A 144,179-nucleotide genomic window follows, 5' to 3' on the forward strand; every position below is an offset into this window, starting at 1 on the left:
AGATATAGATAATGAAATGCGGAGACAAAGAATGCGAAAAACGAAATCAGAATTATATATATATATATATATATATATATATATATATATATATATATATATATATATATATATATATATATATATATATATATATATATATATATATATATATATATATATATTGTTTGTATATTTGATTTAATTATATTTGATTTAAGTTTGTTTATAAGTTTTATATTTTAAAAAAAATTAATTTCATTATATTTCAAAATAATGTAGTTCTGTTTGTTAGGAAATTAAAACTTTTATTTAGAAAATATTTGGACCTTGGCCGTTCAATTTAGTAATCACCGGGTGTTGATCTATATCCTGACATTAATACAAAATTAATATCAACCACGTAAATAAGTTCTTTTTTTATCTTAAGATGATTTTTTGTTGTCGAGGTCATGATGGGACTACGTGGTGTAAAATGTAAACACTAATTTTATTTTATTTCTTAGAGAAAACTGATTGGTATGTGTCACTGGATGTAAGTAATTTTTAACAAGTAAATAATTTCGACGATGCTCTGGAAAATGATCACGCGACCCCACCCCTTTGCGTTTTAGAAACGATACAACCTATGTTTTGGAGAGATATTCTCAGTAGTTGGGCTTTTTCTTTACACTGGAAAGTGACTGCTGTGTCGTTTGGAGTTATTTCAAATTACTTGGATTCAAATGGATTCATTCCTTTTTCCTGGCAAATACGTGTCCTCATATAAAATTCTTGAACAAGGACAGCTTTTATAAAATATTTATTCAGATTTCCAAAACCAGATTTATATTTCTTGTTTCTACAAGGAACTGTATACTTCAGCACACTACAGGTTACAGCATACGTCATCGTCTATGATCTTAGATTCTTCGTCGGGACTCGAACTTGAAATCATTAGAACATTTTGTTATTAGAACTTCTAAAATTTTATTCGTAGATTATTTTTGTATTTAGATGCGGGAGGTCTTGAGTTCGAACCCCGGCTGAGTCACACCAAAGACATATATATTGTACACGCAGTTGCCTCGCTAGGCTCTCAGCATTAATAGGTTAGTGTTAGTACTGGTCGGACTGGTGTCAGGATAATGCGACTGGGTGGGACAATATGCTACTTGTGTGCAGCTTGACGCCGCAGTGATATACATCACTATAAACCGCTCCGGTGGCCTAGTGGTTAGAGCGTCCGCCTCGGATGCGGGAGGTCGTGGGTTCGATCCCCGGCCGAGTCATACCAGAGACTTACAAAAATGGTACTAACAGCTGCCTCGCTTGGCGTTCAGCATTAAGAGGTTAGTGTTAGGACTGGTCGGCCTGGTGTCAGGATAATGTGACTGGGTGGGACATCATGCTACATGTCTGCGGCATGATGCCCCAGTGCTAGACATCACTATAAACTGCCACATTGCAGACATCGTAGCGATATGACTGAAAAACTGTTAAAGCTACGTTAAAAATCAAAATCACAAATCACATCACTATAAACTGCCACACTGCAGACATCGTAGCGATATAATTCAAATTGTTAAAGAGAGGTTCAACACACACACACACACACACACACACACACACACCAACGCTTACACGTGGAAATGAATTCGGCAATTCCAAGTCAGGAAATGGAAGTAAATAAATGTATTTGACTTCGGCAATGACTACCACATTTGCAATGATATTTCCAAATTAATTGAAGAAATTGTTAACACGAATTTGCGTTCTACGTTCTTTATTTTATGTTTCCGGAAGTGGTCTCTCTAGATGACACTGAAACACTAGTTGTAGAGAAAAGGTCAATATTGCCGGTAACTGCTTTCCTGTACTGGTTAACCCTGTGTTTATATTGTCAGAAGATTTGGTGAGTTTCTTATATTAATCAGTAAATCACCACTCATATGTGTTTAATCGTCTAAATATTAGTGCCAGCTGTTTTTCTAAAGCATTAAGTGAATTCTTGAAAGCAGCAAACCTCGTTCTAAGAGCGATGAAAAGATACATTTATTATTGATCGAGATTGAACACCATAATGAATCAAGCAGAGCGTTATATGAGCGGATGCGTTATCGTGTAAACACTAACATCAAATCACTCTTGCGTGGGATAATAACGATACATAAAACTTCCGTCCTTCGCGAAAGAGAGTAAGAAATTAAGAATAATGAGTCACATATATCTGGGTTAAGTAAGTAAAGGGTTGTACATTATATATATATATATATATATATATATATATATATATATATATATATATATATATATATATATATATATATATATATATATATATATATATATATATATATATATATATTTGAGCTCAATTTTTCAACTGTAAATCAGTACAAAGGGGATACTAAATATATATATTTGATCCTAATAATGAGGAATAGGCACTTTGTACCTCATCGTCTTTAGGTTCCATTTGTCTTGCCTGCAAATGTTATTTACTACGCAGCCAAATCTGTATAATGTGGCTTCATCCTTCTTAACCCTGCCCGCCTATCAATGCATTGTACAATTTGCAACTGGAATGTGCGTGTGCACTTTAAAACTGAATTGACATACTGTCTTACAAAGTACTTATATAGGACTGTATGCCAATACCAGGAACTGATGCTACGTGTAAGAGATGGTTACCAAAATCCAGGTAGTGGCGGATTACTGTTAAACAATGATAAAACCGATTCCATATAGCGCTTTCTTATAGCGGTTGATAGGAACAGTCCCCGTATGGCAATATCCCTGTTCAGTTAATGAGTGAATCACCATTTGAATGCGGAGGACCCTTAATGGTTCAAGTTTATCGCCTTTATATAGCGATATAATATTATAAGGTGTGTTAGCGGCTCTTTGAAATTTTCACCCCATTCGTACATCGCACTGAATGGTAATTATGAATTTGCATGCATAAAAGTGGGTGCGTACCTTAATTGCTTACCTGAAATCACTTAGGCATGGCAGTTTAACTTGAAAGGTCTACCTACCACGGAAGCAATGATGACTATCCAGTCAGGTAAATCGAGAGGCATATGTGTTTATTCAAAATTCCATGACTAGATGTTTTATTTATGTGGTGGTGGTGGTGGTGGGGGTGGCGTGTGTGTGTGTGTGTGTGTTTTCAGTGGCAAAGAATTAAGAAAAATGCATGAACAATCAACCTTTCGCTTTAGACAATACCAATGGCAGAAACAAGAGATTACAATGAATTGCATATGTAAGTATCTTGGAGGTACAAATATACGCAGAGATCCCTAGGAATAAGTATCAGGGAGCCAAGGATATACACACGGGTCTCTAGGATTGAGTATCAGGGAGCCAAGGATATACACACGTGTCTCTAGGATTAAGTATCAGGGAGGTAAGAATGGACTCAGTGATCTCTAGAATTAAGTATGAGTCAGGCTAGAATATACACATAGAGATCTATGACTAAGTATGTGTGAGGCAAGAATATACACAGTGATCTCTAGGATTAAGTATGTGTGAGGCAAGACGTTACACTAGGTTTTCTAGTATATCGGGAGGCAAGAATATACACAGTGATATCTAGGATTAAGTATGTGTGAGGCAAGATGTTACACTAGGTTTTCTTGTATATCGGGAGGCAGGAATATACACAGTGATCTCAGGAGTATAGCATGACACATGTATATAGAATGATACGTAATGTGATCGTTCTGTTATTTGGAGATGATATCTTGACAACGAAGGGGCTGAGGAAAAAAAAACTTGCATATCAAATAATATAATATGCAAGTCCCATTCAAGCCTTTTTAACCGTAATTTCCACTCTAAATCCAAGGTACTGCATGCATAAATTCAAGTGAACAAAATCTGAGGACAACTCATTTCAGATTACCACTTTCTTACTGTCCTACGTTCGTAGAACATAATGTGCATTTTCCATCGTCAACAGAAGGTCAGATAGTTGTGAAACCGGTATAGAAAATATCAATACTGCAATACTCATTTCCAATCCATAACAATAAAACATGTACCAGTTAATCCGTGCAAGGTGGGTTGGGGTTCGGGATCTGAGAGGAGGACATATCGCATCATAGGATATACATACAAAAGTATAAATACTAGTATCTAATGAATAATAACAACAATATAATTTCGGCAATAATCTCCACTTCGGTATTCAATATAGTTTTATTACCGGTCTCTTGGTTTGATTTTGGAAAGATGCCCCAGTGATAGACATAACCATAAAATGCCACACTGCAGACATCGAAGCGATATGACTGAGATATTGTTACAGCTACGTTAAAATTCAAATCACACACACACACATACTGTTTAAATTTCAAGTCATTACGATCTGTTTTCATGAGTTTCTACACCAATAAAAATGCTGAAAATGGCGTCACTGCATATAGATCTTTTGATGCCAATAAGTCATATCAGATTAAATTGCAAACTTTAAATGACTTTTAAGCACAGTTTAGCCTTCAAAAGATCAGTGGTTGAAACTGCTATAGCAACGTCAATACACGAGTCCGAATTATTTACTGCAGATGACGTGATCAATAATAATAGCCCACTCTTTTCTATACAATTAATGAATTAGTCCTCGACGCAGACTTTGATCAAAAATTGACTTACCATACAGAAACAATAACGAGATTACAATATGTGAAAAAAATAACAATTACAAAAACAGCTCTTTAGACTAGATAATGAACTAAAGAAACCGCACATGTATCTAGGTCGATCTGTACAAAACGACCTCTTTGAAGGACTCATGACTTCAACTGCTACGTGCTTTAATAAGTAAATGTATTGCAATTAATGTTTATCTTTATTGCTGTCAACTTATATTCACGTGAATGATGCATATTGGGAATAGTGTTTATACTTGGTGTGCATTTTGTTTCAGATTGAAAGTGAAAATATCTCACGAATCCGGCACCGGTGTTCCTCACTGGAAAACACGATCATACACATAAAGGAATGTTATAATCAACATATTAAACCGCTGTGATTTTGTATAGACCACCAGAAAGATTTTCCTATTGTTATGTATATGTAGTCTGATTGTTTGTCTGTTAGTTATATACAAAAAATTATTTCATTACATGTTATTGTAATGTAATATTGTTTACTGAATTTGATATTGTCCATAATAGGGTTCCGTTTAGTTAGACAAGATGGATTTGTTTTGTTTTTGTTCTCGATGTAAACAGCTAATAATATAAACATTGTATCTTGTTGCTGATCTTGTTTCAAAATCAGTGACAAGTTTAGTAAACAAAATTTTTTCAGAGTAAGAATCATTAAGCTGAGTCAAAGTTTTTATTTTCTTGAAATTATTGAAATTCAAGTGATTCTTTTCCGTGGAAATACAAAAGTGCTCTGATAATTCTTAAACATAGACATTTACTTGGAATTTTTATGGAATTCAAAATCTGGAATAATATTTTATGTGATTCGACAATAGACTGTTGACACACTAGTACAACGCTGACTATTACATACGTCATCGCCTTCAAGCTTGGATTTTCGTCGGGATTTGAACTATGATTTACTCAGGACATTTCATTTATAGGACCTTCGTTATTTAATTATTGGCTTATGTTTGGATTTAATTTGCAAAGAAACGTAAGTTTTTTTTAATACTTTTTTCACTTTTTATTAGTGGGAAATAAATCTGGTAAAGTTTACAAAACTTATTGTCGTCACTCTTTTCTGTTACTTTTTTCAATAGCAGACACCTAACACTATCATGAACAGCGTAGGAGAGGTGAGTGACTATGCACGCATGTACTCAAAAGTACGCTCAAGCAGATACAATCATGCAAACCTTGACATAAGATCCACGTGTAATGTTGTACTACTACTGCTACCTCTACTACCAATGCTAATGAGCTGATGATAATGTATTATTATTATTATTATTGTTATCATTATTATCATTTATTATTATTATTATTATTATTATTATTATTGTTATCATTATTATCATTTATTATTATTATTATTATTATTATTATTATTGTTATCATTATTATCATTTATTATCATTATTATTATTATTATTATTATTATTATTATCAAACGGGCTGCAAAGAAAGTAGGGTATTTATATCAGCCTAAAATTGTACATTCGTGCATAGTCTCACATACATACATGCCTAAATGCATATATATATATATATATATATATATATATATATATATATATATATATATATATATATATATATATATATATATATATATATATATAAGAGAGAGAGAGAGAGAGAGAGAGAGAGAGAGACATACATACATACCAGGATAATGGGCGAACGGAAAGGTGGAGATATATTCTTAATGAATCGCTGTAATTTTACTGTTCTGCTAAACTTATATTAAATATAGCATAATATCGCTATTAAGTAAAGTAAATCAGTAACTTAGTAAAGATTATTATTTCATCATATTCCTTGTGTGCATTACTTTTCATACTGTCAGCAATTGGTGTTACAATCTTTACTGACATTAAGAAAAAACACCGGGAAGAAAGGAGAATAATTTTTCACCGATTGCTTATTAAGTCATCCGTGTCCATCATGGTGACACTCTTTTCACCGATTGCGTATTAAGTCATCCGTGTCCATCATGGTGACATTCTTTTCAGACAGCATATATTTCTGTAAACGTGCTATGTTTGCTGATATTTCATCTTAGGGTCGATAATATGGGCGTGGTTCAGCGAACATAGCAAGAAGAGGTTTGAAGATCAAGATGTCATTTATTTGTTAGTGTTGTTAAGACGAGTACGAGGGCTTATTCAGGACGCAATCGTTCAAATTAGGATATATTCTTTTAAATTATTGGACTGTGGAGTTATATAGATGATACAGTATGTGTTGTCTAGGTAAAGAATGGTTTCTGTGAAGTATTTGGTTTACAGTATTTGTCTTATTTTATGTATTACTGGATACTGGGACGACAAAAATGGATGGAAAGCCGTAAAGGCTCATGGCAGTAGTGTAGGTAAGTTTATACTAATCCCCACACTTTTCAGAAAAGCTCGGTTACTGTCCATCGGATGCGTGCGTTCTTGCGAAAAATTTTAATATTACATAATTACTTTAACATCGTATAAAACTAGAATTTTAACCCCATTAAGAACACTGTGATCTGTCCTTTTTTGTGCACTAAAGTTTAAGGCTTTGATTCATTCCAGGGGAACGAGAATGATTGGTGTGCGGCTAGCAACACGGGAAACAATTTAAATTAAAAAGTGCGTAGTATGTTTAAGGGCTTTATTTTTTTGTCGTACAAATTCGCCATCACATTTCTAGAGGTATATTCGAAACATTATAAAGTGAATCGGCGTGAAATGAAGATGCGCTCAGCACTCTTAAAATGTTTAGTTATTTTCTGGGAAGGGTAAATCTGACAGTAACGAGTAGTGATGTATAAGCCATGCAGCAATGACAACTGTTTTAGTTTGTTGCATTATTACTCTTCTGCGGTTAGTGATAGACACTTCAAACTTTTTAAAATAATTACAATCTGACGGCAAATGAGCAGATCCATTTAACAAGTAGATATCCATCTCATCTCATTTGCGGATTGGGGATGGGTGGGTTACGCATGAAATGGTACTATATCCTGAATTGTTACCATTCAGTGTATGAATATTAGCATGTGTGAATGTTGACCCAAGTTTCAGCATTGGTCCAAAATGAAACCTCACAGTTACGTCCCGTGATCAAACTGTGTAGTCCCTGGGTCGTTACTTGACAGTTATTGAGATTCCCACTGAACATCACTTAACATGTATGAATTTGAAAGGCCATGAAAATACAAATTAAGATAAGTAAGATATACTGCCGCCTTGTTCGATCTTGACACCAGGGGATCTGGCCAATATGTAGCAACTTCGAAACTAGTAGGGTTCCTACACTAGACTCATATATTTTCTTTTGAGATTTCGGAGTTGTCAAACGATATGTGTGTGTGTGTGTGTGTGTGTGTGTGTGTGTGTGTGTGTCCGAGAGAGAGAAAGAGAGAGATTGAGAGAGAGAGAGAGAGAGAGAGAGAGAAAGAGAGCAAGAGATATGCAAGATAAATTGGTCATTGAAACTTTCGTTATCCCTGGAACCTAGTCCTGACCCATATCATGGAGGTTATGTATACTCCTCCCGACTCCATTCACAACATATATAAACTTACCGGACATAATAACACTCATATATATATAAAGAGAGAGAGAGAGAGAGAGAGGAATAGATAGATAAATATATAGATAGACAGATAGATAGATATGTATATATATAGATAGATAAATAAATAGATAGATATATAGATATCTAGATAGATAGATAGATATCTAGATAGATATCTAGATAGATAGATAGATGGATAGATAGATAGATAGAATGATATGTATATGTATTAGTCCGGAATTTATTAAATAACCTGTATCTGGGGAAGTGTCGATAAATCAAACTGTTGAGAACATGAAGGACTTCATGTCTTTAGTTAAACAAATGCTAATTGACTAGTGTCTCCAAAATTTGCGATCAAGAATCAAACAATTTGCATGACATTGTTTTGCAACAAAATATTGGCTGTAAGGAGTATTCAGATAAAATAACAGTGACGCCGCTCAGAAAACGCCTTTCAAAAATGCAGATGTCTGCCCATACTTTACATATTGAATAAGAGCAATGCCAGCAACCTCATTCAATCCACTAGTTCAACAGATTTGTAGTTATTGCAACGTGCTGGAAGATGACTATCACTTTTGTTTTAGAATGCCTGTATTATTTGCCGCTAGGAAAAAACGTTTATGGATTCTTATTTTTGAAGAGGTCTGAGCATATCGAAATTGATTGCATTAATTAGTTTAAAAAATGCCGAGGTTAGGAATCTTCGAAATTATTTTCATAGAGCACTAATTGAATAAAACTTAAGTTGCATTCTTCTTTTAATTGTTTAATATATGCATTACTATGCAATATTTAACGCATAATATGTCTATGATACTTTAGATAAAGCATGTTGAATAATGCTTATGTATTGATGCCACTTAGGTGTTTTATCCTAAATGAGCGTGTGTGTGTGTGTGTGTGTGTGTGTGTGTGCGCGCGCCTATCACAGTACAGCAGTGTATATGTACCTATGTCGCATAAGTCTGTGGGCTCATATAAGCATTTGCATGGGTTTATGAATGAACATATATAATCTACACGTGCATATATTAGTGTACTTCGAAATGTGGGCATGTGTACGTAAGTATACATATTTATTGAATATAACTTAGATAGGTCTGTTTTTCATTGCATATTAAACGTGATACCATCACTGTTTGTAAAAAATGTATATGTCCAAACTATTGATGGCCGGTCATATAAAGTCCTTGATATATCAAGAGTTCCTATTGCTAGACATGTTCCTAAGTATAAAAAGCTATGTAAAAATGTGAGTTGTCTAATACATTTATGATAATTTGCTTCCGATGAATGATTTAAAACGTCAAATGTGAATACAGCAATCCGTTCGTGTGGAAGAGTGAGCAGGGTAAATAAAGGATACATAAATAAAATCGGGGACACCTTTCAAAACGAGTATATATTTATAGAATTCAATGTGTAAAGTACAAGGAAGGGTTCGAAATGTGGGTGTAAGATAGAAAGTGTATGATGTTAAAAAGCCGATAAAACTGTCGATGACTGGTAATGAAAATAATTTAATAAATTCAAGGATGGATGAAATGGATGGAAAGAAGTAGCGGATGGAAGAAATACCAAATTAAATTAGTAGTTTGATTATTTGTCCTTACGCCAAAAATATACACTTGTGTTATTACATTTATCATGACTCGGGTATTGTATGAATTATAGATTAATGAGATAAAATATGAATAATAAAATGTAACATACTCGTTACATGATCATTTTATGTTATTTATTTCCAAGAGGAATTCATGTACGCAAAGGGGACGATATATCGTAAACAACTGAAATGTAATGAAACCCCTAATGTAATCAATTGCAAATATTAAACTCTCGGAAGACACGAATATTTAATAGCTGTTGAACGTTGTTCTGAGGCCAGAGGAACATTGACATCTGATACATCTATGTTCAACTATATATATATATATATATATATATATATATATATATATATATATATATATATATATATATATATATATATATATATAATTGTTCAGCCATCTCTGTCTCACTCTCTGTATATGCATATATATATGTATATATATATATATATATATATATATATATATATATATATATATATATATATATGTAACCACTTACCGCCTCAACAATGCACGGAAGTAAATATTGGTGTTTGTTATTAACCCACGTTCTCAGTAGGAAAAAATACGACCGTTCTTGCACGTATCATTGCTCTAGTGTGTGATATGTAATGGCTGGCATCGACTACGTACATTACGCACAAAAGGTTGTACACATTGTTACATAGTTGTGGGCCACTCTACGTATTCTCCAACATTAAAATCTACGTTTTCGGTGGTAATATCTGAGATTGCCACCCACGATGAGACGTGCCAGTTCTATATTCAACGTTTATATAATGTCGAAAAAGGAAGGATTCATTAAAAATCCATATTTTATTACACCAAGGAAAAATAATTTAAAACAATTTTCAAGATTTTGACTTCATTACGCTAACATTTACCTTTTCATATTTTAGCATACATAGTAATACATTTTGGAATAAAATCAATATCCCACATTTTAGTTCAGTGATAGGTATGAAACAGGTTTCTGGGAAGAAAACAGACAACACCTTGCGCCCCCCTTCCCCGAAACAAATACAAAAGTATGGTCAGAGTCATTCACTTGTAGCTTCATTTTAAAGTAACACTGTTGTTATATTATTCGTTGAAATTCCGATGCATGTCCAATAAAGTGAGAAGGTTTTATTTTAGTTACAAGGATTCTGATATATATTAAGATATTTTAAAAAATTAACGAAACATGTCATGTTAAGTAAATTCTCGCACTTGTAATAAATTCAAAACCTTCACATTTTTTCAGCTAAAATCTGCAGTGTTTTAATGAATCATCCCTTATACTTGATAACTCACGCTATAAAATAGATACGCCACATATAGCTAATTTAATTCATATGGACAGCAATATTATTGAGAACAGTTAAATCGAAGATAGCTAATCTAAATTCACATAAACTGTAATGTTAATAATTTGACAAATCGCTATTCGTTTCGGGTAACACAGGCAACCCACATTTACATTCTGTGCATGATTTTGCCAGGAGTGTACTTCCTAAACAATGAAACGATATGCTTAGTACCCCGTTAGGTTTGGGAAATTCCAATGTACGTTCCCATTATTAAACGTTAGCCCAAAAGACATCTAATAGCAAGCATGCAGCTATGCAAAAAAAAGTAAAAAAACTGAATTCATTTCTTTAACGAAAAACATATTTGCTAGTGGGTAATTATTTTCAGCAGGTAAACGACTTTCATAGTTTTTAAATGCGTATTTAATAATCGACCTCACATAGGCCAGTTATGTACCAATTTGCCCGAATGCAGTTAGAACAATCAAAACATGTCCACCTTTATTTCCAAATTTCATTGAGAGAGAGAGAGAGAGAGAGAGAGAGAGAGAGAGAGAGAGCTGGTGGGTGCGTGGGAGGGCGATGATATCTTGGCACTCAGTTAGATCTGGATAATTATTACTTTTTTTCTCCAAAGCTGATGACATTACCCATGCTAATGACCGATTGAAACGTCAAGCCAACAGTACACTCAGCTATACGGTAGAACTCTTAATGGTCATCGACTTTTCACTTTATCAATTGTAAGTATCTTGAAACAATAGAGAAATAAAGAGATTACACACACACACACACACACACACACACACACATATATATATATATATATATATATATATATATATATATATATATATATATATATGTGTGTGTGTGTGTGATAGTGCTGACTATTATTGTCCTGTGCACAAAAGTTCTTTATTAGTGAATTGTACATCAGTGCAGTGCACATCCTAAATGTGTCCCCCATGCACAAGTAAGCAATTGCGCAATTCATTTGCCTGAGTATCCAGTTATTACATAAAATTTTTAATTCATTTTTTGAAATGCAGACCATACACTGAAAAATCGCACTTTCTACGGATGGCGGCTTTTACAATCGTATACCATCGATGAATCTATGATAACTGAAATCAGTTAAAGTGTTCGTGGAGATAAAACAGGGCCGTGTGGAGAATTTGTCAATATAACTGAAGATAAGACAGGGCGTGTGGAGTATATGTCAATGTTATTGAAGATAAGACAGGGCATGTGGAGTATGTGTCGATATAACTAGAGATAAGACAGGGCGGTGTGGAGTATGTGTCAATATAACTGAAGATAAGACAGGGACCGTGTGGAGCATGTGTCAATATCACTGGAGATATGACAGGGCCGTGTGGAGTATTTGTCAATATAAGTGGAGATAAGACGGGGCGTGTGGAGTATATGTCAATATTATTGGAGATAAGACAGGGCCGTGTGGAGTATGTGTCAATATAACTGAAGATAAGACAGGGCCGTGTGGAGCATGTGTCAATATCACTGGAGATAAGACAGGGTCGCGTGGAGTATGTGTCAATATAACTGAAGATAAGACAGGGCCGTGTGGAGTCTTTGTCGATATAACTAGAGATAAGACAGGGCCGCGTGGAGCACGTGTCAATATCACTGGAGATAAGACAGGGTCGCGTGGAGTATATGTCAATATAACAATCTAATACGGTGTATCGAGCATCTCCAGCAGTTTCCTTCTTTCAATGTAGCCACTTTCGGTTCAGCAATCGCAGACAATGGTGTACCAAATCATGCATCAACTTTAAAGTGATACAATAACTGCAAAAATGTAGGATATGACAGATAATTACCTTGACATCAACCAAAGAGTGCTCTTTGAACAGGATCATACTTGTGTTCCTTCTCTGACAGTTTTAGGTCACTGTCAGTACATTTATTTGTCTCCAGCGTGCTTCTCGCGTAGCAGGATATAGATTTACGGACCGTTAATTTGGCTATCGATCGGCGTTAAATTTATTGACAGGTTGGTCTAAGCGAAAGATTTATAACAACATCTTAACAACTTTTAATTACCCCTCGTGTATGGGTGAATGAATTGTTGGAGGGTGAGCGACTGTTCTTGTTAAACAGTATATATTCTATTTTCTCTCCTGTCAAATTTTAGTTATACATCACCCTGTGTTGCTTCTTTATGTGCTCCACTTTGGTTGCTATTAGTCCTCCTGATTGTAAAAGCCAATTAATTTGTTTACTTCACCAACATCACATTTTATGCTTAAATTTACACGAAGATGTTTATGTTTACTTTCGTACCACCCAGCTGGTGACGAACCGGTTTTCCAAAGAGCGGCTTATGTAGCATGTCATTTACTATTGTTACCGGCTCAGTTGTGACCTAGAAAATTGACAATTACGAATTGCTTTACATCTTCGTATGTGTGAATCAGCTATGTGGAAAATCACGATTACCATTCTATAAATTATTGTATTGTTGTCTCGAAAACTATATTTGTTGGTAGAAATAATGTCGTTTGCATTCCTTTATACAAAACCCTATTTTAATACCGTCCGTGCTCACTTATAAGTCTAGCAAAACTGCAAACCGCGCGGATCTAGATCTGTCGTCATATAATGCGTAGACATATCTGGGTATGTGCAGTTTGCTAGGAGTCATCAGTAAAAGAAACAATTTAGACTCTGATCCGTTGACACGTAATGTTACGTCAGAGTCTGATCTTTGTTGTTTACAGTTTGACTCGAGTTATAAGCGAGCATAGACCGTATGTTAGTGCAGCTTATAATGGTGCAGTTGACTTCAGTTCACGTCAAATAGTCGAAAAGACGATTATGAAGATAAAAACGTTTATTATAACAAGTTTTCTTTTATAAGGCGTGTATGGTCTTGGATCCAATTTCATCAAGTAAAATTATATGCGAAACGTTCTTCATTATACGGTGGTCTAACTATTCACTAAAAGGCGCCTAACTATAACACAAAAATTCTGTTATAAGGCAAGAAAGGCCATGGTTACCGTGCAGTGAAGTAGTAGTAACATTGTACCAATATTTCATTATACGGTTCCCTCACTGTGACGATGTATAGTCGATGGCTCTCATTGGCAGCATTATAATGAGACAGTGCTGTAACTTGATGTAACATTAGTTTATAGAGCGAGATATTTCTGTAATAATAACAATAAATCTACCAGTATAGTTAAAGGGTGTTTTGCTTAATAAATATGATAAATGTAATAATTTCACTGATTCTACCACTCTAGATAAAGGATGGCTTGCTTTATAACTATAATCAACGTAATAATACCACTGATTCTACCACTCTAGATAAAGGATGGCTTGCTTTATAACTATAATCAACGTAATAATGTCATTGATTTTACCACTCTAGATAAAGGATGGCTTGCTTTATAACTATCATCAATGTAATAATACCACTGATTATACCACTCTAGATAAAGGATGGCTTGCTTTATAACTATAATCAACGTAATAATGTCATTGATTTTACCACTCTAGATAAAGGATGGCTTGCTTTATAACTATCATCAATGTAATGATACCACTGATTATACCACTCTAAATAAAGGATGGCTTGCTTTATAACTATAATCAACGTAATAATACCACTGATTCTACCACTCTAGATAAAGGATGGCTTGCTTTATAACTATAATCAACGTAATAATGTCATTGATTTTACCACTCTAGATAAAGGATGGCTTGCTTTATAACTATCATCAATGTAATAATACCACTGATTATACCACTCTAGATAAAGGATGGCTTGCTTTATAACTATAATCAACGTAATAATGTCATTGATTTTACCACTCTAGATAAAGGATGGCTTGCTTTATAACTATCATCAATGTAATAATACCACTGATTATACCACTCTAGATAAAGGATGGCTTGCTTTATAACTATCATCAAGGTAATAATACCACTGATTATACCACTCTAAATAAAGGATGGCTTGCTTTATAACTATCATCAATGTAATGATACCACTGATTATACCACTCTAAATAAAGGATGGCTTGCTTTATAACTATCATCAGTGTAATAATACCACTGATTATACCACTCTAGATAAAGGATGGCTTGCTTTATAACTATAATCAAGGTAATAATGTGACTGATTCTGCCCCTGGAGCTAAAGAGTCTTTACATTTGGAACTATACTCAATGTAAGAATTTGAATGATCCTGCCACCAGAGTTAAAGGAAATTTTGCTTTATAAATATATTCAATGTAATAATGCCAATGATTCTACCACAAGAGTTATGGGATGTTTTTCTTTATAACTATATACAATGTAGTAATGCCAATGATTCTACAACTCTGGTTGTATAATGGTTTTCTTTATGACTGCATTAAATGTAATAATGCCAATGATTATACCAAGCGAGTTATAGAATGGTGTGCTTCATAACTGCATTCGATGTAATAATGCCAATGATTATATCACTCGAGTTATAGAATGGTTTGCTTTATAACTGCATTTAATGTAATAATGTCAATGCTTCTTCAACTATAGTTAAACGATGTTTGGCTTGAGTATGTAATAAAGAACGATTGTACAACTGGAGTAAAAGGGTGTTTGCTTTACAATTATTATGAATGTGTGTGCATGTGTGTGTGTGTGTGTGTGTGTGTTTGTTTGTGTATGATTAGGATTTTTAACATAACTTTTAGCAATATTTTAGTCCTTCGCTACGATGTCGGCAGTGTTACAATTTACAATGATGTTTAGCACTAGGGCATCATGCCACAGACATGGAGCATCATGTCCCACCACATCACATTATTCTGATACCTGGCCGACCAGTCCTAACACTAACTTCTTAATGCACCATTTCTTATAATATTTTGTATGACTCGGACGGGGTTTGAACTCGCGACCTCCCGCAACCAAGACGGACTTTATATCCACTAAGCCACCTGATCGGTCTATAATGAATGTAATAGGCACAATGATTCTACAGCTAGAGTTCAGGATGTTTTGCTTCATAATTGCAATCAGTGTAATGCTGACAATGATGCTGCCACTACAGTTTAGGGGTGTTTCGCTTTCAGTTGGGAAGAGAGAGTTCGGGACGAAGGCAATATAACTGCGTCACAGATACCTCAGGATGCCGTTAGAAACAAGATAAGAAAATTCTACGCAAGTATAGGAGAATCTGTAAGTTCTTTTAATATGATGCAAAAGAAAACGTTACACGGAATTGAAGGTATTTATGCAGGAAGATGAATGTGTTTATAAAGTCTAATGTAATTGCTGACGAGGAATCGTTCTATCTTGTACCATATGATCTTTTATTATTATCTTTTGTAGAGAAGTGTATACATTCGTTTCTCTGTGTGCAGTGAATGCGCGGGGAGATACGAAATTAATAAAATAATTAGTAATCACGACTGAGTATGTCATGCAGCAGAATATTCGATGATTTTGATTATTTCTCATTTTAAGCGTTATAGTAATTTTATAGGCTCTAAATACATGTGTGACACTAAGGTAAGCATTTCATTAGGTAGTGTTATACATAAAATTAAAACGTACAATCAAAATTGACAAATATAAGGAGCTGGTCATATTATGTCCCATTTAACGAGTACGTGACTGATAATCTTTAGGTAATTCTGTTAGCTCATGTGTCGATCTTTATGTCATTCTGATTACACATCAGGCATATCAACATGTGAGTAGAATTACACATCAGGCATATCAACATATGAGTAGAATTACACATCAGGCATATCAACATGTGAGTATAATTACACATCAGGCATATCAACATGTGATTAGAATTACACATCAGGCATATCAACATGTGATTAGAATTACACATCAGGCATATCAACATGTGAGTAGAATTACACATCAGGCATATCAACATGTGAGTAGAATTACACATCAGGCATATCAACATGTGAGTATAATTACACATCAGGCATATCAACATATGAGTATAATTACACATCAGGCATATCAACATGTGAGTAGAATTACACATCAGGCATATCAACATATGAGTAGAATTACACATCAGGCATATCAACATGTGAGTAGAATTACACATCAGGCATATCAACATATGAGTAGAATTACACATCAGGCATATCAACATATGAGTAGAATTACACATCAGGCATATCAACATATGAGTAGAATTACACATCAGGCATATCAACATATGAGTAGAATTACACATCAGGCATATCAACATATGAGTATAATTACACATCAGGCATATCAACATGTGATTAGAATTACACATCAGGCATATCAACATGTGATTAGAATTACACATCAGGCATATCAACATGTGATTAGAATTACATATCATGAATATCAACATGTGAGTATAATTACACATCATGAATATCAACATGTGAGTATAATTACACCTCATAAATATCAACATGTAAGTAGAATTTTACTCGGGCTTTGGTGATTTTTCTTCTTACGCTATTACGAATATGTTTGCTTAAGTGGAACACAAATTAAATAAAAGATTCTGCGCACTTTTGTAATAAAACAACTTTGATTTGTTTACGTTCTTTTCAGATAAATTTTCGTTTCCAGAATATTTCAAATCCATACTTCGCAATCAGTGTTGAGGTCGTTGACATTTTTATCGCTGACGTAAGTGTTACGCATGCAACTTTAATAACTATTTTAAAAGGATGTAATTTTTAACACATCTTTCTAATCTTGGACACATGAGAAGGGTTGCCTGTCAACCACTGCAAAGTTATTATATTTATTTAGCTTGGAAGAATTGATTTTATTTTGGCTTAATTTCACTGCATTTAGCAATTTCTTCCTCATGTAGGTATGGACTGTTGCATATTTTATTACATTTTGTTATAACTGCACATTCTTAACAAACCTTTGCAACAAGCGTTCGGAATGGTCAAAGTCACACTTTGCAACACAGAAAGGAACTACGAATGTATTCATGTGACCCTAATTAGTACTTTGACAATATTTGTCAATAATGGCGCAAATAATGCCATGCATCATATCAATTGATATTCGTTATATTTTCTTTTTTTATTTGTAATTACAAGAGTTCAACATATCCACTTTCATTCGTGGAGTAAGTAATTGATATTAACCTTCATATATAAAGATGTATAAATTTTCCATTGAAAGGAAACGAGGCTTGCCGAGTCTCTTTTGAACGAATAAATTATACAGCGAGTGGTATATCATTGATACAGCGTTCAAGCTATTCATATATTTTATTTATATCACATACAAATACACATATTTGCACTTTGAATGGCGTTACGATATGCTCCAGGAAACTGTGTATTGACCGAGTGAACGAACTCGTCACATCCCTGTGAGTGTGTCAGCTACTAAATGTAATTCTATGATTTATTGTTTACAATCACTTATGCAAGTTTTTATTTTTATTCACATTTTATTAAATCAATATAAGACATACTCATTATTTAATCATGAAATATAGTTTTTTATGAAGAAAGTAGTGCACAACAAATACGGTTAGCTTGTTGTACTCTGAACCTGAACTGTCAGGCATTCACATACTGGCGTATGGAAATTTGCGTGGAATTGAAATTAAGCAAAATGGCGAACCAACAAGAGGTAATTAAAATATTTTAATATATTGACAGTTCATCTAAGTCAGTATTCTGCTTTAATTAACACTTCTAAAGATTATAAATCTCCGTCTCTGTCTGTCTGTCTCTATCTCGCTCTCTATCTGTCTGTATGTCTCTCTCTCTCTCTCTCTCTCTCTCTCTCCGTCTCTTTCTGTCTCTGTCTCTCTCTCGTTCTCTCTCTCCTTTGGATGGTTTGACAAAACATTATCGTCATTCGTAGGTCCAGAGACATTGTTGTATGACACAAGCGAAATTCCCAACGCTTGGAATTTCATGAATTTTCGCCCGTATCTAGCTACGATAATCCAGAGAGAGAGAGAGAGAGAGAGAGAGAGAGAGAGAAAGAAAGAAGGGGGGGGGGTGGCGGGGGAGGGGTAGGGGTGGCGGGCGAGAGCGACCATTTGGACCTTTTTATTATTAAGTAATTAATGCTTGAGTTTTAGAACATTATAACATTATTATAGGTTTAAGAAACAACAACAACAAAGCATTCAATACAGAATGTGCGCCTGGTAGCCGACAAATTTAATATATAGGCATAGTGTCGAATGGCTATTGCAACTATGTATCATTGATATTATGAACACTTGAGATAGATTACTGTAAGTTACTTGGTACAATTTCAGTTTTAATGTTTTCATCCAGCAAAATATGTTTCTGTCTCTCACTCCGGATTTTTGCTTATTTTGTCCGTTACGCAGGAGAGGGGAGAGGGGAATGGGAAAAAAAAAAAGGATTCCGGTGAACACAAGGGCTATTAATAGCTTTTATCGTTATTTTCATATTTCGTTTATGAATAATGAATGAGTGGAAATTCATCATAGATATATAGTCCTGCAGTTGTAAGAGTGTTTATATTGCGCCATGGGCGGATCACAATTTGATATACCAATAGTTCTGGTATATCAATTTGCTTTATACCAGCTCTTTTTTATATATCTTTTTGAATTCAGTTCAGTTTTATTTTCTATTTACTTATTTATGTCTTTGTAGACAGAGGTAACATCCTACTGGACAGAAACGAGTAAGAATATTTCTAATGAAAGAAATATTTATGTTGAAGGTGTTAAAAGTCTTGATTCTTTCAACAATTGGAAAGAATCTCTTAGCAATCTAACACGGCATGACCACGCCATGCTATTTACTAGGTAAGTGCAGTCTGTCTGAGATATCTAAAATATCGACATCATTCTACATCTACACAAGTCTTCTGATATATCTGCATGCATATACTTGTATCGTCTGATATATATATATATATATATATATATATATATATATATATATATATATATATATATATATATATATATATATATATACTTATACACACACACACACAACCATGCACAATACATACATACATACATACATACATACATACATACATACATACATGGGCTGCTCATGTGGCCTAGGTGGTTAGAGCATCCGCCTCAGATACTGGAGGTCGCGGGTTTGAACCCCGGCCGAGTCATATAAAAGACTTGTGAAAATGGGACAAACAGTTGCCTCGCTTGGCGCTCAGCATTAAAAAGTTAGTGTTAGGACTTGTCGGCCTGGATAATGTGACTGGGTGGGACATCATACAACATGTCTGCGGCATGATGCTCCTGTGCTCGACATCAGAATAAAAGGCCACACTGCAGACATTATTGCGGTATGACTGAAAAATTGTTAAAGCTACGCTAAAAAGTCCAAACCTTACATACATACATGCATACATGCAAACATACATACATACATACATACATACATACATACATACATACATACATACATACATACATACATATTGATCATCGTTCGCCTTTTGGATAGATGATTATAATTGGGTGGGGATGGAGGTTAATTCCTTTGTTCATTTGTCAACTGCATGGAGGTTGAGTTTTTTACCCTGTCTTAAAGCCGATGATAATACATGTACCCAAACCATGGAAGAACAGTAGCTGAACATTTCTAATTTCTCTTCAGGCCATCCAGTTTCTCATTTTCAAGCTTTGCCTTTCCCATTATTCACAGACTCTGTCCTATTACTTTGGTTCTCCTTTTCAATCAATATTGATCCACATGACCGGATGTAAAATTGCAGACAGTATAATTTAAAAAAAGAAACTATTTGTAAGAACATGCTTTTCGAGTCAATAACAAATAGATACTCACAAATATTCATATTTGTTTTCTTATATATCAGTCACTCTTTCTATCTTAGCACATTATATACTCGTTTTTAACCAGAAGTATGTTTATGTAATATACTTATTCAAACACACATTCATTCAAGCATATACATACCCATGCACCAAACAAAATGAGACAGGCAGACAAACATACATACATACATACATACATACATACATACATACAGACAGACAGACAGGTATATATGTGAGAGCCACAAATGCCCTATACATGCATATCATGTATAATATGGATACTTATATAAACTGTATACTCTAAAAGCTCCAACCGTTCAAGGAAATACAATAAAAATGATCGTCAATGAGACTCGTACGTGCACCTGTCTGTTTAAGCGTGAATGACATTTGTACATCTTGAAATAAATGTCCTTTCTGGATATAACTCAAGTTATTCCATGAAAAATATAATGAAGATTAATAGAAACGCAACAGTCAATAACAAAAGAACTTTAAGAAGTATTTTTTTTATCTCGTTGTCATTCAACCTCCATTAACTGCAATGATTAAAGCTGTATAAAGAAACATATTTTCATTATTCTTGAAGCGAGATAAATTGCAATAACAATCTTTTCACAAAGCAATACACTTTCGCACAATCAAATAATACTAACTACAGCATGAGGTAGTAATGGAAAGATAGTGAAGTTCTGAAATGGGCAGAGAACATTTATTTGAAAGCTGGGAAAAACTCAAGTTAGTGAAAGAATAAAAAAGAAGTAAAGCTATTAATCAAATACTGATAGAATTTCTTTTCAAGATAGTGAGACATCGATCTTGCTTGCGGAATGTGAGCGGTCTGTCATATTTTCTTGATCTACATCTGCCATCTTTATTGACTGAATATCCAGAAGTGAGTTGCACCGATATAGACTCTGAATGATTTTAAGGGGAGATAACCATGAAGCGGTCTATAAGTCTTTCCTCCTGGACTGATGAATTTGTTAAGCATTAACTTCCTATTTATCTCTGTTCATCTCTGCTTGTCGGCGTAATTTTGTCACACATTTTATCAATTTGGAATGAACTTGATGCAGTAAATTACTTGTGTTAATATGACTACTTTCATTTTATAATTATTTCTGCTGCCATTTTTAACTTATGCAAGTTATATATTATTTTTACTTAATAATAATTTAATTCTAGTATGGCATATTCAAATATATCGGTTAGTTTAGTCTGACATATACGCATAACGAGCATATTTGTCTTCTATGAGTTATACATTTCAGAAACGTTTTTCTTTTAAACATTGTGGCAATATGCAGACATAAGGCAATCACGCATACGCGGTGACATAATCAGTGTTACCATATCGTATTTGTCCAAAATGAAATGACCATAGGATTGTTCTTTGTTGTGCCAAAAAAATCCAAGCATAAAACCAAAAACATAAACGTTTTAGTGTAGTACAATATTTTTCTTTTGACAGGTACAATATCCAGCACAATAATCTGCTCGTTTCAGGTAGGACCATCCATGTTGTATCATAACACGGAAGTATTACTAATCATGCAGAAAGTTATATGTATCAGCTAAAAAATCACAGACGTCACTAAAATTTTATTCATGACTCTTTATCTTTTTCAAAAGTTAAAACACTTCAAAATTATCTTTATTTAACCGGGTTACATTATTATTATTATTATTATTATCATTATTATTATTATCATTATTATTATTATTATTATTATTATTATTATTAGTTGTAGTAGTAGTAGTAGTAGTTGTTGTTCTAGGGTTTAACGCCATTTTTCAAAACAAGATAGGCTATACAAGCCGGCCAGTATAATTGGTGGAGGAAGAACCCTGGAAAACCCAGGGAAGAACCACCGACCCACGAGAAGCTACTGGCAGGCTTTCCATCGTACCCACGCTAGCCGAGCCCTGGGCTCGAACCCACGCAGACAGAGGTGAGTAGTAGTAATAGTAGAAGTAGTAATAGTAGTAGTAGTAGTAGCATTAGTAGCTTAGTAGTAGAAAAGATAATATTAATAATAGTGGTTGTAATCATGTCGTTGTTGTTGTTTATTGCTGCTGTTGTTTATGTTCTTGAATGTCATTTGGTATATGTTAGACTCTGTGTAATTGTTGCCAAAGATGGCGAAGAACATCAGCAATACAATTTGGTCTGTTGCTGAGTTATATTCTCGGCCTGACCAACGTGAGGAAGCTTGCCAATAGCTTCCCGGTCGTTCGTGGTTCTTCAAAGGGTCTTCCTGGGTTCATCCACTTCTAAATATACTGGCTGCCTTATATAGCCCGTCATGTGCCGAGAAATGGCTTTAAACCCGAGAAAAGCAAACCGAAATAAAATTTTAATGGCTTGACAATGAATTCTATGTCTTGTTTCTGGTTGTCTCAATATCGTATCATATCGCTCCCGTCATCGTGTCCTTTGTAATGTTGTAAATAAGTTTATAAATGGCTTTTCAATTTCATTATTACTTATTGTTTAAATATGCCAAATGTATTCAGTGGGTACGCCCTGAGGCGAACAAAAATATGTATTTATAATATTTTCGAGAAAATGTTGTACATGCTTGTTTGCTCATCTTCTCCATGATATTCGTATCGACTTATTTCATTTAATGAAGAAGTATATGATGACGTATATTTATATCGTATTTTTCCAAATATAGGGTTGACCTCTGGTTATCTAGTGTGTGGCATAAAAAGCGTATCACTTGTGCAAGATCATTTTAATTCCATTTCTGCAACATCGGCTGCAAGACTTCTCGGCTACAGGTTTGTTCTTCTAGCACCCCTATGTGATTTATTTGTTCCCCTTTTATCGTTTCTATGCTTGAATAGCTTTGTCAATGCACACTATTGGTTTTCACACACACACACACACACACACACACACACACACACATATTCTCATTAATGTTTGCACTGACATATCATATGTGAGTTCATATTTCAAATATCCCTTGTGTACTTTAACAACTATTGTAATGTGCCGACAGACAGACAAACAAGTGCAACTATATGCATTTGCACTCACTTATGTTCAAGTGTTGCAAAACTAAGATGATGGAAAACCCTCGCAAACATGCATTTAGATAAACACAGAAATAAATCAACCGATCAGTTCTACTTTAAACTATAGATGTCACCATAATAATGTTTCAGTCTTGGCGCACGAAGTGATGGTGACGGTAACGTGTGCAGCCCGAGAGACAACTACATAATGTCTCCAGTCAACGCCCCAGGAGAGGGTGACACCGCGCTAAACCCGTGGCGTTTCTCTTCTTGTTCTGTACAAGCTTTTAGTACTTTCCTGACAAGCTTAAACAGGTTATGTGTTTAATCATATTATTATCGTTTTTCCTTTCTTTCTTCCGTTCAATATTTACCTTAGAAATATTAAAAAAGAAACTAATTGACATGATCTATCTATATATCTATCTGTCTATCTATCTATCTATCTATCTATCTATCTGTCTGTCTGTCTGTGTATCTATATATCTATCTCTTTATATATATATATATATATATATATATATATATATATATATATATATATATATATATAGAGAGAGAGAGAGAGAGAGAGAGAGAGAGAGAGAGAATAAACTGACAACGACCAGAGCAAAACTAGTATCTAATTATTTTCCAGCATAAATGTAAAGGTTTAATTCCTGTAGAAACAGCCATGTAAAGTTTTGCAAACACAACGATGTTTGTGTTCTAGTTTCGCACTATTTGTTGTCAGTTTCGTGCATTTATCTTAATCAGAGACATAATCGCCATTTGATACATATATATATATATATATATATATATATATATATATATATATATATATTGCACCATATATACACACACACACACACACACACACACACATATATATATATATATATATATATATATATATATATATATATATATATATATATATATATTGCACCATATATATATACACACACACACACACACACACACACACATATATATATATATATATATATATATATATATATATATATATATATATATATATATATATATATATATATATATATATATATATATATATATATATATATATATATATATATATATATATATATATATATATATATATATATATATATATACAGAGATACGCTCTGAAAGGGAGATAAGTGAACTGCGAATTTCAAATCTGCCATCTTGCTTGTTCAATACATCTTTAATTCAGCATTCACTTTACATTCTTTTCAATTTAATTCAGATAATCCAAATTAATTTTACCACGAAACTTAAAACAAACTCAGAATGTAAACATATGAAAGACCATCATTGTTTTTTGTACTATATAATTTCAGTACTCAAGACAGAACATGTCTCCAAACTGACGACGCAGTTGCAATAAATGATGATCGAACATTTCCGGGTAGCGAGTACCCAGTAGACGATCAATGTCGGTTTATCAGGGATAATTCCTCCTTCTTGTGTCGGGTACTCTGCATATCCATTTGCAAGCCTTATCATTTTCTTCTCTACTGCTTGTCCCCACTAATCGCATCTTTCCGTTGCATTGTTGTTTCTTGTTGTTTTATTAGTAGACTCAACATCACATCCACAAGCGTGATTTCTGCTAAAACCATAATCTCATCAACCAAAATTTAAATAAAAAATACTATTTGTACCTTTTCCATCGTTGTAGCTGTACTTTTAGATACATTGGTCTCGCATTCCTCATCAACTTTTCATCCGTTAGTTACTACAGTGATTAGTGCACAATCATGATGGAATCATATGATTGGATGAACCTGTGTCTACTAATGTGGTGTGTGCTTAGGCAAAGCACTTCCTAGGACCTAAATAACCTACTTTGGTTGCTGTGCCATAGAGCACCAAACATGATCAAACCCATTACCGTTGCTACTACTAATCGTGATGCTGCTACTACGACAACAACTAATACTGCTATATTCTTATCAAAATACGTATCGTCAATGTCTCTGCCAAATGACACCCAGCCAAAGGGTAAGTGGATAACCTTTCTCTAAATTACAGTAAAAATATAAGCCGTTGTAAAGGCGATTCATTTTCAGCCTGAAAGAAATCGAAGAAAACAAGAAAACCTGTTTCGTGTTATTTTTTTAATACTAATGTTGTGCATGAATTTATTTTTAAACAAAGATGTTACCTGGATACTTAAAGAAAATGCATGAAACACAATTAGTATTCATCCCTCATTTCAAGGGTGAGTGTATCATAGTGACCAGTAAAGTACATGCTAGTTTTCTTTTTGGTATTTGTTGGTGCAAATTGTATCTGTTTCGGCACTTCATGTGTCCGGTCATTTTCTTTCTCAAATATTTACTTATATTGCAAATAGAATATTACATGCAAGTTATACGCTAATAAATTTCTTCTCCTTGTTTTAGGCGAACTATAATGGTGACTTTAGCAGTATTTGTACGAATATGATGTGCTATGACATTACATTTGGAACATCCGGTGCATGTGTGCATGTTCTGCCGGCCGACGGCCTGTCGTGTGGCTCTGGGAAGGTTTGTTATAATGATATACATTCTTTCAAACTCAACATATACAGTTTTTAAGAATATTTATTATTATTGCAAGTTATAAAGTTTCTTTCCTCATTCAAACATCGCATTTATTCATAATATGAATTGGTAACAATGCATGTCTTGAGTACGAAGGGAAACCATGAAAATAAAACACACAAATTAAACACTATCTAATATAATTAAATACGAAGTGCATGATGCATGGAACCAATAATACAGAGTTTCGTTGTACATACATTTATGTTAATCCCAGAGAGAAGAGCATAACTTCATCAGATATGGTGCAAATGTATATAAATATATTGCCACCTTTTTAAGGATTTTATTGTTTGTTTAAAAAGCGGATAATGTATGTCCTGCTAATAATCATTTTTAAATTACCATAATTGTGCATTATATGGTGTTATTATTATTATTATTATTGTTATTATTATTATTATGAGGATGATAATGCAGATGATGATGATGATGATGATGATGATTATGATGATGCAGCTCCTTTATAAAGATCTATCATTTTCCGCTTATTTCGTGTATAGTTGTAAGTCTCAATAATACATTCTCCATGCATTGATTTATGTCAGATGAATTCTGAGTAACAGTTTTTTCCAAGTTAATATATCTGCTAATATTTATTCACCAACAAGTTCCGTCCCATTTTAGATGATGTACGATTAGTTGAGAAGGTATAGATGGTACGGAGGCTGGTGTCTGTATGTAAGCTGATGAGTGTCGTAACTTGCGGACCACATAACTGCCATTGTCATTCATTGAAAACATACCAGAGAAAGGGTTTCATTTTTTTAAAATGTATTTCTGTTATTTCGTAGTGGTGTGAAAACGGTCGATGTGTGAATTCGTCACGTGCTCCCATTAAAACCGGTAATTTCTTAAAACTGAAATACAACATATGCACATGTATATTTTTTGCTATCGCACTGTGTCTGTTTCAATTATCGATTGTGATCAAATTACCTTACTTAAGTGCACCTACAGTTTTTATTTTGTTTCCTTTCCTATATATAACATTTCTACCACACCAGAAATAATAATATCAAGAAGATAAAGTACCTCTAATTCCATAACTAACGACGGTAGAAAGACAATACAGACGATAATGAGATATACAGAAATACATAAATATCTTTGCAAACGGAGTGATATATTCATAGTGACTTTCGACCATCAACAGTGTTAAAAATACTTTTTATACCGATATCCAGTGGTGTTCTGTTAATTCGGACACTTACTCCTCATCCCTATTGTATTTTAACGGGACATTTAGATGTCGAATTTCCGAACTGAGGGCATGTGAAAGGGAAAGAAAAATGGATTAAACTCGACTATTTTTAAAATATTGTAATTCTTTCATTAACACTCTCTCTCTCTCTCTCTCTCTCTCTCTCTCTCTCTCTCTCTCTGTATGTATGTCTCTCTATCCGGTAATTGGTATGTTGCAATACTCAGCGCTCTGTCGTACAAATTAACTTCGTTAGGATTAGTTTTCTCTTTATCTTCGTCGTGCACGCCACGCCATCACCTGAGCAAAGTTGGGATATTGGAGTGATGATGATGATGCTGAAGATGGTGGTGATGATTGTGACAACGAAGACCGTGATTATTATTATTATTATTATTATTATTAAGTGGATGGAAATACATTCTTTCTATAGGTCAATGGGAGTAGAATTCACTTGTCAGAAATATATAGAATTGTTCGGAGACGGCGAGTTTTGTTATATAATCACTTTGCTTTGAGCGGCGAACTTTCCAATCAGAGGCAACATATGAATATTATAAAGTATTTGTCATGAAGAAAAACTGTGTCCAATTTGTTACGTTAATACCGAAAATGAATTCTATTTTTATCTGAGTTTGTCCGCTATATGGAGAATTACGAATATATTTATCCATCCTGGTATATACAAATTCAACTTTAGAAAAACGCAGGGCTTTTATACAAAATGATACTACTATAATTATGATGTCTAATTTAGTAATGTTTACAATAAAAGCATTGAAGATTAAATAAACCATTTTATCAACGAATCCAGCTCTACAAGACTCAATATGTATGTCACAAAACCTGCTCCACATACGCCTTATGGATGTGTAATACTTCCAATACATACTAGGTTCTTTTGTTAAACACTAAACATCTCTTTATACGGCATGATGTATGGATATGTGTCCTGGGCCAGTTGCCTGTATTACAAGTAAACATTATTATTATCATCATTATTATTATTACTATTATTATTATTATTCATAGATAATTGCTTGTTCGGAGATGCTGACGCTCTTTATTGTTCAAGTCTTTACCCATCCTTTCTGCATTACTGCTATAATGAATCCACTTATCTTATTTGCTGTGACACGTGCAGTCGATGGAAGGAAAACGTTTCAGGTAACCATTGTGTCGCTGTGTTATTTGGGGCACAATTCAGATCATCAGTTGCATATGCTTTTATCATTGACTTAAATGCTGATGTCGAATCTTTCTTACGTTTTGCATTTCGCACTTAATGGAAAATAATATATCACCCTTACGGCCCCTTAACGTTCTAAACCATATCAGTTCAGGGAACTAACTGACTTGCAAAGTCTTTCACATAATTTTGTACTTTTTCAATTTGATTCGTTTGATTTGGACGTTGTATCCCCCACCCTCAAAACAACATCCCGCACAGTATGAAGAGTTTTAAAAGATATTTACCGAATCTGTAGAAATTGGTCTTGCCTGGATATGTCTGATACGTTTACTGGCGTTTTCTGCTTGTTTGCCAACGTCACTACGCAATCCGTTTTACGTTATGGTCGATATATAGTCAATGCTTAAAAGTTCTGTTTTCAACGTTAAAATGAAACGGTAATAAAATCTGATGTACATAAGACTTAAGCAGTTGCATCTATTAAATGTAATATTCCATTACACTTTTCCTGATACTACCTCATGACATCATCGCATGCGTTTATAAAATTATATTTACAGTGGACAGTATACTAGTTTTGTATTCAATGTAACCCGGCTGATGCATACATAACATTCAAACGATAAACAATAGTATTATGTCATCAAACAATTAACTATTAAGTTTTCTTTACGTTCAGAATTTTAAAGGAAGCTAGATTTCTGAATTGAGTCAATCGTATTTAAATATTTTTCCTGCAAACACACTTAGTTTTGATATCATGCTTATCATCACTGCAAGCTAACGTTCCAACATACATGCCTTTCTTTTATTTCCAATATGTATGTATGTATGTATGTATATATATATATATATATATATATATATATATATATAATAAACTATAAAGAAACACTATGTTGTAGTTAAATCTTCTATTTCAAGACATAACAGGTAAAGAGGTCCACACGATTTCGAACTTGACAAATGTACAATAAGACTTAAAAAATATATATTGTTATGCCTTCTGTAGTAATACGATTGGCAGTTGCCACGCCTTTACACCGGGCTCTTGCCATCCAAGTTCTGCATTTCGTGTCCAACTAGCGTGTGGAATAACCATATCACATCATTCACTCAACACAGGGTATTGATGAATACAGCTGAGATTGAAAGATTAACTTCAGCAATTTACAATGTAAAGCCTGTTTATTTTCTATATTGTAGTGTCAAGTGTTTTATTTGTTTAAATTGGCAATAAATATAAAGGAATAATTTACTTAATTATATTTTGTTCTTGATCTGACAGACGTTTGTTAACCTGATTTCTCTTCATTTAAAGATATTTGCTCAGCGGGATATTTCCTCAACAACTTTGGTAGTTGCCTGATCTGTCCTATAGGATCTTACCAACCCTCGTCTGGACAATCGTTTTGTATTTCATGCCAGACCGGTACAATAACACTTCAGGCTGGATCCACATCGTCTATACAATGTGTCGGTAAGATATCTCTACCATAGTCCATGGCATATTTTACTAATTATCAAACTGTGACAATATTTCATTAACAAAATTTTGTGACAGTAAATCGCCTTTAATGTTCCTCACACAGTCAGACAAGCAGTCGTGTAACATCTCGCGATCAACCGATTAATGGTTATCAAACCTTTAGTTACTTCTCCTTTCTCTGCAATATTCTGCGTGATGTATATTTGAAGAGTATTCTGTTTAATCTGATTCATTACAAAAGTATATTTTATAAGTCAACACGCAAATCAATAACCTGTTAAGACTATTGTAACGAATTTTCGTCAATCAGAATTTTATTAACTTATCTTCATTATACTCGTTTCTTTGCTTCGCATGTTCTACTAGTAAAACTCACACAAACATGAAGATAAAAGAGCAAAGTAAATCCAGTATTTCAACACATTTCTAAAATAAAATCGTTAAAGCTACGTTAAAAATCCAAATCACACACACATATACGTACGTATACATACGCAGCACTTTTTTTATTCCTTTAACTATTTTTATATTTGTCGCTTTGGAAACTGAAAATGATGCGAATTCTACCAATCTAGCAAGATGTAGTCCTGGTTTCTTCCGCACAACAAATGGTAGTTGTGAAGTCTGTTCTGTTGGCACATATCAGTCGAATACTGAGCAGTCCTCGTGTTTATCGTGTCCCACTGGAACTACAACCAATCAAGTCGCATCCACATCTTTAACACAGTGTGTTGGTGAGTGAAACTAAAATAAGACGACCACCCCATGCAGTTCACCAATCACCCATATTCCAGTTGTACAGAACCATTTTTTTCCTTTAAGACAATTTGTTATTAGGTACCTCATTACTTTGTGTTTTTATAGTGACGTTTTCTGAATGTTACATTTGCTTAAAATTGAGAATAAATATTAAATATACACAGGGAGAGAGAAAGAGAGGGGGGTGGGATTCACACCAACGTAAATGGTAAATGTTCTTACATTGGTTTGTCATATTGCAAATATTTTCTTTTATATATTGTTATACATGTTGTACATACGGTTTAATTATATTTTGTCATTCATCTGAAAAACGTTAGTTATTGGATTTTATTTCATTTAAAGCCGTTTGCTCAGCGGGATTTTTCCTAAACAACGTGGATAGTTGTGAAGCATGTCCTATAGGAATGTACCAGCCCTCGGCTGGACAAGTGTCATGTATTTCATGCCAGACCGGTACAGTAACACGTCAGGCTGGATCCACATCGTCTACACAATGTGTCGGTAATATATCTCTACCCTACTCCATAGTATATTTTACTTACCATAAAATTGTGGTAATATTCCATTAAGAAAGTTCAGCGACAGTCTGTTGCGTTTCTAGTTCCTCGTGCAATGAGACAAGAAGTCGCGTAATCTCTTACGATCACCCAATTAATTGATTTCAAACATTCAACAACTTCACACTGCGGTGAATTATTCTGATATATATTTGAAGAGTGTTCATATTAATTTACTTCTTTTAAAACCTATAGTTTTGTATCGTAACATGCATTATCTAAAATCTGTTTAGACTGTTGAACGAAGTTTGGTCAAGCAGAAGTTGATACAACTTTCTTCATCATTCACGTTCCTTTGTTTCGTATTTTATACTGGTAATACTCATACGAACGCATAAAGGTAAAAACATATAGCAAATCCACTATTTCAGAACAGTTTTTCATACTTATTAAAAACTTATTAAAGCTTTTTAAAAATCCCAATCACATACACACTCAATACATTTGTTTATTTAAGCATTTTCAAATTATTCAACTGGAAAACTGAAATTACAAATGATGCAAATTTTCTCAATCCAGCTACATGTAATTCTGGTTTCTTCCGCACAACTAATGATAGTTGTGAAACCTGCCCTGTTGGTACTTACCAGTCGGATACTGAGCAGTCCTCGTGTGTATCGTGTCCCACTGGAACTACAACCAATCAAGTCGCATCCACATCTCAAACACAGTGTGTTGGTGAGTGAAGCTGATGTAAGGAGGCTAACCATTGCTGTTGACTAACTCAACCATATCATTATTCTACAAAACACTATAGAGCAAAAAGTCAGGTTTTCTTACTTTTAACACAATTTCTTTATCACCTACCTCATTACATTTTGACTCAGTAATGGCGACTTCTGAGTGTTGCATTTGCTTAAATTGGGAAAAAATACTTGTATTAAATATTTGGAATCTCTCTCACCCTATATATACACAGAGAGAGACAGAGACGGACACATAGAGAGAGTCAGAGAGAGAGAGAGGAGAGAGACAGGGATAGAGAGAGAGAGAGAGAGAGAGAGAGAGAGAGAAACAAGGAGAGAGAGAGAGAGAGAGACAGAGAGGGTGAGAGAAATAGAGAAGGTGAGAGAGATTCATGTAAAGAGAGAGAGAGAGAGGGAGAGATAGATAAATAAACAGAAAGAAAGAGAGATAGAGAGATGCACACAAACGTAAATGTTGTGGAAGTTTCTTTTATGATATTGAAACGTGTTTAGTTATATTTTGTCATACACCTGGCGAACGTTAGTGATTTAATTTCATTTCATGTATAGCCATCTGCTCAGCGGGATTTTTCCTAAACAACTTGGATAGGTGTGAGGCCTGTCCGGGAGGAACGTACCAGCCATCGCCTGGACAAGCGTCTTGTATTTCATGCCAGACCGGTACATTAACACTACAAGCTGGTTCCGTTTCGTCTACACAATGTGTCGGTAAGATATGTACACCCAAGCTCATAATATATGCTAATTATTATCAAACTCTAGAAATATTTCATTTATAAAGTTTAGCGACAGTTCACTACCTTTTCAGTTCTTTACCTAATCATACAACAACTCGCATACATTCCCATGATCAACCTATTAATATATTTAAACCTTCAGTTACGTTACATTTTTATGGAATATTTTGCGAGAACGACATAGTTTGAAGAATATTAAGTTTAATCTAATTCTTTGCTAGGATATAGTTTAATATTTCAACATAAAAACCTGACATACTTGTTTGAACAGTTTGAATGAACTTTCATGAAGTATAACTTGACAAATCAATCTTAAGCAGACCTGTTTATTGAGAACCTAATCCAACTGCTAATATTCATAAATGCATATAAAAATAGAAACGGAAATTACAACTAGTATTTCAACACATTATTCCATTTAACGCTATTAAAATCACAGTTGTAGACAAAAAGCTTATAAATGTTGCATATGTTCCCAATCCAGCTTCATGCAGATCTGGTTTCTTCCGCATGACGAATGGTAGCTGTCACGCCTGCCCAGTTGGTACCTATCAGCCGGGTGCTGAACAGTCCTCGTGTTTATCGTGTCCAAGTGGAAACACAACCATACAAATCTCATCCACCTCGTCAACACAGTGTGTTGGTGAGTGAAACGGAAGTAGAAAGATCACATCGTTCAATTTATCAAATCAAGCCTATTTCTAGTTTACTCAGTAGAATCGAGTGCACCAAAAGCTAAGGTTTCTGTCTTCTGTTTTAACTTTTTCTTAGCACCTAATCCAATATTCTGTATAGCGTACTGGCGATTTCGGGAAGTTATATTTGCTTAAGTTGGCAACTAAGTATTTGGATCAAGTAGTATACTTTTAGATCTTTCGGTCTGTAGAGAGATAGAGAGATAGTTAGATTATGAAGTGTTTAACACAGTTATCCAGGTAGAGCAACATTTTGTTATAGAGAACATATCGGTATAGGTCAATTTGCTACGAGGACATGAACGTTTCGAAACATTTAGAAAAGTTCCGATCCTGGAATGGCTTTTTCTAAAATGGTGTATGGCGAGATTCTTTACATATATCTTCTTTTGCATGATTTTATTCTGGTGACTGTAGTTGACTTATAAACTATTTCTTTAATTTTGAAGCAGGCAATCTAGCCACTGAATGTAATGTTTAACCACATTCAAAGTCTTCTAATAAAATAAGCAATCTTCTTCTGAACGACATTTACTTTTGTGTCGATTTATGTTGCGGTGTTTGTCGATGTGAAAAGCTTGCAGCGAGTTATTTTCTCAACGTATTCCCGTTTAAAAGGATCCAGGATATTGATACACTATGTAGATTCATTTATCATTAAATAATGCTCAAACGTCTTTCCAAAATATTAACATTCCCTTCTATAGTTCTCTACAATGTACTAACACTATCTGAAATTTGTTTTTGACTGAATTAGCAGAGAAACCTTGTTATGTATTTCACACTCTGACTTTTAAAAGTTTTTAAAAGTATTTCTGGAATTATTAGGTATGAGAAAATAGTTTTGTGTAAGTGTTTGTAAAATTGTTTTTTTTGTATTATCGTCTGTAACATTGATAGATTTTTGATTTTTGCCATTTATAGTCTTTTTGATCAGTGTGTTTTTTATTCGTTATCCTGGGCACGTTTAGCCCTGTCACGTAGGAACATACCAGGCCTCGTTGTGATAGACGTATTGTATTTTATATCAAGCTGGTATAATCTCATATAAACTCATATACACTTCTTCCAATTGCACGACGGAGTGTATAGATAAGGAATGTATACTCTAGTCCGTCATATATACTATACGTATTTTCAAACTGCATTGATATTTAATTCATACATTTTAGTAATACTTGTTTGGTGTTTTAATACCGGGACAGAATGAAATAATTCTTCGCATAAATTTTCAGGTACATCCAATGAGTGAATTACAAACGCCTTTAATTACCACTTTACAAAGCAATGTTTTATAAAACAAATTCCCCTTATTTTAATTGTACTGAAATGGAACAAATTCCAAATAATATAATATAATATAATATAATATAATATAATATAATATAATATAATATAATATAATATAATATATTTTGATTGCATTCTGCATCTACTCCCTAATCATTAGCATTTGAAAGTTGTAGATAATAAAATATAGTATCTAGAAAATAATACATATATAAAAATCAGACTCAGAACATATAAGCAGCCAAACAATCTTAACAATGATTAATTTAATTCTTATTTTCGACTGGTAAATGAACATATACGCTAATAATGATTTCATAAAATAACGATTATATACTAAGACAAATTTGTTGGAAATTTTCTCAATGCAGTTGAATGTAGTTCTGGTTTCTTCCGCGCAACGAGTGGCAGTTGTCAAGCCTGTCCAGCTGGTACCTACCAGGCGAATATTGAGCAGTCTTCCTGTCTTTCGTGTCCTACTGGAACCTCAACCAATCAAACAGCATCAACGTCTCAAACACAGTGTGTTGGTGAGTAAACAAAACGTAGATAGATTAACGTTACCAAATCACAAAATGAGACATTCATAGTTTACTCTATAGCACGTTGTATAGAGACAGCTAAAATTTCAAAACGTCCATTTTGTTAAAAAATGGTTTTACAAACTGTTTCGTTTTATAAATAAATACAGCTTAGCAAATATTACAGAATATCGTGACAGAACTTGCATTCAGTTTTGTACTAATCATCCCTATTAGCCATTCACTGTAGCCGGTCTTAATGCATCATAATTGAAAAGTAAGCAAATTTAAATCTAATACAATTCTTGAACACTAGGGCCAGGGTATTTTACGTACATTACAAATGACAGACATATTTGACGTACCAGTCAGTGAATATTGCTGTTTGCTGATTGCAATAAAATTAACAAAATACCTGCAAAGTATTGTATTGTATGCCTGTGTGCCTTGTAGAGTATTTATGTTATCCCATGCAAGGCCACTTCATAAGTTGGTTCATTTTGTAGACACATATTATAATTTCATAAAAGATTTTCCACAAACTGTCCTTCTATTTATAATGATCTATTTTTCTTGGTGCGCAACTTCTAAATTGCACCCATTCCAAAAATCATCCTATAGCAATATCATATTGACGTTTTCAGTAAACAACTGTCCGGCTGGTACGTATCAAGCTTTTCCTGGATCTCCATGTATACCATGTGCGGCTGGCAGCTACCAACCTCAGCCAAGGCAAACTGCATGCATCCAGTGCCCGCCTGGCACGTACCAACCAAATACTACTTCAACAGAATGCACCAAGTGCGGTCCTGGTTCATATCAGAACACTACTGGCTCATCTTCTTGTATATCGTGTAATTCTGGAATGTATCAGTCAGACTTTGGACAAACATCTTGCATACAGTGTACTGCAGGAACGTATCAACCTAATGTTGGAACATCCACAACATGTATTCCATGCAATCCTGGTTCATATCAAAACGAAATAGGTTCGTCTTCGTGTGTATTATGTGACGTTGGAACAACCCAACCAAAGGCTGGACAATCTGTCTGTAGTGCCTGCCCTAACGGTACGTATCAATGGCAGAAAGGTTCAACAAATTGTGCGTCATGTGAAGTTGGAACCTACCAACCTGACCTTGGAAAAACTGCATGTATTGCCTGCCCTAGCGGTACTTTTCAAGGGCAGAAAGGCTCAACAAGTTGTGTCAAATGCGATTCTGGCTCTTATCAAAGTAGCACTGGAGGTGACTCATGTAGACAATGTGAAATTGGAACATTTCAGAATTCAACCGGTCAGTCTTTTTGTTTTCCGTGTCCGAATAAATATACTACGCAACAAGCTGGGGAGCAGTCTGTGCGGGCATGCTTTCGAGGTAATACTTTCAACATAAAATCTAAAATGATATATCATGCTAAGCCCATCGATCATGTTTTTTCAAGCTAATATTATCAACAAGACATAAAATGATTTATTTTGATACGTCGTAGTCATTTCTAATATGTCATCAATTTTAATGTTATATTGACAAAACTAATATGCATTTGAGAAGTGATCAGAACACACAGTTGTCTGTCTGTCTGTCTCTGTCTATATCTGTCTGTCTGTCTGTCTGTCTGTCTGTCTCTCTCTCTCTCTCTCTCTCTCTCTCTCTATATATATATATATATATATATATAATACCTGACTTAATTTCAAATAGATCCGATCATTTCCCTATCTTTATCTGTGGAAGTTAATGTCACCATTGATTACTTTGTAGATAATGTCTATTTTAGGCCTATCGCATAATATCAAGTGTTGTCTAGTTTACTGTGCGAAACTCCTGGTGTTGTGGATAATAAATATCATTGATCATAATCAATTCCTTGAACATGTCAAGATCAAGACACGTGTTCCACAGGTTGTATACGTATTTGTGTGCATATAGCTTTATGGGGTTTCGATTTAATTTATCGTATAAGTTTAAGGCAGAGCACGTTTGGGGTCTGAGAGCAGCTTTATCATCCCTCGAGGTAAAGGATTGTCTGTCGTTAGTTGCATGTGCCATGCCAACAGTGCCTATCCCGTCTACCGTTATACTCTACGAACAACGTGCTGAAAATCAACCTCACTCATTCATAAATTTTCATTTCTGCCAAATGTTATTGTCCTCAATTTAGTATTGCCTTTTTCTTGACTATATCGTCTACCATTTCTGCAAGGCTCATCTGGGTATTCTAAACTGGAAGTTCCTCAAACTTATGTTATGCCATTGATTTGATTTTCGATGATATATGTGATGTAAGGCTGCTTTGAAAAGACTGTTATTAAGGTCATATATTTCCAATTTCAATGACAAATAAATTCTTTGAATTTCAATGGTAGGCTATTCATTCCCCATGTAGACTGAAGATATACATCACTAACGGTAAGTAGCTTGACCGTTTTGTCGAAGAGATTTTGTTTGCTCACCTTAATAACTCATGCATTGTTCTAGACAAGTACATAGTTTATATCATTCATCCATATATCGAGAATCGGATGATTGTGATTTAAATCAGTCATTTTTTTAACATTGTGCTTTAACTATTTGCAGGGCATTGTCCTGAGTACAGATATACGATACATGTATCACCGTATAATATCAGTGTCATCATTCCCTCAACACAAATAAACCAAACAGGCTATAGCTGGAACAGATGTAAGAAAGGTAAAGTTCTTTCAGAGCGTTTGAAGCTGAATACATGTATATCAAGGTTACTCATCGATATAATTTTAACTTCTGCTTAGTTTTAAGCCTCAAATAAGGCTTATGACAGTAAATAAAGCCAAACCGAACGGCGCACAAAAGAGAGAAACATGCAAATTTTGATTAAAACTGGCAACAAAGAAAAAGTTCACAAAGGAGCAAAGGCAGACATTGCATCAAATTCAACCAAACGTCAATCAAGTCATTTGGCCTAAAACTGGTCCATTGATAGTGATTTTCAAGGCTAATATCTCATATGGCCACAAAATGTATCGTTAATATGTTCAGTTAAATAAAGGAAATATAAAAATGATATTATTAAACCGATCAATTTTAACACGAAATAATTGATCAGTCACGTGTTCCAGGAGAAGAAAGGGATGTCTATTAGCATAATGATATTGATTGCTTTTAGTATTTACTATTAACGAAACATTGACATAGCTAAAATCAAACATTCTGACCTATACGTCTTTTTTAAAAGTTTTTTCATAAAGGATTTATTTCAAAGTCATTTCCTTTGAAAGTTAGTTGTTACATCTGAGTTTAAGAAATGTATTCAATGTTGTGAAAACGTTTCTTCCTTCTATTAAACGTAACGGTGATTCGAACAAGACCACAAACTTGTCTTAGAAGAGTGTTAAGATTATATGACCTTAAACATAGTAACGGAGAGAAGCCAAAGCACCAAGTCTAGTAAAACATGTAAACCAATATAATTTTCAAATTATACAAATTGAAAACGTTAGGGAATATTAATTATTTTAAAAAATACGACCTAACCTTAAAAGTTAAATCACAATTCTAAACGAGTTTTCCATACGGTTTCCCGGTCCTGAATGTGCAAATGTACCATTGTCCTTAAATGTGCTGAAGTGCCAACAGTCTTGATATTTCACAATGATATTGTCCAGAACACCTTTGAATGAATTCATAATAACCCCAGCATAATAGTTTAGCTCCATGTCAACAAGCATTTTATAATTCCATTGAATAATCGAACAGAATGAATCCTCTCAAATTACATCTATACGCAAGAATAAATACATCCGTCGACTTACTTGAAAAACATAATGATAGGAAAAAGGAATTTGGAATCAGAAATCAGAATAATTAATGAACTCTGCATGTATGTACATCTCTCTGATTATATTACGACTCTAAATCGCAATTCATCCCTCCTGACCTATGTTGCATTACAAACAACCTGACTTAATAATGCAATGGTAAAGTACCCGAAACAGGTTCATTATATATAACGCACGCTCAAAAAAGCCACATATGCATGGGTCATTGCAATCGGCAATCAATAACCAAATGTTAACCACAATCTAGATATGGTTTAACGACTACTGGCTCATTGTGGACATATGCAACATGCTTTTAAACTTTCCGCAAGTTATTTGAGAGAGGCCCTACTATAATGATGAAAAAATACCAGTTTTGGGACCTATCATTTCGTAACATAGCTATGCTTACAAATATAGAGCCTTGAATTTATTTCAATATGAAAGCGTCCGCTGGTTAACACATTTATTATCAGTTATCTCACTGATGTACAGCTAGGCGAGTGATGAATTTAAGTTTGAAAATTTAACACAAATGACGATTGCACTGGTATAACAATTGAAGCAACTTTACCATTATACCGACATTGTTGTTTGTGTGGGTGGGTTGGGGGTGTCGTTTGCCCACAATATTTAATAAGCTTAGTTGGTGCGTGTATATATCTACAGGTGATACGTCTTAGATGTGTGCGAAAAGATAACATTGGAAATGGAACCATGTTCAATATTTCGTCTTAATTAATATTATTACGAATTGTTGCATTTTTATTTTAAACAGTAGCATTTTACATAAATTCAACATTGAATCTAAGCGGAAACGTTTTATTAGAAATATCATTCTTTGAGATTTTAACCGCCCTTAGCGCAAACTGCTTTAATTGAATTATTTAGCAGTCCAAAATCGCCGAGATTTTTAATAGCTGTTATAGCAGTTCGTTGATCATTTACTTGATTGGCATAAATAATACATTTTTTTTTCTTTCAAAAACTGAATTTATGAATCTTATTTTGAGATACTTTTGTCTATTTGTCTGTTATTTTTTTTCAATAAGTGATTCGAAATGTTGGTGGAAACTATTACTTAAAGAAATTATGAACATTATAATTTGCTCATAAAATACTTACATTGTGATCTTCAATGAAATCTTGGTTCAACTTTATATGAAGCTTTGGAATTTCTCTTCTGAAAGTTGGCAGATATCCTTTAAATTCTTCTCCTGTAAACTAAAATCATTACCAGGCATTATTATACTTAAAATCGCCAACCTAATAGGCACAGTGATTTCAAAGTATTTTATTATTATTTTATGTAAATCTTTAACTTTGTATTTATCACATATCTTGACTAATTATGAAATATGTTTGTCACTACCTGTATATATTTTATCATATTGAATAAAATAAGCTAAGTTGCTGAAATTGTTGCAGATTCAAGCAAAGCCCTGGTCTCTGCTTTCTGCCAGAATATATCCAGAACTGAAGTGACATGGACACAAGAGAAGGTGGAATGCACGCCGGAACCAGAGATCCAAGAGGATCAAACTTCACCGATATCGGAACAACTGCATACTATTTCAAAGGTTTTATATACCTAATTAATATGTACAACGTAACTACCTAGATTTTTTTATCGAACCGTGAATACGTACTCTTTAGTGTTATTCAGAACAGTATATAGCGCTATTTACATTTCAAAACGATATTTGATCATATAACTTATTTTCAACGTTCATATAATGATGTGGATTGTATAATTCATCTTATTTTTTATAATTATTTTGAAATTCCACATGGCCATTTTAATTATGGATGTAACTGGAAATCGCATACATTGATTACCGAGAATAGTGTGACGGACGCTAACGTGTGTGTTTTTATGCATGAAAAATGAATGCTGCAGGGTTTCGCCAACAATCTGACATGCAACTTATCAAATTTATTTGTTTAAAAATGTTCTCTTCGAGTAAATATATTTTCCATGAGTACAAGTTGACCGCAACGATTCTGAAGTCATATACTCAAACAATATTTTCACTGTTGTATCCTGTCAGTACTTTGAAAATGAATTCACCAAAACATAACCATTATTCCCCCAAAGCTAAGGCTTTGTAAAGCACATATGCTACAAATAATAATAATAATAATAATAATAATAACAGTAATGACAGCCGTATGAGCCTGCTGATCTCATTCAAATGTTTCTTAAAGAAGAACAGATTTTGAGCGGTTGGCGTATAATACAAGGGCGATCAAAAGTCTATCTTGATTGAAGTTGAACCCGACTTGTGCGCATGCATATATAATATAGACTACACGAGTATGAATTATTTTATCATCATAATCTCTCAACATAATATAGCTAATTTATTGTAGTAAATGTATACACTATCAGTAAGAAAGTTCCAACTTTTTCTCACATGCCTGCAATCGGACTAGAAAACATGAGATAACTGGATCTGTTATAATTACAGGTGGCATATTCAGAAACACCGTTTAAAGAAATGTTGTTACTTTCGAAAACGATTAGCAAATTTGCAGCAACTAATTAAGTGCACAAGCGTTGGCATCTTAGAAAAACTAGCTATGAAACATAAAAGAATATTAGGGTGATTGATATGAAACATTTCGCAGATACAGAGGGAATATTAATTAGTTCAGTGAATTCACTAATTCATGTAAATTACCATGCTGGTTTGCCTTGTTTCAGATTGATGTGAATGACACGAATCTGGTCAATATCCTGCAAAAGACCAATGCACTTATCAAATCAGTAGACGTGTTGACGCCCATAGACGTTGGTTATCTTGCTGACATTCTTGACAATGCGAATATGGTGGATACTGTTTCGAAAGAGGTGATTAATCTGTTCCTTTAATTGATTCCTGATTGCGATAGCAGTTTTCTTACAAATTAGTACAATAAATTGTCCATGACAGCATGCACACATTAAACGGTTAAATCAAAATAATTAAATCTTTTAAGGTAGATATTTGATCAATTTCATATTGATGGTTACATATAATTTCTATACAATACACGATAAATCCTGCCTCAAAAAGCACATCCAGTACACTAACATGTGTATTCCACGGTCGTTTATATGAAGTCATTTTCGTTTCATTTAAACTTTAGAAATTATTTTTTAACGAAATCACCCGTCATTGGTGACAAGTTTTCTGACTTTACACACATACCTGCTTTATATATTTTATCAATATCTGAAATCATTTAATATAGGAGTGAGACCCATGAACAGACTTCAAACAAAAACATAGAATATTCTATTTCAGCTTCCACATTATTGCTAGGTTAACTAATGGTCTTAAAACAGAGCCCACTACTTGTAAACTACACTTAACTGGATATATGCAATCTGTTAGAACTATTTAAAAAACCACACTATACAGATCCAGATCTGTCGGTCTGTCGGAGCTTTCTGACGCAGAAAAGCACTCTTCTTGTTGATCGCAGTTGGACTCCCCTTGAAAGCGAGTAATTGTGGTACTGTGTTTATATTTTGTAACAAATTACACACACACACACACACACACACACACGAGAGCCACCAAACGTACAACTAATGCGTGATTGTTACGGTCATGAAGCCTTGAAAAATATTTCGTACTCTAGATTTTGCAATTTTAGTGTGATGTTTCTTTACACAGCAGGTGGGAAATGATAGCATTGTCACTTCACTATATGACTTATAGTGAATTTAGAATCTTTATTAGTAGGATTATCTTCTCCAAGACATATTCCTTAGCAAAATATTAAAATTATTACTTAATTTGTTCAAAAGCTTTAAGACTATCAACTTAATGTAATTCTGTAACCTACGAAACAAAAACAAATGTTAACTTTCTGCTAACTTTTATATGTTATAAGTGGTAAGGTACAGAATAGTGTTCATGAATCAGAGACTTGGGCACAAGTAGGAATTCTTTAGGGTGAATAGCTGAACTTTTAATGAGCATAATATAATTAAAAGAACAAATCGACAGATAACTCTTTTCTATTTTTACTTGGGTGCATCTATACTAATACTACACGAAACATTTAAAATGATGGATATTTTTTATTTTGCAGCAATGCTTTGCTAAAATAATATTTCATATATATATGCATACTTTTGACATCGTGCTTTGCAATCCATATCAATACATAAGGCTCTTTTTTGTGACCGATATTCCCTGAGAAGGATAGAAATGAAGATGAAGAAATAATTAATGGAGTGATATCTAGTGGATCTCAAGTGTGAATATTTCGTGCTAGTCGAGATATCGACACATAGATTCATATCACCATGTCGTCCAATTATGTGCATCGGGTAGTTCTGCGCAACGATACGTCATTTATGTAAACATTTGATCAGATGTTTTGTGGGGTCAAAAATGCACTTTTTTGATCAAGAAAGAACGATCGGAATTTAATTACAAAAAGTAGACTTCATAAAGTGTACTAAATATCCGTCATTTTGACTCGAAAAGGATATGCAAATGTGATTACTAAAATGTCAATATGAAGACCCACTCCGTGACCTTCTTGAACCGGTAAACCAGAAAATCCGATTTACTATGTTTCTTTCAGAATCATAGAAATGCATGCATACATACATACATACATACATACTATTTTGACCGAACAACTTGAACGGATATTTGAAAACAACGAAAGTTAAGAATTTCAAATATCTTGTGTCAAGCCAAAATTTTGCAGTTATGATTAAAACTAAACGAGCACGTGCTATAAATTGTTTCTGAAGGAACTTCTGTTTTTAAATTTTAATATATGCTATAATCCATAATTTGAAAATGAAATGTCGTGACGCGAACATACTTCATTGAAACAATCTCTCACGGTACATTGTATAGCGTATATGCCTCTCTTGATAACTTCTTCATATGATCTGTAATTTAAGCATATACCAATGTACATGTACAAATATTGATGTGTGTATTACATCGAATACAAATGTCAGATACATTATTGTATATGCAATTTATATGACTTCGCCAAATAACCCTCAATGACGTTGAAACAAACATATCTAGTTTTCCAACTTTGCAGTATTAGGTACAGTAGTTTCTACCTAAACATACATGTTACCATAGTAATGAAAAACTTTATGGATTTTTTTGTAGTGCTAATAATAAAAAACAATTTATATTTTGTCACCAGAACAAATTTGGATTGCAATAATTAAAGTTAATTAGGTTTAATAGTTACATTCGGATGTATACATGACACAAAGAAGCCTCATGTTAAGGCAGTAGACACAAAACATTTCTGACCGGAATATTTAAAAGTCATGATTATCAGAGATAGGGAGAACGTACTAAGTCAAAAGCACACTAAACTATTTCATCAGCAAGCAAAACTGTCGATGTAGAACGCATCCCACTTTTGTCCCTATCCGGTATTAACAAGGTTTACCATTTATTGCATGTTTGCTGTTTACAGAGAAACATGTGAATTTCTTTTGTTTGTTTGCAGGTCCTAAATGCTACCCTAGATGTGGTAAACACGCTCTTGAGGCCCAACTCATCCACTAATCAAAGTGCGCAAGAATCACCAGGAGTTGCCAATAGGTAGTGGTATTTCTATTGAAAACAAATAACAAAACCAAAAGCAAAATTACAATATAGTTTAAACTTGATATTGTCTATCATGGCCAAAGATATGTTCTCGTTCTCAATTTTTTTAGATGCAGATAATTTCTTTAATTCATGGTAATTATTTTCAATGTATTTTCTTGCAATACATTTACCTTAATTCCAATCAATAGCATCTTTACGATAGAAAGTAACTGAGATGCACTCTTAATGCAGTCGTGGAATCAAATACAGATCATTTATTTTAAATATTCACTATATTTGTGTTTGTTACAATTAATGTTAAAAGGGAAAGACTTTATTAAGTCTTAATTTGATTAGATCAAAATAAAGGATCATAAAGCACATACAGGAATATGGTAGTACTTAGCAGAGTAGAGAATTTCAGAAATTAGTATCACTTTAAAATTCATGTAAAGAAATGAGTGAATATACCAAAAAACAAACAAACAAACAAACAATAAAATCCCCAAAACTAATCAATACTACGCCAATATTGATTTGTACCTCACATTTATGTTCAAAGTTAGAAATTACTTTAAAGGTTAAATTACCAAAACATATTTGCATTTGGATAATATGATAGTATGAAGAGACATGATGATCTCGTGCGTTTTGGAAGGATATATACTCTTTAAAAAGAAATATATATAGTCTAATTTATGAAGAATAAATAAATCTCGCTTTAACACACAGTACCGAATTCTATGAGGTAGTTGTTGCCGAAAAGTCATAGGAATATCAACATTGGACATTGTTTTCAGACCATTAAACCATTTAAAAGAATAGAAGAAACATTAAACATGCTTAGCACTGAAAGCACATGTTCTAGAGGTATGCCCTGTACGCTTGTCGATAACACTTTAAGACACAGTGTCAAGTTCACATCATTATATGGATGTTTGTTCGCCGCCATGAATGATAGACAATATACAGAATTTCAGATATTGTCATCATGTTACTGAACGCTTACATGCTTACATAAAATAAGGTAAATTTAAACTGGTCACCTCAAAACTTTTCTACACAGTACACATTACAAAAGCAAGAGAGAAAATATTGTTTGAAAAGAGCTTATGTCGGCCACCACATGGGTGCCAAGCAGTAAACAAACATCGCTGACTTGCAAGCATATGATAAACAAATGACAAAATAAATTTGTGCAGCAATAACCGTCGTTTCAAAGTATTAAGAGCAGAACAAGTAATAACATGGAACGGATCTTACACGCACAGTCATTTAAAATAAATCTGATGAGATAAAACGTTTGACAGGAGAAAAATACCACACAAGCGTTATTGACATTGTTGGAAAAGAAGCACTGGGTACTGTCTATTTCCTCCCAGAAAAGACGTATGTAGTGGAAAGGTTAACATATCCTTAAAGACAGGAATGAAACGTTTTGTAATCACATTGCACCCAGGTTGACTCATCACCTTAAAGGACTGAGGAAAATAATATCTTTGGAAAGCCCAGTTTGAAAAGCTCTTAAACGTAATTTCAAATAAGAAACACTAATTTGATAGTGCTAACTTTTGACATTATAGAGAGCAATATTTGAAATGACACAAGCACCCTCATGTAATATAATTATATATAAACTTTAGCATTTGAAGGGGATATTTGCTGGTCATGTATTTGAGTTATATCTAAGCGACCAGCAAGATGACATATGGAATGAGAAATTGTCCCGATAACAAAACGGATGAACGGCAAAAGTATGTTCTTGTGTCAAGAGAAGGGTAGGAGATATTGTCTAGCAGTTGCAAAGCGGTTTGAAATATTAAGAGCCGCAATACCTGATTTGTGAAAGATATTTCTTTCCTCCTAATATATTCGCCATCAGCAAAGCTCACTTTCACCTACAATATACTAACAGTACAATTCCTTCACCAGATGACAGAAGACAAAACAAAAAGCAGTAGATAGACATTATACATTATTACGGTGCCAGGAAATTTTGAGAGTTTGAAATACGACATTATTGCAGAATATGCCAGATGAAGAAAGACAATGAATTGAAATAAAGCAATTCAACCATGCATGATATGTGAATCACAAAAGGGAAAAATAAACTTGATTTAATAAATCATAGATATGCAGCAATACATTGTTCGGATGAAAGCGTTGGCTATACCTTATCCAATGTATATATTTGTAATGTGGCAGAAATAACAAAAACCCCGATAAGTTAAAATATAAAGTGTACTGCAACCGTATCTTACAAATTGAATGCAACATTTGCAACGTAAATCCTATGAATGTTTAAACAAAAATAGAGGTAATGAAAATGACAATGTCAAATTTTCATGCAATCATGGCAAGCTATCTAATTTGACCGAATGGAGTTATAATATGGTATATCATTGTAACAAAGTATGCACATCACATGCATTTGCCTGCAATGAATCTTTGCTTAATGCAAATTTAACGCATCTCTTAACTCAGATGATGCAAGAGTAGTTTTAAAACTAGATATCTGAATTAAAGTTTGTAAACATTTACTAGGACAGAAAAGAATACTTGGAAACATGTGTGACTATACTACCTGCAGTAGAGGAGCAACCACTTGCAAATTGTTGTGTATGTAAAAAGCCCGATACACGAAATAAAACGCTTAGGTAATACGAAGTCCTGTTGATGCGAGACTAGCTCAAACAATACAGTGGTGCCGGGTGTTAAGTACTAAATATGAAATGGTTAGCAATAGATACATTCATGCAAATGTTCATGTTGTTTGCTTCTCTGCTCATCTCGGAATCTGAAACGTCTTTAATGTGATTTTCTGCCAGTGATAGGTGTGTAGAACTGTTTGGTATGTCGAGAAATCTTACTTAAGGATACATGATAACTTGACAAGTAAAATCAACGCTGAATATTGCCTGTGGAAGGCAGAGCACTAGCACGTATACCGTGCATTAATGCAGCTAGTGCAGTTCAGTTCGCTCTTTTTTGTTGAATTCTATCAAGGGATATTCTTAATATCTCATATCACAGAGAACAAACAGGATGGACCGGAAACAAATAGGACAAAGACAAGCACGTGTGCAAGAGGACTCATTTGTACTGGACATGGCGATGATAAAGTGAGACGTTTGTTTGGAGCTTGAATTGTTGGTTGTTTTAACCTACTTCACGCCCGTTTGTTAGACAAGAGCTGCTATCATAATGTGACAAAGTCTCATAATTAGATACGAACAAAATGCAGTCTATTGAAACCAAACTAGAAAATCAAACTGCATGAAACCTTGAAAAATGGCTCCCATGGATTACCTTGATACCATACTGATATATCTGACAACGGAAGTTGTGCTCAATCCACCCTGGAGATGGCTTTAGTAAAGATTGCAGAATGTAAGAGAGAAGTTTATAAGTTTATGAATACTAGTTTGAATATGAACAATTTAAAAGAGATATTAAATGTTAGAGGCAGAGAACAGGCAAATAATAGAATGATCGAACATATGTAGCTTCAAGGAATCCGATGATGAACATTAACAATTCCTGAGTAAAATAATATAATCATTTTACAGTTTTGGAGATGAAGAATACTTTGAGCCTGTGGACATTTGTGGTAATGTGCAAGCTAATGTACAAATTGGGAATGCCGATCTTAGTTGAGAATTTTAGCATAAGTCCTGGCTTAGGTCAATTCACAGAATCAACCAACTGATCCTAACATGCTAAGAAACGGTTATAGTCAATCGTGAAAAGAAATAGTTTAGTACCGCAATGAAGGAGAACCTGACTAACACAGAATCTGAATTTACAAAAAGGAGGTCTTTGAATAAGTGTGCGTTCTTGATTGGCTGGGTATTTTTTAATACAAATTGTAAATATAACAGTGATTACACTAAATGCGAGGGAGCACAAAAGTAGATACAAAGGAATACGCTGACGTAGAAGTACTTAACGTATTAATATAGTGTATTGTCATTTAATGAAACAGACAATTCGATGAAACGAATTGAAAGATATTTAACATATTTTAGAGAGTACTTTACGAGAGACGTTAAGTGCTAGCATTCATATCAACGGATTACTGAAACACATACCACACTAGTTGAGAACAATGTTTAATCAAAGAGATTGCGAAGATATATTCCCGATTTTAACGGTAAACTTTATGAAAAAACAAAGATTGTTACTCTTAAACAGTGAATGTTCTAGACAGAATTTAAAGCAACATTAAATGCCATAAGCACTACAAATAACAATAGCAAGGGAACATTTAGGAGAGGAACTTCTGTCTTTAAAATAATAAAGTAAGGTCTAGTTAAGCCTTCTGATCGTAATGGTGATGATTGGCACAAACTTATACATAATATATGCAAAGATAAAACTGTAGAGTTCAATAAAACATAATAAACACGTTTGAGTCAATCGAGTGCATGGCCAAGAAAACACCTTAAAGCCAACAAGCATTCACGTTTCCAAAATACAAATTTATTTCCCTCAAATTTATAGTCTAACAAAGTGAATGAATTAAACATTAGCTGCATTTTATTTTATTTCCCAAAATATTAACTTAAATTGTAATAGCAATTTCACGTCAATCCGGAAACTTTCCAAAGTATTCCGAATCATTGTTACAATTATATTATGTGCTAACGTGCTAGCACCACTGAATAATCTCAGTTATAAAGTCAAAAAGCTTTTACCCCACAGTACACGAAATTAGAATATTACTAAAGTCCTAGAATGTTTCGCATAAGCTGACAGAATTATTTAAATGTTTAAGTTCCTGAATTATTTCACCCAATCCAGAATGTACTGTCTCTGTAAGAAAAATCGTCTTCCACCTTGTTAGTCGAGCGTAAAATTATTAATGAGCCACACTTTCATCACTATATATCTTACAAATGTTTCATATGAAATGAAGACTCCTAATATGGCATTTTAAGTCTCTTATATATGTGTGCATCTAATCAACAAAATCTAATTCATTATAAAGATCAACGAATATTTGAATCTTTAAAATGTGAAATATTTACCAATCACGTTGTGACCTTCACATATTATTGAGACAATCACCAACTAAAACGCATATGATATATCTGCTGAACAAATTCACTTCTAGTATCATGTGATGCTTCCATGACCTCATTCAAATTTAATGTGTCGCGTACTTGAGCGAACTAGTTGTTGACTTGACCTTGGTAATTAGCTTTTATTTAATTGAAATTGTGGAACACATTTACCATTTCTCAAGACAACCACTGAATTTAAAGAAATACAATTAAAAGTCATAAACTTAAATCACATAGATAATCTGCCTTATCAGATATATATATATATTTTTTTTTTTTTTTTTTTCTGTATCAAGATCTTTTGAAAAATATTTATTTTAATCCATAATAATATGTTTCAGATGAATTTTCTATTTAGTTTCAATGTCATTATGATATTTTAAAGAATTCTGAAAATTGTCGAGGATATAACCAGCAAGACTGAGGGCGGAACGGTTGATAACCCCGTAAGGACCATTAAACCAAATATAGCCGTAACCGTGTGGGAACAAGTTGGAGGGAAATTAATAGGGATAAACGTGTTGAGAGGTAAAACAGATGGCATACAGGACAACTTGGTAAACCAACTACAACATGAACCAACAAAGAATGATCGCCTTGGTGACGCCATTTATTTTCAGCCAGACATATTGAACGGTAAAACATCTGTATGGACATATATATTTTCTGCTTATTACGAAAAAGTAATCCAATGGATTCTTCATTGTTGATACATTCATGCATGTTTAAGCTAAATTAACGCATAAAATATTGCACCTCAGAACTATATTTCTAATATGGAATGTAAGCGAACGTCGAAGGTATATTGCGCCAATCGGACAAAGCCTGCGATGTCCCTATTAATACGTTCTCATCAACTCTTTTCATATTTGTTGTGCACGAAGTATCGATCTTTGAAGCTTCGTCTATTGTATAATGGTACAAACTTGAGTCCTTGTATTTCACATTGCTTTCATTTCACTGGCTATTGACAATGACATATTTTATACCCGTCCACTGATTACGATAAGAATACATAAATTGCATCGCATAAGGTGTATACGGTCTCTCCTTATGCAATTTCGGACCCGTACAGTTTAAACACCATAGCCAGGAAACATATCTGATTTGGGGTTTGTTTATCATATATACGCTACAAACTGACAACGAACATTGCGAAACTAGTATCTAACAAGCCTGGGCGCTTTCGATTCTTTATAAGTTTTTGTCAAAGGCAAATACAAAACAAAGACAAGACAAATAAATAAAACAGAAAGGCGGTCATGTGTATTTTGTTTTATTTGGTTGTCTTTTATAGTTTTGTATTTGCTTCTGAAAAATAGCCATTAAGGAGTCGAAAGCGAGCAGGCTAGTTAGATACTAGTTTCGCACTGTTATTGCATTTGTCATAATCAATCCCTCACACACGTGATCCCTTGCAGGATCCGGTGCACTTGAAAGGACTGTTATTCGCCATACGATTTGCATTCATATATACATACATATATATATATATATATATATATATATATATATATATATATATATATATATATATATATATATATATATATAAGGTGATAATATCGAATGCAAATATATACAAACATTTCATAATTGGAAATATTACAGGAACGAAAAACAAGCTAGTAATGACAGCAATATGGAACGATGCGCTATTCAAGTCTGGGAGAAATAGATACAAGGTTGTCAGCAAGATAATGGCAGCAAAGCTCATCCGGAATGGAGTATCTATAACACATCTCAACAATAATTACGTCACATCAAACTTTCTTGTAACAGAAGTAAGTTTGTTGACGACAGCAATATCAGGTCGATGATATATATATATATATATATATATATATATATATATATATATGACTAGCAGAGTTAAGCGTTTTACTCGTGAATCATACAAGATAATGAGAGCTAAAATTAACAGAATTTTTAAATGCAAATAAAGAATAGCATAATGCGTATTAAGCAATATTTGATTTGCACTGTGTATTCGTCAATGTCAAATAAGCCAGAACAATCCAAAAGATTTTTTTCTTGAAATGAACACCATTTCAAATGGTTTATTGTTTTAGTCTTTATTGCAACTTCTGTTTATTATTTTTTTTAAAAATTATTTCCATGTTTTGCATAATGTATTCAAGCAATTTTGATCGTTAAATTTACCGAACGTACGTACGTATCACAAAGCGAGTGATAATAATTCCATTCAAATACAAGAGAGTATGGTGATTCCAGGATACACTTCTAAAGTTTATTTTGTTTATTATGGAAAGTTTTATTGACATGGGGAAGGCATGTTAACTATAAAATTCATTTATTCATTTTTGGCAGCCGATAATCATTCTGATTCTTTTATTTCTTACGATATGATGAAAGGAATTTACATTGCTAAATTGGATTCACAACATTTTACAGGAAGATAGCCGAATCATTTGTGGTTACTGGGATTACACAAAGAATCAAAATGGCGGAGATTGGGCCAGTGACGGATGTAATTATACGAGAGACAATGAAAGACATGTCTGTATCTGTAATCATCTCACAAACTTTGCCGTTTTGGTGGTAAGAATAATGTATAACTTTAACAAACAATCGCGTCATTTAATATTGGCTTAAAAGGTTTCCAACGTTGATATTTTGTGAAGTTAGCTACTAGAATTAAAAAAAAAACGAATTGCTTGCAATAATTGCAGTATTCACATAACACATTTTGGCATCATTGTGATTAGGCGTCCATATCGTTACGTGAGTTCTGTTCCTGTGCATGCAAACGATACAGGGTTACTTGTCTGTTTCAGTCCACACGAAAATAAAACTATACACCATTAGAACAGTCGATTTTCCGTAGATATAAGGTACTAAAAATTACTTTTAATATTAGTACGTAGTAGAAAACATCATATGTATAGCCTTTCACTCTAAGGTCTTAAACTAAGTAAAAAGAAAAGGGCAAAAGCATAGTTTGTAAAAATTCAACAAATAATTTATTTCCCTTGAATACAAAAGCGAAAATGTAAAAGGTACTTACAGTAATGTGAATTAAATCTCAAGTAAGCCTAAAGGATTTTTCACAAGTGGTAAGGTATAGAGAATTTCTTATGAATTCAAGTTGTGTTCAGAATGAATTACAATCTTGAAAGAAATTATGTAACAATAGCCTGGATTAGTGTTGATGTGCTAACAGTCTTCATGTATCACAATCGTATAACCCACAACATCATTGAATGAGTTCACACTAATTATATAATAGTTGTTTGGTCCTGAAGTCAAAGAGAACTTTGTAATTTCCATGAATAATTTAAAGAAATAAATCCTTTTAAATATTAACTGAACCCAACTAAAATTGAAATTCATTTCTTTAAAGACGGATGTTAAGATAGGGCTGGGTAATTATGAGATAAACAACTGTTATATAAAAAGCTAAACAAATATATCATAACCATAATTAGGGTGATTTTCACATCAAATTCGTAAGCATCTTGCTTCTTAAACATTTTAACTTCTAAAAGAGACTAGACCTTAACTCAACATCAGTATGCGTGTTTACCTCCAAGTTTGGGATCGATTATACCTCTTTAAAAACATTAAGTAAATTTTCTTTCAAAGAATATCGTTCACATAAGGTACGTACTTGATGACGCCCATGCAAAGAAACAATAGAAAACTGTCCTAACACTTGCATTAAAATCTGTAGTAAATAAATTGGTTCTGTTATGCAAATTTAATTTATATTTTGCGTTTGAATTTTGTCCTTGATTCAGGCTAGATGTTTGGCCTACATGATTTCTGTCATTTTGAAAAGATGTTTGCCTCGATTTTATTTCAAAAGCACGGCTTTTCTCTGTGAAAGTTTACTTTGTCTTAGGCATTCCTTTTTTAGTTTGGTCATTGGGGATCTTTGTTCAGTTAGTTTGCTTGGGGTCAGGTATAATTTGAGAGGAATAATTAAAGTTATTCATTGCAATTTGAAAGTGTCTAATTTGGGATCGTTGTGAATTCAGAGAAATTCTGGATTATATAGTTGTTATATATCAAGACTATTGCAACAGCGGCACATTCAAACTTTTGATAATTCGGAATATTCTAGAATTTTGGACTGGTGATAGAACATTAAGGATTATTTGGAATTTAATGCAAAATACTATGTCCTTTTAATCTTCACTTTGATTTAAAGGGAATAAATTATTTGTTAATTCTACTACACTTGTTTGTTTCGTTTCTTTCTATTGCATTGTTAAAAACCATAGCATCACACCAGTTGTTCGTGACCTAACCTGAACTTTATAAACCGGTAAATCCAATATTACTTGCTAAAAACCGATGGTCGTAATGATATAGCTATTGGCTTATAAGACACCATATTTATCGAAATAAAGTTCTGTACTAGTTTAAATGCATGATTTAGAGCAATGCGATAAAACAAAACACTACTCTGTACTTCTGATTTGTACAAAATGCCATTTCTAATGCATGATGCTTAGAACGAAACTTAAAAATGTCATGCAGACTTCAATGGTACTATAACCATCTGACACGTGGAATACCATTCGACTTGAAGAAATATGAAATATCACTTGACACTGAAGCATCTAATAAAACCAATCACTCAATCGAATCATTCAAGTTGTTACTGTGGTGAATTTCACATGCCATTTACAATATGTGTTCATGCTTGTATAATATGTTAACTACGCTGACCATGAATTTGTAATGTTATTCAAAGACTCTAATGAAAGAAGCACCTGCTTCAGCATTTGTTATATCAAGTGCAATTGCATTTAAATGTTAGTTTTGATTTGTTAAACCTAGTAACTACATATGAAGGAACGATATAGATATACAATTACATTTTAAAAGGCAGTTGAACAAGAATATAGATTGCTGTTGATGTCTGTTTATAGTCATTTGTCTGAAATACATGGCGGCCAGTATAACTGGTGGATGAAGAACCCCAGAAAACCACGGTATGAATTACCGACCCACTGGAAGCTACTGATAAGCTTTCTTACATACCCACATTGGCCTAGTTTGAGACTCGAAACCTCGTGTAGAGATTAAACATGGCAGTGATCGTTAAATTTGAGCAGTTGGCCCCATTTAGACTGGTTTAAGTCATATGTACCTGAGGTAGACAAGTCAATATAAGTTCCGAAACCAAACCAGGAACTATTTATGAAAATTAACGTGCTACTCTTTTGTGTTTCGACATTATTAATTACAAATTGTTAAATTACTTTCATATGATTAAATTATTAAGATTAGGTTTACACCATATCTTATTATGTAAATAAAGTCACGAAGCCTATCGAAAGACTGCATTGTGTATTAACGTCCATTATTATTGAAGTCAATCTATTTGTAATGAATTGTCATGCTTCAAAGAGTCGTAAATCTTCTAAAATATGGAGTTCAATCATTACATCATGATATTATTAAATAAAACACACTGCTATACATTGGCAAGCTTAAACCAGTGTATTTTATCATTACAGGATCTGGACGCTAATATAATTCCACCAGAACATGCACGAGCTCTTGAAATCATAACACTCGTTGGATTGATTATTTCTATCATTGGGCTTAGTTTAACCATCACAACGTTTATTTGTTTCAGGTATGTAAAATAATGATATGCACGTTAGATAGCATTCTATGTTTATGGCGTTATTTAATTTAAGTCAATATTAAGTTCTAATAACATTAAATAGTATAAACAGTTATTGAATGATTAGCTTGTGTTAAAAATATTTTTGTGGGAGAAGAAATATTTCGCTATGGGTATTGGAAAAGACTCTTCTCAAATTGTTCTCTAACAACTGTCTCTTGTACAAACTAGGTCTGGGTACCAAATCTTAAATTACATGAGTGCAATGCGTGTGTGGATTGTCGATCCACTGACTACGGCCCCGTAATGTCCATTATTATGCATTTGCACATATCTGATCATCTTTCATTGCATTTTATAGTTATCTATACACGATCTTTTCTTGTTTAATACAATTGTATCGAATGCCGTCATTATGTAGCCTTTTGATGGAGGTAATGTTATATCAAATTGTAGGGTCCGTGATCAACGCAAAGGTTGCGATCAGAGACATGTACGTATCAGTTTACAGAAAGCCAACATTATATCGGCGGTCAAATGTAATTACAAAAATTCATGACGAAGGTCTGTACGCGTAGCTCTTTGATCTGCCAAATGATTATCACACCTGAGAGGATTATCCAAATATTTTGTTTTCTTTCCAGGCATCTTCGCAGAGGAAGAGGCCAACAGACCCTATTTTGCCTCTGCATCCCAATGGTTTGTTACTCAATCGTATTCTTGGTTGGCATTCAACGGACAGAACATTACGCTCCCTGTATTGTTGTATCAGTCCTGATTCACTACTTTATTTTAGCCTCCTTCATGTGGATGCTGGTGGAAGGTATTCTACAGTACCTTCGATTTGTCAAGGTTCTCGGGACGTATATACCAAATTTCTTGATCAAAACTTCGGTACCAGCCTGGGGTACGTTTCATATTCAAACTTATATTTTGTAGTGAATGTAAACTATTTGTTTCAAAATTATCATGATTAAATATATAATGTGAGGATCTAGTAGTATCAACAGTGAAGCTATCGCGAGTCATCCTGTGTGAACATGTGCACGTCAGAGTGCACGTATGGGGTGTAAATTTCCTCTTTGTTAATGTTGCTGTTCTTTTCGATTTGTCTAAACCTAATTGTTTATGATTATAGCTTACAAAACACAATACAATCTGAATGTTTCTATACGGGCACAGTAGTGTTTAAATATATTGTGTTCCTTAATAATTTATATGGCGTTGATTGTGGAATTAACAAAACAGAAACTTCACTATTTACATATTTTTTAAACAAGTGCTTATTGTCAACGGGAGAACCCTATTACATTTACTTTTACGCTCAAGGGCAAAAATGATTAGTTTATCGTTACCATCACAAACGGCTTCCGAATTTCATTTTATTGTCATTTCCAGCAATAGAAACGATGCTTTATATTTGTGGAATGTACACTCCGATTGTAAGTATGCATAATTATGATTTGGTAAATACTAACTGAACTATCACAGTTAAACGTTCTTAACCTGATCATAACACAATCAATAAGTATCCATTTACACCCTATAGGATGTAAGCCTACTTCAGACAATTCTTCGACGAGAAGGACGTTACATATATTAAAAAGGAATACTAAATTATATGCATTTGTATAGCCTCTAATATTATTCAGTTCCATTGCAAGAATTGCAACGGTTACCTAATGAATACTGATTTTGAACTTTCTTACAGGAATTCCGCTGGTACCAGTCATTGTCCTGCTAGCTTACGACTATAATCTATATTACGGAGGAACAGGGTTGTAAGTTCTCTTTTCCTACGTTGACGTACATTATATTATTTCCAGAAATTTTTGAAAGTTATTACTGTTGTGATAAAGATTTATAATTGTTCGAAAAAGTTACAAAGCATTTTGGCCGTTGTAACACATTTATTTTATTCCTTGAAATTGCAATTTTAATGGTAGTAGTAGTAATATCAACCTGTAAAGCTAGTATCAGCAGCAATCGATGTATTATTAGTGTTATTAGTATTAATATGCGCATGTGTTAATGGAAGCAGTAATATAAACATTATTATTAGTAATATTATTATTATTATTATTATTATTATTAATCAAGTTGCTGGATGAAACTGGAGGCCCTCTACTACGCATTCGTCCTCCCTGTGTGCCTGATCGTTCTAGTGAATGCCATTATATTTATAACAGTAATGTTTAAAATATTCCGACGTCCAAAAGGGATGAAAATTAATCAGTCAGAGAGAAAAATGATAGTCCTCAATCTCCAGGCAGGGATCTCCGCTTTTGTTGTTTTAGGTAAGGCCAAGTTGTATGTTTGTCAGTCTGTGTTTCAAAACTTATACGTACATTCAGATGCCTAACTTTAGAGGAAAACAATATCAATATATACGATTTCCAACAGGTATCTTTGCAAAACCAGGATGAATCGTCTGCTACGGTATTGTCACACTCATGCTGACTCTTTACATTAATAGCAACCAAATAACCCGTATGTGGAATCCCGGAACCTATAACCCGTATGTGCAATCCTGGAACCTATAGTGGATCGTACTCGAATGCCCCTTAGAAAGGAAATTTGAGAAATGAATCGAATACTGTATGCCTTTTGTGAACCTTGATGAGCTAAATACGGAATTGTTCCACGTGTTTCATAAATATTATTTTAAATGATTACAAGGTGGACGTTATATATTTGATGACGAAAAATATTGATTTAATTACTTAACGTCGTAATGTATTTTATTTCACTTGGATGAATCAAGCACTTTTCTCTTGCCTTTTAGTGTATCATGACGTAAATTATGATCGGTTTTGTACTATGAATTTTTAAATACGTGACCTGTGGTTAATAATTTGCCACTACCATGAAATATGAAAGACAGTTCCGTTATTTGAGTCAGTGTATGATTTAATACATGTCACTTCACTAAAATGTACAGTTTATATTTGACTTTGAAACGAAATTCAATTCTTTTAAAAATACGTAAAAAGATATTTAAATAATCATATTCTTTTCAATCTCTACCAGGTTTAACTTGGATATTCGGAGTTGTCGCACTTGGTGGAGCTAAACTGACGTTCCAGTATCTATTTGTCATTTTTAATGCTTTTCAAGGGTTCTTCATATTTCTGATGTTCACTGCAAGGGAGAAACAGGTACTATGATGTTATATCAAGTACAGTATACATATATATATATATATATATATATATATATATATATATATATATATATATATATATATATATATATATATATATATATAAATCTTAATGTTTAATTTTCCCCTCGATACTTAAGACTCTCTCCTGATGTATTTGAATTGCATGTTCAGCAAGGCTCATTCAAATCATAAATGTAATATCTCATTATTATATTTATTTATACAACTCTCAGTTGACGAATACGTTGTGCGCGTTGTATGCATGCATCATTTATGTGTAATTTAATCAAACATCAAGTCAAGACAATGCAGGAGATAAAGCAGGAACACTATAATGGTTTTGTTTATTATTTTTGGTGGAGAACATGATTGTACATATGTTCCAATGTACGACAAACAGATTGTTAACATACACAGACTTTAATTTTACGGAAAACTGTATTGCGGTGTATTTTGTTTTCAAGGTACGAGATCAATGGATCCGCTTCTGCTACAGAAGACCCACCGGATACTTTACATCCTTTGAACGAAAATCCAGCAGTCAAGACACCACTGCAACCACAGTGTCCGGACGAAAGCTTAGCTCCAGTAGCAGTAGCTTTACTGATAACAGAGATCGTAAACTCAGTTCATCTTCCCAAGACCATAGAAGACGGTCGAGCCTATCGCAAACAAACGAAAGTGTTAAAGATCATGTGAGACGAAATAGCTCCGCTCAGCAATTAGAAAGAGATGGCCAATCAAGTGATTCGGTAGAAAAGGAGATGACATTCAGTTCTTTGCATGAACAGAAAAAAGCGAACACGTCACTGGGAAAATATATAAAAACATCGAAGGGAAACAAGTACAAGTCGTCAAATAAAGGAGATGCACATGAACTAAAGAAGACGAGCGAACACCTTAAAAGCAACGTTAATTCTTGGGGTAAATATTTGTCCAAAAGTACACCTGATGTCACAAACTCAAAACACAGTCTGGCTGAACCGTATGGGAGACAAAATGTTAAAGGAAGACATTTATCTCGGAGTACACCAGATGAAACAAGATCTAACATTATCCTGTTTAACTCCATCGGAAGAAACTACACCTCCAGATACAGAAATGACGCCCAAGGCGAGAAGGTTGTATCTCCTCTTGGGTGGTCAGTAGATGATACAAATGACACACAAAAGCGAAGATATATAACTCAGTTCAAAAATGATGACGCCTATTTCTGAAACTGGGTTATGTTTAGGAGCCATCGTGTCATCCAAGGAACAGAAGTTTTAAGTTTCATTCTCTTACTATGGATATTGCATTTGAATATTTCAAATCTCGGTATCCATTCTGGTTAGACAACGAGCTCTCATTAATTCTTTGACCATTGCCATATGAAATAATTTCAAGTCTCTTACAAAACATCAAATCACTTATAAGATATATTTTGCTATATTCATATATCTTCGCATTGTGTTTCTATTTTCTGGAATTCATGTTATAACATAATAGATTAGTAAAAATATAATATATTTCCTTTTTCTGAAACCATCTTGATGACATTGCTTGACAGGTTTTTTGTGTCTGTACAACGCATTTATAGTGATGAATACAAAATCGATAATGGCTTAGTTTCATCTGGTAGGTAGTTTCTTGTACTAATTTCGTTTCCTACTTTTCTTTTTATATATTTGGATTATTAATGTTTTTGTTTGTTTCTTGATAAATAGCAATTATCTGGGATGGTGCATAACAACTTCAAGAACTTTTTAATACAATTTAAACAAAACTATGAATTATGTCTTTCAGAAGTGTAACAAATGACAAAATGACATCTACGTGGAACAGTTCTGAGCGTCGAAGCTTCTGTAGTAATCAGCCTGTATATCCATGTCGAATAACATGTAACACTCTATACATAAAACACATTTGCTGTACAGTCTCAGACTCATTCGCGCATGTATTAATGCCTTAGAAGTTGAAATATTGCCCCAGAAAATGGCCTCCCTAAAGTGGGTATAATTGTGCAGATATTTTACAACAGATTACTCGACGGGCATCATTTGTCTTGAGAAAATAAAATAAATCAAAACAGCTTTTGCTCATTTGATCTATCTTCATACAAAATGGGTAATGATAAAGAGACACAATACAGATTTACAAATATTCTTCCTAGTACAACGCATAGTAGTGTTAATTCAATGCGCGTTTCCTAAGCTTATATATATATATATATATATATATATATATATATATATATATATATATATATATATATATATATATATATCTGTGTGTGTGTATGTCTGAATGATATACATTTTCCTGAAAACTACTGATAAAAATATATTATGGGATACGTAATTTAAAAATGATGCATGTTAGTATTCATATTATCACCTGTTCAATAATGAAAACTCTAGACCTGTAACGATGTACAATCGTTAGATGCAGGTTCGTGAGGTTTTTTGGCCCCATTCATCTACAGGTATGTTTTAAGCTTTGTTATGTACTTGACACAGTCCATTATCTGTGTAAAATAAACTTAATTCTTTCATGTTTTCTTACATTCCTATGAACTAACATTTGTATGAAACATTAAGTAGTCACGTAAGCCACCCAGCAGGTGCCCTGCATATATAATTTAATAACAGGGTTGTTTATTCGTATTAACTGACTGGGGGAATATTAATATAGAGGTTACTCTAGTCTGCAAGTGCATGTTATGATCGGTGTTCTGCTCTGAATGTGTTCCGTTTATATTAATGTTACAAAAGCTAAGAATTTTAATCCTATGTATGTAGTCAACATGACTTTGTAACGGTGGTTTGTGTTGTAAGCACAATGTTGCACCAAAGATTGACCTTTTCAGTTCGCAAAATGGACCTCAATTTGAAACATCTAACTCCCGTTTAACAAACGAGAAAGCATTGTCAGATATTAAATACTAATGCTATTTAAACAAAAATGAAATGCAATATGTTCCTGAAAAATGTCCATGAAATTATGTAGAATTTTTATTTTCGTATTTTATATTACAGTGTATTTTAGTGGTCAATTTCAGTCTGTTTCTCTCTCTCTATAGTATAGTTCTTGTCACATTATGAAGCTATATGTTTAGTTTTGTAGAATTTGCTTACATATACCTTTAAACAGCTATTATTAAATTTATTTCGCGCCTCAATGATCAAAATTGCATTGAAGAATATTGTATAATTTGCTCATAAATCCTGACCGGCAATTTCAATGATAACGTACTTCAACATCAATAGGCACTGTCAAGCAAGCGGGGGTGATCCCGTTTAAACCGGTTTTGTGCTGCGCGCTTTAATATAAGAGGGAACGCCCTTTCGGATGGGAATACGTTTTACTACAAAGATAAACAGAAACGCGACCATGTCATCATTCATGAAGAAAAAGCATGGGGAAAAAAAAACTGGTGGAAAAACAAAAACGGCACAGAAATTCAATACATTTAAAGAATTATGTAACTTCGTATACATCTTCTGTTTGTTATGTCATGCCTTTTATTTAAATTCGTACATAATACATATTTGTCCCATACAAATATTGCCTCCATACACGTAAATGAGAGTAGAAATACGGTTTCAATTTAGATTTATGTTAGTGAAATTTTACATCAGGTTAAATTATCATTTAGAAGAAATGCCATATGTACAAGTTAAGATTAAATTATATTGTATGCTACTGCTCTGTCCTATTCATAGTTCAACATCCATACATGAGATGAATGAAAATGAGCACGACGTATTTGTTCTTTCATTCACCCTGCACTAGCAACAGGTCAGTAGAATATTAACTGTTTAAACCTAATCTAATGCCGAACTGCTATTGCAAAAATCCATAGCGATCGATAATTTTCGTCTGCAAATAATTTTTTGACAATTAATGCGCAGATCCCTAAAACGTTATGATGGAAAAATTATTTTAATAAACATAGATACATACATACATACATACATACATACATACATACATACATACATACATACATAAGGAAAAGGATATTCGTATAAAAAAAAACGTGTTGAAAGATCTTGCAAATAGTCAACTTGAAGCGTTATATCTCAGTTGGTAATATTTCACACAGCTGAGGTGATACAAAAGTTTGAGATTCTAAACAAAACCTTATAGATTGTAATATTTAAACATTGTCTTCGTTTTAAAATGTATGGTCATTATTTTCACTACATGCTTTATTTTAACTCAGTTAATATAAAGTTTTTTTGACGATAACAGTTTCAATCCTGGGAAATGTTTTCTTTTTCTTCAGTTTTTTTATACAGGATATCAGTGTGGATTGTTTTATGAACGCCTCGACCTGCAGGTATTATGTGATTATGTGCATCTATCGAAAATGTGTTGAGTATCATAATAAATTGTTTAATTATATTTACTTCAAGGTTTGAAACGGTAGTCCTAAATACAGTTTAAATTATCTTGCCTACAAGTCTCCGGACATTTTCGCTCGGTTTATTGTTGTTTTATTTTGGTTCTTTACGGCAAAACATCACAGGTAGATTATTTAGCCCCATGGCAATTAACTAAAGTTCCATGCATAAGGACACAGCAAAGTAGCTGACAAAGGCTGGCCCGATGGTATCAATCGAACATGGGCCTTTTCAGTCGTACGTTTGGCACGCTAACCACTGAGCTACGTTTGCTCCCTGGAGGGTTACCATCTTAGTGACGTCACAATTTGTGGAAATCATTGATAAATATGTTCTACCTTCATATCTTTCTCTCAACATTTCCGTAAAGAATGTCATGCAAAATTACACGGAAAACACACTGCACTCCTATGATTACGTAATCTGCAAACCTGTTTATTCGACATGTTTGCGGGTCATATTACTACTTCTACTACTACTGCTACTACTACTACTACTACAGCTGCTATTTATAACATCGGTTTGTTGCTTTGTGAAATTCATTAGATTATGTTGATGAGACGAATGCCATCAGTCTGTATATGTCTAAACAGGAACTAATTCATTCACCATAAATTGATGAGAAAAAAAGAATTGCAAATATAGAGAAAATTGTAAATAAACTGAACTGTAGAGACTGATTGCTATGTGCAATTGATCTTTGCCGGACAAAAATAGGTTTATATTTACAAAAATATAGCCAACGAGAGAGAGAGAGAGAGAGAGTCATGCAATTTACTGTAATGACCAAGTCATGATTAACAGTGATGGACACCGTAACGGTAAAAATATAAAGACTGAAACTGAGAAAGGATCAAATGAGACGGGAATTACTGTATCGAGGATAGAACATCATTAATGTCTGTACCATAGCTCTTTGTATACAATGTAACAATTAAACATCGGATATTGTTTGCTCACTGTAACATTTGAATCAAACGATTCTTGACAAAGATTGAAACTCGTGTGCGGACCTAGCTAATAACCCACCTTTCCATGACAGTAATACTTCAAAGCAATACATTTGTTTTAATTCATTCCTTTTGGTGGTCGACATTATTTCACTGTATAACATGTTGGGGGAGGGGGAGAGAATATTTGAAGACATAACATAGATTGGGAGTTGGCTGTATAAACCAATTCTATATATACTTTTTGGTTTGAATATGGTTCTTAGGTGGACCGATAGATAAGACAACATGTGAGCTAAAAGGGAAACACACACACACACACACACACACACACACACACACACAGACACAGATATATATATATATATATATATATATATATATATATATATATATATATATATATATATATATATATATATATTCTGAAATAGGACTACATGTATAGGAAATAGGACTACTTCATTAAAAATGAATTTATTTGATTTCACTCTTACGACATTACTCTGAAGGCATGCTCATTTCTATTACAAATAATATATCTTTTTACTAATATATCAAGTTTCCTTCTAGGTGTCCGTTGTATTAACGTGTTATTTGTGGAATAAATGCTATGTTATTTAGAATCGATTTAATGTCCATTCCATTGACAAGGGTTTTCATTGGAATTATTATCTGATTTTAGAGTTATTTTTCCTAATAGTCCTTTAAGAATAAAAGTAATATGTAATAACGAAACGTTTTGGTTACGTGACTCGCGTCATCTTTGTAAAACTTCACAGTGAATGCCATCTTTTCGCAGCATTACATTGCAAATGTATTATATATTCAATGATTGAAACTTTATTTATTTACTTAACGTTCATTGAAGCATGACTGAAAAACGCGTGAAGACCGAGCCGCGTCAATACAAGTTTACCAACTGTATCATTCAAAGAGTGTCGAGAGGCGCAGAATTACATTGCAAATTAGCATTCGTATCCGTAATTTGCATGTAGCTAAAAAACAACAACGTGTCCCGATAGCAAAAACTGACCTTTGGGCATTAAATTGAAAAATGAACAGCCTCTGATGAATCAAGTAGTCCAAGTACATATATTTACATGCGTGGCTGAAGTTTTTACAATATTGTATAAAGTTTATTTGAAATTACATATGTATCTATTTAACACAATCTTTTGTCAGAGAGAGAGAGAGAGAGAGAGAGAGAGAGAGAGAGTTGTTTATGGATCGTATTATGTGCACAAAGTTACCAAAACACAAAAAGTTATAACCATTAGGATTGACAAGAGCTGATAGGAAATCTTTTTCCATAACCTTAAGCGATGAGAGTGGGGATGGCTTTTGTTATTGTTATCAATGAAACTAAAAACGAAGTAGTCATTATACTGTGTCGAAGAATATTCTCCATAAACGACACCTTACAGGACAGCATACAAATTAGAGCTATGGATGTATAATCAAAAACATCGATGGAAATCTGCGTTTAAGTGTATGTAACCGTGTGTGTGGTTATGTGCGTGCCAGAACGAGAGATTAAAAGACTGCATAATACAAAATACCATGAGTTACTTCTCTAAACATCTTGTTAATAAATAAATCATCAATTCCAGTATATCAGATTATATCTTTTTTCCTCCGTTTTACCGATGGAATCCGTAGTCAATTCCTTTTGAGAAACACGCGTACCATCTAAATAATATACTAACACAAGTTATAGCTGAAGGTTATCTTTTATCAGTAGTTGATGTTTTCCAAAAACAGGCCGTTTGGCACTGACCGAATTAAGTTCTTAAAAGCCTTCTTTAGTTGAGTTGCTGTTAATGTTATTTTATAAAAAATAATATCCTCATTATTGGTTTCAGTGATTTATAATGTCGAATTTGTTCAATTTTCGTTCATAGCGCACATGATAGGATGGCATTGCCTTCGTTGATTGTGTTTACTAAGCGTGCGTGAATGTAGACAGCATATAGTTTACAAAGATTAAATTTCAATGCAAAAATTGGGAAAAGAAGAGCGGGATTAAATTGTGTTAGTTTTCGGTCTGGAAAGGTATGAACGACGAAAACTCACAACGGCCTCGCCAATCAGATTGCTGGAAGTAATGATGATGATGATGATGATGTATATATATATATATATATATATATATATATATATATATATATATATATATATATATATATATATATATATATAATTGTAATATGTACAAAATTCTTGCACAATGCAAAACTACAACAAATACATAAACGCATGGTTGGAGCTGTTTCTTGGGGTGGCATTCCAACAAAAGAACTGTTTCGGCCCTACGGCGATAGTGGCGGCCTTTCTTCGCTTACCTCCCATTAGTATCCAAATAGACTAAAAAATATAGAAGCCAACAAAAGTTATTACACGTTGATATCGTCGTCTTTGTTCGTAAGGTATCATTACATTAATATATATATATATATATATATATATATATATATATATATATATATATATATATATATATATATATATATATATGTGTGTGTGTGTGTGTGTGTGTGTGTGTGTGTGTGTGTGCACAAAAGATTCTAGAAGCAACGTGGACTGAAGTCACAGTACGATCTTTAAAAAACAATCTAGGTGAATAATTGTTGGAAGCTCGTAATGGAAGTTTATCACAATAGCCTTTTTAATACCATTTGCCGGTGATTGGGTGAATGAAGATAGAACTTCTAACTAAAAATGCAAAATCTTAAGTAAAAGTCGTTGCAAACGTTGCCAGTTAACATTGATTTGCAAGAGAGTACAGAATCGTTCAAAAGAGGGATGAAGAACGTATGCTACTGAATGTTGAAAGAGCTTCGCCCAAGAGATCAAAGTTTTTACTAAGAATACAGGGAAATGTTTGCACGCAGGAAATAGTGTTTGATCATTATTTTATTAAGCAAAATGACTAAGTACACTAATTATGTTATTTATATTTTGGACACATAGAAAACGCCATTGCAATTTACATGAAGAAATCTTTTAACAAAAACAAACCTATTTCATATATTTTGTTTATGATGAGCAGTCTCAAGTGGACAATATATACAATAAGGGTTCTCTCACCTATACAATGAACTACAAGATCTTTTGCTTTCTATTTTAGTGTGGTATTGATTGTCATTAGCTGTATGGCTGGATAGGGGTAAAACGGAATTAATATTACGACGTAGGCTACCATGAGGGAGGCTGTGAGGGATATGGGAAATACTGTATTAAAATGGCAAAACAAAAAAGTTAAATGTGGGGATGATATTCGGGGTAAAAACTGTTTATCGGGTAAAATTGTTTAAGGAGTCAACATATTTATAGGGCCAAATGGGAACGTTAATGTTAAAATTTAGATCTGCAATCCAAAACACAAAATAGTCTGGCCCAAAAAACACACACACTCCAGTAACCTCGTTTTGATTGCTATCTAAACACACATCCATATGCCCGTTTCTGTTTTATTAATATCCAAACACATACCGCTACAGTCCAACACATCACAAAGAAACCACACATATAGCGTTTTTATTTGATTGCTTCGTCTCTACCGATACCTTCCGAATATTTGTTACTTTTTCATCCATGACTTGCCCAACAGTGTCTTCAATCAATGAGAAATAAGGAAACACCATTAAAAATAGCATGCATACTAAAAAGGAGAAGGTTATTTAACTCAAAAGAGGAATACAATGCAAACGAACAATATCAAACATAAATGTATTTATTACGTTGACTACACTGTGAGGCCGACTTGGACTTTCATTGATGTAAGACACCTTTTGCCATTGTTGAAAATAACGTAAATCACACTAGGGATTGTTTTACGTTTCAGGACAAGTATGTTCAAACTTAAAATTGGACACGGAGTACAAAAAAACATAAGATCCAACGGTTAACTACTTTGTTTAATTTGACAAGTACAACGATCAAAATACTATACAAACATGAACTGTATAACATTTTTACCAAGTTGTTTTGGCTAGGGACACTTTGTAATGTTCTTGGAGTCCCTACATTACGCACGGTCTCACAAGTCTCCTCCCGGAATGACTTTGTGTGGGTGTTGATGTCGACGACGGCACTGCTGCTGTCCAGAATTTGGTTTTCCTGTGTGTCATCTTCTTCTTCTGGCACTGTGTCTAACACAGGTTTAAATGTCACATTTTTCACTTGATGTTGAAATTATTATCACAAATGTTTGGCATAGTTAGCCACTTCTTTCGTCCAAGTATCGAACTCGAAATTTTTTCCAGTATCGTACATCTTGCAGTGAGTGTGTAGGTCACAAGTTATGCACACGTCTTCGTAAGCATTCCGAGTCGTTAAATGTTTCGAATCTTTCCTTCCCGTAAAGGGAGAGAAGTATCGATATGAAAGCGCAACGCTTTTAGCAGAATGAGTCTCTGGCGCACATTTAAAGGAGTCGCCATAATGTCTTGTTGTACGTACTGTTCGTACATAGTCTACAAGGAATCTACTGGCAAATGAAATCCTAGAAAGGAAATCACCAGCACGCACACCAAACGACATCCATAATTCAAAGGAAACATTTCTTGTAAAAGGTTTTAATAATCCTCCAAAATCTAAATAGCGTTACTGATAAAGGTCGTTTCATGTCAGCAAAGCTTTTATACCCTCTTTTTGTTGGCGGTAATTGATGTATGTTTGCACCGAAGTGCCAGATAGAAAATATTTTATCAACAACTCAATTACCACAAGTCGCACAGAGATAGTTTCCTCTTGAGTCAATACTAGTTCTTGTATACGTTTTTTAGTAATCCTCTATCTCTTGCGTTGAAATTATGCGTAGTATTGACACTTTGTAAGTAGAATAAGTACTATGCAAAGTCTTCTGAATCTGATAGTTTATCAATATCTGAACATTTGAACGTTTTCAAAAGAATAAGTCCCCTAATAGCAATCAGGTAAAAGTTGTTCAAACATAGGGGACGTAAACGGTGCAATTGTTCTTTACGTTTCACGTGTAGTTGGATGAACTCTTTGTAGATGCGTCCTTTCAGTCCCAGATGCAAAGTACAAATGTTCTGTTGTAAAGTATCCAGGAAGACTTTACTGATGTTCTACTAAAGGAAGGTAGTGGCAGTGCTGAGACAATTGAGCATATTCCAGGTAAGTCGAGTGTTTCTGCTACCAATAGTGAAGTGACACATCGCAACTGAAGCACATGACTTTATCAAATTCTCAAACTTTAGATAAATCCAGCTCTGGCTATCTCTACGGGGGTAGGTCCTCCAAGATATTTTGGCCTCTTTACTCTGAACGAGTCTTTCACCACACCAAAGTTCGGTACTCGAATCGTTCAATGATTCAACGCTTATCTTTCACTTTTCACTCGGTGTGTCATTCTCTTCGTTTGTCTCGGTATTATTAGCAATACATTGTAGGACTGCCGCAAGCTAGCAAAACTCATAAGTTTGTTTTCGGGGTGCTCGTTTGTCCAGCCTCCTAAAGGGTCTCCTTTCAATTCACGGTGACGGTAATCACGACGATTTATATAAATGCAATTGTTCGTGTCAAAGTACAGGACGCGATCTTCTAACTGTTGAAAGGCTTCGTACAATGTTAAGCGATAATGGGCTGTCATTTAGGCTGCGATAATGACATTTCCAAATTTGTCAACCTGTACAAACTCTAGTTCGTCCTCGTAATTCACCAGGACCGGATATTGGAGAACGATGTCCAGGTGTTTCATATATTTTGATTTGTCGTGAATCATTTCGAATTACCAGGAAGATGGGTTCTGTCAACACAACATTTGCTATTTCCAATACAGATACAACATGTGCTATTTACAGTACATATGCAATACATGTGCTATTTACAATACAGATACAATGCAACATGTACTATTTACACAACATATATAATACAACATGTGCTACTTACAATAAAGATACAATAAAGCATGTCATTTTGCCATTTTTCCCACAAACATTTCAGCATTACTTTGGCAAACGATCGCCCTCTTTTGTGTTTCTAGACGTGGTCTAAAGAGACACCCTCTTTAGATAAGAATTTCATTTTGAATTTATCTTGGTCGTTTTGAGTTTGACACCAGGAATGATAGCCACTAGCTTTTTGTTTGAGTTTCAAACAATCATCCACATAGCCCTAGAGAATACCTTTCTGAGTGTTACTGTTCTGACTAAGGAAATTGATAGACTTTGTACACTTCTAACATTCAGGGTCCCTGTTCCTGAGCTAAAAACAATTTCACTCTGACGAAAGACCCTATCAATGCGCGGTCTTTCTGAGTGTGCTGACAAAGCTTTGGTCTTGGTTACAAGTTTTGGCAAAGCAAACATCAGTTTTTCTTGGCAATGGTAAAGTAGGACGGGATTGTACAAGTCGGTGGGAGGTCAGACTTTGCGTTTTGCACAAGCAATATAGCTAGCGCAGAGTCTTGACCGAGTATCTACGTTTGACGAAGTCTGTAGTTTGTGGGGATATGACGGCCATGGTCTTCTCGGGCATGAATCGCTTGCGGTACACTAAGGAGCAGGCTTTAGCAATGGAAGAGGCTTCTTTGAAACGATCAGTTCCTCAGTGCCCAATGAACAGTTCTCGAACTTTTGCACAGCAATGCCGTAAAATGTCCACGTCAGAGCGGCAATACTTTAAAATTTCTTCCTGAAGGTTGAATAGGTCCAAAGCGTGAGAGCGGTACCAAGCGTAGAAACCTTCTCGTTGTTCAGTGTTGTCGGGATCGTATTAGGGAGCTTCAGAAAAATGTAGCAGGAGGGCGTGTTGATTGACTCCAGTATTATAAAACGTGCGGAAAATATCCTTTGGCCATATATGTCATTACAAACGTTTTAGTCATTGGACTCCAAGATATGGGTAAATAATTCATGGAAACTTTAAACTACTTGTCCAACTTGGGGATGATGCGTTTATTTAGTGCCTTGTTCTGTATAGTATTGTAGAAGAAATTGTTTATCGTATCCAGAAAAATTGTGAGCCATCAATGTGGCATAGCAATGAGAATCCCCGTAACGTTTGATGTTCTCTTGACTCCACGAATTGTTGATACCATCAGAGAAAATCGGCCAGAGTGTTCGGTCCTGGATATTTTTTCTCACGCCCTCCAGGAATCTTGCTGCAGTGTGGGAAATGACAAAATAGAGATTCTTGGAATTTGGAATGTGAATGCCGGTCTATTGCATGCAGTCGAAATCGAGAATGTTGAAATTGTATTTTTTATGTCATCCTCCTTCTTCTATTTGATTGCTATTTTTGAATGTATCATTCATCTTCCAAGTCAACGATTTAGCGATAAATGTGACATCGTTTCTTTCCTCAACATGTATTGGTAGGTTTGACTTGTCCACAAGTAGAGCGCAATCACAGGAGTAGGCAAGAACATTTTTGATGTGAACCTTCAGTCATGAGATGTTGTTGGTAACATGTTGGGCTAATAAACGGCGGATGAAAATATGAGCAATGCACTTGTTCTTGTCCTTCGTGAAGACAGGGTTTAGAGACGAAACAATACTGATATTTCAGTCATACAATGAAGGTGATATTCTAGACTGTTATACCCAGTGTCACATTTTTCACAATCCGGTGATAATGGTAATGACATTTAAATGTTCTCAGTGATGATAGACTTGAATATATTTTCCATCTGGAAAATCGTTACCTCGAAGAAAAAGAGGCCCGCACATTTCTTGAGCGTGATCTTTTAACTTTAGAATAGAGCAAAGACGTCTTCCGGTTTATTTATTTCATGAATTGCTGTAACAGTAGTCCTGCTTCTCTTCTTTGCTTGGCTCGGTCCGATTGTCGAATGTTCATTTAGGCTCTTTTCCATTCTGTCGTATCGTATTTGTCAGCATACGTTCTTCCCACTACGATGGCTCGGGCTAAATACATCTTGTCCTGAGTCTTGTGAATTGAAACGATTCTGTACTTGGTGTTGCGAAGTTCGTCCACCAGTATCACCTTTCTGTATTGTCCGTCTCAACTGGAAGGAAAAACGTGAGTTATGTACAGTGTAGCTTTTCCATCGGTGATGTGAAACTGGTCGTTGAATCTTATCGAAAACTGTGAAAGGTTTCCATTTTGCTGGGCTGCTGCACTCGATGCAAACGGGCGACTTCAAACTGTCGTGATAAATGGAGAGTCTAGAGCGATCGTCTTCTTCAAAACGGCATTGTCGTTTCAGTTTGGTTAAAAAGGAATCACACAAATCGCATCTTCGATAGCCATAGTTCCAATATTAACCCTACCTTCACCTTGGCGTAGCAAGCAGACAAATTGGTGCTTTGTGCTAGAGACATCTATTGGATTTCATGAGTTGTCTATCTTTATATGTAATGCCAGCCAACCAATAGCGTGGTGCATGGTACATCGGTCTAAAGTTGTGTGGGCATTTGACCTAAAACAAATAGTTTGAAAGCTTAACATCGAAAGTATGACTATGTACAAGAGGGAAGCCATTACAGGTGAATTTGCGAGAATGGTATTTGTGCATACACGAACAGGCACTGGAAAATTGCTTATTTATCAGTCCATTCAAGTTGTGTGCTACCCTTGTATCGATCATGTACGTACAGTGTTCAAATTTGGAAAACTTAATTTTGATTGGATGTGGTGGCTTGCCGTCGCATCAAGTGAAATTCATAGACCCGAAGCACATACTAATCTACTCCATACACCAATGTGTAGATAGGGTTATCACATTGGAACCTTGGCTAAAATCGGTGATGAACACTAATGATTTCTTCTTTGCGACCTCGGGCTTGAAATCTTTAAACATCACCGTATAAGTGTAGGCCCTAATTCTAAATTTCAGGAGGAGTGTTTTTCGGTCGCTCAAATATGATAATACTTTTCGGGTGCTACGGGTTGACTTTGGCTTGGAGTAGACTCTCTCGGTCTGGGCACAGACGTAACAGGCGTTATTTCTGGTTCGCTCCTGGCGTCTTGAAAATCGCTGGCATGGATTTGCGCCAAGACTTCAGCTCGTGTGCGATGTGATGTGTCACATCGAGGCCTCTTTTTTTTCTTTTCTTTTCTGATTGAAATCGTTTGATCGTTTCGATCGTTTCATCTTCATTGCTTTATGGCAAACGACTAGATTGTATACGCCATATACCCTATATTTAGGGTGAGTGTCTCCCCTAAGAGTATTCACTCAACTCTCAAACAGTCAATAATATGGAAGAGCCAACGCAGATCGAGCTATTTATCAAAGATTTGCGAGGTGATATACCAAGGTTTACTTCAGAGAAGGCGATGGACTACTCCTTCTCCAAAGCAGGACAGACGTCAAGAGAGACAGGTGTCGAAACATCATTGTCAGGAAAAACAAACGTTGTCCTTCAGACTTCCTTAATACAATAGTGAACTGATGAAAGAAACAACACGAGGGGAAAGCTTCCGAAAATGAAAAAGATCCCTGCGAAAAGGAGGAAGAATCCATACCAGTCCAGAAAGATATAAACTGAATAAGGGAAGAGGAAAGTGAAAGAGATTAAAAACTGTGGAAGTGACGAAATTCAAAACATGGAAGCATAGAGAATGAAAGAAGAAGCAATGGACTTTTTGTGATGAGTTCTGAGATTTTATTATAACTTCTACAAGAGAATATGCCATAAAGAAAACGTAAGCGTCTCTATGTCTTATTTTTTTATAATAATAAGGAGTTACACACACGCACTCCTTTCTTCTCCTTCTTATTGTTGCTGTAGAATGACAAAGACTTGTCCTTCTTCTTTCCACTGTTGTATTAATTTCTACAATTCTTCTTTCTGCCTCTGATGTTGCTTGTACCGGTACATGTTCTTGCGAAGAGGAGAGAAAATCGACAATCCCAATTGAAATTATTCGGTGAGGGAAGTATCACTGGAGTTGCTTTGGTAGCTGCTATTTCATCACTCCTTGTCTGCAGTGCAGGCGCAAGCTAATTCATCGTCTTCTTAGTTTCAGTCATGTTCCAACAATGTCGCGTCGATTTTCTGCGCACCAACGCTAGCGCACCTAGATAGGGTATGTGACGTCACATATTGCTCTCTTCTGATTGGAAGAGAGACACCTCGTTGTGACTCAATTTTGTATCGCGCTTTTGTATTAGTGAAAAATGTCAATCCGTTTCGATCCGCTTTTCGAATATAAATACCCGTAGCATTCTTCATTCAATTCACCTGTTCTCATGACAAGATTTGGACTAACGTAGGGTCGTACCATCATATCGGGGACGCTGTTCAACCCGGACTATCACATGTAGGTAATATCATTATGAACTCTCACAAAGGTCACGTATACGTCAGTTTGGAAAAGACGGATTTATGTGGAGAGACAAGGCTGTCTGAAGAGAGTCTTGATATACGGTTCCGACGTCAGACGAAGTGTGAGGAGGAAAAGAAAACCAGTGCGATGTTGCGTACGTTAATTCAATAATGTTAACAAAACCCCAACGGCCCTTTGCTGGGCCACTTCATTGCCTCGAAAAGATCGCTACTCCATGCCATAATGTTTTGTCTTTATGTTGTATAGGTATTTGTTTGTGTATATGATTGTTAGTGTACTTGAACAAGATAATCTGATTTCTTAAGAGATTGTTCTGTTTGCAAATTGTTAGTTACATGTGCCTTAATGCGTGTGTTTAATCTTCATTACACAATGATTTTTCTCTGCTTCTTATTCGTATGAGAATATTTGAGGCAGAGTACTCTATCAATAGAGAATAATGTTTCGGGCAGTAGAGTGTTACTTTTTTTAGAGGGGAACTTTTTTGAGATAAAGGATAGGAAGGTTAAATTTAGTTTATAAGGATTGTAAATATTATTGTTATGTCTATTTTTTTATTCTGTCGTACAGTGAAACAGTGTTAATAGGTACCTATTGGTACAAGTGAATAAATAGTGGCATGGTGTAATATTTAATGACATCTGAGTGAGCATAACCTATTTAAAAAAGCGTTTATTATTTCTAATCTTTCTGTGGATGTCAGAACGATTTCAGGTAGTCTCAATAACTGTTCATTACGTAGAATAAAAAGCAGAACCGTTGTGTGATCCTTTTTCGCTACATTTTGGCGAGTCACATGGTAAATTTCACTCTTCATAGTAAATGGAGAGTTTACATTGACCGTTTCGAAAGTTATTGCATTACTTTGAACAGAAACAACACCAGCATCAACAAGAATAACAAAAAAAAAAAAAATAAAAAAAAAAATATACAGAAACAGAAAAATGCTTCAGTCGATTTTTGACATCGCTAAAACAAATATCATTCAACGTCACGAAAAAAAGAATTTTCATCGAATCTACAGCTTTCGTCCAGAGAACCCCAATAGCTCACAATCGTTCAAGGACAGTTTTAACTTCATATAGATAAAATAGTTCGTTTGAATATGTGAAAATATACTTTTGTTCTTAAAAATACTTCTTTGGTAATATCTTCACTCCTCGTCTTTAATCTATGGCAAGAAGGAAACAAAAACACCATATTAAATATTAAAATAATCTGTTTAAACGTACTGATGTTAGATTAACATCTTAACACTAAAAATTCTTATAACACTAAAAGTCCTGATTCTATATGACAAATTGTACATAGACGATAATCTTACCTGTAAAGACAGAAGTCTCCGAGTTTCTGACGAAAGAACTGTCATGAGCGTGGATTGACGTTTTTATATCAGTTTCTTAGGACCAAGCCAAATATGGATATACGCCAGGTTCTTGTGGTTCGTCAGAATCTCAAAGTGAGGTTTCATAGTTTCTTACAGACTATCGGCTGGGTCTATGTACGTCATTAGACAGACAATTCTACCACGGCAGCGCGTACTGCTTATAGCTTAGTCAGGAATTTTAGGTTTTCGCAATGCGGTAACTTACACAACTTAGCGAGTGTAATTTTTGCTGACTCTATGACACAAAGGAAATGATTGTACAAAAGGATTTTGCCTTTATGCTCATAAGGGCGCAATCTTTATTAAATCTTATATAATTGTAATACCGAAATAAATGGATTTAATCACAATATATTTTAATAGAAAATTACTTCCAATATAATTTAATCAAAACTTACTTTAAATACAATTTAGAGAAAATTTCAGTCTTATTACTTGTACTAAAACATTATGTGCTAATATATATATTATATGTCTCTGTGTGTGGTGTGTGGCATGAGAGAGCATGCGTCAGATGTCGTAGTAAAGGGATACTGCAATACTTAAATGGATGTAAATTCTGCTTTCGCTGTTTATTTATATTTAACAACTAACATCACCAGGATTTCCATACAACTTCAAGATGTTCATTATTACAATTTAGTAAATAATATGAGATAATAATTGAGGTCAAATTATAATAATTATTGTAATAAATCATTTACGCGAAATTGTATTGTCTACTAGGAGTACTAACAAGAAACAAGTTCTTCATTAGCTTGGTAGTGAATTGGTTTCTTCTACAAATTTTATCACATATCTCGATAAATTGTTGTGTGAGGTCTTCTGCATATTTTCTGTTGGCTTCTATTTTGTCTAACTTTAAAATTTGGTTTTCGGTGATTGATTTTATTATTTCTATATCTTTTCTCTTTAGTTCTTTAACATGTGCTAGCTTTCTCACTCTGTTTCTTTCAAGATAAGTGTCACATCGATATTATGAAAATGAAGCTCTGAGTGTCCTTAAACAGTGTGCCACGCATAGATTTATTCTAGCAAGTGGGCTCTGTTATATTATTCGTCTTCATACGATAGATGTTTTAAAAGTTCACTCATCTGCCATCTACGTTTAATCTTTCTACAATCTATGTACTGCTCCGGTGGCCTAGTGGTTAGAGCATCCGCCTCGGATGCGGATGGTCGTAGGTTTGATCCCCGACCCAGTCATGCCAAAGACTTACAAAAATGGTACGAACAGTTGGCTCGCTTGTCGCTCAGCATTAAGAGGTTAGTGTTAGTACTGGTCGGCCTGGTGTCAGGATAATGTGAGTGTGTGGAACATCATGCTACATGTCTGCGACATGATGCCCCAGTGCTAGGTATCACTATGAACTCCCACACTGCAGACATCGTAGCGACATGGCTGAAAAGTTGTTAAAGCGACATTAAAAAATCCAAATCACACACACACACACACACACACACACACACACACACACACACACATTCTATCTGATCAAATGTGTATCAAAATTTTGATAAAAACAGTCGAGATCCAAGGTCAATTTAATTAGCGTTTACCCTAATAATAATGTACAGATACGTTCTTACGGAAAATTATATACTACCGGACATTGATTTAGACTTTCGACATTCCCCAATATTTTGAGCTTTGCGTTTTCCAACCGTAAATTATTTGTTATTTTCGCCATTGTATCTATTTGTGATAATACTAATTCCAACCTCATATTCCAGTATCAATAGTCAGGTTCACAGCACAATCTATTTTCCGCTACCAAACAAATGTCAATATCCAAATAGCGAGTTAAGTTACATTTATTTACACACGTTCTTAAATCTCAGCTTCTATGATTACAAATTAGCATCCTTTACATTATTGTCTGTTCCCTAGACAACTCAAGCACTGTGTTAACTAATCTAGAGTTACCATTCATTGTTTCCGGCATGCTGTCCAAACCGGACTATTCCATGTACATGAAAACCAGGACGACAGATATAGCGGAAAGGAAAATAACAATTTATGGCTCTATCTATCTATCTAAAGATATATATATCTATCTCTTTATCTATCTACCTACCTATCTATAAATGTATATATCTATCTAACTATGTGTTTGCGTAGCAATCTCACTCTCTATCTTCCTACCTCTCCACACACACACACACACACACACACACACACACACACACACATTTTGCTATATAGATAATTATTTTTGGACAGTAACTTTTTCCTAATTTAGATTATATATATATATATATATATATATATATATATATATATATATATATATATATATATATATATATATACATATATATATATATATAATGCTACAGATTGTGCATTTAGTGAAAATAGTGAACAGTTTCATACAAAAATAAAATAGTTGACGTATTTCTTCAGCGGTCTGATACAGTTAACATAGCGGTGGCAATGGTACCCGAGCAAAAGGGGAGAACACTCCAACAGACTTAAGACGATTTCTTCATTAAACAATTGATTGCGAGATGCTTACAATTTTCAATCGGAAATATGTGCTTGTTGGCAGGCTTGCATCCTGTTTTGGTAACATAAAATGCACCCTAATTTCGATTTTCCCTTACATTTTGTCTGCCATCTTCTCTAATTATCCTGATATGCTTGAATATCCACTGCTTTCAGATATGACTGTGATTGTGATAAACTGGCTATTCAACAATTTTATCACAATATGTAATCAAGAGTTGTATTTAGATTTGTGTAGCATCGTAACATTTGACATGTATGGGTGATACAAAATATTTTATTTTTTTCTGACAGGTTGATGCTACGATTTCATTGGAAGTAATTGTTAAATTTCTGATCACCTTTGAGAAAAACTAAATGCCAATGTAGTAACAAAACCTTAAGTACAAAACTTGGATCTTGCTTCTCCATAAGGAAACTGTGTCACTGAAACTAAGCTTTTCAAGCAATGACTACTACTACTACTACTGCTACTTCTACTAACACTATCACTACTACCACCACTACTACTACTACTATATAAAAACATTGCTGAGTCTGTTTTACCTCGTGGTTAGGTCTATTAAAATAAAGAAAAAAGAGGTCAAAGCTTTAATTTGCTGAAACCAATTCGGTCATCATAGCCTTGTATTAGATCGCTGATATGTATATGATCAACCAAAAAAAAGTGAGGTTGAATTTACGAAAAGAGTTTTGGGTAGTACAACGAAATATGAGTCTTAGATTCTGAGCTTTCGTTTTGTAGTGCGGTATAAAATGCAAATAAACTGTTCCTTTTGGGCAGAAATACCGGTATATTTTTTCTTCTTGTACAAAAACGATATATATATATATATATATATATATATATATATATATATATATATATATATATATATATATATATATATATATCAGTACCGTTTATACAGTGATAATCAAGATACATAATGTTAAGGATGGTAAGGATAACATACATATTTTGTACATTATGCAAGTAAATTCTCAACCCAATTGATCCAAATAATTAAATTTCGAACTGTATCGATATATTCCAGGCTTACACGTCATTAATTGCAATCTCAAAATTATTCAAAATTTACATCAAAAGTCCATTTAAATATACAATTGGACATTGTACAGTCAATCTTCAGTTAATGTATTTAATTGCCTAAACAGTAGACGGTAAATCAAATTTCATATGTGCAAACAAGTGTGTCATATTCATCTATTCTTTTTTTCCCTCATTCTCAGACCTAATATCATCTTGTGTCTAATACATATCTCATTCACATAAAGTTACCTCAAATACCAGAAGATTTTCAGATAATGAAAATGCATTTTGTTGTTGTTGTTGTATTTTGCAGCACACGATAGGCTGCATGGTATTAATGGTGGAGGAATAACCCTGGAAAACCCTGGAAAGAACCACCGACCAACGAGAAGCTACAGCAAGCTTTCTCACATACCAACATTGGCCGAGTCCGAGCTTCGAACCCGAACAGGGGTGAGATCGCAGTGATCCGTAACGGAACGCTTGAGACCACTCGGCCACTCGAGGCCCCCCAAAATGCATTTTGTAATTGTTAAAATCAGCATATAAAATACATACGTAGCTCGATACAAATAACCCGTAACACTGCATCAAATTATGCTGACAATGGAGTCCAGTCATGGTGATAATATTACACTGTTGTGTGATTAACCATTCTCTCTCAAGTGGATTATGCTTTGCTGTGTAATTTTTATTAGAAGTGCTAGCTTATCAGGATGACCCATATTTGATGTCAGAGAGACTTGATATGATTGGAAAAAGAGCCAAAATAATACTCAACTTGAAACCTGAATTTTGTTAACAATACGTGTTAAGACTTGGTTTAAGTTTCCATTTTGGTATGCACTATGTCATTGCTTTTATCAATGTCACGTATTCGTAGTGCCTTATTGGGCCTTTGTGTTGGCTATTACTATTCATGGAACAGTCGATAAGTGAGGAAACACAGTTCAATCTAACTTACCTATAATGTGTGTGCAATGTTTATGCAATGTAGAACAACATAAACAAGTAGAACTGAAAAAATAGCAACATGCGCAACACAGGTGGGCAACATATTTAGCATTTCAACACACTTCCGTATCACACTGGATCCAACGAACTTTTAAAAAAATTCACGATAGACAAGAAAGTCTAAATAACTTGATACATCGACATCGAGCGAACATAGTATACAAATTAAAATGTATTTCCTCGAAAGGGAGTTTATATTAAACTACATTACGCATACATTTCAGTTCTCAGAATATTCACACATAAGAATTTCGATATTGGAACGTAACACACTTCTCATTACTACTAAACTTTTCCATATTTCAGCAGAGCTTGTAAACACCGTTTTCACCGCTCCGGTGGCCAAAGTGGTTAGAGCGTCCACCTCGGATGCTGGGGGTCACCGGTTCGAAACTCGGCCGAGCCATTTCAGAGACTTATGTGATGGTTTGGTGCCAGGATAATGTGATTCGGTGGGGCATGATGCTACATGTCTGCCATGTATGCGACATGTTACCCGGTGCTAGATATCACTATGGACTGGCAAAGACATCGTAGCGATATGACTAAAACTGTTAAAGCTACAGACTACTGTGTATCACAAGTGTGTACAGGCATACATGTATGTATGTATGTATGTATGTATGTGTGTGTGTGCGCGCGCGTGTGTGTGTGTGTGTGTGTATGTATGTATGTATGTATGTATGTATATATATATATATATATATATATATATATATATATATATATATATATATATATATATATATTTGTAGGTAGGTATTTACGCACGCACGCACGCACATACGTACGTACCTACGTATGTATGTATGTATGTATGTATGTATGTATGTATGTATGTATGTAGGTAGGTATTTACGCACGCACGCATGTATGTATGTATCTGTGTATGTGCATATGTATGTACAGTCCAGTTTTGAATCAATCAGTGCAATGTCGATCGCAAGATGAGAAAGTATGTTAGCACGAAACTTAAAATCCATCAGTCTTGACTATATTTCATGGAGTGAACAAACATGGGACTTATATGCATGTTGACTATACTTCATGGAGAGAAATAAACATAGGACTTATATGCATGTTCATGCAGACAGATTGCTTGAGAAGCTCTTTAATGATTCGTTGTGGTGATAGTGCTTCGTGAGACTTGAACTTAAAATTGATAAACATAATGAAAATTGCGCCCGAGAGAGAGACAGAGACAACGAGCGACTGAGGCAGAAACAGAGAGAGAGAGAGAGAGAGAGAGAGAGAGAGAGTATGGTAAAATATCATATTTTTAGGACTGATGAGGAGATGGATATTACTGCTCAGATTTGCTTTGATGACATTTATAAACCCATACATCATTTTATTTTTATTTAGGCGATACCATTACGGATTAAAACATTTTGAAGTAGGAACTAAATTTTGTATTCCCTGCACATTTTTTAAAGACATAGAATAAGATTTCCTTTGTGCGAAACCATTCAATCTGAAATACTACTACTACTTCTACTTCTGCTACTAATACTACTATTGCTACTAATAATAATCATACAAAATAATAACAAGAAGAAGAAATAGAAGAAAAATCATAAAAGCATTACTGTATTCCAATTTTGTTTTATTTGTGAGCTTTACATTGAAATCGTGTTTTTAAGTGTTAAAATCAAATCAGACGATTGCAAGGTCACGCTTTAGATTTATCTATTAATTTGTGACACATCTCAGTTGTAAATGGAGCTACATCGCCTTTGATGGGACACACTCGGTTATCATACTAGTAGGTAATAATTTAACGAATCATAATGGGCTGAAATACTTCAACATTATATATATATATATATATATATATATATATATATATATATATATATGCAATCGCCATATTCATAAAACAGTTGCCGACGTTTGTAAATGTATTTCGAAAGAAAAGGTTTCTCTCGGACATGTAAGCTAATTAAAATGTACGTCAATATTTTCAAATATCAAGCCTTATTCAACATAAAATTCACTTTCTTTTCCACCTATACAATATCCCTTTCCTATTGTATTGTATTAACTAACGAATAAATAACATAAAGCTGACGTACTAATATACGTCAAGTAATCTGGTTAATGTTTACTATTTTTTTCAGGGTCAGTTGACGGTGGTATTTAGACTTCTGTCAGATTCCATCTCCGTTGTTATGTCTAAGTTGTCGAAGTACATTGGTGGTGTGCAGTCAACGCTCTTCATTCCTTTCCTCAGCATCTCTTGAGTTGCAGGCATCACGTCACTCCAGCTTTGAACCCAGGAACATGAATTCGATTCCCAAGCGTGATTGCCATCTCCCCAACCTGGATTATAAGTTTGCATTTAATACGTAAATATGTTCAAGCCGTGTGTAATGTGTTATTCTACTCAGAAAACAATTTCTAGTAAAGTAATCATGTTTGATCTTAACTCATTTCCATCATATTTAAGTTACCAATATGTTCAATAATTTTAATGTATTATGGATAGTTCTTTGACTTGTAAAAGCTGTAATGTATTACTTTTATCAAATCAAAGGTGGACTGGTTAAGTTTCAAGTGCAATATACTTGACCTACACGTAGGTCGAAATGGTTAATTATTCAGTTCACTACCCATCCATCAAGATGCAACAACCACAAAAACAATAACAACAAAATAATAATAATAATAATAATAATAATAATAATAATAATAATAATAAATAAATAAATAATTAATATTTAAAATGTTTCTAATTCGTGTAGGTTTTTGCTGTTAAGAGGACTATACAAATAAGAAAAAGCTAAAAAAGTATAGACATACTTGCAAATAGAATTTCAGAAATTTTGTAAAAGTAAAGACGTTTTGACAAATGAAAACAAACATCTAGGCAGATTATAGAAATTCAGTAGCCTTTGTCAATGTATGCAAATGTCATGTCGGTTCGTTTGAACCGAACTAACATATTGATGGCTTATCATGCCGAGGAAACACCAATAACACACTGACGCTACTGACCTCCACTGATCTGAGAGGATGAGGTGACAAATAAACTTATCAATCACGTGTAAAAATGTCAACATTTTATATTCAATCATGTTTTAGTTAAAATTGATAGCAGCAAACAAAGAATTGTATAAACTGTCAAAGTTATAAATATAATGAGTAAAACATTGAGTCAGACACCTGTTCGAATGAGCCAGGTATTGGTTTGTGACAGGATGAGTGCGAAGTTTAAAAAAAATATGGTACAATGATGTTCTGTTTGCCCAGAATATCGCATGTTTATGAAACGATTTCGTTTAACTTTATTCTTTGCTTTTCTTAAAATTATATATAATGTTTCTAATTGATAAAATTAATGTTGGTAAATATTGGGAATAAACTTTAACATGCTATGTAAAATAACAGTTTAGAAGAATTTATTTATTTGTTATCGAATTTTCATTTTACGAAGTCAGATGCTTACATGGATAAGCATAGAGTTAGTCACCTCTACTAATAAGACAATTATCAGTTTCTGATTGATTAAATGCCAGTAATAGAAAACTAAGGACCCGATGCATATTCCGTAGCACAACAGGTTTCAATTACAACTCGCTGTTTCATAGCCTTGCCCTCAATCGCATATTTATTCGAGATGTCAGGCAAATACACATGATCTGGCATGTTTTGAAATAATCCTAGTCTGCATCCTACATCCAGCACAAATTCATTCATTTCCAGAGTGACTTTTCATCTGCTAATATGCCTATATCAACGTTCATTTAGTTTGCAATAATCTTTTGAAAATGCTATCAGGAGTCACGCTTATCGTTACAGTTTATACTGAATTGTTTGATCTTCACAAAATGTCACCATTTTACGGTGATGTTTAACAGTTGAATTTCCTTAATTAGTACATATGTACAACATAATCAAGGAACTACGCTGTGGAGGTGTAAATATCAGGATAAGGTAAACTAATACCGTGATGTTTATGTAATAGCATGTTCTGGTTTCCGCTCTTGTTTGACATTTCAGAACTAAATTTGTAGGTGCCTATTTGTAAGATAGGGCGAAAAAATAGCATTACTATTTAAACATTTGACTATTGTGGACCGTGTCAATTTAACACTCTCCCTAAATTAAACTTCCAGAAGGGCCATATTGCTGAGTTACTACCTACTGAGACAGAAGTGTTCAACAAACATGACCAAGTCATGGTTGAAACGCTACAAATTCCATGACACTTCAACAATAGAAATTCGAATGAAGTCAGATAACTTTGCTGTGGATTGGGATAAAACGCCTCTTAACAATCCGTTCTCAGTTTTGATTCACACAATGCCGAAAGTTGAAAAACTATCTGTTTTACTCAGAATTCTCTTCTCATTTACTCATACATTATGCTTGGGCACTCATCTCCCTACATTTAACGGATAAACAAGGGTGCACGTACCTGTGAGAAGGAGTTCCTCCTTGACAGGGAGTAAGAGATCGCACATTCCAGTAACTCTTGGTGTTTGAATAATTATGGTGCTTGGAACATCAACGGAAGGTGGTTTCTATCCGAAATATACTATATAGATTATATCCAAGCTGACAACACCATATATATTGGTACCTTCAAATTCAATATGTATATATATATATATATATATATATGTGTGTGTGTGTGTGTGTGTGTGTGTGTGTGTGTGTGATATATTATACCTTGAAGAAATACAAAATACTATGCAAATATATGTTCTTCTCCTATAAATCTTTGAGATTAATTGTTCATTTTTATGACGATGACGTGTACATTTTATAACATATTGTAACACTAACGTCAGTCGGTTTTAAATAGTTATAGATGTATGCTAGCTATGGAAACAGTCCTGTAGGTCTATTAAATACCCTAATTTCCAAAAGAATGCTGGAAGAGGACAATAAGCATATTTCAAATATCAACTACAACTCTGATTATGATATGATGTTGTGCATTGCAGAAGTAATAATTTGATAAAACCAGAAAATGAAAGCATAAATAAAAATATTTACCTTAAAAACTTCTTCGACCTTGACCTTGTACTGGTAGTAAACTATGAACCATTCCGAGTTCAATATCGGGAATCTCTTAGCCCATTTTGGAATCTCGGGGTTTTGTGGGATTTCCTCCAGAACTAATCCACGAATGGCTGTAATTTATCAAATATACGTGCATTTGAATGATGTAAATCATGTGGACATTGATGCGTGATGAGTTTTAACAACCCTCCAGTCAACTTACCAAGAAACTAAACCCCCAAAAAGACACATATAAACCCTTCCAGTTTTCTCTGCCTTTTCAAATAAAGAAAGGAGTATATATCATCCGCATATTATGTTAATGTAACTAGTGTATTAGCGGCTTGAGAACAACTGCAACATGGACATACAGATGTGGTTTATGTGGTTACAACTGTCCTGCTTCAACTACGCATTTCACAACGATATAAACTATGAACACTGTACCTTAACATAATCCTCTTGTTTTTTCATATTTGTCTTAGTTGTCTGTGATGACTTGTCGATGTTCGTTTAAAGAATATGCCAAAACTGATTTGTTTGTCTGTTATTAGTCTTTGCCTTTCCAGTCAAATTCGCATGCATTTTTCGACAGTTGCCCTCAAGCTGACCACGTCGATTATTATGACCCCATCTATCTCAGTCTGTCAAAAATATCGTAGCTGATACCGATCTATAATTGGTGTAGAGGAGAAAGTATATTAATCATATTGATTACGTTTGGTGGCAATTTCACCTTTATCTTAAAATTAGCTCCTCATCGAGTTTTGGTCTCAATTTCTTATCCGACTCCATAGCCACAGAAGACTATGCAGTTGGGCTCTGAAGTATGAAATCAGTTATCTGAGGCGTTGCTTATGTTGTGGTTTAAAAACCTTTAGAGCATGACATTCTCTTTTGCATTTGTAATATTTTAGGCTAGCGTCCTGAGTTTCCGCGTGTTGTTTGATGCTGTTCTCTCTGCGCTGCGGAAGCTTTTCGAATTTGCCAGTTGCACTTGTCTCTGCATTCACTTGAGTCTTTGATTGAGATCATGCCGCCTGATAACTTTCGTCTTGATCAAGTGTTTCCCAGCTATCCATATCCATATTCAAGGCCATGAATATTTGCACACATCGAAGAAGCGCGGATGTGTACGACCTGGCGCTACTTTTTACCAGATACTTTTTTTTATGTCGTATGTGTAATTCGATGTTCATAGCCATTCCATCGCAGTTGACGCAGCCCTAGCATTGTGACTATGCTACGAATTTATGCACGCTCAATAACATCTCTGTGTGAATCTCTTAGCCTTTCATGAGATGCAGCGGATGCATCGAATGGCAGTATAATTAAATCTGCTTAACCTCGTTTTTTGATATAGGGATTATGGCCATGGCTCTCTGCCATTGAGCAGTGTGCTAATAATGCAGTCTTATTACACTCGCTGTTCGGAATTTTCTGTGAGCTTGTTGTTACTCCAGATCCGCTTCCTCAAAGACTGTTGAATCGGCCTTTCCAAATCTGGAGTTGAGCTCTGTGTCAGGATTGAGGTTGTATGTGATGGTAGACCCAATATATATGCATTTCTTAAGCTTGAATTCGAATGTTTGCTGTTGATTTATGGTGGTTCTTCAAATGCTTAACCCATCTACACAGTCGCGTTAAGAATGATTATTAAGCCGCAGGTCTTGACGAGCTTTTAAAATTTGTGTATTATATCTTGGATTTGAGCTGTTCCTTGGCTTGTCACTTGCCTCAAAGACATTTTCAAAGATGAAAACGTTGCACACAAACCAGTACAATTAACAGTTTGGGCGAAACATGTTGCCAAAAGTGAACAGATAGGTTGTTGTAGGGTTTCGATATATTGCAATGAATTCTCTTTGTTAGCTCTTCTATCGACATTGATGCAGCTGATATCTGGCATTAGATCATACCAAGGAATGATCCTTGTCGCAGTCAGCACTATGGTAACTATGAGTGACGAGTACGCTGTTGAGCCTGCTGTGATTAGTGATGATTTACCTAGCGACAGTTGTCAATTAGCTTCGCTTAATCAGTGATTCGCATGGACCGCTGATTGTTCATGGTTCACGACGCCTGTGCAACATGGAGTCATGTTTAATTTATCGATTGTTTGTCGGAAGCCTAACAGCTAAATATTAGGACATTTAATTTTTCGATATTTTTTTTTTCGCTATAAAGGACAAATGCACATCTTTGAAACGTAGTTGTTTACCTGGTTGTGTCAATATTTTCAATATATCCACAAACGTGTTTGTTAAGTATATCTGTCAAGTTTAACAAATGACATCCTAAATTCTGTAGTAGCTAGCATGCTAATGACATGTTGGAGTACTCTCAGTAAGTCCATTTATTCAGTGAGTACAAATATTAAGGAAGACGGAAGAAACTATGGAGAGATGACCAACTTGATATATGACTCCTACAATCAGCCCGCTCTTTGAAGTTAAGGTACAATTAAAGGTGGCATACTTACCAAAAGAAGCATCACAGAACAGGTGTTCTTCGCGGTCGCCCCATTTACATATGCACGCATAGCTGATGTCAGGCAATTGTGCCAGCAACACGCAGATAAGAAATAACTTCAGTAACATCCTGTAAATGTAAGCGACTTTTCATGAAATTTGATTACATAGTTTACGTTTGTAATATATATATATATATATATATATATATATATATATATATATATATATATATATGTGTGTGTGTGTGTGTGTGTGTGTGTGTGTGTGTGTGTATATATATATATATATATATATATATATATATATATATATATATATACAAGCCAATATTTGTGCATGTTATGAAGGTAAAGTAAGGATGGCACAAATTAAGATTAGCGCTGAAATCACAAGAGTTGGAAAAAACATCCTTAATATTCCTCCTAATTGCTCAAAAGTATAAAACAATTAATGACAAACTGGATTAACGATACACAAGATTATGCTAGAAGTGATGCCGATTGATATATTTATAAGTTAAACCAAAGCATCTTATATAAACAATATAAAGCTATGTGATTATTGTATAGATGTTTAATGGGTTGGTTTATGTTTCGGCAAATCAACAAGGAATCTTATCCTAAGAGTTAAAAATCTTGCGAAAATGTCCCGACAAAGTCCAGTCAAACGTTTCCCGGTGAAAAGAGGAAAATGGTTTAGCCCGATCATATCATAATCTTTCGCAAAAATGATGGGAAGCATTTGCTTTCTAATACAGCTTCACCAAAGAACTCAACGTTTCCCCCAAGAGTGCAAGGAAGTATTCACACACTGTAAGGATATCGTTGTTATTATTCTACAATCCATCATTCTGTTTTATCAAACATCCTCCAAAAAAGGTGCTGAAATCTAACTGACCATTCACACAGAAAGAAATTTTAAACCTTAAACACAGAAAAACACAATTACTAATGACATACTTTATACCGGTGATTAGGTGAGTGAATCTCAGCCTGACGGATCATACACTTTCGTTGTTGTTGTTTTTGTTGTAGGGTTTAACACTATTTTCTAGCACATGATAGGCTATATTTGTCGGCCGGTATATATGGTGGAGGAAGAACCCGGGAAAACTCCGAAAAAAACCATCGACCCACGAGAAGCTGCTGGCAAGCTTTCTCACGTAGCCACATTGGCCTAGCCCGAGACTCGAACCCACGCAGACAGAATTGAAATGGTAGTTATCCGTATAGGTGGGCGCTTTAGACCACTCGGCAACTTGGGACCCAATAATTGTTCGTAAAAATCCCGGCTATAGTTCGGTCTTGGTAAACAGTTGCCAGTTAAAGAGCTCTAAGGTTTAGCAGGAATTTTTCACAAGTGTGAATACAAGCGTTTTCAAGAGAATGAGTAGAGAGTTTTGCCAAAGAATGCACAATGTCTATTAAGATTGTAGGCAAACATTTGCTAGCAAAAATAGTATGCCATCGATAGCATAGCGCATACAATTACTTAGAACATACATTATTTATCAAATACATACAAAAAGCGCAGAAATAGCTAAAAATATATGGCCATACATACATGCATAGCAGAAAGAAATATGGGAAATTAAGTACAATCATATATAAATATTTAAAAATCCAACATATTTTCTACTTTTTATGAGCAGCTTAGAGTAGAAAAAAGACACAGTAATGACGATCTCACCTGTATCCTTGACTTTCAAACCAGGCTACAACGCACTTCAGATATATCTTCTCTTTTTATACTGGTGCAGTAATAGTAGATAGAGACATCAACATTTTGAGCACTAGAATTACAGTAACATAACTCCTTTCAGAATTTACAACTCAGAATGACAGTTGTACTTCATTACCGTCTGTATACAAATGAGCATTGTTTTGAAACAAAAATTATTTATTATACAGAGAAAATCACTTTGCTGACGAGATTTAAGGATTTCACTTATCTCATTGTTTATAGATTGATCAATCTTCTCACCTTAGTCTCTCTCACCCCTCTCTCTCGTCCCCCCATCTCTCTCTTTCTATCTATCTATCTATCAATCTATCTAACTATCTATCTATCTATCTATCTATCTATATATATATATATATATATATATATATATATATATATATATATATATATATATATATATATATATACTTGTAATAATACGTTGCATGAGATTATTGTACATAATACTGAGTTATGCACACATTGCATACAATATTATTGGTAACATGTGTTAAAAAAATATGCCGCCTATGTAGGTTATGAACTATTTGTTCATGCGTAAAGTGACATTGCTGTAGATCTGCATGTAGAATAATTTATAACATTTGATAAGATTGGGTTACATTTTAAAACATCTGCAGCACATGTCATATCTTTTAATTGCATATGCCACTATAATTTTTGCATTATAACTTTCCTCTGCTACCTGTATGTCAATATTGTGTTATTTATATAAGGATTTTTTCCCTGCTGAAGCAACCGATGTATCTTGCCCTGTGGTACAAACAACGTAACATTTGAAAGATTGAAGGTGCGATAAGATAAAATAAACCTGTATCCTGTACCAGAAGAAGCAATTTAGCAGGTATTTACGTAAAAAAAGAACATGTTCCTTTTATTGCGTACACAACGTGTTCATGAAAGAAGCTTAAATACATCCCCCACTTTTTGTAAATTTACCCATTTTCAATGGTTGATCATCTAAAGATAGTAGCAATTGCATTAGAACTAGTAGCTTTATTTTATTAAACACCCCATATATTTATCCTGCATGTAGAAAAAGTGATTATCGTAAGAAAATATCTTACATATTATCACTTTCTTTCTCCTTTTCACTAAGTGTTCACACTGTTGCAGGACATGCGCATCTCGTATCGGACTCATCAGCTACATGATGACCCATCAGCGAAGAGCAGCGCAGGATTGACTTCAGCGAGCCCCGATGGACAACTAACAACAAACTATTATTAAAATTATATTTATTATTATTATTATTATTATTATTATTATTATTATTATTGTTTTTGTTGTTGTTGTAGTAGTAATAGTAGTAGTAGTATTTGAGACTAAACGACAAACTCACTTATCACAAACCCATATCTGGAATATGCAATGTTGGTCTACATCTAGAATTAAATATTTACAACGTGTTAAGACATAATGGTCTCTAAGTAACATGAAAGACTGGAAGCAATCAGTTTCGTAAAATTCAACAAATAAATTTATATCTCTAGAAAATAGAGTGAAACTTTAACAGGAACTTCCATTAATACGAACAAACACCCAAATATAATCGCAACCCCATTTTCTGAAGCAAAACGTAATCGTCGTAAACGACATTACACCAAACTATAACCGTGTTCTGGTCTTAAATTAAATTCTAGTAAACATCATAAAAACAAAGGAACTAAAACGTGCTCAAAAGTATTATGATATGGATTATAGTAAACCGCGTACAGGACATTCCATGTAAAACCTCAGTCGTATAATTCGAAAAGGTTTTAGCCTCAAATGCATCTTTTTTGTTCATTAAATAATGCGATTTGTTAAGAATACAGACTGTGTAAACATCCTGGTAGAAAACAATCAAATCAACTAACAAACACATTCCATCTTGCCTTTATATATACCTAAATACTAATCCATTAGCTATTTAAACCAAACGGGTACACATATTCAAGTTATCAACGATGCACTGGGGAAATTTTAAGGGAAAGATAAAGGTTTTTCTGTCATTGTTCCTTTGACATGAAACTAGGGATTAATACTAATTATAGCAAGATTTACAGAAGCAATTCATTTGAGAATTAGTAAAACTAAAGCTGTAAAAATTCTTTGAGAAAGTTTTTATTACATTTTTATGCCTTCCTTTGCCAATTTGATAGCTCATTGATCACTAAGCACCAGTTCTTCAGTTGTTTGCGTTTTCTCATAATGTGTACATTTTTCACGAAAAAAACTTACTGTTACCTGTGTGTCTTTCATAGTGCTGAAAGCCCCCTTAAAGAAATGGGAGATCTCAGGATCATATAAGTGTTATATAATGACTTGATTATACCAGTTGTTACCCTGATTAGCATAGAGAAAATGACTACAGGATCACTGTGACCTATACGTGTTGATTGGTAAATACTAAGGAGAAAGTGTTTTCATCAAATGACTGATAAATAAGTATGTCAGAGAAAGGAATACCTGCATGAACAGCATCATTCGCATGAACTCTCTTTGCATCGCTATGGTAAATGCACAAGAACTATACAAATCGAGGATTTTATATTAAGTTGGATCAACGTTTTGATCCAAACAAGGCTTGTCAGTTACAACTGAATTAACCACCACCCAATGTCATCTAGTTTTGCCTATCTATAAATGAATACTATGAGTAAAGAAATTACTACTCCCCTTGTCACGGGTCTATTTCCACATTGAACATTAACAAAGCCTGACTCTGCACGCTGAATAAGAACAGTGTCACGGGAAGAAGACTTCCAGGCAAAGGCAAAACAGCTTATAATAAAAGACACTGTAAAACGCATGCGTCCCTTAAGTTTTCAGGATTGGATTGGCAAGGTCATAAATAGCTGCCCATGGTCTTTTTGAAATAAATGCGTTTAGAATGGCTGAAATATTCATATCTATTTCAATCTGTTTTTACTGTGATTGTTTAAATATCATATCAATACATTATAAAGACTTGCTTATCAAAACCAAAGCGAACGCAGCAAATAAATTTTTCACAAGCTACATGACCAAAATTAGTTGTATGTCTTGTTCTGCCAATTATGTATTTACTAGATTAATGTCTTGCAAGCTCCAGTTACTCGTCCATTTTTAAAGATTCTTAAAATTCCTGAGTAGGGTTTTGAAACGTTTGCTACATTAGATAATACTATGTATTCTATTGGTTTCATCAAATATATCTGAAATATGCGAAAATAAAATATTTACCAAGGACGACATGACTTCCGAAGCAAAGTCGATTTAAATTGTAAATACAATTATATGTTTCTCTGAAGTATTTTAGAGAAATGTAAATCGCCGACGAGCCCCCAATTTTGTGTCACAACTGTATCATTTGAATGAAAGTGGCAGAAAATTGCAAAACCAAATGTTCTGTAAAACTGAAAAGATAATTCAGTTATCTATGTTAAAAAGTTAAATTGTAAAGGAAACTAAGGTATTGTAAATTAAATCCCAATCTATCAAAGGTCTATCACACGACTAAAATTATAGACCGTTCGAAAATAATTTTAATTTTGTGTAATTAAATGTGTCCTCACTAACACCAAAGAACTTAGTAATTCCGATGCAAAATTTAAATATTTGCTCTCATATTATATCCTAGAACAACATCAGCTGATTATATATGGATAAACAACGAAGACTTGATTTACAAAACATCTTTATTAAATTTCATACTGACATGTGGCGAAATGGCGTTTTCTGAATATAAAAACAATCATCCTAATAGAACAGTAGACACAAATAAAAAACGTTTCAACTAAATATCTATTTATAAGTTAAATACGCGATGTAACAAGATCACCGGGTGGGATTTCCGGATTTACAACAGAACACTTTTGGCGATGATATAAATACAATGTTTAATAATGAATGATTTGAATGAGCAATTAATTATGAATATGTGCGTGTATATATAATCCAAATATTGGATTTAATTAATATAATAACGCACATACTTAATAATGGAAAATACAAATAAAATGCTTTACAAAATACAGAGACATGGGGTGAATGGCTCACAACGATTTGACAATGAAAAGATTGATATAGCTTACTCAGCTAGTAAACAATGTAGAATTTTACTCATGTAGTAAAATGAATTCACTCAGGTAGTGAAATTATGGTGATAACAAGGGACAGATATACCACTTAGATTTACAGTCCCGAAAGATACAATGGGTTTTACGAACCCCAAAATTAGCTAACGGCTAATTGATTATATGTAAGGAGATACACTCCGTCATCAGCACACTTTATCTCAGCTCCACGGCTGCTACAGTCCAGATTCACAGCTGCTACGTTTAATTCCTGTGGTTGACTTCACAGCTTGCACCACGTCGACCCCGATCACTGATAACTTTGAGCGCTCGGGTCATTCTGGTCACTCTAGACACCCTAGATAATCTGGACACTTCAAACAGCTCTACACAGCCCCACACACTCAGACACTCCGGACACTCGGAACACACCGAACAGCTGAAAATATATCCAACTGCGTGTACTATACATTACATGGGCATAAAAACGTAATGACGTTATACACGGCAAGTTATACGGATTACATTACCGGTACAATAAGAGGTTCAGAAATAAACCTAATCCTGCTCGATAAGAATCCTACTGTACTAAACATTTCTTAAATACGTAGCCTTATATTACTAATATAAATCCCTTGCTAAGTCGCAAACAAGAATAGAAATACGTACATTATGCTGCATAAACCAAAGCTACATAGCAAACATACAAAAATAAACGATGTAGTACAATAATTATATCTTACACACAAGAAATTAATAAACATACCTACCTCTACAGCTGAAGATATGCAAGTTCTTATAGTAGACCGCTGACTGACAAGACTATCAATAATGTAAAGAGCTTTACCTACGGCGAGGTATTAATACACAGATATTTTTTTTGCACTGAAAACATTATGTTCTTCCCATCGAAAGCACTTCGCACGTGCTGCATAGCATGAACCGAACTCACTATCTCGAAATTCAACACAACATACATAAATTACCCTCGGGTATCGTTGTAAACGAAAAACTAAACCCGAGTATATGTATTTAATAAATAAAAATGTTTATACTATTCCGTGACACGCGACATTGATGGGATACACACTAAAAATCTATCATCAATCATGAACATAAGTCAATCACGCAATACAAATTAAATGTACATTACACTGGGGATGTGCATTTTACCAGAAGATTTGCTCCAAGGTGTTATTGAAAATTGTGTTAATCATCAACCGGCAGTTGTAGTGAGCGTGACATATTATTATACTGCAGTATGCCTCTGTGAGATGGATTTGTAATACGAATGTTGATGCTACATGGAGCACATTATTAAGGCCTACCTGACTGTGGTATATCCAGCATATGCCATGACAGTTAACATGGCATCAGTAAAAGGAAATCACCACCATTGACATGTATGCACACGCAACGACAAACCACTCAGGCAAAAGTCCGATGAAATTGGAAGTTCCGTGTTCCTAAACTCAGTTCGCGCATTGCTAATGAGTTAGGCTTGATTAAGAAACCAAAACTCTCAAGTATTGTTGAATATGATTTTGATATCGTTGGCATGAATTCGTCTATACGTGATTACATCGTCGGCTGATGATCAACAGTGTTAATACGGTCAGAGATTTTAAGGAAGCTCTGAGTGGCAATGCATCCACGTTGATTGATGTTCTAAAGATAAAGTTGCTATAATTAATGATCTCGATTAAACTGAAGATAATCATGTCATGTAAGGTGGTGAGATGCCCGAACAGGAAGTCAATCTTCAACAGAGACATGTTGATGTTTGGTTAAATTGATCGTTGGTCACGGTGTGCTGCCGACTACTTGCAAAGGAATTTCATGGTCTATTGTGTGCGGTAACCGATAAGCTTACCACAATGATAGTTGTATCATCAACTCAAGTATTTTATGCATTAACATCACAATTGTCCGCAACATTAGACAGTCGTTGTTGAGAACAGGTTTTCATTGACCCAAAGATATTTTCGAAAATGACCAGAATTTGCGTGCCTGTAGGCTCTTAATTCAATATCGAGCCAGATATTGATAAGATTGTCTCAGCGATTCGTATCAATGTAATTTATAATGCTTTTAGTAAAAAGAGACCTGTGACTATAGGAATAAGGTTGCAGTGTTAAATAATATTTATTTTCACCAACTGCAGAATTAGATGATTTGTTATGCCTGTTGACATTTAAGGACAGAAGCGCCAGACCAGCAACCCAACACTGCGATGATGTGAACATGACCTACTTTACCATTAAATTGGATTTTGACCGAATTGACCAGCACGAATAATGACGACGTCGACAAAAACCAGTTTGCATGCTTTTTATAAAACCAAAATCTGACATACTTCAAACGTCCAACGCGGTTATGGACAACGTTATTCCAAAGCCGCGAAGAAAAAGCACATGAAAACGACTATGTGCTGACTAATTGGACGTTGAAACATCCAGGGATTGCGTCTGCAATTGTGTAGTCGACTTCTACTACAAATGTCTTCTTCCAGAAAAATGTTTTCGATAATTGTATGGCAGGCGTACCGGTAAAAGCATTACTTATTTGGAAGAGTCTTTTTCTACTGCACGCAGCCGCGATGCGTCCGGACAATGTTAGTCTCTTGATCAGCTGAACTCCCAGGTGAATTTATTAATAGTCGAACTGGGAAGGATTCTTAAAGTCAACGAAGCGACCTAAAACCTGAATAGGAACAAACAATGCGAGCTGAATTCACAAAGAGAACTAATATAATTATAAAATATAAAGCACACATAACATTGTAGACGGCATTTGAGAAATTGAAATCGTAACCATCATTGGCCTGGATGTTGCTGGAATTGTGACTACTTCAGCCACGATTTGTACTCTGTGTGTGTGTGTGTGTGATTCAGAATTTAATGTCTAGCACTGGGGTATCATGCCGCACACATGCAGAATCATGTCCCACCCATTCACATTGACATGCGTGGCAGCTGCTAGCACTATTTAATAAGTTTTTGGTATTACTCGGCAGGGCTTCGGCTACGCGACCACCCGCATCCGCTTTAACCACTTAGGCCACCGTTGCAGAGTTGTGTCAAAGTTTTGGTTATTTTGACAGCAGTCTCTGCGGACGGTGACACTGATAAAATAACTTCGTTATGGTTGCACAAACTAATAAATGTGTATTCAGAAATTTACCTGGTGGAATAACGTAATCTCTACATGATTAGTAAAATCTGGTCGGTAGCTATAGAAAAATAAATTGATTATCACAACAAAGACTAAAACGGAACTTCACAAATATAAACAGAATGCAGTGAAGCAGAAACAAAAATAATAAATCGAGAAACGATTGGAAAACAAAAGGAAATTAGTAACAGCAAAAATTACAAGATCACTTTGGTGTGAACCGCAGTCAGCCTGCCGACTGAGCTGCCATTCAAAACTGTACGGTTTAATTTGTATCAATACGATGGCATCGCACGGACTGACGTTTGGCACCCACGGATGTTAGTGTACTTCGATGAGAAGCTAATTACTAGATCTACATGCGAGTATGTCTACAACGAAACAATACCTGTACAAAGCCCTTTTGTGTTACCATAGTTTCTGATTTGTGTATTGTCGAGATGGTAAATATGTCGCCTCGTCCAGGCAAGTCACGCGTAGAATAAAGTTTAGTGATATTCTAAAATAAATCTAACAATGGCAGTGTTTATCTGATTGTAATAGCCTAAATAACTACAATGTGCCAACTGTCATTTTTAGAATCACAATAATAATATCGAAGATCATCTTGTTTGAATTTCACTATGAAGCCAGGTGTCTATTTCGCAGAATATTATTTTAGAGGAGCACTGTGCATTTCAAGCGAATAAATACTTTAAATCAATAAATTCCAGCCCAATTTGAAAAATGGACAGAAACGTAAGACTGGATTCTGCTTCATACGTTACTGCGGGAATATTCTTTCTCAGATAGACATGACTCCTCTACTAGCCCTAATTCACAGTTGGCATTTTCTAAAAGAAAAGTATAGTAAATAATGGAAAATTACATTCCAGAAAGCTCCAAATGTTTACAAGATAAAATCTTACTTATGATTATAAAATCTGTTATACATTTAATAATCATTAACATGGTAAAAATGACGTCATTGACTCAGATTAAGTAATTCTATGATGTATGTTTCATTCAGAAAAAGGTAAACAATGTTGCCTCCTAAACTATCATTATCATGGACAAGCTCGGTTATAATTGCAAACTTTTGCATAACGCACAGCACATTGTAAAATAAAAAGGTAAAACTCTAAAATGCAATGCATATATATATATATATATATATATATATATATATATATATATATATATATATATATATACAGATAGATAGATGTGATAATTAGAAATGATATACCTGAGATAATTTTTAAATGTTTTCGTTCCCATACATTCACATGTGGGATTAATAATTTTGCTATAGTAAAATGCAACGCTTGATTGTTTTTGAATACAGAAGCTGCAGCAAGTAACGTGTACTTTGTGACTGAACTGGAAATTGAATTGCTTTTTCGACATATGATGTATGTTTGGTGTAGAAATTTGACATTACTCCGTTCTAGTCTCTGTGGTATTATTTGTCTTACCACTTGTTAAACAGTGATCAATTGCTAAGTCGGATTTGCTCTTTAGTCGAATAGAATGAAATAAAAAAAAAAGTGGCAAACATGTAAGTTTCCGCAAGAGTTTACGAAAAGGTCGGTAACCGCTTCAGCGGTCAAAGTGGTTGGAGCTCTTGCCTGAGACGCGGATATAACGGATTAAAACACCAGATCGATTCATAGCAAGACATATAAATGGCGTTCAGCGTCTAGTGGTTCGTGCTAGGATTGATCTGCATGGTGACAGGATAATGTGACTATGTGGAACATCATTCTATATGTATGTAGCTTGGCGCTCTGATGCTAGATATCAATATAAGCTGCAACAGCGCAGACATCGTAGCGATTTGACCGACTTTGTTAAAGTTACTTTGCAAATAAATGAAAGAGCAACACAAATAGGAGATGATGGTGGTTTGTGTGACGTACTGGAGAGTGAGCCTAAGCCTCTAAACCTGGATTACAATATCAATAAAAGACAATTATTGTTTTCTGCGTAAATACTATACATATTCAATCGTGTGGTACTAAAAGAGATATGTAAAATCGTAGCATATTTCCCTCTTTAAAATATCAGATATTTGTGCCATGGACTACAATATATACCGTAGTAACACAAGGAAATGAAAAAATAATGCCTCGAAAATATGTACGTATGTAATCAAATACTTGACATGTGCAGCAGATGCTTATATATGTAACTTAAGCTTATATATATATATATATATATATATATATATATATATATATATATATATATATATATATATATATATATATATATATATATATTCACATACAAAATTATAACAAAAAAGCAAAAAACAACATTTCGAGTATTGTATATACAAAGTCTACATTGGTGTCTGCTGTGAAAAGATTTAAATAATTTTAAATAAATAAAATAATCTTATTATATATTACACATTTTACCATTCATCTTCTAATTTATGCATGACTTAATCTGCAAACGTTTACAAAATATGTGAGTGTGTGGGTTTGTTTTATAAGGATATATCTTTTTCCCCATGCAAAAATAAACTAAACTTCCCTTTTCGATTCGTATCTTAAACAATCTTATCTTATTTTATTTTTCTTGTTTTCCTTGGGTTGCTGTTTAATTTTCTTGTGTTTTGTCACTGCTTCATATAACCTAAATATCTAATTTATTGTCTTTAATGAATTATATATTTAAATTATCTCTTTTTATATCTTAATAAGCACTATATCTCTGTGACTTTTCAAATATGAACACGCACACACACACAAGCATACAAACAAACATACATACATGCATGCATGCACACACGTATTCACACACACTTACATACATGCATGCATGCATGCATACATACATACATACATACATACATACATACATACATACATGCATACATACATATAGCTTGTAAATGTGTTCTCCGAATAATATATAGTTTCATTTTAAAATAACATTCATGCGTATACTAACGGTAGCAAAATTAAGTTGGCGTTTAATTTGAACATTCGAAACGGAGTCATATAACAATTACTCCGGTATTTCAAATGGTGAGATCACTAACGATTATATAAGATAGATGAGCGCTTGGGCGTGCATTGTGTCCTGACACTAAAGTCAAATATACAGGTGAGAAAATCATTATTTTATTTTTTTATACTTTTATCTGCTCATATGAAATATAAATTATTAATAGGAATTCTTTTTTTACAAGTAATTTCTTTATAATATTTATGATGGCATCTTTTGTGTCAAACTTCCCCAACATTTTATTTTGCGTTTATGTGCATGCATACTTGGATATAAGCCATTATTTTGATACATTTGTAAGCACGTGATACATCAGGTATGCCTTTCATTTTTTAATGTATTATACACAATTTATTCTGTGCAATCGAATGTATGTACTCTTGCGTGAAACTTTGAACTAGTAGGTGACATTCTTTTCACGTTCATTTTTATTTTTTTATTTTCTCTGCTGATCTGTCCACGAAAGGTTTGCGGAGCTATTTCGCCGGACTGTTCTCAAGGTCCTTGAATCTTCAGGTAGACACTAAATCTTTGTTCATCGAACCACCAAGAAAGTGCATATGACCATTTTTAAAAGATACTGTGATCAACTTCCATACCAAATATCCAACAACTAAGCGCATGGATACTTTATCTAAAATGAATAACGTTAATTAGTAACTATACTATTAGTCTACATAGCTCCTAGAATCTCCACGCGTGCCACGAATCCAGTTTGTCAACGTGCTTTGTATAGCTTAGATGATACTGGAACAAAATAAGGAGAATTACTTTGTGCGATATAAAATCGCTCGAATTTTCTGACAGTCGTGATTTGTGTGCTACTCTTACTTTGTGCTAAGTAGTCAAGATTATGCGTGAATGTTATCGTTTGTTTTCAAGCATATATTCTATATATATATTCACGATGTCTGTACTAAAAGTCCATAAAATGTCGGTTGCTTTTACAGGATGATTCTGAAGGCATTTATCTTCTGCGGGTTGCTGACGCAATGGTTGAACACGGTCTGGGCGTGCACATGTTTTTGGGGTGCCTCTGACGCACGAATGTTCTGTGAAGCTGCCTATGGTAAACATCACACCTGTATTGTACCTTTACTTCCAAAAGAAGGGCTGTTTGTAGAGTTCATTTAATCTGTCTTTCAGTCCACAATGTTACTTACCGCCTCTACTCCCAAACAATTATTGTATGTGCCAATGATAAACGGGCCTATCCACTGTGCTCAGCCTTATTATTGACATATCAAGTCCTTCGAAATTCAAAATATTTGTTTCAAATCTATTCAAAGAATACTTTCAAGCGTGTATGAAAGGAAGGTTTAAATGATGTGCGTTTGTATTGTTATAAAGCAATATTAGCCAAAGGACATTTTATTTGACACTTGATTCATGAAGGATCATCGATCATGGTGAATTATTGATTTAGCGTAGCTGATTGATAGTTATCGATATGTCAATTGAGACTATACATGAAATATGAGTGAAGCTTAAGATAAAAGTAAAAGTCTCTCCAAAACTGGGTTACAGTGACTAATTTGCAATTTTTGTCTCTATCTCGATACGATAGGTGTGGGGATATGTCTTGTGACCTCAAAATCAACACCAACTGTAGAACGACAATAACGACTGTATATATTGACCAAAACAAATTTGTTAGTTTTCGGTTATTATAATCGATGTCTCCATATAAAGGCAGCTGTAACAACTGCATGATTATAACATTGAAAGTGCCGTAGACAACTGATGTATAAAGACCTGTTTGGACCGTGCTATAAACGGAAATAAACATAACGGTCACAGTACTCAAGTAAAAAGACAATATTATATAGAAGGGTTTAATGTTAAGGGGCATAGTCCATTTTTTGCATCTTATTGTGTGCAAAATTAACGCACTAAAGGTGCCCTAACATAAAGACACATACGTGTTTCGATTATGCAGCTCTTCTCACTCTGCTCATAAATGTTCCATGTAACGGATTCTGCGAATGCTAAATGCTCCCTACCCATATGTAAATAAGTCGTAGCGATCTGCACAGAACTGCATTGGGTAAACATGAAAGGATGTATTTGTATTCTTTTGTGCTTTTGTTTAGTTGTTTAGTTGGGTAATTAACTTACTGGTTGTAAATAACGTTGTAAAATCTTTCAAACGCGTGTATTTTCCAGCCATTCGTGGGGAAGTACTAGAGAAAATCCCACAAAATCCAGAGGTTCCAGAATGGGTTAGCAATTACCCGAAATTTCGTCTCGAATGGCTCATAGTTTACTACCATTACAAAGTCAAGGTCGAGGAAGTTTTTAAGGTAAATATTTTCTTTATGCTTATGCATTTCTGGCTTCTTCAGTTATTATGTCTTTTGGATTCCAATTTTAATGGCATTGTAAGAACGCATCTGCCATCCAATAAGAGCTTATAAGAATTTACGTGTTCTTTCACTGGTAGAACTACTCCTCATGGTTGATTTCAAACGTATAATCCCTGACTCAACTGTATCATGCCTTAGTTTCTTTTGTTCAAAATCGTATCTTATACATGTTCTGTTATCAGTTGCTGTTAAAGTAGTTTTTCGTGTACTTCAATAATCGTATATAGCACCAATGGTTATTCTGAAACTGGTTCCGTTCTAATCCTGAGCGACTGTCTCTTCATATCGCCTATTGTTTGCTATCCGTGTCATAATTCGGGTTTAGCTAATATTTGCAATTACCTTCCTGCTATCTTCTCCAGAGATCCTAGTCGAACGTGATGCTGTATGTTACGATCTCTCATACACCTATGTCACTGTGTGTTTGTTACGGTCTGTCGGACACCTATGTCACTGTATGCTTGTTACGGTCTCTCAGACACTTGTGTCACTGTGTTGTTGTTACAGTCTCTCAGAACCCAACGTCACTGTATGTATGTTACGGTCTCTCAGACATCTATGTCACTCTATGTATGTTACGGTCTCTCAGACACTTATGTCACTGTATGTTTGTTACGCTCTCAGACACCTATGTCACTGTATGTTTGTTACGGTCTCTCAGACACCTATGTCACTGTATGTATGTTACTGACTCTCAGAAACCTATGTCACTGTATGTGTGTTACAGTATCTCAGACACCTATGTCGCTGTGTGTTTGTTACGGTCTCTCAGACACCTAAGTCACTTTATGCATGTTACGGTCTCTCAGACGCCTATGTCACTGTATGTTTGTTACAGTCTCTCAGATACCTATGTCACTGTATGTACGCTACGGTCTCTCAGACACCTATGTTGCTGTATGTTACGGTCTCTCAAGCACCTATGAAACTGTATGTTTGTTACAGTCTCTCAGACACCTATGTTACTGTATGTATGTTACGGTCTCAAAGACACCTATTTCACTGTATGTATGTTAAGGTTGCTCAGACACCTATGTCACTGTATGTTTGTTACAGTCTCTCAGACACCTATGTCATTACTACTGAGGTTAGTTTACACAAGCAGTTATTTTTTCAAACGTGAACACAGTGTTATAAAATAATTAAAAGTATACGCGTTATCATCATATATGTGAAAACGTTAGTATCAAGGACATATAAAAGTAGTATACAGGTTTGCATGACATTCTTTAGACGGAAAAGTTATAATACAATTTAATGTGAAACCTTTGTCTTGAATTTCAATAAAATATATCATTTAACACATACTTGATCTGTTCATAGTTTATAACGACCTTCACTATCTGAAACATGTAACATGCAATCTAGTAACGGGAATAGAAAACAATACACAACAAACTCAACCAAAGTTAATTACTTGGGATAACTCATGATAATGATATGCTTTCAAATAACCATTCTGTTCACAATGAGGCAATACATGTTTCTTTCCATACTAATAATAAAATAATGTATTATATGAATGTGTTTGTCATATATTTATTTAATGAATCAACGTCAGGTGACATATATAATGTTCATAAATGGTAATGGGTTCCAATCAATAAATAATGAACTTGGGCTTCATGCGCTACAACAAGAGATGCCTCATATTGGGCCACACTACCTTCCCATCATGCACTTTTGTACTCGCCTGAAAGATTTGAGTCTCGATATGGACCTTTCTGAATCATCATTACTATTTACTTTATCATGAAATTCCTTTCGGTTGCAACTAGTTTTCTAAAAAATACATAATGGAAAGCAGGTGAAATTCTAGGAGAACATATGTTCTCCTCCTTACGTTGATGTATGTAACATGCAAGAAAAAATTTAAGTCTACTGATCAAACAATTATACTGTGCAAATATAATAAACGTTTTGTGAATAAAACGCCATGTTTAATTTCATTCCTCCGTCTCATCTTTCGATACCGAATTATATCTAAATCAAATTTAGCAATATGGAAAAAATGACCATATAATTTAATAAAATTCCACCCAAGGATGTCTAAGCTGCCATTAAGTGTTTACTTATCTCCTTCGTTTTAAATGGTCCTTGTGTGGGGGGAACTTAAAATATCTGAATCTAAAATCATATCCTATCCTGTGACACCAATCTCTGATCTTCGTAGCCAGGCGAACACGGGGCTTGTCTGGTCTTTAGTACGTTTATGTCACTTTGAACATGGTATTTCCAGTCATCACAAGATAAATGCGTAAGGATCGAGCTGGTAGTGACTGAACTATATGAATATATATATATATATATATATATATATATATATATATATATATATATATATATATATATATGTTACACATCAAAGGTCTCACACGGTCGATCGGGTCAGCCAGGTATAAAAGATAATGCTTACGATGCAGAGCAACTATTCTGGGTTATCTTAAGTAACTACCCAGGTCGAGTGGCGAACATACATTATTTGAATAATAAGATGTCTTTTGAGGTGGCACGATTTTCATTTTAAAGATGAGTTTTATAAAAAGAACGAGAAGTATAAAATCGTAGCGGACCGCAGCGGTGGCCCTTTAGTTAGAACGTCTGCCTCGGATGCGGTGGGTCGCGGGATTCGAACAGGGTAGTCATACCAAAGATTTAAACATGGTACTAGCAGCTGCCTCGCTTGTCGCTCAACATAAGAAGTTAGTTATAGGACTGGTCGGTCTGGTGTCATGATAGTGTGGCTGGGCGGGAAGTCATGCTACAAGTCTGCGGCATGTTGCCTCAGTGTTATACATTACTATTAAGTGTCACACTGCATACATCGTAGATATCTTGCTGAAAATTGTGAAAGTTACGTTAAAATTCCAAACACACACACACACACACACACACACACACACACACATATACACACAAAATCGTTGCGGTACACTCGGATAGCGTAGAAGTTAGAAGGGACTATAATGATAGCTAGTTTGGATGTCTGCGGTAAAAGACACACACACACACACACACACACAGACACTCATCAAATAGATAGGAAATGACTATCCCTGGATTCTACGGGAGAATACATGATAACATTATCAACATTTTTAAATAAGGATAAATAATATTATCATACATGGTAGACCATTAAAGTTCACAAACCTGTATTATATATATATATATATATATATATATATATATATATATATATATATATATATATATATATATATATATATATATATTGTTAGACGCCACCTTCCATGGATATCCCCAGCACGATAGTGATCGAAACAGAAAGGAATCCTGGAATATGCAGTCTTTCACTTCCTGTTGGTGAAGAGCTCGTTATCACAGGTACATTGTATTAACTAATGTAACTGAACTTTACAATATTGCTCTAAAGTGCAGTAATTGCGTGTGGATGAAACAAATAACCGACAGCGTACACACCGTGACCTCCTTACCATTGACTAATTGATTCGTGCAGACTAAATCTACGTTGACGTATGTAAATGAGCAGCAACAATTAATTCTGGAAGTAAATTAGTCTGGAATTAGGACCCCGATTTCGATTTTGTGAAAACATGCACTCCCTTGTGAGTTGATTTTGTGCAAAGTTGTCGAACAGCGACTTGAACTGATACGCAATATGTAACGGAATATATAGCGAATCCATATTGTTACACTATTGAAATTTAATCAATCGATATCTGAAATCCTCGGCATAATCATCACGTACAGGATTATATAGTCTAAATGAGTTGGATTTTTCTGTCATCAGTTTGTAAGGATTGTTCTTATTTACTTTATTTTCCCCAGCAATTTGTTCAGCCCACCTACATAGGTCTTATCGTTTAAGTCATCAGCCCATTTCACCCCCTTGTTAGCAAGTACATGGCTAGGCTGCCAACATGTTGCAAATTCCATCATGCATTTGCAGAATGGACCATATCAAAATACGCATACGCTATACAATATTATAACAGGATAAATTTAAAATCAAGTATTGCTTTATGCTCATTGTTTATAATTTATTTGTTGAAATCACTGTAATGAATAAATAAATACTGTCTATAAAGCAGAATATGAACTGTTTAAAAAATAAAAACGGATATGTATATATTTTTGGCCATTGATGCATTACGTGTGCTTGATGGGTGTATGAACATTTCAGGACTTGTGTGGCATGTCGTCAATGCAGGTCAGTCCCAGCTTAGCATCAGTAGAAATTGCAATGTTTAAACACCTCCACTAATACCTCTTTCAGAGGAAGCACATATACATTGCTTATATACACATGTTATTAACGGAATGAACTAGCTGATTCTTGAAGAATTTCCAATAACAAATTACACACTATATTTAAACTTGTTTACTACTAAAACTTATTTACAATCAATCTTGATAAAATTAATTAATTTTGTACAGGAATCAAACTAACAACATCAGCAACAAATCAAAGATTGAAATTATTTCAAGAAGGATGCCATCAACAAATTTTATTCATCATTTATTTTGCATTTATAATGCGGCGTCAGTTTTATAACTTTCATTGCATATGTTTGTTTCGGACCAATTTTCGTTTATAGAAACATGAGCATTCTGAGCACAATGAAGTTGTGAACATCGATGACCTTTATTCGTAAAATTCCGCTCAATGCAACTTGTGGGCTGTTGATCCCATCATTTTGTCACATGAATGCGGCTTTGTTCTTTGCAAATGTCTAGTATTTGTAGAAATTGTAAATCAACATATGCCAGATTTGGATCCGCATGCGATAGGATACGTACGTATTTTCAGTTCGTTGATGAATATCTAAGCGTGCTTCATAGCAAAGAATAGTCGTGTAAGAATTCTTCTTCCTTCTCCTCTTCTTCTTTTTTTCTTCTTCTTCTTAATAGTATTATTATTATTATTATTATTGTTATTAAACGCATCTTCATAATCAGGCTGGATTGATGGCAATCGCGCCTGGAAAACCAATGCATGTTACTGGATACGTACATGGATGGATGTGAAGCCTGAGAGTCAGGAGATGCTGAGGAAGGGAATTGAAGGCGTTAACTGCACACAACGAGAACAATCCACCCTAACGACGGTATTATCGCATCAGCGTCGACCGTGAGGTAGACGTTCACTTAATATCGACTACAGTGCTAAACGAAAATGGGAAAAAAAAAAAATATATATATATATATATATATATATATATATATATATATATATATATATATATATATTGGGCTCAACATTATCCAATTAGTTAAGTTATTGTTCATACAATGGGGATGGAACATACAATACGTGAACAATGAAGGTGACGTTATAGTTGATCACTTTGCAAACAATTTATATTTGTCAATTTTACGTTTATTTTATTTACGTTATGGCTTCTGACAAAGACTCCATCTTAAATACAACTGCATATTCCAGACTAAATCATTACACGTATGCCGACCGCATAAATATGTGGGTAGATTTCCTTAAAGTGGTATATGATAGTCGAAAATGTTAGATCCATTGCGGTACAGTGGCGAGTATATTGCACATTTCAGACCTATTACACAATAATACAGTCGATAAAACGTTTAAACCACTGCGTCATTACACAGAATCCTGCGATAAGAATCCAACGCTATAAAAATACACAACTTTCAATTTGTATCTCATTCATTCAGAAGGTTTTCAATATCACAATAATTTGATATTATTATTATTATTATTATTATTGTTGTTGTTACTATTTCAGATTGAGGGGCTAACTGATGAAGAAGACATTATTTTTATAAAATATTTTGCTTTGAGATGAAATTTGCTCCTACAGTTGGAACTATGTATATACAAATGAACAATGGAAAAAGCGTTAATAAACGGAAGTTGATGTATCAGTTTTTACTATTAATCTATATATATTTATTTATTTAATACATATCCAGAGGTTTATCAAATCTCAATTTCCTCATCCTCGTCTGTCTGTCTAACCCCCAATCCAAACTCCCTATCTGTCTAGACAACACGTAAAAGTATAAAGTAAAAAGCAGAATGCAAGTTTATATCAAGCAGACATAAAACAAAGACATTCGGTCTACAATAAGGAACTCGAAAATGTCAAACAATGAATGTGTTCAGGATCCAATGAATCACAATTAACTAAATACAATATGTGATTTTACAACTACTTCGCTTAAAAGGATATGTTCATATTTATTCAGAATTATTGGGATTTATGTAGGCACATAAGAAAATCTTTATATTTTGTTGTACATCACTATAACATGTTGATCCCAGTCTGGGAGTAAACGTTTGAGTTGATTAAATATTATGCATTGCGTTGATGAACGAGAGTGTAGTCAGTGGTGGAATTAGCTTGATACTAAATAGAATGGCGTAATCAACAAATAATATGCAAATTGAAAATGGAAAGCTGAAATTGATGGGGAATATCGTAAGTCTGAGAAACATTCTGTATTATCTACCCACATGCTATCGATTTATATTTCGGGTCATGCATATTAAAATTATGGTAATGGCAGGCAGTATATACCTTGAAAAACAACAAAGATTTCAGCTGATTAAAAGCATTAAAATCAAAATAAGACTTGAACCGATTTATCGCAATATGATCTGATGGAAACTTTGAAGAAAATGCTAGAACATATTGTACATACTCCCTCTCTATCAGTTCTACACCTGCAGGAATTTACCAAGTTTATAAATGTGAACTTGTCTCGGTCAAGCTGACGGGAAAATTGAAGTTGCTGTTGGAACGTTTGAGCTTGCCTCAAAAATAATCTCCCGACATGAGTAAAACAATAATGGAAAATGTGGTATATTTTAAGAAATCGCATTGTATTTATTGAAACTTGTATTTATTTAACATCTCTGTTGGTACCTTATAAAACGTGTTATCTAAAATATAGAAGTAAATAATATCCGCATATATGATATATATATATATATATATATATATATATATATATATATATATATATATATGTATGTGTTTAGATTATAAATGGTTGAAATACAGACACAGTTGTAAGAGAAAAAGCAGAGCTTTAGATGTATTTAGACCAATACGTATACAGTTTAGAAATATATACATGTTTAAGAGAGATAGAGAGAATCAGAGAGTGAATTAAAGCAAGACTGTAATGATTTATTTAAACTCACAACTCATTTATGTGTTATCACTTATATAGTCCATTTATTTAACAATTATCATATAGTCTCCTTCAAATCAGCGACATGTATCAACATATTTGAGGCCCCAGTGTTTTAGAATAATTTGAGAACACGGATGGTTGTCCATTTAATTGTCTTCCAATAAGTATTATCGAGTATCCTGTAATTGTGACGTAGACGACTCATCAGAAATGTCACCTGTGGGTGCTTCATAATCCTTACATATTCACTCTTTGAACATGATCCTGCTGGTGGTTAATCATTAGAGACGAAATCATTTTTTTCTTCTTCCAAACACACCTGTAACAGAAGTCTCAAGAGTTGTACTTTTAGCAATCAGCATATAAGCGCAATACAAAGGCTACATTTATCAAAACAAACATTAAATATGAGCAGCAAAACTGACCGTTCGTAACGTAGAACCTTAAAGTCGGAAAACCCTTGATCCTTTAAAATAATACGATTGGAATTTAATTGATAAATCAAAGTATAAATATTTATTCCTTAATTATAATAAGTAGCTTTAAATAGTAAATACTCTTCACGATCACGTTTCATGCTTGAGAAAATAAAAGAATAACTTAACATTGATTATACGTTGGAAATGATACATAAAATCGATGAAAGTAAGTATAGCTTGCTATGCTAAATGAAGGTGTTGGAACGATCGCATTGTCTAAAACTTTCCGAACATACATCATTACGACTAGAACACGACCCCTTGTGGACAAATTAGCTCGAGAAGAATTACTGTGTTTTAACCTGACACAGACATTCAAAAATATTTCTTGCATCCTGCATCCCATTCTCATTTTTTGTGTACGTACCTGCTGGCTTAAGTACTTGCAACTTGAGCTATGCCAAACGGGATTTCAGTTTGCCCAACTATTCGGATAAGTGTCAGATCCCTGACCTGATACACTTTTAAGGCCATCAGCTATTCATTATAATAATATGGATGTGACGTTTTGATTTAAACAAACATGATAGCGCGAATCGGAATTGGATCTAATCAGACAACAAACATAACCAATACATCAATCACGCAAAACATTGTCGAAATTCTACAGGAATCGTTAGAAACAAAAACAAAGGATTCAACCATGTAAAACTTGGTTCGTTTATTGCTTTTTTCTAAATGAAGCAAATATAAGTTGATATTTTTAAAAAAATATGAGTTACTCATTTATGTAAAGATCAGTTTCGTTTGTTATTAATTTATATCATACAGCTTGTGTTAGTTGCTCTTTAGTAAACTGTATGACGGTTTATGTTGGTTACTATATGACAATTTATGTTGGATACTATACTAATGTCTCAATCTCCTGCTATATTAGTCTCATCAGGTTCCTCAGGCAACCCATGTACGTATGGTCCATGCAGTGTTATGCAGAAATAGGTGAATATTTCCACTGCCAGGATTTTGTGGCCATTGACTGTGATGTTGGGTTCTATATAAGGCTTTCCAGGTGCAGGCTGGTACAATCCACTCTTTTTATATTGACTGTGAGACTAAAATTGTCACAGGATGAAGAGAAATGTTTCATCCTCTGCTGGACGTCAGACTCAGGTTTGCCATATAGGGAGCAGTCCTAAGTAAATAGGAGAACCGGAACAATCACTGTCTGTAACTTCGCCCGTAGTATCCTCAGATGGATAAGCTTGCCGTCGGTTTATAATCGCAGAGTCAGAATCAGGTAACACAGCAGTAAACATGTCAGAGGACATCATGCTGAAGAAGGCTGAGGCTAACCCATCCTTGCTTAACTACATTGTTGACTGGAATGACTGAGATGTCCTGCTGTCATTAAGTGCCTCCATGGAATTGCAAGACCATCATGATGAGTTTCTCTGGGCAACCAAATTAGCCTATAATGTCTCAAAAGTGCACACTGCAGAAGATGTCAGAGGCTATTAAATTACAAAACTACATATTAGTTAATATACATTAATTTTACTTACTGTTTTAGTTATAGTTTAATCATAAGTAAATGATACAAATTTAAAAAGGATAAAAAAGCATATTTAAGATACAAGTTGGTAAATTTAAATTTGAGATTATTATGTGATATTACACCATCTCCTTTGGATACCCTTTCTCAGGCATGACCGTTACATTGTACAAATGGAGGAGTCTATGCATATATTAATTAACAAGAACTAAATGTCAGCCTCCTTTCATTTCTTACATATAAGAGCCTGATATATCTATTTTCCACACCAGTTACTAGAGTATGAATCATGTAGGCGACTGTCTGAATATCAAACAACCTTTGAAAGAGTGTACAATGACTGACCCTATCAAATGCCGTGCTAATATCTAAGAGACAAGCAAATACAGGGCTACCAGGTTCTACATAATGTTTGAATAGTTTAAATGAAAAGTTTAAAAAAAACCCATAAAAGTGTAGAATAACGATCTTTTCAAAAAGCATACAGGGTAAATAAATATTTACAAAAAGAAGAAAGCAATCGGCAGTCTTAATACAAATAACTATTAATCTGGGATCATAGGGGTGTTGCTCATATATAATACTTACCAGAGATCATCCATATAATACCCAGACACCCACAAGGTCTGTCTTATTCAATGTCTTTAGCAAATTCAGTCGGAGATACACCAGTTCATACAACTCGTCCTGAAATGACGGGAAACGAATAATCATAATTCATGTATTGTGCAAATGCCAGAAATCGAACGACATTTATAGAACGAAATGTCTAAAGAGACCACTAATTATACTTGAATAAAATATATCAAAACTTTTGAGAATCAGAGCGTACCTCAGCTTCTGATAGTAGTCTTTTACCAACGAATTCCTTGGTCATGTATTCACTGTTATTATCCCACTTTGAGGGAGATTAATATCATGTGAGTTACACTCACACACACACACAAAACACACACACGTGTGTATATAACAGCACCCCAAGAATTGAAATAAACTTCCCACTGTCATGCAATATTTATGTTAATCGCTTCCATTATATATATATATATATATATATATATATATATATATATATATATATATATATATATATATATATACACATTGTACATGTATTTTCTTGGGAAAGGGGTCTCACATCTCGCCATAAACAGATACAACCATAGAACATGAGAGTTGCTCACTGCAACGCCATGCTTTATATATTGTCTTGCCCCCTCCAATGTTATGAATTGAAATTACGCTTGATATACATGTATCTAAGAAAGCTTTGATTAACAATGAGAATTATTGTTGATGTGTCTACTTCAGAAACACGAGCTTGTGAAGAGAACTATGTTTGACCTTATTGATCTGTCATTTTTGTAAACGCTGCTGACCATGAAATATAGGGTATTTGTAGTATAATATGGGCTACGTTAAAGACGCAGGTACAGCGTAGTATTCGTCATGTCTTGCTCGTTGTCATATAAAAAATAGCAACTGTTCTTCACCAGAGAACTGATGACTGTAGGAGTCTGGGTACTTATGTATTTCTCTGGATACCCAGTGCACGACGTACATAATAACACAACCTACCTCCTGGGTCATATTTGTCATTGGGATCCCTGGGTAGCCATGAGAAGTAAGTTACCCCTTTGTACTGATCACTTGTACAGCTCACCGTTGTCTGCGTGAATTATAGTATCCACTTAACCAAGGTAAATTTGTGAGGAAGTTTGCGCTCCTATGGGTTGGTATGCTAGATGTCAAAGTTGATCAATTATGTGCTGAAAGTGGAACATTAATCAAATTCTTTTGTCTAATGTCTGCCATTTCGGTGGCAGCTATACATTTAGCAAATACTTCCACATGTTTACTACTGTTACCAAGCAACGGATAATATAAATATTAAAGAAATATTCTGGATTATTCATTGGCCAACGTTCCTTTTAATGTCTGAACAGTACTATTCCAATACCTTATAGTGCAGAATATATTTGATTACTTTATAACAGTTCCAGAATGAATAATAAGCACTTTCTATCACGCTTGAACAATCCAAACAAATGTTTTATCTCTCGAAAAATATCTAAGTACAAAATAAAACACGTCTGCAGATTTATATCCAGGAATGCAAAAAGTGTGAATGACTCCAGAAATCGGAATGAAACTGTATGCTTAATTTTCTGCTTATATACACCGTATATTGCGACTGTATTTCGCAATAAACAGCGTGTGACAACATACACTGTTGGTTTACGAAGAACTAAGTATATTCGCTTTACTTCGCGTAACCAACGGAAGACCAGAATTATCCTCAAAATTTTCACATCCCGTCAGTCACTGAGAAACTACGCCATACACGCGATTAAAATTTGATTTTTAAATTTATTATTAGGATATTCAAAAGCTATTTATATATCATCCGCTATTTGCATTTTTAACAGAGTCAGGTCATGTACAATTTATAAAAATGATATTCTATACAGTTTACAACAATTATTACAATTATGAAACTGGCTTGAAAATCATGTACCATGACTTACAGAGAATATAGATATACGTAACAATATATATATATATATATATATATATATATATATATATATATATATATATATATGAATGACTTAGTTGTTAGTCTACACACTCATGCTTGGACATTTTACAGATAATATTTTCCTTGCTCACGGAAGACACAATATTTCTTCTGTCTTGAAGACAAAACCACAATGCCTTCCAAGTTTATGAGAAGATATGCAGTTGATAATAAATTGTTATAAAATCAAAACAAAAGTAGTGGCAACCAAAATGAGTTCAGCAACGTTACAAATGGAACACCCTAAAATGTTCTTAAAGGCTGCTCAAAATCACCGCAAATTGGCAGGTAGTCTGTTTCGAAGTACTGTTTTTTTATAAACAAAATCTTGTCAAGGATGCGAATATATGTGAACTGATAGAATATGCCTATATATAATCCGCATTTATAAATATATCCAATATGTCAGCAAATGTTTGACAACACTTACAATAAAAATAATTCAGGTGATATTGTCTGTTTCATGTTTCTCCAGGCATCAATTATTTTTTTTAAAACGTTGTTCTTTTTTGAAAATAAAAATTCATGATGCTATTAGCTGTAATGTCCTTATTATAAAAAACAATGTCTTATTAAACAGGGATTTGAATGTAATATGACGGTGTAATGCAATATAATTGAATGGGAAGAACGATTGATATTACTCACGTTCTTTGTCTGATTTGTGTACCATTACTTAAAACGTATCATTTGGTTTCCATTTATTAACGTCATGCAATTGGCAGAATAATTTATTGGAAAAATTCCACTGGTGTTACTGACAATATACAGCAACCCTTGTGAAGAAATTTCAATCCATAATTATACTGTGGTGTCATTGCTGACATTCCGCTAGTCAAAATCTGCCATTAAGTAGGTGACAGTTTTTATCCATCCAGAGTTTTAAATTTGCTAGTGAAAAATAAACGTCATACTGACGTTTTTGGCGTGGAACTGTGCATTAACACGATTGCGTTTATTAGCATGATTCCCCCAGATCAATTAGTCCAAGTTTATATGACAAGAACATTTGAAAATGGAATGCACTATACCGTGTAATACCAGAATAAATACAAATATTTCAGCTAATACAACTTATTTATAGCAGGGCATTCCCCGTTTTTTTACAATTATGGACGTGGTTATAGAAAATTTCTGATCTTCTACTATGTAGAAATTCTATATCATACCATTTCGTAAGTACAGTCAATGCCGTATAAAATGGCTTTATTGTGATTTCTTCTTGGAACTTCACCCCTTGATAAAACCTTAATCATTTATTCATATGCAAATGTATTGTTCTTTCCTTGCAAAGGCCATGCGTATTTCATGAATAAGATATAGGTGTTTACGTTATTAAAGTTAGAAATATTTCAGTATGTATCATTTGATTAGTCATTTGGGAGGAAGGGCGCTGATGATACGGATATTTGGATTGACTGGACTAGGGAAACACTAATGTTTACAAACTAAGTTGTTATTGATATTTGTCGTGATACAGTTACAGTGACAAATAATCCCTATCATTAGGATCTACAATGCCCCGTTTGGAATATCTGTTAATAAAAAATATTAAGTAAAACTATTCAAATAATCAGTGTAGAATACAAATGGAATAGCATCTATAGGGATGTCCAATGTTTATTTAAATGATTTAACTTTTATCAAAAATTACCAAACCTGCTCATCAGTTGGCAATACAATTTTCTTTTCATAACTGAGTGTTTTCAATGACATAACATCTTTCTTGATGGTGATCGTCAGTAGTGAAGTGGGACTATTTGGCGACAATGGGAATTAGCATTAAAATACCCCCTGGGACCATATAGCGACAATGGGAAATTTAACATTACGAAAACCCCTGGGACTGTTTAGCGACAAGGGAAATTAACATGGGAAATATATTTTGGGACTGTATAGCGACAAGGGAAATTAACATGGGAATAAATTGTGGGTCTGTATAGGGACAATGGGAATAAATCGTGGGACTGTATAGGGACAATGGGAAATTAACATGGAAATAAATCGTGGGCATGTTTAGCGACAAGGGAAATTGAACATGGGGAATGGGGCCTGTTGAGGGACAATGGGAATTTAACATAGGGAATTTTAACATGGTGGGACTATATAGCGTCAAGGGAAATTGAACATGGTGGGACTTTCTAGGGACAATAGGGAAATTGTATAGGGCCTGTCTAGGGACAATGATGGTAGAGGGCCAAATACAACAGAGACAGACACAGACATACGCTAGTAAAAGCCTGAGATTTATATATAAAGCATTACTAAGACCTGAAATTTGGCTGGGGTGTTCAAAAATTTGCATAATTGTAATGATGCTATGAAAAGCTATAATCAAGGAAATGCTCAACGACAAAATGGATGTGACTAAACGTAACGCTAAAATGACGAAATTGTCCCATAATTTAAAACATATCCCCAAAAATTAAGTTACAATGGTTTAGACTAAAATGGATAAAATTATTAACTTCTTACAATATCAACTTGTGTGACGATCGTGGATAAATACCTATGTATCTATAATCAGCTGAAATTCTTATGAAATTCCACTATCTATTTATAGCTCCAACTTGTGGGTTATTTCTTTGGAAAATCCTACTATCTTTTTATAGCCTCAGCTTGAGTGACGTTCCTGTTTATGAACTCTAGTACATATGTATAGCAACAACCTGTATAAATCCCCAAGTCCATATTTATAGTCTTCAAATTTCCAGCGTCATTGACGTCACTGTACTAAACACTAGGGGATAAATGTCAACAGTGTTGCAAGTGGCTGACCTGAATACACGCTACTGTAGGTAGGTAGGTAGAGTGTATTTGATAGAGATAAAGTGAGTTTTATAGGGACAAACAGAGACCAACACACACACACACACACACACACACACTATAAAATGGATAAAGTTAGTAACTACTTACAATAGCAACTTGTGTGACGATCGTGGATAAATACCTATGTATCTATAATCAGCTGAAATTCTTATGAAATTCCACTATCTATTTATAGCTCCAACTTGTGGGTTATTCCTTTGGAAAATCCCACTATCCTTTTATAACCTCAGCTTGAGTGACGTTCCTGTTAATGAACTCTAGTACATATGTATAGCTACAACCTGTGGAAATCCCCAAGTCCATATTTATAGTCTTAAAATTTCCAGCGTCAGTGACGTCACTTTACTGGACACTAGGGGATAAATGTCAACAGTGTTGCAAGTGGCTGACCTGAATACACGCTACTGTAGGTAGGTAAGTAGAGTGTATTTTATAGAGATAAAGTGAGTTTTATAGGAACAAACACAGACCAATACACACACACACAGACACACACACACAGAGGAAAGAGGAAAAAAAACAAAACCAAACATACTATCTATACAAACGTACCCGAACGCATACAATCCCCAAATATACTATCCACACAACGTCGCTAACGCATAAAAACTCAAAATATACTATCCACACTGAAGGGAGGGAAAACAAAAGCAAATATACTATCCATACAAACGTACCCGAACGCATATAATTCCCAAATATACTATCCACACAACGTCGCTAACGCGGACAAACCCCAAATATACGATGCATACTCGGGAGGAAGAAAACAAAAACAACCAAATATGCTATCTACACAACGTACGCGAATACACACACACACACACACACACACACACACGCACACACGAGAGAGAGAGAGAGAGAGAGAGAGAGAGCATGCAACGAAGATCGCATAACTTTATCAGCTATGAACAATAATCGTACTCCTATGTAATTTTATTTTTTACGCGTTATCCTTTGACAATTGCAAACAAGGGAAAAAAACTCTACTGATCGTACTCAATAATTATACCATTCTGAATTTTACCAAGTTTATCTCGTAAATACGGATCATATATATCTTGGGTGGCTGAGAGTGTTTTAAGATATGTGTGTGTCTTTTGTGATATACATCCATCCATGCATTAATGCATGCATGCATGCATACATACATACATACATACATTTATACATACATACATACATACATACATACATACATACATACATGTATTATTTACATATCGTCTTGGATAATTTTAATGATTAGAATATGGTTTTTTGGTATCAACATATACAAAGGAAACAAACGTTTCAATACAGATAGGGGGCCCCGAGTGGCCGAGTGGTCTAAAGCGCTTTCCGTTACGGATCACTGCCATCTCACCTCTGTCTGCGTGGGTTCGAGTCTCGGATTCAGCCAATGTGGGTATGTGAGAAAGCTTGCCAGTAGCTTCTCGTGGGTCGTTGGTTCTTTCCGTTGGTTTTCCATGGTTCTTCCTCCACCATTAATACTGGCCGCCATTTTTAGCCGATAATATGCTGAAAAATGGCGTTAAACCCTACAACAACAACAACAACAACTTCAATACATATTAAGACATTTTCTTAAATTCTACATTGTCTCTACTTGCTGACTTTATAAAATTTGCAAATTCCTTATTTAAACTTACTTTTAGGATTAAATCAGAAAATCAGGTTGAAAGATTGAAAATACTATTTTTGTCATATATATATATATATACACACACACACACACACACACACACACATATATATATATATATATATATATATATATATATATATATATATATATATATATATATATATATTCAGAATGTCCTTGAATGAATTCATAATAATAGTCCCAAAATAGCGATTTTTGATATTTGGACATTTGTATTAGGATTTATGAACATATTTGTTTTGCTTATGAAAACGTTGGAAATCGCCGACACCATGCGGTATCGGCATAGGGTAGCTACTTACTAGTCACAGGGGGCTCGTATCATTCCTTACAATTAAACTATACCTGCCTCTAATATATATATATATATATATATATATATATATATATATATATATATATATATATATATATCCATGTGTGTATCTATATTATGTATGTGTATAGTGTATGTAACCACGAAGAGACAACCTATATTAGTCTCAGATTTGTACGTTCTAATGTCTACGGCCATACCACGCTGAAAACACCGGTTCTCGTCCGATCACAGAAGTTACGCAACGTTGGGCACGGTTAGTACTTGGATTGTTGACCGCCTGGGAATACCGGATGCTGTAGACTTTATGTTTTTTTCTTTCTTATTTTATAACTAAAAACAGTGGAAATTTTTCTTTCTTTCTTTTATTGTAACTAAATTTACTTTCTTCAATATAAACTATAAATAGAGCAATTTCTCGACCTTCATTATCTCTTTTTCCTTAACTTTCTTCAATAAATCTGATCCTAGACAAATCAAGTATAGGACCTGAATATCGCAAACGTTGCTTCACACTTCTCTGCTCTTGGTTTCGATCCTTAGTACTGTCTTATGCGATCATAGGTGACCAGTAATTTTTATTAAAAAATCCGGTTCAATTTCTATAGTTTCCTCTACTTTTACAAACCACAACAAGCTGCCTCCTTTGACGTCGAAATACTTCCTTCAAGTTTCTTCTCATATATTCCTGGTGTAGCCTCCATCGAAGAGTTGCAAAATATGTGATCGATGTCTTTCATTTTGGATACTTATTTGTGGTATTTCTTATTCCACAATTGATTGATAAGTATGGAATGTATGAATTGTGAGAATTTCTTTATATATTAATTTATTGATTGATTGATTTCCTTTACAGAAGGGCCTCAGTCTGCCAGTGGGAAACTTGGCATCCCGTAGCGAATACTTCAAATATGGGCCATTGGCAAAATAAATTGGGTTGTAAAATTCTGTTTTGGTTACCGTAAGTTTGGATAGATATTCCCTGCTTACACTTTCTGTATTTCCATAACGTTAACTTATCCAAGCTGCATGAATATATCCTTTACAAATCTGATATTATCCTATTTTTAAAGTTAGCTTATAGGCCGGTGTCGCTTATTTTAACCAAATGATATGAGAGAAAGAGGAATAATAATAATAATAATAATAATAATAATGTCCTGAATCTGCATTTTAAGTCAATTTCAACGTGCAAATCTCCCCTTAAGCAACATAGGTATGGGTCAGAAAATGGATGAGTGACAAATATGAGTATCTGAGGGAGTTTCGCTTCTTTTGGATGAGAAATTTTAATCAGTATACACTTTAATATTATACTGTACACAAACATATGTACGTCGGAAATGTTGAAGACATGTGCGACTAATGAACCCAAGAGTCCTGAAAACGCATAAAGACAACAAATTATGTTTTACAGTTGAAATGTTGTTCTCACTGGAACTGAAATCATTTAATTTCTACATAAATGCCCCAAAAAATGAAACTTAAAAATACAGTAAATGTTTTATACCAAGCTCCGCACAGTGACGAACAAGCTATCATCCGTTCATCTGATTCCCTGTACTCACCGAGAGCATTCTGTGTCATATGGATGCATATCAAATGAAGTGAAAAGTAATGGAATACTCGCATTTTTACTTACCCCAATGCAGCGTGGTGGCCACACCACGATGAGGCGCTGTTTCAATTGACCTTTTTATATATGTTCTTTACTGTTCTTCCTTTTCCTTCTTGCTTTATCACACACACACACACACACACACACAGAGGGAAGAGGAAAAAATCAAATCCCAAATATACTATCCACACAGAAGGGAGATAATTCAAACCCCAAATATACTATCTACACATGGAAGAGGAAGAATACAAATCCCATACCTACTATCCACACGGAGGTGAGATGTAAAAAAAACCCCCATATCTACAATCTACGCAGAGGGAAGAAGAAATAAATAACCCAATACATACTATCCTCAAAAAGGGAAGAGGAAAAAGCCATAATATACTAACCACACAGAGGTAAGAAGAAAAGCATTATACACTATCCACACGGAGTGAAGAAATAACCCTTTATATATACTATCAACATAGAATGAAGAAGATAACCCATTATATTTCATCAACACAGAGTGAAGAAGAAAACGTTTTTTGAAAGCACCTAAGCCCTGACCTGCAATGACCAACTCTGCCAAGCACCTACATCCCGACCCAACCCCAACACTACAAAACCCATTTAACCCGTTATTTTATGGCATCAGTATGTGATTTAGGAAACATCAAGACACAAAATGATGGATGAATAGACTGACTATTATTTACCGACTTGCATGCCTAAAGAGCGTGCGTGAAGGAAAACATCCTTTCATTTCAATTCTAACTAAAACATGTTCCAGAGGGATAGAGATAGTAGAAAGAGTACAATTTCATAAAGTGTGAGTAAAAAACAAAACACGCCATCCTTATTGTAGAATGTCAAGACTAAGAGACACTTACGTTTTCTTTCTGGTCTATTCTCTTTTAGAAGGTAGTATGAAATTTCACATCAGGGCCAACGCATCGGCTCACATTGTCAATTTTTCCATTTCCATGTCTTGACTGACACAAGTTCTTCATCATTTTCAATTTCTTCTTCTTCTGAATCCCTCTTCTCTGTTTCGTTTTGTTTCTGTTTCTTCTCTTTTCTCTTAGGGCACTGTGAATCTCAGTGTCCTTTCTCCCGACAGCGATATTAGGTATCTTGACTTTTGTCTCTCTTTCTTAGACGAAGCAGGTATTCTGGAGACAAATACCCATTTACCTTTGCAGATATAGCAAACTGCATCAGCACTTACACACTTTCTTATGACTGTCATCAAATCAACGACCAAAAGAGTAAGTTTTGTTGCCACTTTCGCCTGTGAATTATGCTTTTGTATGACTTTTAGCAAATATTTGACCAGCAGGTCGATCTGTGTTGAGTCTTCCATCTTCTTGATCGTTTGAGAGTGGAATGAATACTCTGACGCTAAGACACTCTCCATATGTACAGGGACCTGCTGAGTATGAAGCCTAGTCAAATGTAATTTTGCAATAAGATGAAACGATTTCATTGATAAAGTAAAAGGCAATGACGTGCCGTGTCGCCTCACGTAAGAGGTGAAGTGTTAGTTCAAATCCGTGTCAGCGATTTCGAAGACGACATAACTGAGCTTTCATCAATGTTCTCCACATATGCCACAAAACCACGAGTCCTGCTTTACGCCAAAAGAAATTTCGTTCAGTCCGTAAAATATAGTATCACATCTGAGAAACGCAAAAACGAACTTCCAGAAAACTGAGAACGACGACTTACACCTATAACGTAAATTTATGAGTTCAAGTAGTGCGTAAAACTTAGCCAAATTAAATTTTTATAGTCAAGACGAAACGATTTATTTTTGAAGAAGAAAGCAGACACCAAGCGACAATGGCGATCCGTGTCACACAACACTTTTCAAAATGTATTATTATAGGTTTGTTCTAGCGATCTGCACAGTTAAATGTTGATGTACTTTGCAATAAGACGGACACAATTTCCATGGGATCGCCCATGGTACGATTGTTCGTGCATTAGTTTAATTTTTTTAAATATTTTATATATAAATCGCCTATAGGATAGACTCAGTAAAGCATGGCCATTCTCGTCACTGTGTGAATAGTTACTCAAGTCAATTCGAAGTGAACGCGGTAAGAAAATAAGTATAGCCAATGAAATGGATTACAACGGGTGATGCATTGTTTTGTTCTAAGACTGTGTGGCATAATAATTCCTACGCTCTTGCGTTTTTACCATTACAGTGCAGACAAACTGGAATGTGAACTTACAAGCCCTTTTTGTGTATTATACCCTTTCTTCTTACCACATCAAACATAATTGGCCCTAGTCAACAGCCGAATATAACTAACAAACAACCCGCCCCGGAAAGAGTGGTGGCAGAAAAAAGGGCCAATTATGTTAGACAAACGGTATGGCAAACTCAAATGTAATTATCGGAGGCACTACGTTCTTTTCTCACTCCGATAATACAGGCAATCCCAGCTGAAAGAACAACCACAACAACAATAGCAGCGACAGACACCATATCAGCGGATTTGAAACTATCTGCCTCAACTGAAGAATAAGTATCAGAACCAGAAGAAGGAATAGAGGCGGTTGAGGAGGAGGAGGTGGACGCTGACCCTCGTTGAGAAGTACACCAAAATGGGGCTTGATTAAGCATTGTATGACATCAACAAAGCAGGGCAGTTTATAAGAGCCATACAATACGTTGCCTACACATCTCTAGACACCTTTAAACCAAGACCTTCTCAATGGGGATTTGGGGTCAGAGTTCTCCCCCAAATCTACAGACAAGCCTACACTGGATACCCCCTCAGTCAACTGGTAGAAGCCATTGCTTACATTGCCGCCCATCATGGCTACGCATTTCCTGATATCAAGAATCATGAGACTAGGAGTGCGGGAAAGATCGTGAGGGTAAAAGAGAGACGTGTTACCTTCTAACAGAAAAAACAGCCTTTTTAGGGCTCCAAAAGATTGCCTTTTATTAAATAGCGAACCATATTTGGCTTGGTATCCCTCCTTGACTAAACTATTCTCGAAACAAACTTGACCCATTGGAACACCGCAACAAATTTAACTTTTTAAACCTAACAGTGACCAAACTGGTATATGTCGCTTAGACATATTAATTTAAATAAGATCAGCATGGTTATTTTTATGTACACTAAGTACTAATATTAGATATATATGTTAGGAAGTAGGAAATTTAATAGGCTCGTTAGATTTGAACTAATTGCACAGGTGGTTAACACATTATTGGTACTTTTTATTGTCGATTAGCGTGGTGAGACTATTCCCTCTCATGTTTAAAGACTTTCAGTCAGGTTGTTAAGAACTAGTTAGTCCTACACCTGAGTGGCTAAATTTTAAAAATAGTCTGTGAGTACATACAAGCCTGGGGGATGAGGCTCTCTTTCCTTCCCCCAGGAATAATGAAAAATCACGCGGTACGTTATTAAACCAGTGATACATGCTCCATTGGAGCGAAAATCACTTTAATTCAAGTAAGCAAGTTCGGGTACCGTCTCTAGCACTCTTGATGACACCAACTGTCTGGGTTATTTTCATTCTTGCAAGCCTCTATGTTCCACTTCGGTTTGTGATAATAACTTGTGATACTTCACATTTTCTAAAGTGGAAATCTTTAAAAACCGTACAAAATACAAAACTTATATGACTTTGGCTTTTGACACTTGCACAGACTCTTCACTTTATAAGTGTCACGAGAAAATTGTATATCCAATTTTTACCATTTTCAAAAACACGCACACACTTTCAGCTTGACCAGAAATATGTACATCTTGTTTTGTGTATAAGTCACAGACAAGTCCAAGCATACATAGGTGGTTATGAAGGTTAGGAATATCCCCTCATTTTTTCAGAAATATCAAAACTTTTATGTGCATTTTCCCTTTTCCACTCTGTATTAGTGCTTAGATTTGTTCCAAAGAAAGAAAAAAGAAACGAAACAATTTTGAAAAAAAAGAGCAACTGATTTTTGAATTCAGGTTTCTCTCTGTTTATAATTTTTTCAAGTTGATGGTGCATGACATTACATTCGCCTACCTTTCCAAAGTGAGAGGCATTTCTTCACATGTCATTGCCTTTGTTAAATTCGGTTTCATTGCTTAGTTATCGTTAATCTTTAATTTTTTTTGATGCATTTCTGTTTGATAGAAGATTTAAGGCTTACTATTGTTGTAACGGTATTTATGTTGTTTGGTCTGTTGATGAAATTATCTATAGCAAAGTGCTTAAGATTTTTCAGTTTTTTTTTTTTATTATTTCAAGCCGTTCAAAAGGAGACCAAGTTTGTCTTCAAAGACGATTGAAACTCTAAATTACACGGGCGTGAAGGAAAACATCGTTATGTTCATTCTAATCATGCTTGCCGTATATCTTTGTGTTTTAGAGGTCATATTTCTTCTTAAGGAAATACACGCATCAATAGACAGACAGATTGGGTCATCATCCTTGAGGTTCACTGTACTTTCGGTTCTTTACTTCATACAAACCCCAAATTTAACTGTGAAGATCGCTAGAACAAACCTATAATAATACATTTTGAAAAGTGTTGTGTGACACGGATCGCCATTGTCGCTTGGTGTCTGCTTTCTTCTTCAAAATAAATCGTTTCGTCTTGACTACAAAAATTTAATTTGGCTAAGTTTTACGCACTACTTGAACTCATAAATTTACGTTATAGGTGTAAGTCGTCGTTCTCAGTTTTCTGGAAGAAAGAGAGACAAAAGTCAAGATACTTAATATCGCTGTCGGGAGGAAGGACACTGGGATTCAGAGTGCCCTATGAGAAAAGAGAAGAAACAGAAACAAAACGAAACAGAGAAGAAGGATTCAGAAGAAGAAGAAATTGAAAATGATGAAGAACTTGTGTCAGTCAAGACATGGAAATGGAAAAATTGACAATGTGAGCCGATGCGTTGGCCCTGATGTGAAATTTCATACTACCTTCTAAAAGAGAATAGACCAGAAAGAAAACGTAAGTGTCTCTTAGTCTTGACATTCTACAATAAGGATGGCGTGTTTTGTTTTTTACTCACACTTTATGAAATTGTACTCTTTCTACTATCTCTATCCCTCTGGAACATGTTTTAGTTAGAATTGAAATGAAAGGATGTTTTCCTTCACGCACGCTCTTTAGGCATGCAAGTCGGTAAACAATAGTCAATCTATTCATCCATCATTCTGTGCCTTGATGTTTCCTAAATGACACACTGATACCTTAAAATAACGGGTTAAATGGGTTTTGTATTGTTGGGGGTGGGGTGGGATGTAGGTGTTTGGCAGAGTTGGTCATTGCAGGTCAGGGCTTAGGTGCTTTCAAAAAACTTTTTCTTCTTCACTCTGTGTTGATGGAATATAATGGGTTATTTTCTTCATTCTATGTTGATAGTATATATAAAGGGTTATTTCTTCACTCCGTGTGGATAGTGTATAATGCTTTTCTTCTTCCCTCTGTGTGGTTAGTATATTATGGCTGTTTCCTCTTCCCTCTTTGAGGATAGTGTATATTGGGTTATTTATTTCTTCTTCTCTCTGCGTAGATTGTAGATATGGGTCTTTTTTTTTTACATCTCACCTCCATGTGGATAGTATGTATGGGATTTGTATTCTTCCTCTTCCATGTGTAGATAGTATATTTGGGGTTTGTATTATCTCCCTTCTGTGTGGATAGTATATTTGGGGTTTGATTTTTTCCTCTTCCCTGTGTGTGTGTGTGTGTGTGTCTGTGTGTGTGTATGTATTCGCGTACGTTGTGTAGATAGTATATTTGGTTGTTTTTGTTTTCTTCCTCCCGAGTGTACATCGTATATTTGGGGTTTGTCCGCGTTAGCGACGTTGTGTGGATAGTATAATTGGGAATTATATGCGTTCTGGTACGTTTGTATAGATAGTATATTTGCTTTTGTTTTCTCTCCCTTCCGTGTGGATAGTATATTTTGAGTTTTTATGCGTTAGCGACGTTGTATGGATAGTATATTTGGGGATTGTATGCGTTCGGGTACGTTTGTAAGGATAGTATGTTTGGTTTTGTTTTTTTCCTCCTTCCTCTGTGTGTGTGTGTGTGTTTGTGTGTATTGGTCTCTGTTTGTTCCTATAAAACTCACGTTATCTCTATCAAATACGCTCTACTTACCAACCTACAGTAGCTTGTATTCAGGTCAGCCACTTGCAACACTGTTGACATTTATCCCCTAGTGTTTAGTACAGTGACGTCACTGACGCTGGAAATTTTAAGACTATAAATATGGACTTGGGGATTTCCACAGGTTGTAGCTATACATATGTACTAGAGTTCATAAACAGGAACGTCACTCAAGCTGAGGCTATAAAAAGATAGTGGGATTTTCCAAAGGAATAACCCACAAGTTGGAGCTATAAATAAATAGTGGAATTTCATATGAATTTCAGCTGATTATAGATACATAAGTATTTATCCACGATCGTTACACAAGTTGCTATTGCAAGTAGTCACTAATTTTATCCATTTTATAGTGTGTGTGTGTGTGTGTGAGTATGTCTGCGCGTGTACGTTGTGTGTGTGTGTGTGTGTGTTATGGTCTCTGCTTGTCCCTATAAAACTCACTTTATCCCTATCTTATACACTCTACCTACCTACCTACAGTAGCGCGTATTCAGGTCAGCCACTTGCAACGCTGCTGACATTTATCCCCTAGTGTTTAGTATAGTGACGTCAATGACGCTGGAAATGTTAAGACTATAAATATGGACTTGGGGATTTCCACAGGTTTTAGCTATACATATGTACTAGAGTTCATAAACAGGAACGTCACTCAAGCTGAGGCTATAAAAGGATAGTGGGATTTTCCAAAGGAATAACCCACAAGTTGGAGCTATAAATAGATAGTGAAATTTCATATGAATTTCAGCTGATTATAGATACATAGGTATTTATCCACGATCGTCACACAAGTTGATATTGTAAGTAGTTACTAATTTTATCCATTTTAGTCTAAACCATTGCAACTTAATTTTTGAGGATATTTTTTAAATTATGGGACAATTTCGTCATTTTAGCGTTACGTTTAGCCACATCCATTTTGTCGTTGAGCATTTCCTTGATTATAGCTTTTTATAGCATCATTACAATTATGCAAATTTTTGAACACCCCAGCCAAATTTCAGGTCTTAGTAATGCTTTATATATAAATCTCAGGCTTTTACTAGCGTATGTCTGTCTCTGTCTCTGTTGTGTTTGGCCCTCTATCATCATTGTCCATAGACAGGCCCTATACAATTTCCCTATTGTCCCTAGAAAGTCCCACCATGTTCAATTTCCCTTGACGCTATATAGTCTCACCATGTTAAAATTCCCTATGTTAAATTCCCATTGTCCCTCAACAGGCCCCATTCCCCATGTTCAATTTCCCTTGTCGTTAAACATGCCCACGATTTATTTCCATGTTAATTTCCCATTGTCCCTATACAGTCCCACGATTTATTCCCCCATGTTAAATTACCCTTGTCCCTAGACAGGCCCACGATTTATTCCCATTGTCCCTATACAGACCCACAATTTATTCCCATGTTAATTTCCCATTGTCGCTATAGTGTCCCACGAGTTTTCTCCATGTTTATTTCCCTTGTCGCTATACAGTCCCAAAATATAATTCCCATGTTAATTTCCCTTATCGCTAAACAGTCCCAGGGGTTTTCGTAATGTTAAATTTCCCATTGTCGCTATATGGTCCCAGGGGGCATTTTAATGCTAATTCCCATTGTTGCCAAATCGTCCCACTTCACTACTATTTTCCGTATAGAAGTTTGCGACAATTATGCATTTTAATGATAAGAACAGTGTTTACAAAAAATGATGTATGCATTGATCCTTAATGCACTTTGTGTTTTGAATGGAAAATATATATTCCAGACAAAGACAAAACATTAAACTGGTGAAATCTTCGTACATGAAATTGCTTTTTGATCTCGTATATATCAAATATTATTCATACAACTGAAAGTTAACTACAGATAGGTTTAAGATAGAGTTCAGAAATCGGCAGAAGAAAAAAAAAGCGGATTCAGATTTCCAAAATTGAATACTAACTGCCGATTACAAAATATGCATGATGACCAAAACCCTCCCTTGATAGTTGACATTACTGTTGCATAATACAAAATCACCCATACCTAGAAACAACAAAAATCAATGTTGGAAAATTATATAATTATTTGCATCCAAAACACTACCATGGTTATTAAACATCCCAAATACTGTTTGACCTTTGACAATTTTAAAATTCTCGACAAATCCTCTCCTTTTGTATGGTCATTATCAGTGAAATTTACGATGGCACACACATATATTTACAAACTAACCCGGTATACGCAAGGTTCAATGAATAACGGCTGAGTTGGATCTGCCGTTGAAGCACCCATGGCACCGTCTCGTGCTGGCTAACAGGTAAAGTCTCAGTATTTGATATGGAAATTGAAGTCCTACTCAGACCTATGTACTACCTTGAAATAATTAAGAAGAGGAATTTCGTTATCTTTGAAGATTTACTGTGCACTTTTTTGAAAGCCTTGCAGATTCGGAAATCTGACATCGTAGTAATATCGCCAATGTTAGAGAAACGTAATGTTCCAGTGTACTCAGAAAAAACTACTCTGTACTGTCTAGTCCGATTGCTGAAAGGGGTAATGAAAAGGAAACATAAAGCTGGCAAAGCTGCACTGCGATCTCCCTTGCTCGAAGATACAATATACTTATTACAGATGTTGATAGCTCAACATATTAGTCATATTTGGCAAAATGTCTGAAATGAGAACCACATTCAAAGTCTTAAGACCTTTATAGCTACTATTAAAAGGTAGCATCCTGGCACGGGAAAAGTCCGAGTGAGAGGTCGTATTGTACCGATAGGACACATACAGAACACCTGCATACCTCTTGAAGGATCAGAATCAACAGGAAAGCATAGTATGTCTGTGTCCATTACATTCATTTCGAGTGCGTCTATTTTGACACTGACATATAGATGTGGTTTATTGTGAATTGAACTAGGGATACGTTTAATACGATATTTTAATTATGTTTTAAAGATTTTAGAAGCTTTGCACCTATCTGTTATTATATATGCAATTTAGAGACTTTTAAGAGTTTGTTTTGTGTCTGGTTGTGGTTGACTTTTGCGTTTTTCTTGGGAGGGATTATTTTAACTTGTGGCCAGTTACTTTTTTCTTGCTTCTATTTCGACTTTGGCTTTAGTTTGCAGTAGTGTACCTCGTCCCTTTTTATGACAAGGTGCTGTGAAATACTACTAAATATATGCATTTCATTGGTGTTATTATCGAATATGAGACGTGTTATCTCAATATTATCGGTATTACCTGTTGTGCATGGTAGTATATATAACCTCTACCAATTATCAAAGCGTCCAAATTAATGTAGCGACACTAATTAGAAATGATCACCCTTTCCCAGAACCTCGTTTCATTTTCGATTTCGCACTAAAGCTACGTGTTGTGTAAGATGATAAATAGGTTATCTACCAAATAATAAATGTTCCAAAATAAATACTGCAACACCAAATAGAAATGATCAAACTTTATCAGTACCTATTTTTATGGTCGATTTCCAACTAATGTTTTGTGCTGTTCATGGTGGTGTATATGATATCTACCAATTATTAAAAGATCCAAAATAAATGTAGTAACGATAATTAGAAATGTTCACCCTTTCCCAGGACTTCGTTTCATGGTCGATATCCCACTAAAGTTACGTGTTGTGCATGGTGGTGTATAGGATATCCACCAGTTATTAAATAGTCCAAACTAAATGCAGCAACACAAATTAGAAATGTTCATCCTTTCTCAGAACTTCGTTTCATGGTCAATTTCCCACTAAAATTACGTGATGTCCAAAGTGTTATATAGGATATCTACCAATTATTGAATGGTCCATAAAATATAGAAGACTAACGAGGAAGGATCACTCTTTCCCAGAACTTTGTTTCTTGGTCAATGTCCCACTAAAGTCACGTGTTGTGCATGGTGTTATATAGGATCTGTACTAATTATTAAATGTGCCAAAATAAATGTAGCAACACTTATTAGAGATGAACACCTTTCCCAGAAGCTTGTTTCATGGTCGATTTCCCACTAAAATTACTTGCTGTGCATGGTGGTGTATAGGATCTCTACCAAGTGTTAAAAGGTCAAAACAAATTGTAGCAACACTAATTATAAATCAGCACCCTTTCCGAGAACTTCGTTTCATGGTCGACATTCCACTAACGTTACGTGATGTGCATCGTTGTGTATAGGATATCTACCAAATATTAAACGGTCCAAAATAAATGCAGCAACACTACTTAGAAATGTTCACCCTTTCCCAGAACTTCGTTTTATGGTCAATGTCCCACTATAGTCACGTGTTGTGTATGGTGTTATATAAGATCTCTACCAATTATTAAATGGGCCAAAATAAATGCAGCAACACTAAGTGGAAATGATCACCCGTTCCCAGAAGCACTTGTCATGGTCGATTTCCCCACTAAAATGTATCATTGTTTTACTATCTGGGACTTTTTCCCAATTAATTACGTGCTGAGTATCATAAACTTGTTGTGTCTGATTGAAAATAAAGGTTTGACTTTTTTATTTTTTTAAATTTGTTAATCCTTTTAACGAGTTTAGTTTTTGATACATAAAGCATGGTTGACAGAATTGAAAAGATACCATGTTAAGAGCTATCAATCATGCAGAGTCAAAGCGCCATTTAGCCTACCAATCTGTACTCACAACTACAATAATTCATCTTAGAGTTTCCTTTGGAAACAATTGAGCAATAATAATTAAATATATGTTGTCATATTTTGAAGAGCTTTTAAGAAAATAAATATGTTTTCTTCTACTTGCAGAGAAGAGTCTTAGAAATTGATTGAACACTAATTAAGAAACAACAGCACAGTGTTCCGAATAAATAAAATCCACCTTTTTCCGTTCGAGGAAATAAAAGTCACCGTGTTATAGCTGTGTGAACAATATGATATGTGGTGACATTCTAACCAATTGGTAAGTGTCGAATTGAAAGTTTTAATGTTACCTATAATTGCCTTTGAATGATGTTTAATACTCTACGCTTTTACATTCAAGGGAGACAACTCCCTCAAGACTGTTTGAGATGCCCATACACCGACCCATTTTTTTTCCCCACGAATCATCTCATTATTTTATAACATTGACAGCGTTCTTTAGAGTCCACGCGTTTGTATGTTGTCGCGTAAAGGGAATCATTATCAGTCTAGAGTTTTGTTCATTTTTTCCATTTCTTCCTTCCGTCGAAAGTTTTAATAATCAATACGTATAGTTCTCTTAACTTTTGCATTCCATGTGGACCGTAAAGCACATTTCAATACTTTCAAAGAATTCATTTCAAAAAGGAAAACATGTCAGACCTAGTAAAACTGTTTATATCTATCTATCTATCTATCTATCTATCTATCTATCTATCTATCTATCTCTCTCTCTCTCTCTCTCTCTCTCTCTCTCTCTCTCTATATATATATATATATATATATATATAATTTTTTTTCTTCTGAAAAGCTCTTCAAAATATTAGAACATATATTTAATTATTATTGCTCAATTGTTTCCAAAGGAAACTCTACGATGAATTATTGTAGTTGTGAGTACAGGTTGGTAGGCTAAATGGCGCTTTGACTCTGCATTGCTGATAGCTCTTAATATGGTATTTTTTCAATTCTGTCAACCATGTTTTATGTATCAAAAACTAAACTCGTTAATATATATATATATATATATATATATATATATATATATATATATATATATATCACATACATTGAAAATAACATGGCTTTTAAAATGTTGTATAAAGCAATTTGATAGATCAAAACTTATGGAACGCCAGAGCTGTTTTAATATGATAAATTTTATTATATGGTGTGGAAAGCTCTTTATATGCAGTGCTTTTGTACTTATATGATGTGCAAACGTTTTTATATTATGTGCTTTTGTACTTATATGCTGTGCAAACTTCTTTATATGCGGTGCCTTCGTCCTTATATGATTTGCACATTTCATTATATGCGGTGCTTTCGTCTTTATATGAAAATTCTTTACAATGAGAAGCAATAACGGAACTTGCGCATGCGTGAAGTTGCTAAGCGGTCCATTGACAAAAGTAATTTGGTCGACTATAACATTATCCAAATTTAGGCCCTGTTATCATCACCCTGTCGCGTAGATTACACACTCTTTATAATCTAAACACTGGTCTCCACCCCTTTCTGTAATAAAATATTTACACACATGAGGAAAAGAAGCCTATGTGCACTCATTCTAGTACGAGAGAGAGAGAGAGTGTTTATAATGACGATGGTATCTTAGTACTGATAATAATTATCGCAAAATATATTCTTAATAAATGAAATTTCATTGCATAACAATCCTTGGTTAATAGAGAACCTTACAGACATTGTTATTTATTTAATTTGGGGTAGACATGATTTTATTTTTGAAGACCCTTTACATGTGAATAAAATATTTAATTCAATGTCCCATGTACTGCTACCCATAATATTGGTGAACGTATAACCCACTGAGTAAGTGAAGATGTTATATCAAGTCTCCCATCTGTGTATATTTTCTTCCGCTTGAACATATTTTGTATTCTGTCGCACCAAAATCTCCAAAGTGATGATACCGATCATCCCCTTGTCAAATAAGCTACACAGTTCTGCGAATCTTAACATATTTCTTCGATGGAGTGTGACGAGATTCCTCCAAACCAGAAATATTTTCGGAATGGTAGGGGTCTAATTATGCAGTGGTCAGCCATAATGTTTTACGGATGTAGACCTAAATATGTTTAGAGGTAAAATCGGGAGGGCAAGTGCCCTCCCCCTTGTTAGTATGTGTGGGCGCCCATGATCCCTACCAGAATGTCTGTGTTTATTAATAATTTTCAAAAAATAATTCAAAGTAAAGAGAGCTAACAGACATTGCTAATTAAATTAACTAGTTTTCGTCGATGTATATATAAAATTCAATCTATGTAATCACCATAATAGATACATTGAATATATATCATTAATTCGCTGTTTAATTTCGATTTATATTCAGCTCTTGTATCATTCCTTTGGTGTTATATGTTCATTCTTATATGTGATACTAATCCCACACCTTCTTTCATCCATTTGGCGTCAAATGTTTATTATTGTATGTGCAAACTAATCCCACACCATGTTTCACCCATTTGGTGTTACATGTTAGTAGTGTATGGGGACAATATAGCGACAATGGAAAATACATTACATTAGGGGAAAGTGGAATCGAAGATACAGGATGTACAGCGACAATGGATTGGCAATCTCTAGGGACAAGGGGGACCTTGAACACGGATGAGCCTGTCTAGGGACAATGGGGAAATTGTAAAGGACCCGTCCAGGGATAAGGATGGTAGAGGGCCAAACACAACATATACAGAGAGATACATATAGTAATACAAGCTCAAGATTTATATATAAAGCATTACTTAGACCTGAAATTATGTTGGTGGTGTTCATTTTTATGCTGTATAATAGTAATGATGCTATACATAGCTATAATCAATAAAAAAGAACAACGCCAAAATGGATGTGACTAAAAGTGACACAAACATGACGAAATCGTCCCAGAACTTAGACTAAAATGGATAAACTATTTATATTCTCATCTTGTAGGAACGTCATGTGAACTAACCTAGTATTAATTTATAGCTATAACCTGTGGAAATTCCTATGAAATCCCACTATCTATTTATAGCCATAACCTGTAGAAATTCCTATGAAAAAGCCACTTTGTGTAGTCTCAACTTGTGTGACGATCCTGGATAATCCCCCATGAATCTATTTATAACTATAACCTGTTGAAATTCCTATGAAATCCCACTATCTATTTATAGCTACATGTTGTGGGAAATTCTTTTGGAAAAACCCACCATCTTTTTCTATCCCCAACTTATGTGAGGTTCCTGTTTAAAAATCCTAGTATCTGTTTATAGCTACAACCTGTGGAAAACTCCAAGTCTATTTTTAATGTCTTAAAATGTCCAGCTTCAGTGACGTCACTTTACTGAACACTTTGGGAATAATGGCAACAGTGTTGTAAGTGGCTTACCTGAATATGCGCTACTGTAGGTAGGCAGTTTGGTGAGATGTATTTGATAAGGATAAAGGGAGTTTGATTCAGAGAAACAAAGACCAATACATGCACAAACAAACATACTCACACACATATACACAAAAACGCAGACACACACACATGGAGAAAGAAAAATAGCAAAGTCAAAAGATACTGTCAACACAGAACGGAAGGGGAAAATAACCTTAATATCTACTATAAAAATAACCAAAAATCCAGATAAACTATCCACACAAAGGTACGCGCATACATACAAACACACACTCTACTATGCACACAAACGTACGCGCACACATACAAACCCCAAATATAATATCCACGCAAACCCATCAGACGCATACACACACGCACAAGCACAAACGCAATAACAAACTTATATGAACTAACGCAAACACAAACACACACACACACACACACACACACACACACACAAATATCAACAAAAGAGTTTGTGCTTATAGTCACACTACTCCACTCTCACAAAAATTGGCAACTTGAATGGTCTCTTTTCAAGAGTTCTGGTTGGCCCTGAGAAGGGATGGGTTTATTTTCTTTAAACTTCCGACGCACCCGATTAAAGGTGAGAAAACCCAGGCCGGGAACCACAGATACAACGGGGGCTCCAATCTTGCTCACAATTCACAGTTGTTCTTCAGAGCGCAGAAGAAGCTTGAGTGGCCTCATCATCCCAGTTTGCAATTTGAGAGATAGTGAAGACTTCTATCATTATATTCCACACCTGTGGATGCTGCCTCAGTTCCTCTTGCCTCTTTCTCTCCACGTCTTGGTCCCAGTTCTCTATTTGTGGAATCATGGGTCTCTGTGCTGGTAGCGGATGTGGTGTTTGTCTCTGTGTAGATGTCCTCACCATCGGTTTGACTTCACAGCTCTGTCTTAGCATCAGGTGATGAAGGATACTTTCTTCCTTTTCCTTTTCCTCTTCTTTCTTTTTTCTTCTTCTCCTCGTCTTCAAGCCTGGCACTTTCCTGAATTGTTTCCATGGCTAGCTCATCCAGGAGGCGCCTGGCATACTCCAGGTGTATCTGATATTCCAATAATTTGCTCAGTCTACTCATCTTGAATGAACGAGTTAACGCTGGGTAGCCAGACTGACGCGCGCTTCCCTTTATATTTTTCAAGCACAGACGTGACGGAAAACATCCCCTGATACCATAAATTGCAAGACCCATATAAATACCAATACACATGGAAAGCGCTGACCTAAAATAAACACTCAAACACCCTTCACCTATAATCACAAACTACAAACAAAAACACACTGACTATCTGACAAGTCAGGGAAATGAATTGTTGATTCTTGGACATAAAACAAAGAATCGAAGTGTTTATAGACACACAAAATAACATGATTGGCAATGGAACTATTATCTTTTTTTCTAATGTATTGGGGGTAGCCCTGAAAAGGGCTGTTTTTTGTCGACGGGTAGTTATAGCAATATGTTATCGTGTAAGATTGCGTCCCATCTGACAGCAGGCGTTCCCACAAAATAGGGTCTGCTTTTTCGGAAAGGGAAGGATAATTCTTTCGTGTCTACACGACAGTCGACAAATCATCTATATGGTTCGTGCTACTGCTGTTGCTGCTGTTGTCTTTGCTCTCTTTTGCTTCAGAAGTCTGTAGTTCTCTATCCATTCTTCTTTTTCATTTTTTATATGCTCTCTGAAGAGCTCTTATATCAGGTATTCGTTCACTTTCAACATTCTGACATTCTCTATCTCTTCAGGTCTCGGTATCAGGATTTGCCTGACACGATGTAAAGTCACGTAAGCTTCGTTCAGCTTGGCGAGTCTTCAACACATCTTCATAGGAGGATGAGCCAACTATGGGTGGTTAGACTGGAGACTTCCTCATTTTAAATGGTTCAAGCGTGGAAGCAAAGGCAATCGGGGTTGGTACACATCGTGGTCAAGGACAAAAGTAAATGTAACAGAGAGAATGAAATATATTAGTCGAGTAGCGTGGTTTTCTGGAGTACGTGTCTGTCCTAGCGGCACAGTACCGTCTCTAGCACTCTTGATGAGCCAACTGTCTGGGTTGTTTTCTTGCAACCTTTTTCATTCGTGGTAGGTTTTGAATGGAAGTATTGTCAACTTCCAAGTAACAGAAGATAGAAAGACACAGAAAAATGGAGAGACATTTCAAAGAAAGACTCACATAAAGAGTAGTGACTCCAAAAAGAAAATTATCTTGTATGGTACAAAACATTTATTTTACATACACAAGTTCTACGACCTGTGCTTTGGTCTAAACATTATCCATTTAATACATAACAATAGGACATGTTTCAACCATATTTACAAGTTATGTACATATTCATCTGTATATGCAAATGCAAAGTATTTTACACATTTCTCATTACTCAACATTTTATAAACTCACACATTCCAAATACACCATGATCTTTCAATACTTCAGCGTCATTATACAAATCATATGTGTCATTCCTATATTCCTCACGTTTATCCGTGTAAAGTCTGTACATATTTTCTATCCATGTATTACGTTTAGCCACATGTAAAGCCATAAACTTTCGCTGTCTTTTCTCTTCCACCATTCAATTTAAAACTCTATAGATTCACCCAACGTCACATCAGAAACGGTACTGTTAAACTCTGCTACAATTACTGAATTAACCTCAAATTCTAACTTCTATTTCCACATCTTCACAAAGCGAATACGCATACTCATTATGCTTCTACTTCATTACGCGCACGTTGACGTAAATCTTCAAAGTTCATAATATATCTACAAACTTCTCCAGTAAATCCAATAGGATACTGGAGAGAATATCATGCTGTTGTCAATCTATCAAATCGTTTCTTGACAAGTTCTTGACAAGTACAGGCTCCAAAAGAAAGTTCTAACAAATATGAATCAAATATATTTTATTCACATAATCTACCTTTCTCCTATGCAACTCTTGGCCATGATCAGCTTTATTCACTAGCTTGTACTTCTCTTCTTCCCTCGAGTTTTAATGAAACTTGTAGATATGATCTAGTATTTCCATTGGTAAACTTTTGGTATCACTAGTTACATTCCTATCACGTAATGGAATTTTCATACCAAGCCAGTCCCTGTTAATTCCAAGGAAGCTGACCGGGAAATGACCAAAAAGCCTAAAACTTTCACTTAGATATAACCCATATTTGTTTTTAAAACCCAGTTCTTGGTCTTAGAAAAGTATTTTTAAAAATTACTTCATTTACAACGTTTACATTTACATTTCATAAAAGAATGCCATTTTCTTGCACACTACATTAAATTACATTGGATGTTTTCCCCTTTACATGCTGACTAATATCGGCGTGTCCGTTCCGTAAAGTGCAGTGGTTGGGAAGCCGTACTCGCTTCTGGTACACGATTTGATACACTTTTTCCAAAGGTCGACTGAAGAGTTGGTGTGTGGATAAACGTAAACTCTTGTGTGGTTCGTAGGTGGTTACTTTAAAGTCTCCATCCTGTCCAGACTGAGTGGCTAATTTCAGTACGCCAAAATGCACATCTCGACTGGTGCGATAATTGAGAGTCGATCCTTTCACTTGACACTCGGTATGCTCTTCTCCTTGTGGGTCCCGGTGCTTGTGGCCGTAATATTAAGGACCGCCACTAGCAAAACTTAGAATCTTGTCGCCGGTGTGCTCGTCCGTCCATGCTCCTAAACCGTCCCGTTCGATGTCAGGGTGGCGTTGACGCAGGCGATCGATGTAGATGCAGCTGTCCGTGTCAAAGTACAGGAAGCGATCTCGTAACAGTTCTAAAGCCTCGTACAATGTTAACTGATCATGAGCTGTCACGTACGCCGCAATGATGACACTTCCAAATTCATCGGCTCATCGGCTTTTACAAAGTTCAGTTCTTCTTCGTAATTGACTAAGATCAAGTCGTCACAAAGGACTTCCACGTGTTTCGTGTGTTTAGTTTTGTTGTGAATCATCTGGAAGTAGCGGGAACGTTCTGTCAAATACTTCATCTTGGTTAAAAACGGTCGTTGTTCCATTTTGCCCCACAAGCAATTTAACATCACTTTGGCCTTCCTTCGTTTGTCTCAACGTGGTCTAAAGCGATGCCATCCTGCTCCCAGTATTTCTCTTTAAATGTCATTTTATCTTTGGTAGTGTGGCACTAGGAAAGATAACCGCAGGCTTCTTGTTTCTGTTTCAAAAAGGCATCGACGTAATCTGCGAAAGTAACTTGTCTGAGTCTCTTTGTCCTTGTGGTATTTTTCTGTCTTGTGAAAAGGGTCAATTTTGTACACGTCAAACAATTGGTATCCCAGGTCCAGGTCATTACTTAATTCCACGCTGAACCATGTTTCCTTCAAAGCGCTTTCTTCCTTGGTGTGCTGACAAAGTCGGTCGTGGCTGAACTTTGCAGTACAAGGACGGCACAAGGGAAACATCAGTTTTTCTTAGCAACGATGAGCTTAAAAGGGATGGTACAAGTCCGTGGGTGTCAATACTTTACATTCAATCAATCTTCGTATTGTCTAATGTAGTCCACGTCGATGTGTTTCATCAGCAATTGTGGAAGCCCTGTGGAAAAGTGATAATATTTGCATACGTAAGCATACATCGAACACAAGTCCAATTATTTGATTTCTTCTCCTTTCTCCTCGAAGGACTTGGTGCAGAAAACAGGTGGCATTGGTTAGTCCTCCGTATAAACTAATACGAAGTTTCAGAGGGTCCACCGGCGTGCAACTTTCCACGATACATTTAAACTCAGAATCTGTTTTCAAACGCTCATCGTACTCGTGTTCCCATATTTCCACTACTTGGTATCCTTGCTGTTCTAACTTCCAGTGTCGCTGACAAATGACCTCGTGCAAGTCTTCCATGGTATGTTGTAAAAACTGATTTGTAGTGTCACGTTGATGGTAGCAGAGGGGATATCTGTGAAATATGCACTCATTAAAGTCCCAGCCATCCACCAATTACGGTCCGATGGTCTTTTCGCCTCCTCTGTTTCGTGCATGTTGAATCCATCGGGTATCGACGTTTGACAAAGTTGGTAGTTTGAGGGCTGATGATAGCCATGGGGTTTTCAAGCGATCGTCTTGTTTGGCTTCACATTGTCGTTTCAGTTTGGCTAACAAAGAATCCCACACATCGGTGATGAATCCCTCTGCTTTCTACAACGATACTTCGGACTTGAAATCTTTAAAATTCACCGTGCACGTGTAAGCCGTAGGTCTAAATTTTCTACAGGAGGCTTTTCCATCTCTCGAATGTGGTAGTACTTTTCGGGTGATACTGGTAGAGTTTGATTGGGTGTAGACTCTCTGGTTCTGGATACGGGCTCACTCAGGTGATCTTCAAAATCTCATGACTTTGAGTCAAGATTGCAGCTACTGTGAGAGACGGTACATCACGTTTCTGCCTCTTGCTTTCTTCTCCTATCACCACGAAACGATGCGATCGTTTCATCTTAACTGCAGAAAGTCCTCTGACTGCATTTGAAACGCTATGGGTCCCTATATCCAGTCAGTGTATTCACTCCCAGTGTTCATTTCACTCTCAACGATTAAGAGTCCACACAGATGGAACTTCTGATCATAGCTTTGCGAGGTGTCATACGAAAGTTTTCTTCTGACAAGCCGACGGTCTACTCCCTCTCCTTTTGATATAAAAGTCAAGATACTTTCTTTATATGTAAGAAGAAAGAGCATTGGGCTACAGAATATCCAGACCGTCCAAAAAGCGAGACAGATGTCATAAGAAACAAAAGTTAAGATACTTGTTATCATTGTCAAGAGAAATTATATTAATCTTCAGTCTGCTCTAATAAACAACAGGAGTAAATGAAAGACATGGATTCTGAACCGGAAAAAAGAAGAGGTAAAAGATAGTAGGTATTCGGTTTATTTTCCCCTTAACTTCTGTGTGGATAGTATATTTTGGCTTTGATTTTTTCTTCCCCCGCCAGTGTGTCTGTGTGTTTATATGTATGTGTGCGTGCGTATGGTTATTTGTGTGTGTATGTATTGGTCTTTGTTTGTCTCTATAAAATTCCATGTATCACTATCAAATACATTTCACCTACCTACCTACAGTAGCGCATACCTAGGTAAGCCACTTGCAACACTGTTGCCATTATTCCCTTAGTGTTCAGTAAAGTGACGTCATTGAAGCTGGAAATTTTGAGTTTATAAATATAGACTTGGATTTTTTTCACAGGTTGTTGCTATAAATAGATACCAGGCTTTTTAAACAGGAGCGTCACACAAGCTGAGGCTAGAAACAAATAGTGGATTTATCCAAAAGAATTTCCCACAAATTCTAGCTATAAATATATAGTGGGATTTCATAGGAATTTCAGTAGGTTATAGCTATAAATAGATACAAGTTGAGACAATAAATAGATAGTTGGTTTTTCATAGGAATTTCCACAGGTTTTAGCTATAAATATATAGTGAGACTTCATAGGAATTTTAACAGGTTATAGCTATAAATAGATACTATGTTAGTTCATAGGACTTTCCTGCTTGGCCCTCTACCATCCTTGTCTCTAAACATGCCCTTTACAATTTCCCCTTTGTCCCTGGACAGGCCCATCCATGAAAAAGTTTCATTTTCTCTAGATAGATTTTTGTTGTTGTGGTAGTAGTGAGGGATAAAAGTGATTATAGTCTGTATTTAAATAAGAATTATATCAATAATCATAATGAGCGATTCTGCACTGATTATGGAATTTCGCAAAACTATTCTATCGCGACAGCGATTAGACACAATGAAAAAATTTATCCCTGTCCGTGATTCAGTCAAGGAGCAATTACAGGCACGACAACAAACAAGGGAGGGATTTGCGGAAAGTGCAGCGGAATCATTTAAACCAATTATCAATCCATCCCAATTGTTACGGAAACTGAGGCGTCTCGAAAGGCTCTAGAGATCACTGCACCTCATCCTAGAATCATTATGCGACGGGCCTGGGTGGGGGGTGGACGGCCCCTAACTACCTGAAGAACAGCAACATAGAGAGGGGATATCGTCGCAAAAAATTGCTTAAGGTGTTGATGCAATGGACAAATTTACAGAGGAGTCAAATTTTGCTAAGAAATATAAGGAACATACTTGATATTATAGCATTTGAATGCTACAAAAACGATAAATATGTAAACCCCGAGTATTTGAAAGATGTGAAGCGGGTCGATTGGACTAAATATATGTATCGCATTCATACTGGTGTTGAGACAGCCGCAGACGATGCAGATTTTAACAAATATTTCGCGGTGCGGAAGATGTGTATGAGAAGCAAGTATAGCGGCAACAGGAACGAACACGTGAAAAAAGAGGCTTTAGACTGAATATCAAAAAGAAGAACTGAAGAAAGACAAAGTAAAACTCCATCTTAAACAAAAAAGGAAGTTGCAGAAGCAACACTAGCAAGAAACTCCACAGTTGGGGCCGAACATCAGCACCAGAATGGTGGGATGATCTATATGTTGTTACTATATAGAGGTAAAAAGGGGTATACATGTATCGTACTATGATTGCCTAAAAATAACGCACATCCAGCTCTGAAACGAGAATACCTGGCTAGGAATCTAGCATGAGGTAAGATAGATCGAGTCGGAATCAACTAACGCAGCCCAATTTCCAACATAAAATACAGCATTATTCAACCAGAAGTCTTCCTATATTAATTATGTTTACTGTTACATGGTTAAAGTACGCAATGTGATCAGTTTAAACACAATATTCTGGAGATTTTTAATATCACCACCCCACTCTCATCATCAACTAAGGGTTCCAGGTTCGTACTAACAGAAACCCATGCCAACATCTTTATGCCCTTCACCTTGAAACGATATTTTAAATACGTCACTTCAGACCTCAAACAGCCTTAATACGATTTCACCGGTAGAACAGATCCACCCTTTTAAAGTTTTAAAAAAAAATCCAATAACTTAACTCATCAGTTGAAGACGAGAAGGAGTGGCTTATGTATTTGTAGTGAATACGACATTTACGCAACATTAAAAACTGTATGCAAAAATGTTTGTTCATTCATCATCTAGTATGGTACTTTTCAGCCGTATTTTCAGCCTTGACAGAATTTGTCTTCTTGATAGTCATCTAATTATTTGCAAATCTTCACAATTAGATCATACGCTCCATATTTATACATAGATAACTAATTCTAAGATGGTTTTTTTAATGGATGGGAGTGGAGTGATGTACATGAATGGTAGATAATCCATTAAGTCCCGGTAGAGGGATGGATAGGTAAATTAACCTTTCCTTTTTATGACATTCTGTCTACTTGTCATTCTGTCTGTCTGAATTTATATTTGCCCCTTAGTGGCAGATCGAAAGTACGGAATAATTAATGAATAAATGTAACAAAAGCCCATAAATCAATGCCCATGCCCGAGGGTACTGGTGTTATCTAGACTATTTTTGGAAAGTTCATTAAAACAAAAGCAAAATATATTGTACTAGTGTGACTTTCCTGTATAACGACAGCAGCAGGGAGATCAGACAGACCTAGGGGTCCCGACAAAGAATAAACCTTCCAGAGAAAACTCTCTCGTAGAAAGGTTATATTTACCGAATAAAGGCTTCCTAGAGAAGTTTACTCGTTACTGAACCCTGTTCCATCAATAAAATCCTAAGTCTGAAGATTTTAGCTGGAAAAAAAGTATTCTACGTGAATTTTAAATTTTTTTGTTTATTGCCATACGACCGACCATAGGTAGGGCCCTCCCTGCTGCTATTGTCATTTGCATAGAATTATATTAAAGTTTACATCAATAATGACATCATCATGGATGTTGGAGAATCATTGAGAACAAGAATATCAAGGGAGCGACAGGAAACTCTGAAGAAATATATACCAATAAAAGAAGCGGTTAAGCAGAAAATACGTGACGTCGAAGATGCAAAACAAGGATTTACTGAGTCAACCGAATTATTATTTAAACCAATTACCGAGACCACTGAGCAGATTATTTTGGGTGACACAAAATATATTGAGGATAAGAAACATGGTATTCTTCCTATATTGAAAAAAATTGAAGAACAAACACGACCTCGGCCTGTACCTGTCGAAGCAGGACCTAGTGGAATTAGAAAAAAAACCTGAACAGGAAATTCCAACCGCAGACGAAGAAGAGGATGTATATGAGGAGGATGAAACAGAACAAACTTCTACTAGAGTTCCTTTTATTGAAAAGTTTACCGAAGAAAATATCAATAAAATAAGATTGATCAGAAATGACGATGATCTTGCTAGGTTTGCTGTGGAAAATCTTAAAAAACAAAGAACGATATTGAAACCCGATTATAAACCAGCAGCTCGTAAACTTTGGTTTAGATGGGTGTTTAATGTGCATCACAATACCAATAAGGCCATGACAACCGATCCAAAGTTTGTTAATTACATGGATGCAGTAAACAAGTATACTGCAAGATTAAAACAATCTCAACCTGTGCAGCAGGTTCGACCTATGCAACAACCAGAGCCCGCTGATGTACTCAAAGCGGATGTTTCTAAATTTCTCAAAAATCGTGATAGAATAATTGAGCTTGCTGCACATGATTATGATAAAAGAGATAAATATCTACTGCCAGAGTATATCAATA

At 34.7% G+C, this 144,179-nt stretch overlaps 2 protein-coding genes, 1 long non-coding RNA gene and 1 pseudogene across 4 annotated transcripts; 3 read left to right on the forward strand and 1 right to left on the reverse strand.

The window, feature by feature from the left end:
* The first annotated feature begins 6,672 nt into the window (after positions 1-6,672).
* LOC149790510 (uncharacterized) lies at positions 6,673-63,270 on the forward strand. Its single transcript, XM_089972563.1, has 33 exons — positions 6,673-6,999; positions 11,732-11,837; positions 16,189-16,294; positions 17,681-17,758; positions 19,741-19,895; positions 22,378-22,412; positions 23,588-23,693; positions 24,084-24,248; positions 25,265-25,397; positions 26,333-26,458; positions 27,310-27,361; positions 28,752-28,886; positions 30,233-30,391; positions 30,976-31,134; positions 31,505-31,663; positions 32,239-32,397; positions 32,976-33,134; positions 33,648-33,806; positions 35,520-35,678; positions 36,314-37,045; positions 38,249-38,362; positions 40,897-41,048; positions 42,176-42,322; positions 44,962-45,056; positions 50,496-50,746; positions 51,722-51,894; positions 52,526-52,672; positions 55,603-55,724; positions 56,360-56,622; positions 57,427-57,496; positions 57,816-58,012; positions 58,746-58,873; positions 59,346-63,270. Exons 1-33 carry the CDS (start codon positions 6,888-6,890, stop codon positions 60,096-60,098), a joined length of 5,766 nt encoding a protein of 1,921 aa, XP_089828689.1. The 5' UTR covers positions 6,673-6,887; the 3' UTR covers positions 60,099-63,270.
* Positions 63,271-82,041: 18,771 nt separating this feature from the next.
* On the reverse strand, positions 82,042-89,764 carry LOC149790511 (uncharacterized). Its single transcript, XM_089971399.1, has 5 exons — positions 89,626-89,764; positions 87,945-88,063; positions 85,457-85,593; positions 84,873-84,978; positions 82,042-82,774 (listed from the first exon to the last, which is right to left on the reverse strand). The coding sequence occupies exons 2-5, from the start codon at positions 88,060-88,062 to the stop codon at positions 82,575-82,577; spliced, it is 561 nt and encodes a 186-aa protein (XP_089827525.1). The 5' UTR covers position 88,063; positions 89,626-89,764; the 3' UTR covers positions 82,042-82,574.
* Positions 89,765-99,890: 10,126 nt separating this feature from the next.
* LOC149790512 (uncharacterized) lies at positions 99,891-108,139 on the forward strand. 2 transcript variants are annotated; one of them, XR_016423628.1, is made up of 7 exons: positions 99,922-99,992; positions 100,360-100,409; positions 100,844-100,962; positions 102,060-102,196; positions 105,502-105,607; positions 107,204-107,380; positions 108,004-108,139. It is a non-coding gene; the product is annotated as an uncharacterized LOC149790512 (long non-coding RNA). The 2 variants fall into 2 exon arrangements; XR_016423629.1 differs by lacking the exon at positions 100,360-100,409 and having other exon boundaries at positions 99,891-99,992.
* Positions 108,140-118,978: 10,839 nt separating this feature from the next.
* On the forward strand, positions 118,979-119,097 carry LOC149790513 (5S ribosomal RNA; annotated as a pseudogene).
* Positions 119,098-144,179: the final 25,082 nt, after the last annotated feature.

The sequence above is a fragment of the Sinohyriopsis cumingii genome, chromosome 10 (genome assembly GCF_028554795.1).
Source record: "Sinohyriopsis cumingii isolate HCF-2022 chromosome 10, ASM2855479v2, whole genome shotgun sequence".
In the NCBI taxonomy this organism is placed as follows: Eukaryota; Metazoa; Mollusca; class Bivalvia; order Unionida; family Unionidae; genus Sinohyriopsis; species Sinohyriopsis cumingii.

Excerpts from the sequence above, each read along its gene's own strand:
- LOC149790510 (XM_089972563.1), top strand. The coding sequence starts at position 6,888 with ATGGTTTCTGTGAAGTATTTGGTTTACAGTATTTGTCTTATTTTATGT. Across the intron at positions 26,459-27,309 it reads TGTCGTGTGGCTCTGGGAAG|TGGTGTGAAAACGGTCGATG; the intron begins GTTTGTTATAAT and ends GTTATTTCGTAG. Across the intron at positions 52,673-55,602 it reads CAAACTTTGCCGTTTTGGTG|GATCTGGACGCTAATATAAT; the intron begins GTAAGAATAATG and ends TTATCATTACAG.
- LOC149790511 (XM_089971399.1), bottom strand. The coding sequence starts at position 88,062 with ATGTTACTGAAGTTATTTCTTATCTGCGTGTTGCTGGCACAATTGCCT. Across the intron at positions 85,594-87,944 it reads GTTCTGTGATGCTTCTTTTG|CCATTCGTGGATTAGTTCTG; the intron begins GTAAGTATGCCA and ends GATAAATTACAG. Across the intron at positions 84,979-85,456 it reads AGGTCGAAGAAGTTTTTAAG|AAACCACCTTCCGTTGATGT; the intron begins GTAAATATTTTT and ends TATTTCGGATAG.